The 110,045-nt window shown below is 43.2% G+C and overlaps 2 protein-coding genes across 8 annotated transcripts; one reads left to right on the top strand and one right to left on the bottom strand.

The window, feature by feature from the left end:
- The first annotated feature begins 20,708 nt into the window (after window positions 1-20,708).
- LOC111976527 (sodium- and chloride-dependent taurine transporter) lies at window positions 20,709-51,254 on the top strand. Of its 2 annotated transcripts, none has more exons than XM_024005415.2 (14): window positions 20,709-20,832; window positions 30,997-31,226; window positions 31,461-31,595; window positions 35,227-35,461; window positions 36,921-37,053; window positions 41,039-41,173; window positions 43,305-43,408; window positions 43,553-43,677; window positions 45,338-45,450; window positions 47,483-47,620; window positions 48,339-48,441; window positions 49,375-49,475; window positions 50,056-50,226; window positions 50,477-51,254. In XM_024005415.2, exons 2-14 carry the CDS (start codon window positions 30,998-31,000, stop codon window positions 50,630-50,632), a joined length of 1,878 nt encoding a protein of 625 aa, XP_023861183.1. In that variant the 5' UTR covers window positions 20,709-20,832; window position 30,997; the 3' UTR covers window positions 50,633-51,254. The 2 variants fall into 2 exon arrangements, with proteins under 2 accessions (XP_023861183.1, XP_023861182.1); XM_024005414.2 differs by lacking the exon at window positions 20,709-20,832 and adding an exon at window positions 26,009-26,232.
- Window positions 51,255-52,812: 1,558 nt separating this feature from the next.
- grip2a (glutamate receptor interacting protein 2a) lies at window positions 52,813-108,413 on the bottom strand. 6 transcript variants are annotated; one of them, XM_024005841.2, is made up of 25 exons: window positions 108,220-108,404; window positions 100,596-100,670; window positions 99,130-99,265; window positions 97,709-97,854; window positions 97,036-97,122; window positions 96,862-96,937; window positions 95,979-96,124; window positions 91,424-91,571; window positions 91,077-91,246; window positions 84,248-84,367; window positions 83,810-83,965; window positions 83,374-83,560; window positions 81,486-81,631; window positions 78,347-78,427; window positions 77,803-77,866; window positions 76,816-76,961; window positions 76,004-76,148; window positions 73,538-73,677; window positions 68,630-68,809; window positions 68,301-68,472; window positions 67,039-67,153; window positions 66,394-66,618; window positions 58,037-58,183; window positions 57,742-57,950; window positions 52,813-55,166 (listed from the first exon to the last, which is right to left on the bottom strand). In XM_024005841.2, exons 1-24 carry the CDS (start codon window positions 108,386-108,388, stop codon window positions 57,753-57,755), a joined length of 3,375 nt encoding a protein of 1,124 aa, XP_023861609.1. In that variant the 5' UTR covers window positions 108,389-108,404; the 3' UTR covers window positions 52,813-55,166; window positions 57,742-57,752. The 6 variants fall into 6 exon arrangements, with proteins under 6 accessions (XP_023861609.1, XP_023861612.1, XP_023861608.1 ...); XM_024005844.2 differs by lacking the exons at window positions 52,813-55,166; window positions 108,220-108,404 and adding exons at window positions 105,727-105,779; window positions 106,114-106,280 and having other exon boundaries at window positions 55,208-57,950; XM_024005840.2 differs by lacking the exon at window positions 52,813-55,166 and having other exon boundaries at window positions 55,208-57,950; window positions 108,220-108,403.
- Window positions 108,414-110,045: the final 1,632 nt, after the last annotated feature.

Genomic DNA, 110,045 nt, shown 5'->3' with positions numbered 1-110,045 from the left:
CCAAGGAAACTTAGTGCAGCAGATAAAAGACACATCATGCTTACTTCCATTCGCAATCGGAAGATGTCCAGCAGTGCCATCAGCTCAGAATTGGCAGAAAACAGTGGGACCCTGGTACACCCATCTATTGTCCAGAGAAGTCTGGTCAGAAGTGGCCTTCATGGAAGACTTGCGGCCCAAAATCCATAACTCTGACGTGGAAACAAGGCCAAGCGACTCAACTATGCACGAAAGCACAGGAACTGGGGTGCAGAAAAATGTCAGCAGGTGCTCTGGACTGATGAGTAAAAATGTGAAATATTTGGCCGTAGCAGAAGGCAGTTTATTCTGGATTTAGGGCTGGAGAGCGGTACACAAATGAGTGTCTGCAGGCAACAGTGAAGCATGGTGGATGATCCTTGCAAGTTTGGGGCTGCATTTCTGCAAATGGAATTGTCTCCTCAATGCTGAGAAGTACAGGCAGATACTTATCATGCAATACCATCAGGGAGGCATCTGATTGGCCCCAAATATATTCTGCAGCATGACAACAACCCAAGCATACAACGAAAGTCATTAAGTCCTGTAAGTGATGGTATTGCCCCCACAGAGCCCTGATCTCAACATCATCGAGTCTGTCTGGGATTACATGAAGAGAGAGAAGCAACTGAGACTGCCTAAATCCACAGAAGAACTGTGGTTAGTTCTCCAAGATGTTTGGGCCAACCTACCTGCCGGGTTCCTTCAAAAACTGTGTGCAAGTGTATCTAGAATAATTTATGCTGCTTTGAAGGCAAAGGGAGGTCACACCAAATATTGATTTGATCTAGATTCTTCTTTTGTTCACTCACTTTGCATTTTGTTAATTGATAAACGTTAACTATTAACATGTCTATTTTTGAAAGCATTCTTACTTTACAGCATTTTTTCCACAATTGCCTAAAACTTTTTCACAGTACTGTATATTATTTTCTGGAACCATTACATGCACCCATCTCATTGTTGTTGAATTATTAGAGATATACAAATGTTTTTTGCACCCACCATGCGTCATGTCCGCAATGGAAATGTTTATATTTTGGGATGTGAACTCTCAGTGTGTTTGACCTGACAAAGATCTGTTTCGGATCGAAACATTGTCAATAAAGTGGTGAATTGGGAGATTTAACAGTGTGCGGGCCTTCTTGTTCTATACCGGACGACTGTGTGATCATGATTTCCATAGCCGATGTGAGAGTAAGACCTTTAAACAGGTCAACATTCACAAGTCCGCAGGGACAGACGGATTACCAGGACGTGTACTGCGAGCATCCGCTGACCAACTGGCAAGTGTCTTCACTGACATTTTCAACCTCTCCCTGTCTGAGTCTGTAATACCAACATGTTTCAAGCAATCCACCATAGTCCCTGTGCCCAAGAACACTAAGGTAACCTGCCTAAATGACTACCGACCCATAGCACTTACTTCTGTAGCCATGAAGTGCTTTGAAAGGCTGGTCATGTCTCACATCAACACCATTATCCCAGAAACTCTAGACCCACTCCAATTTGCATACCGCCCCAACAGATCCATAGATGATGCAATCTCTATTGCACTCCACACTGCCCTTTCCCACCTGGACAAAAGGAACACCTATGTGAGAATGCTATTCATAGACTACAGCTCAGCGTTCAACACCATAGTGCCCTCAAAGCTCATCAATAAGCTAAGGACCCTGGAACTTAACACCTCCCTCTGCAACTGGATAATGGACTTCCTGACGGGCCGCCCCCAGGTGGTAAAGGTAGGTAACAACACATCCGCCACGCTGATCCTCAACACAGGGGCCCCTCAGGGGTGCATGTTCAGCCCCCTCATGTACTCCCTGTTCACACCTGACTGAACGGCCAGGCACGACTCCAACACCATCATTAAATTTGCCGATGACATAACAGTGGTAGGCCTGATCACTGACAACAACGAGACAGCCTACAGGGAGGAGGTCAGAGACCTGGCCGTGTGTCACGCCCTGGCCGTAGAGAGGTTTTTATTCTCTATTTTGGTTAGGTCAGGGTGTGACTAGGGTGGGCATTCTAGTTTCCCTATTTCTATGTTGGTGTGGTTGATTCCCAATCAGGGGCCGCTGTCTATCGTTGTCCCTGATTGGGGATCATATATAAGTTGTCATTTTCCTTTTGGGTTTTGTGGGGTCTTGTTTTCTGTTTAGTGTCTGTACCTGACAGAACTGTTCGCTTTCGTTTTCACTTTGTTATTTTGTTTGAGTGTTTTTTGATAATAAAAATCATGAACACTGAACACTGGCGCTTTGGTCCACTCCTTTCGACGAGCGTTACACTGTGTGGTGCCAGGACTACAACTTCTCCCTCAACGTGATCAAGACAAAGGAAATGTTTGTGAACTACAGGAAAAAGAGGACCGAGCACGCCCCCATTCTCATCTACGGGACTGTAGTGGAGTAGGTTGAGAGCTTCAAGTTCCTTGGTGTCCACATCACCAACAAACTAACATAGTCCAAGCACACCATAACAGTCGTGAAGCAGGCACGACAAACCTATTCCCCGTCAGGAGACTGAAAATATTTGGCATGGGTCCTCAGATCCACAAAAGGTTCTACAGCTGCACCATCGAGAGCTTCTTGACTGGTTGCATCACTGCCTGGTATGGCWACTGCTCGGCCTCCAACCGCAAGGCACTACAGAGGTCAGTGCGAACAGCCCAGTTCATCACTGGGGCCAAGCTTCCTGCCATCCAGGACCTCTATACCAGGCGGTGTCAGAGGAAGACCCTAAAAATTGTCAAAGACTCCAGCCACCCTAGTCATACTGCTCTCTCTGCTACCGCACGGCAAGTGGTACCGGAGTGCCAAGTCTAGGTCCAAGAGGCTTCTAAACAGCTTGTACCCCCAAGCCATAAGACTCCTGAACGTCTAATCAAATGGCTACCCAGACTATTTGCAAAGCCCCCCCCTCCCCCTCTTTTGCTGCTGCTACTCTCTGTTTATTATCTATGCATAGTCACTTTAATAACTCTACCTACATGTACATATTACCTCAATTACCTCGACTATCCGGTGCCCCCACACATTGACTCTTTACCGGTACCCCCTGTATATAGCCTCACTATTGTTATTTTACTGCTGCTCTTTAATTATTTGTTACTTTTATTTCTTATTTTTCTAGGTATTTTTCCTAAAACTGCATTGTTGGTTAAGGGCTTGTAAGTAAGCAGTTCACTGTCAGTTCTGCACCTGTTGTATTCGGCGCGTGTGACAAATTGTGACATGATTATCCAACAGGATTGACACTATATTAAAGTGATATTTTTTAACAGATTTTTTACCACAATTTGTCATCTTAAAAAAAGCAGGACAACAAGACAATCGCCCCTAAGTAACCTCTGACCACAACCTTGACCCCGCTCTAAAGACATTGTGTTTTTTTTCTAAACAACAGCATTTAGTTTTCCTCAGTGTGGTCATGAATCATGTTGTCCAATTAGAGAAGCAACTGATGCTCTATCCTCGTGCATCTCCTCCATCGTCTTAAAGGCCGTTGTTTGCCCAAAAAACAGGAATAAAAAAGAAAGAACAGAGAGGAACCAAGCAGAGGAGAAGATGAGGATTTATTGCCTACCATGAAAAGGGAGACATGTCAATTGGTGAAATGGGTTGTTGGTTAGTGACTCACAACCCTGACTCACTCAAGAGTTATCTTTCCCGGAAGGCCTTAGGAGCAGAGGAGAGAGAGCTTGGCTGAACCAAGTTGAGGGACAAACAGTTCCTTTAACTCCTGTTTCTTCATACAATGTTCTGTTTCGCTTTAAAACAGAACAAACTATTGGCCTATAGCGTGCCGCTGAGGTATTAAAGTTGGATGCGGAAGTAAGGTGCGGTGTGTAATACAATAGGTCCACACTTCTTGGCTTCGTGACATTAAGCAAATCAAAATGTATTTGTCATGTGCCGAATACAACAGGTGTAGACTTTATAGTGAAATGCTTACTTACGAGCCTCTTCCCAACAATGCAGAGTTAAAAAGTATATAGTAACACAATAAAATAACAATAACTAGGCTATAAACAAGGAGTACCAGTACCGAGTCAGTGTGCAGGGGTACGAGGTAGTTGAGGTAATATGTACATGTAGGTAGGGGTAAAAGTGACTAGGCGATCAGGATAGATAACAGAGTAGCAGAAGCGTATGTGAAGAGTGTGAAAGTGTGTCTGTGTGAGTATGTGTCTCTGTGTGTGTGTGTGTGTTTCTTCAATATGTGTGTGTGTGTGTGTGTGTGAGGGTATGTAATGTGTGTGTATGTGTGTGTTGAAGTGTCAGTGTAGTATGTGTGAGTGTGTGGGTATAGTACAGTGAGTGTGCATAGAGCTGGTGCAACAGTGTCAATGCAAATAAAAAGGGGGTCAGTGCACATATTCTGGGTAGCCATTTGATTAATAACTGTTCAGCAGTCGTATGGCTTTGGGGTAGAAGCTGTTCAGAGTCCTGTTGGTCCCAGACTTGGCGCTCCAGTATTGCTTGCCATGCGGTAGCAGAGAGAACCGTTTATGACTTGGGTTGCTGGAGTCTTTGACCATTTTTAGGGCCTTCCTCTGACACTGCCTGGTATAGAGGTCCTGGATGGCAGGGAGCTCGGCCCATATGTTCAGGGCCATACGCAGTACCCTCTATAGCGCCTTACGGTCGAATGCCAAGCAGTTGCCATACCAAGCAGTGATGCAGCCAGTTAAGAGGCTCTCAATGGTGCAGCTGTATAACTTTTTAAGAATCTGAGGGCTCATGACAAATCTTCACAGCCTCACAACTGTGTTGGTTTGTTTGAACCATGATAGGTCCTTAGTGATGTGGATACAGAGGAACTTGAAGCTCTCGACCCGCTCCACTACAGCACCGTCGATGTGAAAGGGGGGTGTGCTCGGCCCTCCGTTTCTTGTAGTCCACGATCAGCTCCTTTGTCTTGCTGACATTGAGGGAGAGGTTGTTGTCCTGGCACCACACTGCCAGGCCTCTGACCTCCTCCCTATATACTGTCTCATCGTCATTCTGGGTTAGCCCTATGTGGTTTTGGTTGCAATAACAGAATCTACCCCTTGACAACAGTGCCAGAAAACGTTCACTGGTGGAAATTTACTACCGTTCTCTTTTTCTCATGTCTGCAGTCCCTCCTCAGAACAGTACGTGGGAGAAGAGAGATGTGTTTTTTTAGTTCAGCTACATTTCTTCACTCTTAAGCAATATATACTTTGTGACTTCAGTTGCCATGGCTTGTGTTTGGAGGACATGCAGTGCTGTTCCATACAGTACATAGTCTACCATCTGTCTGCTTCGTGTGCCACGGAACAGCTCTGCTAGTTTTAACATGCATGTAACACACAATTAGTTTATATGGAAGCTTCAATAGATACCAAACAGATGCACAGTGCTGCAGGTGGTACTGGGGTTAAATATGGTAGGGTTAGTGAAGCAGCATATGTGTTGGACATGAAAAGCAGACTTCAGAGCATTAAGAGTAACACTGCTGTCCCTGTAGCAAATTGCTGGGATACAGCTGTCAATGTGTTTAATCTGAGTACAATTATGTGTTCAGTAAAGACAGCATTACAGTATAAACTACAGTAAAGGACATAAAGAACATCCTGGCCTGTGTTCTTGTCTTGGTGTTTGTCTGTCCTCCCATGAGACAAAGGGACAGACTGCTGCTGTCACTGCCAATGTCCTAATTTTCTATTAGTTACGGATTACCACCAGAGAGAAAGAGTGGTAAGCCCCCATACTTAGCCAGAGACTGACCTGGAAATCTCTCTCTCTCTCTTTACTCTGTCCCTCACCCCCTCTCTTTTTATCCCTCTCTCTCTTTCTTTACTCTGTCCCTCACCCTCTCTCTCTTTCTTCAGTCTGTCCCTCACCCTCTCTCTCCCTCTCTTTTTTTACTGTCCCTCACGTCTCTCCTTTCTCTCTCCCATTACTCTGTCCCTCTCTCGTTCAGTCTCTGTCTCTCTGTTTGATTACTCTTGCTGTCTATCTCTCACCTATCTCTTGCTCTCTCCCTCTTCCCCACTCTCTATCATAAATCTGTCTCATCTCGTTCTCTCTTCAATTCAATTCAATTCAAGGGTCTTTATTGGCATGGGAAACATATGTTAACATTGCCAAAGTAAGTGAGGTAGATAATATACAAAAGTGAAATAAACAATAAAAATGAACAGTAAACATTGCACTTACAGAAGTTCCAAAATAATAAAGACATTACAAATGTTATATTATGTATATATACAGTGTTGTAACAATGTACAAATGGTTAAAGTACAAAAGGGAAAATAAATAAGCATTAATATGGGTTGTATTTACAATGGTGTTTGTTTTTCACTGGTTGACCTTTTCTTGTGGCAACAGGTCACAAATCTTGCTGCTGTGATGGCACACGATGGTATTTCACCCAGTAGATATGGGAGTTTATCAAAATCGGGTTTGTTTTCGAATTCTTTGTGGATCTGTGTAATCTGAGGGAAATATGTGTCTCTAATATCATCATACATTGGGCAGGAGGTTAGGAAGTGCAGCTCAGTTTCTAACTCATTTTGTGGGCAGTGTGCACATAGCCTGTCTTCTCTTGAGAGCCAGGTCTGCCTACGGCGGCCTTTCTCAATAGCAAGGCTATGCTCAAGGCTATGCTCATTCTTCATCTCATCTCATTCTCCTCCCAATCCCTACTTTTATTTGTCTCATTGCTCACACACAGAGACACACACTACCCTCCTCCTGGTACCTTGGCACCACATGAAGGCAGGGGCACTCCCTTTAGGACATTTAATCAGCATTAACACCCATTTGCCTTGAGTTTTAACAGCATGGTGACAACTGATGTCTATGGTTRAGTACTCATGATCAAACCCCCTCTGGGACACCCAGTGCTTGACTTGGGCAGGAGCTCACTGGAGCTGAGTACCGGCACGTCAAATGTTCTATTGCTGGAGTTCCTGTTCCTCTTATAGCATATTAGCTCAAAAGTGTTGTGGAGCTCCTGCACCTAAATGTTAACAGAACCAGCACCCAAAATGAGTACCGGCACATATTTCAGTCCAAGTCAAGCACTGGTGACACCTGAGATTTGATAGGTACATCTCCCTCTTCAAACAACGTCTGACATTTTGTGAGTAAATTAAGATGCTTAGTGGGCATGGGTCCAGGGATTATATAATAAAGGGTACTGTTTAGACTGTACATGTCCTGACAAAGTTGAGCTAAGCTTTTGCCAAGAGGATCACTTTACAAGATTGTGTCCAGAAAGGCGAGGGATTTAGGCCCTGGTGTGGGAGTCCTTTCATGCTCTTCCTTTCCCTTTCCCCAATGTCAAACCATGACCAAGCCCACGCTGAAGCTAAAGATGAGTATAACATGTCATTAACAGTGATTATAGTGCAGGAGGCTTATCTAATAGGAATTCTGTTTATCTCCGTGCTCTGCGTTGAGGCTCCTTTTGGCAGTGTGTGAGAGTCAGATCCTTACACTTCACATGACTTATTAGCCCAAGCAATATGGGATGAAGCCTTACATGCTCAATTAAAGCATTAGCCACCAAAACACAGACGGGGAAAGTTAAAGTGTGTCCTCCACTCATATAAGGGACATCAGGCTCCTCATATTGCAGAACACAACTAGTGCATGCGAGCGACAGTGTATGGTTGTGTGTCTCTGCTAGACATCTCTGTGTATGTTTGTAAGTGCATTTGTATGTCTCTGCTCTCATACGCATGTATAGATATCTGGCTGTGGGGCTACATTTTGTGTGTGTGCTGTGTACTGTATGTGTCATTAATGTATGTGTGTGCATTTATGGCTGTGTGTGTTTGTGTGTGTGTGTGTGTACATGCTCCCTTTGAAGTGAGTCACAAGGTTGACAGTGGTGGAACAGGCCGGCTGGCTGTGGACAAATACTCAGACAGCAAAGCGTCTGCATGTGAGAGAGAAAGAGGATTACACCGTCACCATGTGACCGCCATCAGACAGACCTCTAACAATAGACAGGCTGAGGAGGACCTATCCAGGACAGGAACCTATAGGACCTTGCTGGTAAACACATCCATGGAAAATCACTGGAAAACATCCCTCCGTACACTACCGCCACAGTCAGATAAGGTCTTGTTTTGCAAAGATTTGTATTAGAACGTGCTTGTTGTCATCAGTTAACCCAATCAGTCCCGAGACCCCAGCAGAAAGCAACTTTTAATTTATCAGATTTTTATTTATTTGCATGTCCAGCCCTTATATTTAGTTTTACAATTAAGTATTTTACAATTTTCTTGTCGGGACAACCAGGGATGAAAGTAGAACACATAACAATTTGACATAAACAGTTGCATTCCTGAGTTTCTTTGGACAAATATCAATAAAAGAATAAGGTCAGCCAAAGCAAAAACCTGATCAAAATGAATTCATATGAATTTCATTTATTTATTTTATTTCACCTTTATTTAACCAGGTAGGCCAGTTGAGAACAAGTTCTCATTTACAACTGCGACCTGGCCAAGATAAAGTAAAGCAGTGCGACACAAACGACACAGAGTTACACATGGAATAAACAAACGTACAGTCAAAAACACAATAGAAAAGTCTATATACAGTGTGTGCAAATGAAGTAAGATTAGGGAGGTAAGGCAATAAATAGGCCATAGTGGCGAAATAATTACAATTTAGCAATTACACACTGGAGTGAAAGATGAGAAGAAGATGAATGTGCAAGTAGAGATACTGGGGTGCAAAAGAGCAAAATAAATAAATAAATAATAGTATGTGGATGAGGTAGTTGGATGGGCTATTTACAGATGGGCTATGTACAGGTGCAGTGATCTGTGAGCTGCTCTGACAGCTGATGCTTAAAGTTACTGAGGGAGATATGAGTCTCTAGTTTCAGTGATTTTTGCAATTCGTTCCAGTCATTGGCAGCAGAGAACTGGAAGGAAAGAAGGCCAAAGGAGGAGTTGGCTTTGGGGGTGACCAGTGAAATATACCTGCTGGAGCACGTGCTACGGGTGGGTGCTGCTATGGTGACCAGTGAGCTGAGATAAGGTGGGGCTTTACCTAGCAAAGACTTATAGATGACCTGGAGCCAGTGGGTTTGGCGACGAATATGAAGCGAGGGCCAGCCAACGAGAGCATACAGGTCGCAGTGGTGGGTAGTATATGGGGCTTTGGTGACAAAACGGATGGCACTGTGATAGATTGAATCCAATTTGCTGAGTAGAGTGTTGGAGGCTATTTTGTAAATGACATCACTGAAGTCAAGGATCGGTAGGATAGTCAGTTTTACGAGGGTATGTTTGGCAGCATGAGTGAAGGATGCTTTGTTGAAAAATAGGATGCTGATTCTAGATTTAATTTTGGATTGGAGATGGTTGATGTGAGTCTGGAAGGAGAGTTTACAGTCTAACCAGACACCTAGGTACTTGTAGTTGTCAACATATTCTAAGTCAGAACCGTCCAGAGTAGTGATGCTAGACGGGCGGTCAGGTGCGGGTTGAAGAGCATGCATTTAGCTTTACTTGCATTTAAGAGCAGTTGGAGGCCACGGAAGAAGGTTGTATGGCATTGAAGCTRGTCTAGAGGTTTATTTAACACAGTGTCAAAAGAAGGGCCAGAAATATACAGAATGGTGTCGTCTGCGTAGAGGTGGATCAGAGAATCACCAGCAGCAAGAGCGACATCTTTGATGTATACAGAGAAGAGAGTTGGCCCAAGAATTGAACCCTGTGGCACCCCCATAGAGACTGCCAGAGGTCCGGACAACCCTCCGATTTGACACACTGAACTCTGTCTGAGAAGTAGTTGGTGAACCAGGCGAGGCAGTCATTTGAGAAACCAAGGCTGTTGAGTCTGCCGATAATAATGCAGGGATTGACAGAGTCGAAAGCCTTGGCCAGGTCGATGAAGACGGCTGTACAGTATTGTCTTTTATCAATGGCGGTTATGATATCGTTTAACAGCTTGAGCTGAGGTGCACCCATGACCAGCTCGGAAACCAGATTGCATAGCAGAGAATGTACGGTGGGATTCGAAATGGTCGGTTTCAAAATGGTTGGTTATCTGTTTGTTAACTTGGCTTTCGAAGACTTTAGAAAGGCAGGGTAGGATAGACATAGGTCTGTAACAGTTTGGGTCTAGGGTGTCTCCCCCTTTGAAGAGGGGGATGACCGCGGCAGCTTTCCAATCTTTAGGGATCTCAGATGATACGAAAGAGAGGTTGAACAGGCTAGTAATAGGGGTTGCAACARTTGCGGCGGGTAATTTTAGAAAGAGAGGGTCCAGATTGTCTAGCCCAGCTGATTATTTGGGGGCCAGATTTTGCAACTCTTTCAGAACATCAACTATCTCGATTGGGGTGAAGGAGAAATGGGGGAGGCTTGGGCAAGTTGCTGTGGGGGGTGCAGAGCTGTTGACCAGGGTAGAGGTAGCCGGGTGGAAAGCATGGCCAGTTGTTGAAAGATTCTTATTGAAATTCTCGATTATCGTAGATTTATCGGTGGTGGAAGTGTTTCCTAGCCTCAGTGCAGTGGGCAGCTGGGAAGAGGTGCTCTTATTCTACATGGATTTTACAGTGTCTCAGAACTTTTTGGAATTTATGCTACAGGATGCAAACTTCTGTTTGAAAAAGCTAGCCTTTGCTTTCCTAACTGCCTGTGTGTATATTGGTTCCTAACTTCCCTGAAAAGTTGCATATCGTGGGGATTATTCGATGCTAATGCAGTACTCCACAGGATGTTTTTGTGCTGGTCAAGGGCAGTCAGGTCTGGAGTGAACCAAGGGTCATATTTTCTCTTAGTTCACATTTTTTTGAATGGGGCTGTAACGATTTTCTTCTTGGGATGAAGGAGAGGACCAAAATGCAGCGTAGCCAGTGCTCAACATGTTWAATTAAACAATAACCATGAACACTTAACAAATAACAAACCGTGAAAACCGAGACAGTCCTATCTGGTGCAGAACAAACACAGAGACAGGAAACAAACACCCACAAAATCCCAACACAAAACAAGCCTCCTATATATGATTCTCAATCAGGGACAACGATTACCATCTGCCTCTGATTGAGAACCATATTAGGCTGGACATAGAAACAGACAAACTAGACACACAACATAGAATTCCCACCCAGCTCACGTCCTGACCAACTAAACACATACAAAACAACAGAAAACAGGTCAGGAACGTGACAGGGGCAACCTTATTTAAGATGGCGAGGAAAGCACTTTAAAGAATAACCAGGCATCCTCTACTGACGGAATGAGGTCAATATCCTTCCAGGATACCCGGGCCAGGTCGATTAGAAAGGCTTGCTTGCTGAAGTGTTTTAGGGAGCTGTAAGTACAGAAATTGTTTGCTCAGTGGGAAATTAATATCCAATTAATCAGTGACAGCAACGATTTGAGCATATTACAGCACTATAACCTGTACATCCACACATTGACTCTGTACTTGTACCCCCTGTATATAGCCTCCTTGTGATTTTATTGTGTTACATTTTTTTTAACTTCAGTTTATTTAATAAATATTTTCTTAAAACTGCATTGTTGGTTTAGGGCTTGTAAGTAAGCATTTCACGGTAAGGTGAAAACCTGTGAAAACCTGTTGTCTTCGGCACATGTGACAAATACAATTTGATTCGATTTGATTATGTCCAGGGATTTCTTATGATATTTTATGTAGAAGAACCCCTTACCTTCAAATTATTCTTGTGTAGCTGGTGATAGAGCAAAAAATGTTGCATGTACGTCTTTGTCTTCGTTACAGTCTCAGCTTTTCATAGATAGCTTTTTATAGTTTGTAGTTTTTATAGTTTGTAGCTCAAACCATTTTGTAAATAGACCCAGCACCGGGCCCCGCCCTTGTCTCACAAACACCACTCTAGCTTAGCCCCAGTTAATCACACAGATTAATAAAAAAAAGATATATATACAATTGAAGTCAGAAGTTTACAAACACCTTAACCAAATACATTTAAACTCAGTTTTTCACAATTCCTGACATTTAATCCTAGTAAAAATTCCCTGTCTTAGGTCAGTTAGGATCACCACTTTATTTTAAGAATGTGAAATGTCAGAATAATAGTAGAGAGAATGATTTATTTAAACTTTTATTTCTTTCATCACATTCCCAGTGGGTCAGAAGTTTACATACACTCAACTAGTATTTGGTAGCATTGCCTTTAAATTGTTTAACTTGGGTCAAACGTTTCAGGTAGCCTTCCACAAGCTTCCCACAATAAGTTGGGTGAATATTGGCCCATTTCTCGTGACAGAGCTGATGTAACTTAGTCAGGTTTGTAGGTTTTAGGCCTACTTCCTCGCACATGTTTTTTAATTTCTGCCCACAATTTTTCTATAGAATTGAGGTCAGGGCTTTGTGATGGCCACTCCAATACCTTGACTTTGTTGTCCTTAAGCCATTTTGCCACAACTTTGGAAGTATGCTTGGGGTCATTTGTCACGCCCTGACCTTAGAGATCCTTTTTATGTCTCTATTTTGGTTTGGTCAGGGTGTGAGTTTTGGTGGGCATTCTATGTTTTGTGTTTCTATGATTTTCTATTTCTATGTTTTGGCCGGGTATGGTTCTCAATCAGGGACAGCTGTCTATCGTTGTCTCTGATTGGGAACCATYCTTAGGTAGCCTTTTTCCCCACCTGTCTTTGTGGGAAGTTGACTTTGTTTAGGCCACATAGCCTTTGAGCTTCACGGTTTGTTTTCGTAGTGTTTATTGTTTTGTTCGGCGTCATTTTGATTTAACTAAAGAAAATGTACGCTCACCACGCTGCACCGTGGTCCTCATCTTTCAACAGCCGTGACATCATTGTCCATTTGGAAGACCCATTCACGACCAAGCTTTAGCTTCCTGACTGATGTCTTGATGTTGCTTCAATATATCAACATACATTTCCATTCTCATGATGCCATCTATTTTGTGAAGTGCACCAGTCCCTCCTGCAGCAAAACACCCCCACAACATGATGCTGCCACGTGCTGCCACATGCCCCGTGCTTCACGGTTGGGAGGGTATTCTTCGGCTTGCAAGCGTCCCCCTTTTCCTCCAAACATAACGATGGTCATTATGGCCAACCAGTTCTATTTTTGTTTCATCAGACCAGAGGACGTTTCTCCAAAAAGTACGATCTTTGTCCCCATGTGCAGTTGCAAACCGTAGTCTGGCTTTTTCTATGTCAGTTTTGGAGCAGTGGCTTCTTCCTTGCTGAGCTGCCTTTCAGGTTAAGTCGATATAGGACTCGTTTTACTGTGGATATAGATACTTTGCACCAGTTTCCTCCAGCATCTTCACAAGGTCCTTTGCTGTTGTTCTGGGATTGATTTGCACTTTTCACACCAGTATGTTCATCTCTAGGAGACAGAACACGTCTCCTTACTGAGCGGTATGAKYGCTGCGTGGTCCCATGCTGTTTATACTTGCGTACTAATGTTTGTACAGATGAACATGGTACCTTCAGGCATTTGGAAATTGCTCCCAAGGATGAACCAGAACCATGCAGGTCTACAGTTTTTTTTCTGAGGTCTTGGCTGATTCCTTTTGATTTTCCCATGATGTCAAGCAAAGAGGCACTGAGTTTGAAGGTAGGCCTTGAAACACATCCACAGGTACACCTCCAATTGACTCAAATGATGTCAGTTAGCCTATCAGAAGCTTCTAAAGCCATGACATAATTTTCTTGAATTTTCCAAGCTGTTTAAAGGCACAGTCAACTTAGTGTATGTAAACGTCTGACCCACTGGAAATGTGATACATTGAATTATAAATGAAATAATCTGTCTAAACAATTGTTGGAAAAATTACTGTCATGCACAAAGTAGATGTGCTAACCGACTTGCCAAAACTATAGTTAACAAGAAATTTGTGGAGTGTTTGAAAAACGAGTTTTAATGACTCCAACCTAAGTGTATGTAAACTTCCGACTTCAACTGTATGTTTTCAGCAGACACTCTTATGCATAGCGCTTTACAGGAGCAATTAGTGTCAAGTGCCTTACTCAATGTCATATCTACTCCAGCTCCTACCCTTCGACGCGCGACGTTTCCAGAATACTAACCACTTGTCCTGGGATTCATCATTACACACATTTGGCATCCTTCATTATGCGCACAGGCAGATCATCATGATTCACACCTGGACTCCATTACCTTTCTCATTAACTCCCCTTTATATGTTCCTCCCTTTTGTTCTTTCCTCAGTCGGTATTGTTTCCTGTTTTCATGCTATCGCACCACTGTTACGCTGTCGTGTTTCATGTTTGTTGTTTTATTAAACGGTTCACCTGCTTCTCAACTCCCAGCGTCATCGTTACAGAATACTGACTCAAACCATGGAAGCAGGAGGAAATTCAGTACATCAGCCCATTCTTCAACCCGCTCAAGTCAGCGATGCCCATTTATCCCTCCCAGATAAATATGACTTCACACCATCCAAATGCCGTGGTTTCCTACTTCAGTGCTCCCTCTATTTTCACATCAGAGGGGAGCTCCCACCACCGAGAGGTCCAAGGTTGCCACGGTCTCGGCTGACTTTGCGGGCGTTGAAATGGGTTACGGCCATCTGGGAGAGAGGAGAGGAGGAGCTGGATTCTTATGAGGAGTTCATGGCTCTGTTTGTTTAAATGTATTTTTGATAATTCCCCAGAGGGCAGAGAGGGAGGTGAGCAGCTACTGCAATTACGGCAGGGGAACCAGACGGCTGCTGAGTACGGGCACACCTTTCGGACTATAGCAGCATCCAGTGGATGGAATGAGCCSGCACTTCAGACGGAACTGGCCTGTCAAGACGACAACCTCACCTTGGAGGCCCTCATTGAGATGGCCATCCATCTGGATAATCTACTTCGGGGGTGCCAGTACTCTCATAATTTCTCTCCCTCCCTCAGTGAACACTCGGGATCAGAGCCTGAACCCATGGAGGTAGGGGTCACTCGTCTCCCCTTGGCGGAGTGCCGCAGACGGATACAGCTGGGGCTGTGTCTGTACTGTGGACAAGGAGGGCACGAGCTCCAGAGGTGTCCGGCATGTCCCAATCCGGGATCCACAGGAGCAAGGGGACGGTCACGTGAGACTCCAGCACCTAGGGCAGGAGTGAGTATTCCATCTTCATCACTGTCTACTAGGCCCTTTTTGGTGTCCATTACACTATCTGACTGTCCCTCATGTTCTGTGTCAACAGCGTTAGTGGATTCCGGTGKCGCTCGGAACTTTATTGACCAGACCCTTGTCTCCTCTCTTAACATCAACTCATACCCGCTCTCCTCTCCTTTCCCAATTCAAGCCCTGGATAGTCYGCCTCTAGGATCCGGAACCATCACCTACATCACTCAACCTCACCATGGAGTCCACTCATCAGGAAAATATCCCCTTCATCACCAGTGCACCAGTTCACAAGATCATCCTCTGCCTCCCTTGGCTTCAATGCCATAACCCTATCATTTCATGGTCGAGGATGAGAATCACAGACTGGTCACCTGAATGCTGGAGGACCTGCTTCCCTGTCCCCTGTGGTTCCAAGTCGGTTGAGAGTCCTGTGGTTGCCCTTCAGCCCAACATCCTGGAGGTATACAAGGACCACCGGGAAGTATTCTCCAAGACCCGCGCCACCTGTCTTCCTCCTCATCACCCCTGGGACTGTGCCATTGATTAGGATTACTTCCAAGAGGCATTCCAACAAGGTTTCATCCACACATCCACTTCCTCTGCGATGGCTGATTTCTTCTTTGTGGACAAGAAGGATGGAAGGTTACGCCCATACAGCACGATGTCTGGCCACTACGAGTACTTGGTGATGCCATTTGGCTTAGCCAATGCTCTGTCAGTGTTCCAGGCATTCGTGAACGAGGTGTTCAGGGACATGCTCGGACGCCAGGTGGTCGTGTATATTGCTGACATCTTGGTCTACTCGGCTACCCTGGAGGATCACATCATTCACGTTCGAACAGCCCTGGAATACCTCTTGGCTAATCACCTGTTCATCAAGGCTGAGAAGTGCCAATTCCATCAGAAGGCTGTCTCCTTCCTAGGGTAACAAATCAGCCCACAGGGAGTAAGGATGGACAACAAGGTAGATGCGGTTAGGTCATGGCCAGTCCCAACCACCATAAAGGGGTTACAACGTTTTTTGGGGTTTGCCAACTTTTACCATCGCTTCATCAGGAACTTCAGCTCTCTCACCGTTCCTCTCACCTCTCTCCTCAAGGGTGGGCCTCGTAGGTTGGTGTAGAGCCCAGCAGCCGACGAGGTCTTTCATCTCCTCAAGGGACGTTTCACCTCCACCCCATTGCTCAAACACCCAGATCCTACGTTATCCTTTGTGGTTGAAGTGGACGCGTCAGAGGTGGGCGTGGGGGCAGTTTTGTCTCAACCACAGGGTAACCCATTGAAATTGTATCCATGTGCATTCTTCTCTAAGAAACTGTCCCCCGCAGAGAGAAATTACGACATCGGCGATCGTGAGCTCCTGGCAGTGAAGTTGGCAATAGAGGAGAGGAGACACTGGCTGGGGGGCGCCAAGGAACTTTTCGTCATCCTCACRGACCATCAGAACCTGGAGTATATACGGACAGTGAGGAGACTGAATCCGCGCCAAGCAGATGGGCACTTTTCTTCACCAGGTTCGACTTCACGCTGACCTATCGCCCAGGTTCCAAGAACATCAAGGCCGATGCCCTGTCCAGTATCTACGATTCGGGAGAGGGTCCTGTCCAGAGTGCACCTATAATCCCATCCCGAGTCGTAGGTCCAGTGGCCTGGGARGTAGATGTAGACATCCGCCAGGCTTCAGAGAGGGAGCCCGTACCCCTGAACTGTCCTCCTGAGCGCATCTACTTTCCCACAGGGATAAGTGATTGGCTGCTGACCTGGGCACACACAGCTGTCGTCGCTGGACATCCAGGTGTTTCTCAAACTATCCACTCCATCGCTGAGAGGGACTGGTGGCCCACCTTGGCGCAGGTTGTAACTCGTTATGTCAACTCTTGTTCCGTATGTGCCCAAACCAAGTCCCTCCGGAATGCACCAGCAGCTTCCGTGACTCAGCGACACTGGTCTCATCAATCCATTGACTTTGTAACCGATCTCCCCTCCTCTGATGGTTTCACCACCATTCGGGTGGTAGTGGATAGATTTTCATGTAGTCATGTAGTTTAATCCCTCTTCCTGGTCTTCTCACTGCTTTCCAGGTCGTTGAGGCACTCTTCCAGCAGTTCTTCCGGTATTATGACCTTCCAGAGGACATTGTCTCCAACCGTGGGCCCCAATTCACATCATGAGTATGGAGGGACTTCATGGAGAAGTGCMGTGTCACGGTCAGCCTCACTTCAATCCAACTGGCTGGTGGAGAGGATGACCCAGGAACTGGGGAGGTTCCTGAGGAGTCACTGTCAGGACCGGCAGGGTGAGTGGACATGATTTCTTCCATGGGCAGAGTACACCCAGAACTTGCTGTGTCACTCCTCCACTYGGTTGACCACCTTCCAGTGTGTTCTGGGTTTTCAGACGGCTKTGGCCCCCCGGGGCCAGACCAAAGCTCCTGCAGTTGACGAGTGGTTCTGGCACGCAGAAGAAGTGTGTACGATGCGAATGTGAGACTCCAGCGCGCTGTCTACCATCAAAAGGAACAGGCAGACCACCACAGCAGTGAACACTGTTCCACCCTGGGGATCGTGTCTGGCTTTCTACCAGGAACCTCCCAGTCCGCCTGCCCTGCAAGATACTGAGCCCCCAGTTTGTGGGGCCGTTCAAGGTTCTCCGGAGGGTCAACGAGGTGACGTATAGGTTACAGTTGCCCAGTCACTCGTATCTCACCCTCATTTCATGTCTCCCTTCTCAGGCCGGTGGTTCCTGGTCCGTAGCTGATGCTGTCCCCCACGACACCCCACCACCTCCCCTGGACATCGAGGGGAGTCCGGTGTATGCTGTCAGATCCCTACTGGACTCCTGGCATCGTGGGGGTCGGCTCCAGTATCTGGTGGACTGGGAGGGGTATGGCCCAGAGGAGCGGTGTTGGGTTCCGGTGGAGGACATTCTGGATCCCAACATCATCCGTGATTTCCACCTTCACCGCCCGGACTGACCCGCTCCTCGGGGTCGCCCCCCTGGTCTGCGTCATCCGGTGGCAGGAGCGCGCGTCGGGGGGGGGGGGTACTGTCACGTCTGCTTCTCCCCTCCGGTGCACGACGTCGCCAAAATACTAACCACCAGTCCCTGGATTCATTATTACGCACACCTGGCATCCTTCATTATGCGTACCTGCAGATCATTATGATTCACACCTGGACTCCTTTACCTTCCTCATTACCTCCCCTTTATATGTCCATCCCTTATGTTCATTCCTCAGTGGGTATTGTTTTCATGCTATCTCGCCACTGTTTCGCTGTCTTGTTTGTTGTTTTATTAAACGTTTCACCTGCTTCTCGACTCACAGCGTCATCGTTACACTCAAGGGCACATACAACAGATTTTTTCACTGTGTCGGCTTGGGGATTCAAACCAGCAACCTTTTAGTTACTGGCCCAACACTCTTATATTAGGCTACCGACTAATGGTTGCTATCTCTGGATGCAGAAGTAATAGACAAATGCAATGGTACAACCCAGAAGTCTCAAACACAATGTTTAAAAGGGGTTAGAAGTGGGTTTATCTAATTGTAAGATATCAATTAAGGAATCAGTAAATTGCATGTAAAGTCTACGGCTAGTTAGTGATCTGGCACATTTTCCTAAGGGTGATACTCTAAAAGTTTTCTCTTTCTGTAATTTCACGCCACACAAAGTTAAAATATTAAAGCTGTTACTATGTATTTCCTATCCCTGATAGTGACTAGTGTAACTGGAACAGTCACTGTCACAGATTACTTTTTGCATGCTTAATTAACCAAGTTAACCTATTGAATAATTGACCAGTTGTGTGACCTGAATAGTTGTATTTAAGCTCACTGTGCTTCTGCCCACAAGAAGTGATGAAGTACATTGGTATAATGGAGTTTTGGTTTGGTTAGAGCACAAGGCTACAGTACAAAAGTCTATGAGCTCAAAAAGTTAAAGATAAGATCAAGACAAGATGGATGCTTGCCTTGATTTGAACTGCCTTTGATTTGAACTGCACTTGATTTGAACTGCCCTTGATTTGATCGCAAATGCAGCTGCTACAAGAAACAGAATTTATGGAATGGGACATTTTGCAAAAAGCCATGCCTAAAACAAAATGTATTTAAAGCCTGTTGTCTGCCGTTACTGAATTCGCACTGCCTGCACAACACAGATCCAAGAAACTGTCATATAAACACCTTGTTACCAAACCTCCAGCATTAAGCTTATTCAGAATGACACCTCCCTTGGCAGTTAGGTAAATAGTGGTCTTGCACAAGGTAGGCTYTTACACAACTATAAGGCTGATATGGAACAACAAAGATATGATATCACAAAGCAATCTCATCAGGTGATCCAGATTCCAAATACAGCTTTAGGAGTGTTCCCACCATTTTGTTCATGTCACTGGTGAAAAAAATCCATATTCTTGTRTCATGTAACATGTTCAGAAGCTACTTTAGATGCAAGTTCAGTTGCAGTCGCAAACACTGGTCCAAAACAGAGTAGTCTTGAAACAACTTCCTCTTTCTCTGCCATTTCCCATTTCGCTTAGAGAAAATAGTGGGCCCTGCTGACAGAGCATATTGTTCTCTTAGGGGAAATGGGTGCTGAAACTCAGGGACTGGGTGGCCTGACAACAGTCTTTGCTTTACAAGAGGCACTTTGGCTAAAAGGCTGCGCCAAGGTACCCAGTACAGGCCACCATGGCTGCTGCCCATCTGCACAAACAATAAAGAAAGGCTCTTTTTGATTCAATTCTGAAGATGAAAAAAACCCGGCATGTAGCCTTGAACCGGCTACTCAATGTTACACAAGAAATGGGTCATTGTTAGAGTGCCCGAAATCACATAATTTCCCGATTGAGGTAAACAGTTTAACAACAGATAGCATGCGGTTTGGGAGTAAAATATCACTTTCTGTGGTTCAGGTATAGAAATGTAACCTCTCTGTAGAATGCATAGCATTTGGTGTGACTAGTTTCCCCCTGTGATTTGCTGACTGTTCCCCTTACCCCTGACTAGTGTGTCCCACAAAGCTCCGCCATGCCAACACGTGGTCTTGCCATCTGTTTGGGTAAGGTTGGTTGTCTGTCAGCATTGGATTAGTCTACTAAAGTGCAATGAACCAATATGCACTGAGCTGAACAAACATACAAAGTTGTGTTTTCATATTAGGCTACTTTGAAAAATGGGATAGGCCTGATGTTCTTAGGTTGTGCAATACTAAAGACAAATGTGATGGAACTTACATTTAGGACCATTTTTCCTATCATCAACCAGGTCCTTGCTTATGTTTTAGGTATTATTGTTCATAGCTATGTGGGTTATAGTTATTGTAATGTTTCACTGGTTACCAAAGCCTGTGATGAAAACGCCACAGCAGTCCCTCATGTCCTTTGTCCTTTCCATTCCTTTCTTGGCTGAGTTTGTGAGTCCACATGCATGCCTTGCTTTGAGACTTGATCGAGCCAGATGAGGTGAGAGCGTCGAGCGGTTCAAATTAGCGGGAACCTGTCACTTTAAGAATAAACTCTCCTGTTGCATGGGGAAGCTGGTGATTTTCCACTCAAACTCATATTAAACGCGCACCCGCTCTCAGAAACAAAGGTCAGAGAGAGAGAGAGAACTCGTGTAATTCATTTCCGATGCAATTGTTTTATTGAGCACTCACAGCACAACACAAGTTTAAGGGACAGCTCGAGCTATAAAATTATCTGGCAGGTAATTAAGCATCATCTTTACCCATCAGAGAGATAAGTAATAGCAAATTAGATTGTTGTTTGTATGTTCTTAATGTATAGGCTAATATTCACATTATTTTCATGATATAAGTCATATTATGATTTATATTATCTGAATAGAGCAGCCAATGTATGTTCTGTAACAATTCCTCAAGGTTTTGGACTGAAATATACATGTTGTTCTTTGATGTTTTCAAATATAAAAGTAAGTGTCCTCTTGGGAATCTCTCTCCCTGCTTGATAATGTTTTATTTGAAGTGATGCTAATAATTGCTGTGTGTATAAAACCTAATTATGCGGTGCGTGTGTCTGTGAGCGCACATGATGTGTAGGCTAAAAACACCATAGCTTGGACATCAACCCAAGGGCGCTTTATATTGCTTTTGGACGTCAAACTATTTAATTAAAGCCAATGTTTTTAGATATTTGATTTGTCATAAYATTATGACAAAATGCAACATTAAAGTATAGGTATATTTTGGTTGCCATTGCCTTTGTGAGTGCGCTTCCGCGTTTAAAATTCTATAAATGAATAGGCTATATTTCCTACACTATAGCATTGCTTTTTATAATGCGATGCATTCTAAGAGGTCAACTTTTGGGGTTTGGGGTGGCTGTATTGCCTTCAAGCCTTCACACTCCTTTACGATGTTACTGTCTGTCTCTCCCACGTGTGCCTTCTTAATCTAACCTAGTCTATATTCGATGGATTGGTTTTGTCAAAGTGCAATGATGATGAGGACTGTTATTTGAAAGACGATGCTGTTTGTGAATTAGTTGTGACGGTTTAAGATGGTTTTAATACCCATTAACAGGTTGTACATTTTAACCCACTTATTTTGTCTTCACTCTGCCTGACAGTCGCAACTCTCGACAGAGAAACAGGCATTGATTGAGATTGAGGCGTGTCCTTTTGGTACCATATTTTTTTAGAAACAACAATGTTGTAGTTTGCCATCCGTTGATGAGAATGGATCGACTCTCGCCCTCCATTGGCTTTTGTACGACTTGAAAGAGGTGACGTTTTATGAATCAGATAATGACATTTCAAATTTGCTGCACCTTTTGGATAAATACTTATTGATGTGTTGGTTGAGTCTTTGAGACACTGACACAATAGGCTGTAGTAGGCTAGTCTACAAACTAATGTGTCATAAAGATGAAGATGGCTTGTGTTTTTGTTTTGTATGTCAAGAGTGGATTATGAAACTAGGCATTGCTCTATTTCCTAACCATTGTCTTGGGTCTTTCCCAACCAACCATGAATGAGTTGTTGACAGTAGCCAAGCATACACTTACAGTGATGCTGAAAATATGATGCTTTCTCACAGAAGCCTGTTTACAAAGAATCAAAGGATAATGTGAAATCAATAGATATGTGCATTTTATTTACATTGTATAACTGCATATTACCATGTTGATTCTTCATCTCATATTGTCTTCATTATATGATCAATCATTATATCTACCCTTTTTATTTTTTTTAACTCAAATGGGCCCTTGTTGAAGAAGACATCAAAAGGGCTAACTGTATTGAGTTTTCTGTCATATGAATATGTAATACACTGCAGCTATACTGATGTGTGCACCTTATTACTGAGCCAGTATGCAATATTCCACACCTATCAAAATAACAGTGCCATGGGGTCAAGCATCAGGCTACATTATCCCACGTCTCTGTTATCTGACATACAGTGCATTCGTAAATTATTCAGACCCCTTGACTTTTTCCACATTTTGTTACGTTACAGCCTTATTCTAAAATTGATTTTCCTCATCAATCTACACACAATACCCCCATAATGACAAAGCAAAACCAGGTTTTTAGAAATGTACATAAATATCAATATCAATATCATTTACATAAGTATTCAGACCCTTTACTCAGTACTTTGTTGAAGCACCTTTTGACAGCGATTACAGCCTTGAGTCTTCTTGGGTATGACGCTACAAGCTTGGCACATGGGTATTTGGGGAGTTTCTCCCATTCTTCTCTGCAGATCCTATCAAGGTCTGTCAGGTCGAATGGGAAGTGTCGCTGCACAGCTATTTTCAGATCTCTCTAGAGATGTTCGATTGGGTTCAAGTCTGGACTCTGGCTGGGCCACTCAACTGCATTCAGAYKCTTGTCCCGAAGCCACTCCTGCATTGTCTTGGCTGCGTGCTTAGGGTCATTGTCCTGTTGGAAGGTGATCATTTGCCCCAGTCTGAGGTCCTGAGCGCTCCAAAGCAGGTTTTTATCAAGGATCTCTCTGTACTTTAGTCCGTTCATCTTTCCCTCTATCCTGACTAGTCTCCCAGTACCTGCCACTGGAAAACATCCCAACAGCATGATGCTGCCACCACCATGCTTCACCGTAGGGATGGTGCCAGGTTTCCTCCAGACYTGACGCTTGTCATTCAGGCCAATCTTGGTTTCATCAGATAAGAGAATCTTATTTCTCATGGTCTAAGAGTCATTAGGTGCCTTTTGGCAAACTCCAAGCGGGCTGTCATGTGCCTTTTACTGAGGAGTGTCTGCCGTCTGGCCACTCTATCGGGTTCTTGGTCACCTCCCTGACCAATGCCCTTCTCCCCCGCTCAGTTTGGCCGTGTGGCCAGCTCTATGAAGAGTCTTGGTGGTTCCAGACTTCTTCCATTTAAGAATCATGGAGGCCACTGTGTTATTGGGGACCTTCAATGCTGCAGAAATGTTTTGGTACCCTTCCCCAGATCTGTGCCTCGACACAGTCCTGTCTCGGAGCTCTATGGACAATTCCGTCGACCTCATGGCTTGGTTTTTGCTCTGACATGCACTGTCAACTGTTGGACTTTATATAGACAGGTGTGTGCCTTTCCAAATCATGTCCAATCAATTGCATTTACCACAGGTGGACTCCAATCAAGTTGTAGAAACATCTCAAGGATGATCAATGGAAACAGGATGTACCTGAGCTCAATTTCGAGTCTCATAGTCTGAATACTTATGTAAATAAGGTATTTCTGTTTTTCTATTTTTAATGCATTTGCAAAAAATTCTAAAAACCTGTTTTCGTTTTGTCATTATGGAGTATTGGGTGTAGATTGATGAGAAAAAACAGTATTTTATKAATTTTAGAACAAGGCTAAATGTAACAAAATGTGGAAAAAGTCAAAGGGTCCGAATACTTTCCGAATGCACTGTAGCTCTCCCTTCTGATATGTAAAATGGACATTTGTTATTGGATTACCCCTTTAATATATTCCATTTGCTTAAACACAAATGTTGTGCAAGACAAAACCCCTTGAGGTGGATCCAGTTGTTTCCAATGGGATCCGGAGAGCTGGTTTGGGATGCTTGGCTGTTATTTGCTTGGCTCTTTTCTATAATATCATGCTACACGGTAACATCCTYTCATGTTGATATAGAGGGTCCGCCCTCACAGATTATCTTGATTTGATCTTGATCTGCTGAATGTAAAGAGTAAAAAAAAAACTCCCCCTGGACTGTTGTCTCCAGGCAAGCTGCATCAGTTCAATTTGATCTTCTCATCACAGAATTCGAAGCCAGGACAAGCACTCCAGCTCCATAAATCTATTATATTACATAATAGCGAATGTGTGCGGTCCACTGTATATCCAAATAAGGGTGGTATGGGGTGGGGTGAGTAGAAATTATAGAAGCAAAGCTACAAGTGAGCCTACATAGTAATTGGTTTGGACAACGTTTAATACTCCACTRAATTAAGTAATTGAGGAATGGTTTGGCTGTTATAAAACATGCAGACAAGGCTTTTTTTTTTCAACCATGCCCAGCGCATGAGGGGCACATGATTTGTCATAAACAGAAGATATACCTTTGACTAAAGGTCTTATCAAATCATTTGATAGAATCAAAGACTGTAAACTGTCTTTAATTGCAGTTGCAAATGAGAACTTGTTCTCAACTAGCCTACCTGGTTAAATAAAGTTGAAAAAAAWTWATAAATGCTTCAGTCTCAGAAGATAATGTCAACAGTCTAAGACCACAATGCAGTGGAATAAAGTAAAATAAACAAAAATCTATTCTGAGATTTGCGATGACGCCCCAATTTTTATCAAGAAAAGTTAAGGGTCTGCAGTTTAATATAAAAATGTGGCTTGACTTTACATTGACTGACAATTTAAAGCAACTGTGTGAAACAGGAGCTCTGTCACACTCCTACTCCTCTGTTGTCTGCCAATTTGTAACGGAACACAAGACAAATCTCAAGGAAACTCATTCACAGTATAACTTTGGTTTCTTTAACATTATGTAACAGAAGGTTTCTTTGCACTATGCAAAACAATGTGAGTTGTTGTATTTTTCCAGAAGTGGCAAGGATATTCGCAATCTGGAAATATCATTTGAAGTAACTACTTCTGTGTGTGTGTAAAAGCCTGCCAATAGCCAAGCCCTGTCTTCTGTCAAAAGGATTGCTCAAATCCTGTAGTCAAGTTTAACACTGTTTTTTAATTACCGTGCCAGCTATTGTACACGTGAGATCCTTTATGAGTATATTATGGTGTCTAAACAGAACAGGGAAGAATACAGGAACCATCACCTTATTAGGTGTTGTTATAGAGTGTGCTGTACCTGGTTTACGTTTCAGAGATAACCTGGCACACGCCATGTCAAAATGGAGCAGAAGGCTCCCAAAGACACCACAGAGACACTTCCCTGATTATATCCTGCCCCTGATTTAAGAAAACTATATTTATATTCACAAACAGTTCCCATAGAGATATTTGAAAGTCTTTGCTGTGATGTGAAATGATACAGTCTCAAGCAGTTATCATAGGAAATGTCCCACATTTCCAATGCTATGTGGAAGTGGGACATTAAGACAGTAATACATGAAAAGTTAGCATGGTCAGCCAAGCCAGTCATCAGTCCCTTCCTTCAGTCCCTGTCCAGCCACCACCCCTTACCCACATAATGTTTTATGAGGGCTTCTTTCTCCTGCCTGGAAGCTGTCCCATGAGGCTTGATTTCCCCTGCATGCTGCTGCTCATGGCCTACTACTCTGTTCACACCCTCACTCCCTCCCTCCCCCTTCCTATCCTGTCATCTGTTTCAGTTACGTGAATAAGAGGTGCCTGTGACACATGCAGGGCAAAGCATTCAGCCCCAGTCCCTCACTGTGTGTGTGTGTTGGGGGGGGGGGGTGTTGTAAGTGGGAAGTGGAAATTTACAGTCCCGAATCAGTATCTGGAGAGTTGGTCCGCGACTGCGAGGCTGTGCCCAATCTCCACATAGGATTTAATTGTCTTTAGCTGAGGGCGGGACTCGCTGTCAGCTCCACTTCTTGTGAGCAGTGTTGGCATAAAGACATTCAGTACAGAGGAATGGTGACAGCTGAGAGAGAAGCATACTACATATATCCACAGCCATGAAGGAAATGTAAGTCCCTGGAATTACTCAACTGAAATAATAAAATAGCTTTATCTAAATCTTTATGTCAAGTGATTATTAAGGTCTGTTTTGGGATGCTTTTTGTTTAATCTGAATGGAAAATTTCATGTAAGTACTTAGAAACCCTCGAATTAGCATATTTGAAATGGCTTTGTTAATGCTTTGTTTGAGTGTGAAAGGGGGAACTACTTCACAAAGACTAAGGATTGCATTCAGTCCTTTATTTCCATTTGCCTTTTATCTTTTGCAATGCATGTTTGTTACAGAATCTTTCTTTATGTTTGATTGGATGCTAAGTTGGTGATGTGTCTAATGCGGTGTTTTCAGATAATCACAGTGTGATGTTTTAGAAGGGTTTGAGAATGTCTGGTCAAGGGTGTCTGGGTGGGTCATGTGGCAGATCCCATGGACTGTTTGCCTTAAGTCTGACGGCAGACAGCCTCCCAGCARCCAGCAGGTGAAAGCACATAGAGCAAGAGAGGGATAGAGGGATAGAGAGAGGAAGAGAAATAGAGTGCGTGAGAGCTGATACAGTTATGTAATGAGGTTTGAGAGTGGAAAGCAATTCAAGTTGACTTGTCATGCATAGCAGAGACAGAGAGAACCTGGAAAATGACAGCAGAATGAGCAGAGCGATGGAGAGGACCATAACTGGAGCTGGATTTAGTAATGCTGTGTAGTTGTAGCTCAAACAGCCATTTAAAGGGCAATTTCACAATTTTTCAACTTCATATTCATCTCCAGCACCACCCCAACATCAATTGATGTGAAAGTGTTGCGTGTCTATGTGTTGTAGTAAAAAAGATAGAGGAAGATAAGTGTTTCCAGTGACACCATCAGTGTGCATCGTGTGATTTTAACCAATTATGAGTAGGCATTGCCCACTAATTGTCTACTAATTAGTTGATGATGTCATTGGAAACACTAATCTGCATATCTTTTTTAATACAAAACATAGAAATGATCCACTTTCACATATGTTGATGTTGGGGTGGTGCTGGAGATTATGAATATGAAGTTAAAATGAAATTTCCCTTTAATTATTTAATTAACTAATAAGTAGTTATTTGAGACTGCAAAACAAGTTCACTTTTTTGTCAGACTCTGAAAAACAGAAGCACAGAGCGGTCACTGGTCAATGAGTGCAGCTTTGCATTAGATTTTCACAATGTGGTATTTATTAGCTACAATGTGTGTCTGTTCTATTTCTTAGTCTGCCTGTACAGTGGCTACACGATGTAACTGTCTGGAGTGTTAGTCACACGACAAGGTGAATGAAGATACCTTATGTTTTAAAGATCTATGGCTGCCTTTCAACTGAGAGTAGTTTGGATAGATTGTTCTGTAAACTGGCAATACATGTATGTATTTGAAAAGCAAAAGCAAAAATTATAACCACAAATGGTGGTAAGTGTTAAGTGGCAAGTCCATGCACTCGTGTGGGTTTGAAAGTTAAAAAGCCTTCAATGTATGGGCTGATATTATTAAAATACACCAACGCAAATAGGCTTACACTTCATCAGGGTGTCTGACAATAGTATGTATTGTTGAGAGATCCAACTGTAAATCAACTTGAATTATACTGTTACTTTCAGAGGCTAAAGAGAAACATTTACTTATTGGAGAAAGATTTGTTCTCTAGCTATTGTTCTGTGAATCTTTTGGAAACCAAGCACCTAGTCGACTGACTCGGAAGCTTTTGTGAGGCACACAATCTTCAATGACAGATTTCCATTGGAGCCAGCGAGAGTAGAGGGGAAGCCTTTAATGTTCTCCGTTTCTCTGTTTCTGCCAACTGCATTTCAGTCTGAGCCTGCCTCAAAAGGACAGGAAACCTTACTCTTTTACACTGGTATTATCAGACTTACAATTAATCATAGCTGCTTTTTTCATTCTTCCTGTTTAATACGACACCATTCATTGTATTCCAGCAGTAAGCTTAAATCCATTTGTGTCTTAACATGTCCAAGGAATATCTCCTGCCCTGCCATGCTTTGATTGGCACAGGCAGGGAAACGGGATACCTGAGACAGTAATTCCAAATCCTGTCTTTCTTGGAAAGGCTGTTTACAATATAAACATTCAGTGAACTTAAGCTGTGGGATCTTCCAGAACCCATCCAAGCTTTCGGAATGGACACGGATACAGAAACGGCCTTCAGAAAGTATTCACACCCCTTGAAGTTTCCACATTTTGATGTGTTACAGCCTGAATTTAAAATGGATGCGCAATACCCCATAATATAAAAGTAGAATTATGTTTTTAGAAAAGCTGAAATGTCCTGTGACAATAAGTATTCAACCCCTTTTTATGGCAAGGCTAAATACGTTTGGGGCGGCAGGTAGCCTAGTGATTAGAGCATTGGGCCAGTAACCGAAAGGTTGCTGGATCAAATCCCCAAGGTAAAAATCTGCCCCTGAACAAGGCAGTTAACCCYTTGTTCCCCAAGTGGCCGTCATTGTAAATAATCATTTGTTCGTAACTGACTTGCCAAGGTTAAATGTTTTTTTTAAATTCAGGAGTAAAAATGTGCTTTAGCAAGTCTCATAATAAGTTGCATTGACTCACTCTATGCACAATAATGGTGTTTAACATTATTTTTTAATGACTACCTAATCTCTGTACCCTACACATACAATTATCTGTAAGGTCCTTCAGTCTAGCAGTGAATGTCAAACACAGATTCAACCACAAAGACCAGGGAGGTTTTCCAACGCCTCGCAAAGAAGGGCACCTATTGGTAGATGGGTAAAAAAAAGCAGACATTGAATATCCCTTGGTGCATGGTGCGGTTATTAATTACACTGTGTATGGTGTATCAATACTTCCAGTCACTACAAAGATACAGAAATCCTTCTTAACTCAGTTGCTGGAAAGGAAGGAAACTACTCAGGGATTTCACCTTGAGGTAAATGGTGACTTTTAAACAGTTACAGAGTTTAATGGCTGTGATAGGAGAACAGTGAGGATGGATTGTGGTTACTCCAATTGACCGAGTGAAAATAAGGAAGCCTGTACAGAATATTCCAAAGCATGTATCCTGTTTGCAACAAGGCACTGAAGTAATACTGCAAAAAATGTGGCAAAGCAATTCACTTTTTGAACCTGAATACAAAGTGTTAAGTTTGGGGCAAGTACAATAGAACACATTACTGAGTACCACTCTCCATATTTTCAAGCATAGTGGTGGCTGCATCATATAATGGGTATGCTTGTAATTGTAATAAAGGACTGGGTAGTTTTTCTGGATAAAAATGGAGCACAAAGGACAAATCTACACTGGAGTTTCTTACCAAGAAGACAGTGAATGTTCGAGTTACAGTTTTGAATGAAGTCTACTTGAAAATCTATGGCAAGACCTGAAAATGGGCAGATAATGGGCAAATGTTTCACAATCCTGGTGTTGAAAGTTCTTGGAGACTTACCCACAAAGACTCACAGCAGTAATCATTGCCAAAGTATTGACTTAGGGGTGTGAATACTTATGTAAATTCATATTTATGTATTTCATTTAAAAAAATGACTAACATTTCTTAAAGATGTTTTCACTTTGTCATTATGGGGTATTGTGTAGATGGGTGAGAGAAAAAAAGTATACATGTAATTCGTTTTGAATTCAGGCTGTAACGCAACAATATATGGAATAAGTCTTGGAGTATGAATACTTTCTGAAGGCACTGTATCTTCTCTAAATTTGCTTTTAGCATTAGGAAAATTCTTTGGCAGTGATTCTGGTTACATATTTATGGTGGATATCATGAGTTTGTCAGTGTTGTAGTTATTTAATATATAATTTTTTGTCTATATGTGGTCTGAAAGGCATACGGTATATCCTGTTAAAAATATTTCCTTTCCTTAGATGACAATGTACCCCCCACCTTGAAGGGAAGAGTAGGTTGTTGCTTCTCCTTGTATTTGTGTTCTTCAAGTATTGTTCGAGCTGCATTTCCAGCAGACCTGTGTATTTGAGTGGTACTTAAAATACTATTTCTGTGTATTTGAGTATTTTCAAATACACAGCCCAAAATAAGTACTTTTATTTGAGTATTTGAATGGTTATTTGTAAAATAGTCGTATGTTCAATACTTATGTCAAATACTGTTTTCAAATACCTGGGTTAAATGCATGGGAGTGTATTTGCGTCAGTGTAAATTCGTTTTTCATTATTTCGTTTTACTTTCCAAGTGTATTTCCAAATACATTAAAATATTAAACTACTTTTCAAATAAAATATATCTGAATACTTACTTTGAATGTATGTGAAAGCAATTGAGCTATTTGACATATTATTTGAACCCAGGTCTGATTACCAGGACATGTCTCAATATGATGTCCCTGGTTAATTAATGGATACAAAATTATACATAATCAAGATTTCTTATATTATGCACATAGAAATTATATTTGTACAGTGCAAGTGAAGAGATTATTCAACCCAGAGAGATTTGCAATGTAAGATGGAATGTATATCCAATGTGAAGTAAATAAGAGAGAACTGTGGCGAGGAGGAAGCCATATAGTGACTCCTGTAGCAGTTCTCATTGCAGGCTCTATACTGACACATAGCTGTATCACGCCATGGCTGACTATACAGCACGTGAGAGACCCTCATCTTGCTAATGCGCCGTCCTATCTCTGCCTTATCCGGCTCACGTCTCTCTCTCTTCCTATTCATCTCTCTCTCTCTCTCGCTTTCTCTAATTCTCTCTCTCTTTCCTTGTCCTTGTCCTCTCTCCTCTCAACCTCCTATAGCATGGCACAGAAAGAGAAACTCCAATGTCTGAAGGATTTCCACAAGGACACGCTGAAGCCTTCGCCAGGGAAGAGCCCGGGCACGCGGCCGGAGGACGAGGCAGAGGGCAAGCCCATCCAGAGGGAGAAGTGGGCCAGCAAGCTAGACTTTATCTTGTCCGTGGCCGGAGGCTTTGTCGGTTTAGGGAACGTGTGGCGCTTCCCGTACCTCTGCTATAAGAATGGTGGAGGTAGGCATTCAAATGAACATGGGCCCTTTCTCCATACAGACAGGTCTTAAAGTTGGGGGTCACTCAAGTTTGATAAGTTTTCAGGAACCTATAAAAAAACTCAAGTCGGAGACTGCAGTTACAGGATTTTGATTTGTGAAATGGCTGTGGGTGAGCACATATTGTAGACCCTGACATTTGTAGGCTAACTGTCTGTTCCCTTTCCCTCCCTCTCTCTTCCTCTCCTCCACCCAGGTGCATTTCTCATCCCCTACACCATCTTCCTGTTTGGTGGAGGCCTGCCGGTGTTCTTCCTGGAGGTGGCTCTGGGCCAGTATACCTCTGAGGGAGGCATCACCTGCTGGGAAAAACTCTGCCCCATCTTCACTGGTGAGTCACCACACTGCTTCCCATTACCCTAATACCATTCTCCCCTATTGCCATTAAGGCCGGTCGTCATCAGGGAAAGTAGGCAGGGAAAGGGGGTTGTGTAAGCCTTCTTGGACATGTACTGTAGGTGGTAACGTCAGCGACTGACAGAGGGATTAGCGAAGAGCCTAAACACAGTTTCCATTAGCGTTGCTCAGGCGGGGCGCCAAACCTGCTTTGTGCCTGCTTAGTGCCTTGTCCCATCGCAGAAAAAAATCCCTACTGAAAATAATGATGTTACCAGCCTTTAATCTAGCCTCGATATTATTCACGTCCTGCTTTTTAAAAAACAACGAATTCCAGTGACAACTACTGCAGTAGTTCTGTTTTTCTGACTGCTCTTGCGAAACTCCCTAGCAGCGTCTGATTGTGCTGTTGGTCTGTGGGTTGCTAGACTCAGTGCACAGACATTGAGTTCTGCTAAGGTCTCCCTCCCTGTGTTCTGATGGGTAATTGGACCATAGCTACTTCCCGTTAGCATGCTCTGTGATGTGTAAAATATATTATTCAGCATAGCTGTGGAGCAGACTGGTCCCAGATATGGATGTGCTTCAGCCAACTTTCTCTGACTGTGTTTTTGACATGCATAAGGATTTAGCTAAAGCACACAGTGCTGCTGATCTGCGAACAGGTTTGTTGAGGATTGCCTCATTTGCATTGGAGCCTGGAGTGGACGTAATCAAACACCAAACATTGAACACTCTAAAAGGCGCTGCATGGTCAATCCGATGTCTTCATTGGCCGTGCAGCATTTACGGTGATACTGCCTCTGCAGAAGACAGGGCATTCATACTTCTTGCGCTTCGCGGAGCAGCACAGAGCTGTTGAGCAGAGCTGTTGTGAAGGAAGTAGTCAAGGAAGTGAGTTTGTGTTTATGCAGGACCTCCCGCCCCCACCTACCGTCAACCATTCATGTCAATGAGGAGTCATACAGAGTTACACGGAACCCTCAGTATTGTTACAACATTTGGGAGGCGATGCAGTACGGAGCTCAATTTGGCCTCTGCTTGCCTCTGGAGGCTCCGCAATTGCCACACCCTCCACAATTGCACACCCTCCATACGGAGCCTTCGACCACATCGGATCAAGCATACATTTTTTTGTACTTGTGGCAGCTAAGTACATACATGCACACGCACATGTATTTTCAGCCTTGGTTGTGTAAAGTAGTGCTGAGTGCTGTGTTACCATGYCAACAGAGAAGGTTAGAGCGAGTTGCCTAGCAATGGGATCTGCCCCAAAATGATAAATATCTCATACAGTGGATCAGCAAAGAAACACATATTTTTTCATGAAATGATGGACGGTGTAGGTCTTGGCAGCAGGGGGCCACCTGTTTTGTTTGTCAGCACCACGGATATGTTATCGGATATTACTGTATTATGATGTCGTTATTACAGTCCTGGCGTCACTGTTTGGCACTGTAACGTATCTCCTTATCAGTCAGGGTCCTGCCATAGGTTTACACTGTGATATGCTACTGGCAGACCAGTTCTAACATGTAGATCAGTAGGTAGAGAGACAGCTCCCAGCCATAAACTGCTATGCCATGAAGCTGGGAGCGGCAGGTAGAAACAGACAGCTGAAGACTGGGGTGCAGCCAATCTTCAGCATCTGTTGATGAGCTTGAATAATCAAGGAGTGCTGAGGCAGCTGCCTAATTGACTGGGGGGTTGTGTGAACTGGCACACACATGCACGTGTGCATGCATGCACACACACACACTCACTTGCGCACACACACACTCACACGTGCGCAAACACACACACGCACATGCGCACGCACACGTTTGCTTACCCACATATAGACTAGAGAGTGACAGATGCCCACAGGTGGCCTATAGCCCGGCTGCCATTGTCCCTCTTAGTGTTTTATCACACCTTCAGAAGGCCTACCCTGCCTCACCTACCACACACACAACCCTGACTGGCGGAGGTAACGCCACTTTACAAATAGATCAGAGGAGTGGAAGACTACAGGGGATTTCTGTGACTAAAGTCATTATTACCAGAGTTAGTACACTCAAGCCAGGGAAACATCCTCTCTTTGAAATAGGAGTGTTGAGTTGTGAACATCCGAGTCAGTGGATTGGTTTCTAATGATTTTATAGACATACATTTAGTCAAAAGGAACTAGGTCAGTGCTGTTCACTGAAGTGCTTCAGCTCCAATGTTGGCTTTACTTCATTTAGTTTCCAAGGGGATTCAGTGACACGTTTTTTTGCATAACGCAATATCCGACACTCTTGTTTCATACGAAAATGTGTTATATCCAGAGCCGTGTTTAGAGAGCAGGGACGTTGGTGTTTCTGCATTATGATGTATTTACATGACACTACAACATTTTATGGCAGCCATGTTAGCACGCCATTAACATTACACAAGGAATTGTAAAAAATAAATGCTATGTAGCCTAACTGAATGTCTAGAATAATTTTTTTAAATGCTAAAAGTTAGCCCAACTCTCTAAATATATGGCTCTGGCAAAATCCACTGTCCAGATGTGCTGAACCTTCCAAATGGTTTTTGCTGCTGGCGCAAAAGTGAGCAATTTAGCGAATCATTGTCATTGTTCAGTCGTAAGTTGTATTATATATTTGTATATTATTGATAGTATTATATGTATATTATTATGAAGTGTATATAATCAAACTCAAAATCTTCCCTTGATTTATCCTAACGAAACAAACCTGTAAAAACCCTATCAAATTGTTCCAAAAGTTGCTTAAATGTCCAAAAAGAAAACATACTTTCCATACACTGTTCACTCTCTGGATACAATAAATTGGATATGTGATAGGGTATTTGTGTAATATAGTTTAAGCAAATTAATTATTTTAATATGTGTTTATTTATGTATCAATACTTTATTACATGTGGAGGGTGGCAGGTAGCCTGGTGGGTTAGAACTTTGGTCCTGTAACCTAAAGGTTGCTGGATCAAGTCCCTGAGCTGACAAGATAAAAATCTGTCATTCTTCRCCTGTGCAAGGTAGTTAACCCACTGTTCCCCTGGTGCTGATGATGTGGATGTTGATTAAGGCAGCTGCCTGCAACTCTCTGATTCAGAGAGGTTGGGTTAAATGCAGAAGATACATTTCAGTRGAATGCATTCAGTTGTACAACTGACTAAGTATTCCCTTTTCCCTAATTGTTTAAAACCCAATCCAGATACTTTTTCTATTGCAGTTCTGTTGTTTGGGGTGGTTACATAGCATTTTGCCACAAAACATGATTACTTGTCTCCCTAAAATAAAATTACCTTGCAATATATTTTAAACAAAATCATATGTGTCTTTTCACTAGCCCATTAATCGGTAACATGAAAAAAGAATAGCTCAATCTCTTTCACAAGATGTGTTTTTAATTAATCAACATTTCAAAAAAATGTATATATAGTGTTTTGGAATGAAACTCTTGTGGTTTCACAATTTAGTTGTAGGACATCGATTTTTCATGGTGATTTCATCATGGCTGTGACTTATTCCAAGAACACTAGTTCTCTGTTTACTCCCAAGCTTCTGCACTGGTTTACTGATATAATAAAGAATCAATCCAGTATTGGTTTTAATTAATAATTTCTCTTCTCTGTAGGTATTGGCTATGCCTCTATCGTGATCGTCTCTCTCCTGAACATCTACTACATAGTGATTCTAGCCTGGGGACTCTACTACCTATTCCAGTGCTTTCAGCCGGAGCTGCCCTGGGCCAAATGCAATCAGCCGTGGAACACAGACCGGTGTGTGGAGGACACAGTCCGCAAGAACAAGACCCTAATGCTGGCTGCCAATATCACCAACTTCACCTCCCCCGTCACTGAGTTCTGGGAGTGAGTACTCACTGTCTGACAGCTGGGTTGACTCTGTACTGACACACACAGACAAACACACACCTTTCATGCATACACACGCACGTGAACACAGACAGGTTTACAATGTCAAAAACAAACTCAAATATAAACAGTGCAGATACTGTGCCTCTTCCTTGTTTGCTGTAAACTTATGTTTGAATGGGCAACATTTCCAAGAAATCCCCCCTCTATCACGAGGTTCATTCTATCTTTAAATTGGATCATTTCACTGTACTATATTTGGATCAAGGGGTATTATCCTTTTCCTTTCCTCTTAAAAGTCCTGCCAAAATTGTATCCTCTTGGGAAGCCACAACCACTTAACTTCAAATCCCAATTTAGGTTAAGATGATGCTTATTGACATTTGGCCAACARAAAATCCAGCATAGATGATATCTACTTTTTACCAGAGTCATATATGGGGCGGCAGGTAGCCTAGTGGTTAGAGCGTTGGACTTGAAACKCCAAAGGTTGCAAGATCAAATCKCTGAGCTGACAAAGCAAAAGTCTGTTGCACTGCCCCTGAACAAGGCAGTTACCCCACTGTTCCTAGGCTGTCATTGAATATAAACATGTGTTCTTAACTAKCTTGCCTAGTTAAATTAAAAATATATATACTGAGTGTACAAAACATTAAGAACACCTGCTCTTTTCATGACATAGACTGACCAGGTGAACACTATGACCCCTTATTGATTTTTTTTTTTTTATCCACTTCAATCAGTGTAGATGAAGGGGAGGAAACAGGTTAAGCCTTGAGACTATTGAGACATGGATTGTGTATATGTGCCATTCAGAGGGTGAATGGGAAAGACTAAATATTTAAGTGCCTTTGAACGGAGGTAGTCTCACCGGTTTGTGTCAAGAACTGCAACGTTGCTGGGTTTTCATTCTCAACAGTTTTCCACGTGTATCAATAATAGTCCACCACCCAAAGGACATCCAGCCAACTTGACACAACTATGGGAAGCATTGGTGTCAACATGGGTCAGCATCCTTGTGGAACGCTTTTTGACACCTTGTAGAGTCCATGTCCCGACGAATTGAGGCTGTTCCACATAAATAGAATAGAACACATAGAATGAAAATAAAATTCTGTCATATTCTCTCAAAATTGTCTCAGGGCACAGTTCATTCAGGTCCAGGGTGAGCTAGAGCAGAGGAGGGTTGGTGAAAACTAGACCTCACAGACACACTATTACCGTCACATCATGTGGATGTTTGCTTTTCACTGCGGTGATGTAACCTCTGTTGGCATGAAACCTTGGACAGGACCCACAGGAATTATGACATGTCACACTTGCCCTACTTTTTAAAATGTTTTTGTAGAGTGGAAAATGTACTGTACTGTATCGTTCAGGGGTCTACATAAGCCTACAGTTCTGTCCCATCAGAACAGTCATTAACCTGGATGCTGTCTGCCCCCTCTCTGCTAAGACGCAATGTGCTGAGCATCTCCTCTGGAATTGATGACATCGGGCCATTGAAGTGGGACCTAGCCCTGTGTCTCCTGGCAGTGTGGATTGTCTGCTTCTTCTGCATCTGGAAGGGAGTCAAGTCCACTGGGAAGGTGAGTAGTAGCACGATGTGGTTGTTATCAGGCTTGTTTGTAGTCTCTTAAAAAGTGTGTTTACAGATGWCGGATCTTCATTTGATCAACCTGTTGCAGGACAACTTTACTACGAAAAATGTATCAACCCCTACAAAAATGTCCATTAATTATAATCAACATAATATTTCACATTTCCTGTTGCTGCAGAATTATTTTCCTGCTGGTGCAAACTGGCTCAAGTTAGTATCCTACATCTGTATGTATACACCCAAAAAAGGGAATTACTTAATATGTATTGTCTGCTCCCTAAGGGCATTAACCTGGGTGCTAGGTGTTTTCTGTTGTAGCCAACTTGTCTCTGTCACTGACAAAGCAGTAACGGTCTGTTGATGATTGCAAAAACAGGCAGGTTAGTCTGTTTGATTAAGGACTGTGAGTTACTGTACTGTACATTAGGTTTTGGCCAGACTCAATGCTGACAGTGTGTTAGTGTGCAGTACAGTACGGCAGATCCCCTCAGAGCTCTGTCTGTCTGTCAATGGAGCGGGACAGTCACTGGGCTGTGTCCAACACTGATTACTGAACCACTTAAAGGACCACTGTGGCTTGTTGGGAGACCTATCAACTGTCTATTTGGCGAACTGTTACGGAAATACCTAATTCGTGGGTTCAGCTCTGTACAAAACACAGAATTAGCCCCTTCCATTATGGTAAARAGTTGCATATCCAGCATTAAATCAAATCAAATTGTATTGGTCACATACACATGGTTAGCAGATGTTAATGCGAGCGTAGCGAAATGCTTGTGCCTCTAGTTCCAACAGTGCAGTAATATCTAACAAGTAATCTAACAATTTCCCAACAAGTACCTAATACACACAAATCTAAAGTGAATGAGAATCTGTACATATAAATATATGGATGAGCAATGGCCAAGCGGCATAGGCAAGGTGCAATAGATGGTATAAAATACAGCCTTGCCTATGCCGCTCGGCCATCACTCATCCATATATTTATATGTACATATTTTCATTCACCCCTTTAGATTTGTGTGTATTAGGTAGTTGGTGTGGAATTGTTAGATTACTTGTTAGATTTGTGTGTAGTAGGTAGTTGTTGGGAATTGTTAGATATTATTGCACTGTTGGAACTAGAGGCACAAGCATTTCGCTACACTCGCATTAACATCTGCTAACCATGTGTATGTAACCAATACAATTTGATTTGATTTTACTGTATGTACATATGATATGAGTAATGAAGGATATGTAAACATTATTAAAGTGGCATTATTTAAAGTGGAATTGTTTAAAGTGACTAGTGATCCATTTATTAATGTGTCCAATAATTGGGTCTCAATGTAGGCAGCAGCCTCTCTGAGTTAGGGATTGCTGTTTAGCACTCTGATGGCCTAGAGATAGAAGCTGTTTTTCAGTCTCTCGGTCCCAGCTTTGATGCACCTGTACTGACCTCGCCTTCTGGATGGTAGCAGTGTAAACAGGCAGTGGCTCAGGTGGTTGTTGTCCTTGATGATCTTTTTGGCCTTCCTGTGACAACGGGTGCTGTAGGTGTCATGGATGCGTTGTGCAGTCCGCACCCCCCTCTGGAGAGCCTTGCGGTTGAGGGCGGTGCAGTTGCCGTACCAGGCTGTGATATAGCTCGACAGGATAATCTCGATTGTGCATCTGTAAAAGTTTGTCAGGTTTTTGGGTGACGAGCCAAATTTCTTCAGCCTCCTGAGGTTGAAAAGGCGCTGTTGTGCCTTCTTCACCTCACTGTCTGTGTGGGTGGACCATTTCAGTTTGTCCGTGATGTGTACGCCGAATAACTTAAAACTTTCCACCTTCTCCAATGCTATCCCTTCGATGTGGATAGGGGGGTGCTCCCTCTGCTGTTTCCTGAAGTCCACAATCTCCTTTGTTTTGTTGATGTTGACGTTGAGTTAGAGGTTGTTTTCCTGACACCACACTCCGAGTGCCCTCACCTCCTCTGTATAGGCTGTCTCGTCATTGTTCGTAATCAAGCCCACTACTGTTGTGTCGTCTGCAAACTTGATGATTGAGTTGGAGGTGTGCATGGCCACGCAGTCATGGGTGAACAGGGAGTACAGGAGGGGCCTGAGGACGCACCCTTGTGGGGCCCCAGTGTTGAGGGTCAGCAAAGTGGAGATGTTGTTTCCTACCTTCACCACCTGGGGGCGGCCCATTAGAAAGTCCAGGACCCAATTGCAAAGGGCGGTGTTGAGACACAGGGCCTCCAGCTTGATGATGAGCTTGGAGGGTACTATGGTGTTGAATGCTGAGCTGTAGTCGATGAACAGCATTCTTACATAGGTATTCCTCTTGTCCAGATGGGATAGGGCAGTGTGCAGTGTGATGGCGATTGCATCGACTGTGGACCTGTTGGGGTGGTATGCAAACTGAAGTGTCTAGGGTGTCCGGTAAGGTGGAGGTGATATGATCCTTGACTAGTCTCTCAAAGCACTTCATGATGACAGAAGTGAGTGCTACGGGACGGTAGTCATTTAGTTCAGTTATCTTTGCCTTCTTGGGTACAGGAACAATGGTGGCCATCTTGAAGCATGTGGGGACAGCAGACTGGGATAGGGAGCGATTGAATATGTCCGTAAACACACCAGCCAGCTGGTCTGCACATTCTCTGAGGACGCAGCTAGGGATGCCGTCTGGGCCAGCAGCCTTGCGAGGGTTAACACGTTTAAATGTTTTACTCACGTCGGCCGCGGAGAAGGAGGGTGGGGGCGCAGTCCTTGTTAGCGGGCCGCGACGTTGTCACTGTATTATCCTCAAAGCGGGCAAAGGTGTTTAGTTTGTCTGGAAGCATGCCGTCGGTGTCCGTGACGTGGCTGGTTTTCTTTTTGTAGTCCGTGATTTCCTGTAGACCCTGCCACATACGTCTTGTGTCTGCGCCGTTGAATTGCGACTCCACTTTGTCCCTATACCGACATTTCGCTTGTTTGATTGCCTTGCAGAGGGGATACCTACACTGTTTATATTCAGCCATATTTCCAGACCTCTTTCGATGGTTAAATGAGGTGGTCCGCACTTTCAGTTTTGTGCAAATGCTGCCATCCATCCACGGTGTCTGGTTATGGTAGGTTTTGTCTTGAGTGGTGGTCCAAATAGAGGATCCGCTTCGGGAAAGTTGTATTCCTGGTCGTAATGTTGGTAAGTTGATGTCGGTCTTACATCCAATAGTTCTTCCCGGCTATATGTAATAATACTTAAGATTTCCTGGGGTAACAATGTAAGAAATAATACATAAAAAAACTAAATACTGTGTAGTTTCCTAAGGACTCGAAGCGAGGCAACCATCTCTGTCGGTGCCATCTTGAATTGTTCATTACCATATCTTAACAAGGGAGTGGCTTAAATCTACACTGTAAAAGGCTGCCATTATTACCATGTAATACATATTCTTATCCCCACGCACCTAGAGCAAACACAGAGCTCTATATGTCACCTGGTTATGTTATGGAGGCCACTACTTATATGACGTCAGCTGTTACTTCAGTTAAAAGGCTAATGTAAAGTATATTTCCATGCACTCACTCCAGCTGCCCACCCCAACTGAAAACACCTCACACAATGCAATCCACAACAGTCAACTATCTTTGTGCAGTTGTGTCCTTCTGTGTATTCCATGCTCCCTTTCCTATTTGTTTAAACCAATTTATTTCCTAGCAAAAAACATTCCATTCTGTAAAATGGCCAACTGCGCCACCTTTTATATTTTGAAACCTTGGCTTCAGTTGATGGGCTATCTCTGGAGCCCTAAGGAGTGGGTAGAAGTTACCCCCAACCTAACCACTGACACAGGATCAGATATTTCTTCATCCCTTTAAGAATTGGTGATATGGTAATCGAATCCTAGATCTGTAGTTGGGAGTAACTTCTACCTCAAGCATCCTCTCCAAGTTCCATTCTGTTAGGAAACCTTAAATCAGCTAATAAATCTATAATTGTCTCTTATCTGTTTTCTCTAGGTGGTGTATGTCACAGCAACTTTCCCTTTCGTCATGCTTATTGTGCTGCTGGTGCGTGGAGTGACTCTGCCAGGGGCGTCCGAAGGGATCAAATTCTATCTCTACCCCAACCTGACCCGCCTACAGGATCCAGAGGTAGGAGCCATAACTCTTACCCAAATCCTCACCCCCACCCCTCTACCCATCTTCCCTGTCTCTGTGCAATCCCCTCTGCCTGCCCCCAATGACATGACTACACATATCCCCTTTCAGCATCAATGCATATCTGTTTACTTACACGTCTATCAGGGCCTCTCACTGACAACTCTACATCATAAAGTAATCTGGACTGCGGAAAAGTAACCGGTACACAGCTTTGGTTAAGGCTGGTTGAATTATTAGTGACACTATWATCTTTGAGAGAACATGTGCTCACAATGCAAGACTCGCTAGAACTTTCCAACCATCCAGGTTTATGACATACACCACCTGACTCGTCGAACATCTCATTCCAAAATCATGGGCATTAATGTGGAGTTGGTCTCCCCTTTGCTGCTATAACAACCTCCTCTCCTTTGGGAAGGCTTTCCACTAGATGTTGGAACATTGCTGTGGGGACTTGCTTCCATTCAGCCACAAGAGCATTAGTGAGGTCAGCACTGATGTTGGGTGATTAGGCCTGGCTCGCATTCGGCGTTCCAATTCATCCCAGTCAAGTTCTTCCACACCGATCTTGACAAATCATTTCTGTATAGACCTCACTTTGTGCACGGGGGCATTGTCATGCTGAAACAGGAAAGGGCCTTCCCAAAACTGTTGCCACAAAGTTGGAAGCACAGAATCATCTAGAATTTCATTGTATGCTGTGGTGTTAAGATTTCTCTTCACTGGAACTAAGGGGCCTTGAAAAACAGCCCCAGAACATTATTCCTCCTCCATCAAACTTTACAGTAGGCATTATGCATTCAGGCAGGTAGCGTTCTCCTGGCATCCGCCAAACTCAGATTCGTCCATCGAACTGCCAGATGGTGAAGCGTGATTCATCAGTCCAGAGTCCAATGGCGGCGAGCTTTACACCACTCTAGCCGACGCTTGGCATTGCGCATGGTGATCTTAGACTTGTGTGCGGCTGCTCAGCCATGAAAAAKCATTTCATGAAGCTCCTGGAGAACAGTTGTGCTAACCTTGATTCCAGAGGCAGTTTGGAATTCGGTAGTGAGTGTTGCATCGAGGAGAGACGATAATTACGCGCTTCGACACTCAGCGGTTCAGTTCTGTGAGCTTGTGTGGCCCACCACTTCTCGGCTGAGCCGTTGTTATTCCTAGACATTTCCACTTCACAATAACAGCACTTAAAGTTGAACAGGGCAGCTCTAGAAGGGCAGAAATTTGATAACTGACTTGTTGGAAAGGTGGCATCCTATCTATGACAGTGCTACGTTGAAAGTCACTGAGCTCTTCAGTAAGGCCATTCTACTGATAATGTTTGTCTATGGAGATTGCATGGTTTTGTGCTCAATTGTATACACCTGTCAGCAACAGTTATGGCTGAAATAGCCAAATCCACTAATTTGAAGGGGTGTCCAAATACTTTTGTGTGTATATATACGTATATATATATCGTGTAATTAAATTAGCTCACTGCTGGAGTTAAATGAGTTGAGCAAAAATAGGGTTGATGCTTAGGAAAGAGATAAGATGTGTTTCTCTGTTGATCCCAGTGCAATCTATGGACAAACTGAGGGCATGAAAGCYTATAAGATTTAACTATGCCTGGTGGACCTGGAAAGTTCCATGACAATCATTCTGCAACATCGTGGTTTTGCAATGAGATTAGAGACGCTTTTTTGTTACATGCTTTGAGCTGGAGAGCTGAAAGGTACTTTTGTTGGATAAATTAGATTTGCAACATGGTATCCCATGTGGTCTTTTTGATTTCCAATGTTACAACAAAAGCCTTGCTTTGATTAAGATGTTCAGTTTTGASAGTGCACTGAAGAGCAATTCAGTGCCCTCAATTTGATTTGAGCTCGCAACATGTTTATTAAAGTAGTTATGTGTCTTAGCCTCAGTAGCTTAGTTACTTGTACGTTTGATCAGACGCAGAAGGAAAAGGTCATAGTAAAATGCCTTAAGTGCGTTAATCAAATTCAATTGCTTATTAGGTTAATCTAACCCAATTATGTCCCAACAAAGATGAAAAAGGTTGCTGGCTATGTGACCAGAAGTGTATGATGAATGGCGAACTGAGCCGCCTGGTATCATGTTGTTGCTGTTGTTGTCTCAGGTGTGGATCGACGCAGGAACCCAGATATTCTTCTCCTACGCCATCTGTCTGGGGGCTATGACGTCACTAGGGAGCTACAACAAGTACAAATACAACTGCTACAGGTGAGCTTTGTTGTCATGGTGACGGGGGACTGCTGTAGTAGTAGAGAGAGCAACTCGTGTCAAAGGCGGTTGCGTAAGAAAAAAATGGGAACTTCGGTTCCGTCTGTGTAAATTAACATCCTCCATGACATATGTGTGACATAGGGACTGTTTGCTGCTGGGAGGCCTGAACAGCGGTACCAGTTTTGTGTCTGGCTTCGCAATATTTTCCGTCCTGGGCTTCATGGCACAAGAGCAAGGGGTGGACATTGCCGATGTGGCAGAGTCAGGTATGAGGGTCAAAGGTCAACGGTGAACGTAGCAGTGATGGTGGGCACTGCTAACGAACAAAACAGATGATTGGAAAGTTTTTTTTTTTTATACGATTTAGCCAAAAAGACACCCAGATTTGAAAGAGGGAAAAAACTAAAATGCGCCATTTGAAAAGATAAGTTTTGGAAACGACAATGCTGAAATGTAGAGGTATCGGCAATTGGACACTCCTTGAATAAAGGCCTGAAAGAAACAGAATTGTTGCTTTTTCTATGCTGTGTTTTCCACAGCGAATTTGGCTCTGGTTGAGCACTGTGCCGTGTGTCTGAGCTACCATGTAAAGCTGGGTTAAATAAAGAGCCACTCTATAAAACCACACTCATAACCACAGCTATGCTCTACCATTCACAGTCACCTGGGCTCAAAGGCACCACGTGCACCAATGTTCCACTCTAGGGTTTATAATCTATTTATAATATTTATGTTTATTTAAAAAATCATTACATCTTATGGTGAGGGGTCATCCATAAGATTGGCAATTGTGGATTTAATTTATTTAATTAAGAAATTGTTTACAGTCACTATAATGTGCAATAAGCCAAAATAAAATAAGACAATTCTGTTCCAATTAAATTGTTATCATTTATGTTGGGTAATACAGTAGACTGCTCACAACCAGTGAAATAGTTGTGGAAAACGACAGTGCCAAGTATTGTAATGTAACTGTAATGTTAAGTACTGTACTGCATTGAGCTGTGGATCCCTGAGGTGGCTTTAGCTAAGCGGTTCTGTTTCTGCCCACCTTGATATTGTATTTGATGTGGATTCCGAAGGAGATGCATCTTCTTTCAGCATGCTCGCTCTGTCCAGTTCAGTGTTGCTATTGTTCCTTCCTTGACAACAACCTGGTTCAGAGAGAAACTGTTTCCATGTACTTTAACTTGAATTAGTAAGAGGAGAGAATTATATTGTACTCTGACTGTTATAGCTGTGTCTGCTGTGTTTGTCAATTGGAATGATTGAAAATCAATGTCTGATTGTTTTTTTGTCGTTGCTATAATTCATGAATATTTATTGTAAAAGGATTAACTTGAAAAATAGGTCATATTTTCTTAAGGTTACAGTAAATGTAAATTGTTGTGGATAACAGTAAATAATGACAAATGTGAGGTCTAACTAAATCTGTGCAATACTTTATTGTGTTGGATGGACTTGCAAGAGTTAATGATATATAGTTTGTTGAGTTCAGTTTCCTGTCTGTTTGTATATGTTCAAGTGCCTTTCAAAATCCTGTTGAATTAGCTTATGCTTTTGAGCAAATCGCTATCTGCTTTGTCAGTATTTGTTTAGKAAGTAAACTAATGCAGGATGCTAGAGTCACACAGCATATGAACGGTAGCAGATACTTAGTGGATAGTTCCTCAACCTATCCAGTCCTTACAGAACAGAAACACATAGCATATACCAAAGGTTTATCACTTAGTCTCTTCCAGTACTGTAACATTAGCATTCCAGATACTTTGAATGTCTTTAGTTTAATGTTTTTATCCCCCCTCATACCGTCCAAGCTCAAATTAGACGGGTTGGTTAATTCTCTTCCCTCTCTTTCTCCCCTTCTCTCCCTTCCCCTCTCCTTTCCCCCTTCTCCCCCCTTCCCCTCTCTTCTCCCCCTTCTAGGTCCTGGCCTGGCCTTCATTGCCTATCCTAAGGCTGTGTCCATGATGCCCTATCCCACGTTCTGGGCCATCCTATTCTTCATCATGCTTCTGCTACTGGGCCTCGACAGTCAGGTCAGTACTAAACCAATAGCTAGCATACATTACTATTGGTAGTGGTACGTACAACAGGACGTGACAGTACATGTCCCTAGTTATAAGGACCTTGTAACAATGCGTATCTACAAACTGTAATTACAGTACGTTGTTAGTGTATCTACACTGTCATTACAATACGTTAGTATATATACACTGTAATTACAATACGTTGTTAGTGTATCTACACTGTAATTACAATATGTTAGTATATCTACACTGTAATTACAATGTGTGGTTAGTGTATCTACACCGTATTTATAATATAGTGTCTCTACACTGTAATTACAATATGTCGTTAGAGTATCTACACTGTAATTACAGTATGTTGTTAGTGTATTTAAACTCTAATTACAATATGCCTATGTATTTACAGTACCATGTAAATATATAGGAAGTAGGTACTCATACAGAAGTGTAAAGTGGTACCTTTTTGATTGGTATAGTTCTTTTGAGGACCCCAGTACAGTAGTCAGTTGTGCTCCAAATGGAGCACAGGGCTACAGTCAGGTCAGTCATGGGTATAAAAGAGATTGTGTGTCTGATCAACATCAACGACCCCTGGTTTCAAATAACTTCCAGACAAGAAAGGCGACCCAACACGTTTCACAGCAGGCAGTATTTTTAACTAGTGTTTTCCCAGAGTGGACTCTACTACTATGTCAAAACAGCTGTTACATCTTGAAGGCTTGAACGCAAATAGTAAACAGTTTTTGTAAAAGTGTGTGAAATTAAATTAATCTCTGAACGCATAGTAATTTAGTAGGTAGAACCAAACAGTCTAGTCCTATAGCCTTCCTCTGAGGTGTCCCTGCAGCCCAGAGTCCCGGGGCGTTGATTAAGATGAACGGAGGCAAGGCCAGGGAGACAACACAGGAGTGGCATCAGTGGGGTTCTCTCACTATCACATTTCCAGCTTCCAAGTGTAATTTTACTCTGTGCTAAGTCAGCACTCCTCATGGCCAATGATATATCTCAGCCAAATAGGAGATCAGGATGATGGTCCAAATTTGAAATAAATACTTGTGCTTCTAGCACTACTACGTCCATAGGCAAACTGAGCAGTAGGAGAGTGGCCGTCATTCTTGACCATACATTTGACTCAGATTAGAGGTGCTGAATACAGTATTGTTTCATGGCTCGTATGCCATAGTTATGAGGAGTGGGCTTGTTGTAAGATGTGGGGGGYAAAACTATTTTCAGTGTATGCTGAATAACAAAGTCTATTTCACGAAATCAGAGTAGTGTGACTCCAGATACATTTACAGTGACGACAACAGCACTGCCTATTAAATAATTCAGCCCATGACAAGACAACTGGAGTAGCTTGAAGTGGAGAGGGTTTCCATGAAGAATAGACTGGAGAAAGAGAGGGAGGGAGGTGGAGGGCGAGAGAGAGGTTGAGAGTGGGAGACAGTCAGTGTTGTTTTGCATCAACAAACCAATAGGAGGCCTTCCAAAGAGAAGCCTTGTTTAGAATGTCTCATTTCTGCACAACAAAGACAGCAGTCATTCTCTAGTCTAGTCTAATCAGCGATTTGAGGAGAAAGAAAAGTGAACATATAGAGAGGCCGACATTACTTTTTGTTAAGCTTTCGACAGACCACTGAGAAATTAAATTGGTTCCAGGCTGCACATTTTTTAAATGTTTCCATATTCCTGTACGCTGACTGTACAAAACATGACCAGGTGAAAGCTATTGTCCCTTATTGATGTCACTTGTTAAATCCACTTCAATCAGTGTAGATGAAGGGGAGTGTGAATGGGCAAGACCAAAGAGTTAAGTGCCTTTGCACGGGGTATGGTAGTAGGTGCCACGTGGACRGGTTTGAGTGGGTCAAGAACTGCAACGCTGCTGGATTCTTCATGCTCAACAGTTTCTCAMGGTATTTGCTCATATGAGATCCAGGGCTATAAATATAGGTTGTTACTTTATAATGTATTTATTTAGTATTCATGTTTTTGTAATGAGGCCTAATTAAGGTTGATGTGTTGCTTTCTGTCTCCCCAGTTTGTGGAGGTGGAAGGACAGATCACCTCCCTGGTCGATCTGTATCCAGCCGCCCTAAGGACGGGTTACCGCCGCGAGATCTTTATAGCTGTAATGTGCTGCATAAGCTATCTTTTGGGACTTACCATGGTAACAAAAGTAAGTACACCAACAGCACTTTAACGTATCTCTATGCAAGACATGTTGTTTTTACCTTACATGTAAGACACATTGACATACTGCGACTAGTGGCAGGTAGCCTAGTGGTAAGAGCATTGGGCCGGTAACTGAAAGGTTGCTGGATCTAAATCCCAGAGCTGACAAGGTAAACATCTGTTGTTCTGCCACTGAACAAGGCAGTTAACCCAATGTTCCCTGGTAGGCTGTCATTGTAAATAATAATTTGTTCTTAACTGACTTGCCTAGTTAAATAGAATMTTAAACAATCACTTCTGGGACCTTTGTAATTAAATTATGTTCACATACAGAAACATCTCTTCAATATAAGCTAACGATACACACTGTCGTTTCTACTACACACATTTCAGGTTAACATATAAGATAACATCAAAATAGTTTTCCCACATACTTTGCCGTTGTCACAATTTTGCGACCAAATATGGGGTTTCTACTAATGACCTCTCATATCACATCCTGTGTGCTTGACATCACAAATGGAACAATTTAGAATGCTATGTTCCAGTTAACTTCAATTATATGTGACATCTCACCACCTGTTGAACTGTCCTTTCATTGGCCCAGCGCCSGCATTCTGATGTATCAACCTCCTCCACCTTTTCCTACCCATGCCCACCCCATCTCTCTCCCTTTCTGTATTTCTCTCTCACTCTCTTTTTGCTATGTGCTTTCTTTTCAGGGTGGCATGTATGTGTTTCAACTCTTTGACTACTATGCAGCCAGTGGTGTGTGCCTTTTGTGGGTTGCATTCTTTGAATGTATTGCTGTAGCCTGGGTTTATGGTAAGTTTTTTTTTGTTGCTCTTTTTGCCAAATAAAGTGTGTAGCCTACATTTAGGGAACACATGTTAAGATACTGTGTTTTTAAAATGTTAAACAAAAACAATAACACATGAGTTATGACCTTGCTTGGGGTAAACAATAACCTTGTTTCCTTTCACGCCAATCGTAAATCACTTGAATTGGCTTTTACGCACAGCCCATTGGCTTCTATTGAAGGCAAATGACTAAGAACTATGCCGCCTCATCACAATGACCTTTATAATGAAGAGGTGAACAGGAGCACAACGACCCAGCTGCCATTCCTAGAGGTGTTTTTAGTAACGCTGTTATAGCCGTTATTAAGAGAGCAAGCATGCCGATATTGCTAAGAATAGCTTATCATGCAATGGCACATAGGCCATAACAGGGGTTGTCTGTCATTGCTGAGTGGAACCTGTTCCTAGTTTTGTAACGGTTAACAGTAAACTAGGGCTGGATTCAATCTGTATCACGGAAGTATCGCAGAAGATCTGTGTTAAAATGTAAAGGTKATTTCCGACTGAGCTGACATATGCAGCGTTTACCGTGAATGCAGTCTCTGCTAAGGTGGGAACATTGCCCTTAAATTTAAATCGAGCAAAAGTGCGGCTCTTCCTTGATACTTCTGCAATACGGATTGAATCCAGCCCCTACAGAGAGATTGTTTATGCCATAATATGTGACTTKATGGAAAAGCCGACAGGTAGATTAGGGTGTTTATAGAGGCTATGATGGCGCCACATCCTGTACTGTAGCTTTTGTCATTGGTCTAGAGATGAAGAGATACTGATTCTGTTTTAAGTTAATACATCACCCTGATGTTTCACCTTGAGAAAATGCACAGGTTTAATATGATGTATAGGAGACTAGGAGTTTGTCTCTTACAACAAGTTTGTTCTTCTGTATGGTTGACAGGCGCTGATAATTTCTATGATGCAATTGAAGACATGATTGGCTACCGACCAAACCCGTGGATGAAATGGAGCTGGACCTTTATCACTCCCGTCCTCTGTGCGGTGAGTATTCAACAACCCAACACTGTTACAGTATGTTCACCAACCCAACACTGTTACAAAGTGTTCAACAGCCCAACATTGTTACAAAGTGTTCAACAGCCCAACACTGTTAAAGTGTTCAACAGCCCAACACTGTTAAAGTGTTCAACAGCCCAACAATGTTACAGTGTGATCAACAGCCCAACACTGTTACAGTGTGATCAACAGCCCAACACTGTTACAGTGTGATCAACAGCCCAACACTGTTACAGTGTGATCAACAGCCCAACACTGTTACAGCGTGATCAACAGCCCAACACTGTTACAGCGTGATCAACAGCCCAACACTGTTACAGCGTGATCAACAGCCCAACACTGTTACAGTGTGATCAACAGCCCAACACTGTTACAGCGTGATCAATAGCCCAACACTGTTACAGCGTGATCAACAGCCCAACACTGTTACAGTGTGATCAACAGCCCGACACTGTTGTGTTGTGGTTCTGAAAACATGAGGAACCTCTTGGATCAGAGTGATGATGTACTGTAGAATGTCTCCGTGAGGGACCATGTCCTAAACCATTTTTCTTGTTGTTCCCAGGGTTGTTTTATCTTCTCATTGGTGAAGTACAAGCCACTGACCTATAACAAGGTGTATGAGTACCCTGACTGGTCCATCGGCCTGGGCTGGTCTCTGGCCCTGGCCTCCATGATCTGCATCCCCATGGTAATGGTCATCAAGATCCTCCAGTCCGACGGCCCGCTCATCGAGGTACGCAAACACAAAAGATTATGCTAGATAACCCTTTATCAATGATTTGCGACATCTTCTAGGTTAACTAGTTGTATGAATACATGCACTGCCTGCAAGGAAATGCAGCAATTGTGGGAATGGCATGCGGTATGCAATTGCATTACTTGTATGATATGGCACACAAGATATAAGATAGTCACATGATACAGTATACCATGTAATATGATTTTATGGCATGATATAAGGATTTTTCCTCTCCTCCCCACAGAGGATTAAGGCAGTGGCGGCCCCAGTAAAGGGAGGTGCGAGTTCTCGCCCCAAAGAGTACAGCGTGAAGGGCAGCGAGCTAACCCAGCCTCTGGACCCCAATGGGAACAACGGCCTGATCAAGCCCACCCACACCATTGTAGAAACAATGATGTGAGCACTCTCTGTGAGAGGACATGCTGATTGACGTGCTTTCTATGTTTTTATCATATATTTGCTAACTTTGATAGTGGTAGAACCAGGTTTACATTGTTCTATATATCCGCACTAGGAATATTCTGGTTTGGTTTCTATGACGATGATGATGATGATGAAGAGAGCTACATTATATATATTGTCGTTGAGTTGTTGTAGTTTTTTCTCTCTGTATTTTTTTAAATGTTGTTGTTACCGTTGTTGTCGTTGCTGTAGTGGGTGGTGATCTCAGTTGAGGGAATATTTTGAGATAGAACATGTTGTTCTATGTTAATTAACTTTCTGTTGATTGTTGAGAATTGAGAAGGTGTTTGTTCGGAAATACTAGAAAAAAAAGGTAGTTTTCACTTATCACAAATACAGTAAACTAAACGTGTAACATGTTAGGTAGCAAACTATTAAGATCATTTCCTCACATTATTGTGGCAGTATCCTTGTCTGAGGTCATTTTTTATCTGTTGTCGTTGTTGTTTGTTTTGAGATGCAACTGAAAAAATCTTAGTTGTGCTAGTGGACGCCAGCCAGTCACACCTGCTAGTAGAGTAGACATCCACACCACCTGAATGTATAGTGACAACATGCAGTGTAAATATAGAAGTTCATATGTACGTCCATGCCCAAATACTGTACAAAATGTTCCCGGAAGGATCACATGTCCTAGGAGGGAGGCAGGAAAGGCGGTGGAGAAAACAAGGAGGAAGTGAAGGACAAAAAGGGAAGAAGCATTTTAAGAGTATTTGTACATTGCCTACAGTCCGCCCCAGTGCATTTATTGAAACCTCTCTTTGCACTTTATACGTTGAGTTTCACCTTTATTGTAGTGATCTCTTATGATAATGGTCCACAGGAGGCTGCTGAGGGGAGGACGGCTCATAATAATGGTTGGAATGGAGTGAATGGAATGGTATCAACCAAATGGAAACCATGTTATTAATGTATTTGATACCATTCCATTGATTCTGTTCCAGCCATTACTATGAGCCCGTCATCCCCAATTAAGGTGCCACCAACCTCCGCTGTAATGGTGGCAAGAACCGACAGTTACATTTGCACCATGCATTTAAAAGGGAAAGTATATAGCTTCAAACCTTTTTGGTTTGATATCTATCGGTTCAAACAGGAGCATTAGACTCTCACTCACTTGCTATAAATATATAAAATAAAGGTGGAACATTGCCATCAAACATTCTGTTTCTTTAGGAATAAACCTGTGAGAGTTGTGAGAACCATAACTTGATTGGAGTAAAAAATGTAACCTTAACAAAATGTTTTTTCTAAAAATGTGAAATAATTGTTTTTTTCTCCAGTCATTTTAATAGCAGCGATGGTCACTAAATATCTGTATCATATGAATCTACCACCAGAATCTGGATTTTATCATGTTCATTTTAGGCAATTGTATTTTAGTATTTTACTTGTTTGTATTTTAGTATTTTTATTGTTTGTGAATCACATATGCCTTTTTGTATTAACCATTTTATACTGTACATCATATGAACATTGTCACTGATGAGGACTGATGTTTTCTGAATACAGCAATTTGTATTTTAATGTTAAATGTTATGAGCCTGAATGAATATTTGCAGTGTGCAATATTCGTCAAAGAAATGGCCTTTACCACTCAAATTATTTGATTTCAATTTGAAAACAGATATAAAAATACAAAAATTGATATGTGACCAACATAAAAAATATGAATGTATAAAGTTCAAGTGAGATTCTTTTACCCAATGCATGTACATGAACAGCCACAGTACAGTGCTTGGTCAGCAAGATTACTAGTCCAGAGGGTGATAAATAAACCCTGTTGGAAAATCAAGTGTACCAAAGTATTTTTGTCTAACGTCTGTCCTTCTTTAAGATGCTCATTGCATCATCTCTTCCTAGATTGAAAATAAACATATTTTTCTTTACACGTCTTTGAGTGAATTATTCATTTGTTCTGTGAAGTGCATTTAAGTAACTTTCCCTAGGGTCTACTGGCCTGCTTATCTCTCATACAGACTGCTGTGGAAATACTACACACATTCACTTCTAACATGAGGATATTTTTCTACATTCTTCCATATTCATATTCCATATTCATACCCTACATTTATATGTTGAAAAGGACTTAAAACAAATGCATTCAAATAAGGAGGCTTTAATAACAACACAATAACAATTGTATCTTGTGTAATTATCGAAATTATGTTGGTGTTAATAGAGTAGACTCATATTTAATTAAACAAATACAATTGTACTATTGTTATGGTGCTGACAGACACCCTGCAGGAATTGAATGCCTGTGCTTCTATTTTAAGACTTTTTCCTGTAATCACACACCCCGTCAAAATGACCACTCACAGACCACTTATGCTTGGTCACAACAGTGAAAGTTACTGATGGGCTATAGGATGTGGCAACTCTGACCCCTCAGATGACCTCGACAGACATATCCTATACGTTCCTCTCAGAATTACTTAACTTCCAACAGATTAGAATCAGGTCCAATGCAGCCGTTTTTATCTCAGTATCAAATCCTTTATGGGTAACAATTAAAAGCACCTTACTGTAATTGTTTTCAATTAAAATGGTGAGAAAAAAAATGTGGTTCCTAGCAAAGAGCAGTTTCTCAAGCAGAAATTGCACTAGAAGTGTCAGAGTGGTTTGAGTGGTTTGAGTGGGGAGGGGACAAAATAAAATTAGCTGTTATTAGCAGAGAGGTTTGGAACTCTCTTGATGGTATATTAACTAATTTACTGCCTGGTGATGTCACCAGGTAGGTGAAAACTCCATCCCACCAAAACAGGCAGAAATTTCTGCCGGATTTTCAGCTCTTACACTCGCTCTTACAGTAAAAGGGCATTATCATCACATTCACAGTATTATTCCAACCTCATTGTGTGGAAATATACACACAATTTTTAGGTATATCTAGTACTGGGTCAGACCCCCCTTTGCCTCCAGAACAGCCTGATTTCTTCAGGGCATGCAAACTTCACGTTAATGGTCTCAAGGGACCTAACGTTGCCAGGAAAACATTCCCCACACTATTACACCACCGCCACCAGCCTGTACCGTTGACACCAGCGAGGATGGGGCCATGGACTCTTTCTGCATAAGCCAAATCCTGACTCTGCCATCAGCATGACGCAACAGGAACCAGGATTCGTCAGACCAGACAATGTTTTCCCCCTCCAGTGTTGCTGATCACGTGCCCACTGGAGCCTCTTCTTGTTTTTAGCTGACAGGAGTGGAACTCGGTGTTGTCGTCTGCTGCAATAGCCCATCCGTGACAAGGACCAACTGGTTGTGCGTTCCGAGATGCCGTTCTGCACACCACTGTTGTACTGCACCGTTATTTTCCTGTTTGTGGCCTGCATGTTAGCTTGCATGATTCTTGCCATTCTCCTTCGACCTCTCATCACAAACAGGACTGCCGCTGATTGGATGTTTTTTGTTTGTTGCATCATTCTCAGTAAACCCTAGACACTGTCATGCGTGAAAATCCCAGGAGGCCAGCTGTTTCTGAGATACTGAAACCGGGGCACCCGTCATTGACGATCATACCCCGCTCAAAGTCGCTTAGGTCACTTGTTTTGCCCATTCTAACATTTAATCAAACAGTAACTGAATGCCTCGATGTCTGTCTACCTGGTCTACATAGCAAACCACCGTCACATGAATCAAACCATTTCCGTGAACGGGGTGTACCTAATAAACTGTCCACTGAGTATATAAAACACAGAAACATTTTTGACTGCACTGGGCCTCTAATGTAGCTAGTTTTAGCCAAAATGGGCAATAATAGGTAGGTGAAACCTTGGAATGGCAGACAGTGGCGTAGTACAGTTGAGAAGTCCCTCTGGTGTTGTGGAAAACTCTGACCCTGTTGCCAGTGCCAGAAACATATGGGTGTAGCCGAGGTGGTTCAGTACACTATGCTCATGTGATGAGTAATGTAATACCTGCTTAATACCGAAAGGAATATAATATGACTGCTCATCTCCATCACCTTGCTGGTCAATACTGTTTTGTTCAGCAAGTGCTGCTTCAACAAATCACAATACATCTTGCACCCCACTCCCCAAAATAGCCAACTATATTTATTTGAACTTGAGTCCTACTTTGCCCTCTTGGGTCGGCCCTACAGCAGCCAGTGTGACAGCTCATTGACACTTCTGGTAAACGATCCTAGGTGTCCTCTCTGCCATAAATCCATTGACCGGTGGAAACCATGTTGACACCTCACCCACAAAGACGTGACGTTCACATCTACAGAGAAGTGGGAGTGTGGAGGATCTGAGACCATTGTAGATTTATGTTCAGCTTGTTACCTGGCATCACTAGTGTGGGGGAGGCTGGCCAAACATGGTTGGAGTAAGGTCTTTCTTTGTAGAAATAGGCATGAAATCCTTAATTAGCCAAACTATTCAGGACATTATGTTCTTTCTGCTAACGTTCCTTCACTTCATGTCCAATGGTAGAGGATCCGTGTAGTGTTTGCTCAATACCTGAAGTAGCAAAGGTAGAAGAATTCAAGAAAGAAAGAACACCCCATTAGTCATATCTTTATTTTCATAAAAAGCAGGAAATATCTCATTAAAGAATAAAATTACATCCATTTCATGTACATCTCACAAACCATCTCCTTCAAATTGGCTCAGACCCCCCGCCCCCCTACTTAAATAGCAATGATTGGATGCAGCTGGGGGACCACGTAAACAGAAGAACTGAACAGAGAACAGACACTGCACTCAGTCACATCTTACATACAGAAACCACACGCAGAATGTCATTTCAAATAAAAACATTATACATAGGGAGACCATGTATTGAATAATATTCAGAAGCACCTCAAATAAAATGTATAAAAACATTATAGTATAGTCTTCTGTATCAAATAGTCTTCTGTATCAAATGGGACATTTTTCATGTGTGATGAAATAATCTAAATACATGGTTTCCTTCCTGAGGATTAAAAAGCAGATAGTTGAGCCCTGAACGGGACAGCATGACTGCAGTCTCACTACACCAGCCATTACATTACACAAATCATCTTATTTCCACTGAGGCAGCTTGGTAAGCAGGCCAGGGCTAGACACGTTATGTAAGAGCTTTATAAAACCATACAATGTCATGATAAAACGCAAACATCTATGGGGAACATTCTGTCTGACGGAGCAGGAAAGAGATGGCAATTGTTCAGCGCAGAAATGTTCCAAAATTACCTTTTGTGAACAATGTGAGCTTTCTACTGGGTGGGGCATTAAATCCTATAGCTACATGCTTACTAACATGGGTGGGAGAAACAGCCATGGAGGTTCAGAAAAATACTCTAATCCAAGGCCACACCGTATTGGGAGTTGGGGCCTTAACGGATACATGAAAATGGTTTTAAAGGAAATCACTCATCTCAATTGAAATGTATTTTATTCCACATTTGGCAGGGGATGTGATTCACTTAAGAGTCTGTTTGTGGGGAAACCACACCCTAGACTCCTGAGAGTTGATACTCTGGTATAATGCCTTCTGAAACGTGTATACATAGGACTAGAGCCAGGAGGTTTTCCTAGTCAGGAAAAACTCCTGGCCTCACATGGGAGATGCTGATATTGAGGCTGTGTGACCTGAACATCTAAAGAGATGTGACCTGAACAACAGAATCAAGTAGTGTTCATGATAAGGAACACTCCTTTAGTGGGTGATAAAGCTTTTCAAAATAATGTGACTATCACCAATCGTGGTATAATACAATCTAATCATGAGTGATAAAACAAGTCAATCTAGTGCATGGATCCGATTTGGGTGAACTACCAGTGCATGGATCTGATTTGGGTGAACTACCAGTGCATGGATCTGATTTGGGTGAACTACCAGTGCATGGATCTGATTTGGGTGAACTACCAGTGCATGGATCTGATTTAGGTGAACTACCAGTGCATGGATCTGATTTAGGTGAACTACCAGTGCATGGATCTGATTTAGGTGAACTACTAGTGCATGGATCTGATTTAGGTGAACTACCAGTGCATGGATCTGATTTGGGTGAACTACTAGTGCATGGATCCGATTTGGGTGAACTACCAGTGCATGCTAGCAACAAAAGTGGGGTTTGGTAAAATAAATGTAGTGAACTTGATTACATAAAACCGTTGACAAGAACCTTGCGAAACAAAAACACTGATCCCAAAAAGTATGAATTACACACTTCTGCCCAGTCTATCCAGTAGATATTAACACAGTGAGAAATGTAATGAGAAAAATAAACATTCTGAAAAGTAACTTTTGTTGTGGACAAAGTAGGTGTGATAAAACAGTCGTTCGTAAGTATTTGTCCTTCATATGACGGACATTTAATAACAACAGGGATAAAAACCTGGACCCGAGTCACCAAGTCCATTTTCACAAACATTTTAGACTTCAGGATAGAGTGGGGGATCTAAAATAGAAATATTTGCAATACTTGGCAAGTAACAGTGAGTGACAGCTTAGCATTCTATCTATTTGGAGTTGCTAGTTAGCCGTTTTTTTTTGCTTGGGGTTGGCAATGTGGGCCAGGAGGGGAAAGAGAAGGCAGCCAGCCAACCCATGGCTTAAATAATAGTCCAGCACAGCATGTGCCCACGTTCGTGTGTCAAGTGTGTGTGTACATGTAACTGCACCAATCCCCAGCAAAAGGTCACAGAGGGTCAATTGCACACAATAAATAAAATAAAAAGTAAATGCTGTAGTGGTGGTGTGCCAAACACGCCTGCTTCTCTGGGATGGAAGTACGTGTTTGTGTTTCTCTAGGATTTCTGCAGAACTGAGCAACGCTAGTGTTGTCATCCAGAAGCTGTTACGTAACGACATGTGTTTTCTCCAGAACAGCTCTAGGAGCCTGACAGTCTCCTCTGCTCTGCATCACATGATTAGACTGACTAACACTGGTCACACAGTGTGAATGACTGTGTGTCTGTGTGAATACTCACGTACACATGTATGCTCACGTGTGAATGTGGTTGTGTGTGTGTGTGTCTGTACAAGAGATATGAAACAAAATCAGTGTGTGTAATGTGCAGTGCCAATTAATCCATAATCTCCCACCTGGACCTGGGTCACAGGGCGATACTGTTGGTCCTGTAATATGGGAAGTCCAACAGTGAATCAGACGGGTCCTCGCAGTCCTGAGGCGGCCCATTATCTGCCTGTGCCAGGGGGTTCCTGCTGATTACCAGGTCCAAGCTGTCTCCTGCTTCAGTGATGAGGGGGACGGTCAGGCAGCAGTCAAAGTCTCTGGTCCTTGCTCGGTTCACCTGGGACAGGAGAGGTCAAGTAACATAACACAGATGTAGATACTGTAGGAAGAAAAAAATTATGTTAGTTGAACAAAGATGTGTACCTGCAGAATGCGGTCATAGGGTTTCAACCCGGCCTGGTCGGCAGGACCATCTGGTCGGATCATGTTGACGTAGGCACCCTTCTCCAGGAGGCCGTCTGACACACTGAAGCCGAAGTCTCCACAGTCTGGGTCCTTCCTCAGGGTCACCTAAAGGACAGACAGTAAGGCCAATTCACTTGACTCGTGCAAGTCGCCAAGCTCTCCATTGGGTCCGGCACAGAGTGGGTTGTAAATTTACTTAAAGTCGGAGTGCAACGACTCCGACCCCAAAAGACCTTGCTCGCCGTAACCCTCCTCCGTGGAAAAACAATGGCTCACTCAGTACAATGCCATTCTTGCGCAAGTCATGTGAATTGAGCTTTACAGGTCACGCATCTACAGGCTCAGTCACTAATATCATGATATTTTTTTGCAATGTAAATGATGCAGAACCTAAGATTAATGTGGGATTATGACTGTCAAGAGTAATTAAACCATTATCAACAATTGTGTATTCAATCTTCAATGAATGTTTGTTTTTAAGGGCGTTCAGTTTCAATGTGCTTGTGCCCTTACTCAACCTACCTCCTAAGCCAACAGTACATTACAGCACAACAGAACAGACTTCTGTACATATAGTGTTTAGGTCACGTATGCCATTTCTAAGCAGTATAGGGACTGCCAAGCAGCAGTCTGAGGCATCAGAGAAAAGTCAGGAGTCAAAGCATTTGGCTCAGCGTGCGGATGCATCTATGTCTTTATCTATTACCCCACACTCTACAAGTCCTGGCTGGCCTGGCATCCACCGGGTACAGTTAGACCCCAGTCATGGGTAGAGTAGCGTGCAGTGGCGTGTATTCATGGGTGCGAAGGGAAGCCAGGCTTCCACAAAAAATGCATCTCACAGGAGAAAGCATCCGAGCGAGTGAAACAGCTTCCCTCTGTCCCTCTACATGTATGCCATCTATCTGATACTGTCTGGTCCAAACGAGTATGACATTGTTGCCACCTGTAGCATTACATGCCAGCGAGCATTTGGTCTCCCTTGACAGTCACAGCTCAACTATGAATGGTCCTGGTGAATAAAAAATAAAAAAATAGTGTCAGGGGAAGCTAGCTTGGATTTGGAGTCTCTCCTATCAAATTGCTTTGAGAGCACAGGTCATTAAACAGAAACAATATGACTTGTTGCATCTCGTGTTGTCGTCCTCCAGTGGCTAGCTAGCTAAAATTGGCCCTTTCCTAAATTAGCAATGGATGGAGATAGGGATTTGGACATGTGGTTTTACTTAATTCTCTCTACTGGCCAATGATTATAATGGCGATTCTGATCCAACCATTAATCCATACATTGTTGTGCCCCTGGCCTGAGATGATGGAAGTTCAATATGCAGCTAGAGGAGGAAGGCTAATATTAACGAGCTAACGTTGCCCATGAATGGAAGTTGGCGAGCAAGCATTTTAGCCAGGTAGTCTAGGACAACAAAAAATTAAAGCCTGTACTGTTAACATGAAAGAGAGGATGGCATTGGCGTTTCTCTGCAAGTAGGGGGACTCAACATGTTTTTCTACTTGCACGAACGGGCACACATGCGTGCAAACAGAAATCAGAACCATGGACAGCCACATCATATTTAGCTTATGTTGGACTAAATTTAAATAAAATAAATGAAAAAAATTCTGGTATCTTTTAGTTGTCACTGTTTTAGACTAAGCAGAGGTGATTTGATGTTGAAATGAAGTTGAGATGGTGCTGGAATAGTGGAGGCAACTCCTGTTATTTTGCAACTTGTGGTAACTCTGTGGTTCTAAATCCATAGTTGTTTAGTGGCCCGAAAATGTTGAAAAACATTAATTTACTTAACCATGCTGTAGGTCATGCTGTAGGTCTGTTACATGTAATATGCGTCTCAGACTTCACCGGACAGAGGTTGCTATCCGGTTTTGTTATAAAACGAAGGTGTGGTTGAATTTGTTCTGCCATTGTCTTATTGTCTCGGCCTGTAGGCCTATATATCACAGTCGCAAGGCATATGTATTGACAGCAAACAACGCAATTATCAGAACACATACAGTGTAGGTTGTAATATGGCCTTGTGGTGGATTTACCCACGCACTGCGTGTTAAAACACCATGTTGAGGCCCATACTGAACACTTGGTCACCACCACACGCACACACAGCTGATTCCATTAACGTTCTTTATATTGTTGTGTGGTTCTAAAAAGGGAGGAACAATATAAGCATTAGGATCCACTTATAAGACTAAGAAATAGATATACATGCAATACAATAATACAAAGAGAAAATTGTGGCATAATATGAACATAAACGAATGCAAAGGTATAGCAACACACATGTTGAAATGTAATAGGCTACTTATATGGCAATACAAAGACATGCATTAGCTACAAGCTAACCATAAACTTCACTCAGAAACACTCAAAGACTAACAAATAGGCCTCGTCCTGGGTCAGACATTGCACACATATTTCACAACACTTACATGTTCAAGATACTTCAAGAAAGGAAAAAAGCATGTTGAAGTCAGTCATTACACAATACTTATTCTTTTCGAGACGGCTGAGACAAGCTCTACCATGGTGTGCGGGGCGGAGCCCTGGAGTGCGTCCAAGTGCCTTGATTGGTTGGATGAACAGCGGTGTGAACGGGTGATTGACAGAAGAGGTGCAGGCCCCTGGGCGAGGCTCATCAGGGATCCAGAGGCAGGGGCAGGCTGGGCCCTGGAGACGGGGCAGGAGGTTTGGCATGTAGCACTGAGGGAGCGGACTGCTTGTCAACTGAGACTGGGGGCTGCGGACTAACTGAGACTGGGGGCTGCGGACTAACTGAGACTGGGGGCTGCGGACTAACTGAGACTGGGGGCTGCGGACTAACTGAGGGCAGAAGCTGCAGACCTAGTGTGGCAAAGAACCTTAGCCTGGTGGAGCAGTGGACTGAGGGTTGACTAGAGCTGGAGACTTTGAAACTAAAACATCTGATGGCTGGGAGCCTAGTGCCAATAACTTTGGGCCTGACAGGTAAAGTGGCTCTGGACCTAAGAGGGGACACCCACTCTGGACCTGACAGGGAGTCTGACTTACACTGACTCTGGACCTGCCAGGGAGAACAACTGATAGCTAGGAGAGCAGTGGAGCTCTGGGCCTACTAGAGGAACTGGTAACTCTGCGCCTAACCGGGTAGAAGCCTGATGACCCACCTGGGCTAGGTACTGAGGGCAGACTAGTGCTGGGGAGACAGACCTAGCATGGCTGGAGACTGATGACATAGTGCTAGGGACCGAGAGCTGACAATCTGGAGACAGTGAGCCTAGTGCAGCACACTTGGGGCCTAGCAGGGTAGGAGGCTCTAAGCCTGAACACTTCACACCTGCCAGGTAGGCAGGAAACTGAATCTGACCCTACCAGAAGGGAAGGGAACTGGACAAAATGTGATCATATTACTCCAGTGCTAGCCTCCCTACACTGGCTTCCTGTTAAGGCAAGGGCTGATTTCAAGGTTTTACTGCTAACCTACAAAGCATTACATGGGCTTGCTCCTACCTATCTTTCCGATTTGGTCCTGCCGTACATACCTACACGTACGCTACGGTCACAAGACGCAGGCCTCCTAATTGTCCCTAGAATTTCTAAGCAAACAGCTGGAGGCAGGGCTTTCTCTATAGATCTCCATTTTTATGGAATGGTCTGCCTACCCATGTGAGAGACGCAGACTCGGTCTCAACTTTTAAGTCTTTACTGAAGACTCATCTCTTCAGTGGGTCATATGATTGAGTGTAGTCTGGCCCAGGAGTGTGAAGGTGAACGGAAAGGCTCTGGAGCAACGAACCGCCCTTGCTGTCTCTGCCTGGCCGGTTCCCCTCTCTCCACTGGGATTCTCTGCCTCTAACCCTATTACAGGGGCTGAGTCACTGGCTTACTGGTGCTCTTTCATGCCGTTCCTAGAAGGGTGCGTCACTTGAGTGTGTTGAGTCACTGACGTGATCTTCCTGTCTGGGTTGGCGCCCCCCTTTGGGTTGTGCCGTGGCGGAGATCTTTGTGGGCTATACTCGGCCTTGTCTCAGGATGGTAAGTTGGTGGTTGAAGATATCCCTCTAGTGGTGTGGGGCTGTGCTTTGGCAAAGTGGGTGGGGTTATATCCCCTGTCCGGGGGTATCATCGGATGGGGCCACAGTGTCTCCTGACCCCTCCTGTCTCAGCCTCACGTATTATTGCTGCAGTAGTTTGTGTTGGGGGCTAGGGTCAGTTTGTTATATCTGGAGTACTTCTCCTGTCTTATCCGGTGTCCTGTGTGAATTTAAGTATGCTCTATCTAATTATCTCTTTCTCGGAGGACCTGAGCCCAGGACCATGCCTCAGGACTACCTGGCATGATGACTCCTTGCTGTCCCCAGTCCACCTGGCCGTGCTGCTGCTCCAGTTTCCTGTTCTGCCTGCGGCTATGAACCCTGACCTGTTCACCAGACGTGCTACCTGTCCCAGACCTGCTGTTTCAACTCTCTAGAGACAGCAGGAGCGGTAGAGATACTCTTAATGATCGGCTATGAAAAGCCAACTGACATTTACTCCTGAGGTGCTGACTTGCTGCACCCTCGACAACTACTGTGATTATATTATTTGACCTGCTGGTCATTTATGAACATTTGAACATCTTGGCCATGTTCTGTTATAATCTCCACCCGGCACAGCCAGAAGAGGACTGGCCACCCCTCATAGCCTGGTTCCTCTCTAGGTTTCTTCCTAGGTTTTGGCCTTTCTAGGATGTTTTTCCTAGCCACCGCGCTTCTACACCTGCATTGCTTGCTGTTTGGGGGTTTAGGCTGGGTTTCTGTACAGCACTTTGAGATATCAGCTGATGGAAGAAGGGCTATATGAATACATTTTATTTGATTTGGACATCTAGGTCAGGGGACACACTAGGGGTGACTTCTGGTGGGACACTCGAGGTGATGTGTGGCGGGTCCCGAAGCGACATCTGGTAGGTCTGGAGGTAGCAGGACCCTTGGGGCTGGAATTAGCATGGTGCTGGCAAGCCGGGGTGGATAAGCCTGCACTTAACCTTGCCAGTAGCTGCAGGCTGTGGTTACATACTAGGAGCAGGCATAGAATCCACAGCTTGGCTTGGGATCTGGGCCAGGAGGCGTTCCCAACGCTCTGGTAGATACGACATAGGCGGGGCCTCCCGAGTGGCGCAGTGGTCTAAGGCACTGCATCGCAGTGCTAGCTGTGCCACTAGAGATTCTGGGTTCGAGTCCAGGCTCTGTCGCAGCCGGCCGCGATCGGCAGACCCATGGGGCAGCGCACAATTGGCCCATCATTGTCCGGGCTAGGGGAGGGTTTGGCCGGACTCGCACACTAGCGACTCCTGTGGTGGGCTGGGTGCAGTGCACGCTGACACGGTCACTAGGTGTACGGTGCGGCTGGCTTCCGGGTAAATGGGCATTGTGTCAAGAAGCAGTGCAGCTTGGTTGGGTTGTGTTTCGGAGGACGCATGGCTCTCGACCTTCGCCTCTCCCAAGTCCGTAAGGGAGTTGCAGCGATGGGACAAGACTAACTACCAATTGAATACCACAAAATTGGGGAGAAAAAGGGATGTAAAAAAATAACAAATAAATTTWAAAAAAAAGATACGTAGGCTCCAGCCGGGGGGGCCTGGAGCGACTACGCTCTGTGGGCCACCTCGGAACATAGTGGAAGTCCCAATGCTCCCATGGAGGTGGTGAACACTCTGGCCGGGGAGGCCTGGAGTAGAGTCTCTCAGGGCAGCAGCAGGGCCGACTATGGAACTATCAGCAGTGGTGGTGCTTCTGAGGCCATGACGATGGCTCTAGCCAGGGGGGCCTAGAGCGGTTGCGGTCAGGAGAATAACGGCAGTAATGGTGCTCCCGTGGCGGGGCTCAGGCCGGGAGGACCTAGAGTACGCCCTCCTGAGCTCTTCCTGCTCATAGATCAGTAGTCCCTCTGCAGCTCCTAACTGGAGAGGGTGTGGTCTCTCCCTCACCACTGAGAAGGCCTGGAGAAGGGCTTGTAGTAGTCTCTTGGATGAGAAAGTGAGGAAGGCTCAGGTGCGTGACCGCTTCGTATGGTGGGGGTGGGCTGAGGTGGGTGGTGACGGTCGTCTCGTGGTGAGATGCACAAAATCCTCTTTGGGTACTTCAACATCTTAACTATAGCAGGTCAGAATCTGTCTCGAGTGAAAAAAAAGCTACTATTGGTAGCTAAATGAAAAAATTGTCTAACAGGAGCTCGGCTGTGAATGCGCTCACCCGCTAGTAACTTATGCTGATTGCTTAGGTTCTTCTCACTACAGTGTTGTCCGGTTAAAACACCATGCTGAGACCCATACTGAACACTTGGTCACCACCACACGCACACACCGACACAGCTGATTCCATTAATGTTCTTTATATTATTATGTGGTTCTAAAAAGGGAGAAACAATACAAGCATTAGGATCCACTTAAAATAGACCAAGAAATAGATAGTAACCAAAATTTTTTTTAAACAAAAATATATTTTATATTTGAGATTCTTCAAAGTAGCCACCCTTTGCCTTGATGACAGCTTTGCACACTCTTGGCATTCTCTCAACCAGCTTCATGAGGTAGTCACCTGGAAAGCATTTCAAGTTAATTTGTGGAATTTCTTTCCTTCTTAATGTGTTTCAGCCAATCAGTTGTGTTGTGACAAGGTAGGGGTGGGTGGTATACAGAAGTCAACCCTACTTGGTAAAATACCAAGCCCATATTATGGCAAGAAAATCTCAAATAAGCAAAGAGAAACGACAGTGCATCATTACCTTAAGACATGAAGTTCAGTCAAGGCGGAACATTTCAAGAACTTTGAACATTTCTTCAAGTGCAGTCGCAAAAACCACCAAGCACTGATGATGAAACTGGCTCTCGTGAGCACTACCACAGGAAAGGAAGACCCAAAGTTACCTCTGCTGCAGAGGATAAATTAATTTCTTCAGTTACCAGCCTCAGAAATTGCAGCACAAATAAATGCTTCACAGAGTAACAGACGCAAGTAACAGACACACTTCAACATCAACTGTTCAGAGGAGATTGCGTGAATCAGGCCTTCATGGTCGAATTGCTGCAAAGAAACCACTACTAAAGGACACCAATAATAAGAGACTTGCTTGGGCCAAGAAACATGCGCAATGGACATTAGACCTGTGGAAATCTGTCCTTTGGTCTGATGAGTCCAAATGTAAAATTTTTGGTTTCAACCGCCGTGTCTTTGTGACGCAGAGTAGGTGAACTGATGATCTTCGATGTGTGGTTCCTACCGTGACCCATGGACACTGTCGGTGATTCATTAAGAATTCAAGGCACACCAGCATGGCTGCTACAGCGCTTAGTGGGACTATCATTTGTTTTTCAACAGGACAATGACCGAACACACCTCCAGGCTGTGTAAGGGTTATTTGCTCAAGAAGGAGAGCTACAACAGAAGACTTGGCCTCCACAATCACCCGACCTCAACCCAATTGAGATGGTTTGGGAGGAGTTGGACTGCACAGTGAAGGAAAAGCAGCCAACAAGTGCTCAGCATATGTGGGAACTACTTCAAGACTGTTGGAAAAGCATTCTAGGTGAAGCGGGTTGAGAGAATGCCAAGAGTGTTCAAAGCTGTCATCAAGGCAAACGGTGGCTACTTTGTAGAATCTCAGTTTTGATGTCTTCACTATTGTTCTACAATGTAGAAAATAGTCAAAATAAAGAAAAACCCTTGAATGAGTAGGTGTGTCCAAACTTTTGACTGGTACTGTACATGCAATACAATAATTCAAAGAGAAAATGGTGGCATAATATAAACATGAATGAATGCAAAGGTATAGCAACACCATGTAGAAATGTAATAGGCTACTTAGAATGTGGCAATACAAAGACATGCATGAATAACAATAGCGCTAGCATTAGCTACAAGCTAACCATAACAAACTTCACTCTGAAACAATCAAAGCCTAACAAATAGGCCTCGTCCTGGGTCAGACATTGCACATCTATACATATTTCACAACACTTACATGTTCGATGGACGCACAACACTTCAAGATAGGAAAACAGCATGTTGAAGTCCGTCATTACAAAATACTTGTTTCTTCTTGAGACGGCAAGTGAACACGATCTAACATGAGGTATGCGGGGCTGGAGCCCTGGAGTGTGTCCAAGCGAACAGAGGTGAACAGAGGTATGAAGAGTGATTGACAGGGCTGCAGGCCAATCAGATTGAGAAGGCTGGCCTTCTGTACAAGTCTGAAATTCAGATTATTTTTCAGTTCTTGAATAGGAACTTCAATGCACTTCCTAAATTAACTGAATTGAGATGCCGCCTCCAATCCTGCTATGTACCTTCAGTAGTTCCAGGGCTGTAGGGGAGCTGGTCTCCTGGGGCTCCCCTCTCCCCCTGGGTGGTGTGTCCCTGGTCCTGTTTGACCTCTGCAGGTTGCTTTTGGTCTTGGGCTCGTCATGAATGGGACCCCTCTTCACAGGACTGATTCTGCTCTGTAGCACTGAGTCATCCTGGGACCTCGTTTCCTCCAGATACAGGCTGAGAGTGCTGCCAGTCATGGACGCCTGGGAGAAGACAACAGTATTGTTAAATTATAGGTGTGTGAATAAAATAACATGATATACATGTATAACTGAAGACATGCACACTCACAGCTTGATTTAATAGGGAGGCTTTGTGCCAATGCCTCTAATGATCAAAGTGGCAGCAGGTGTCTGGACGGTCTAGACAATCAGGCTTTTATTTATTTGTATTTTATTTAACTAGGCAAGTCAGTTAAGAACAAATTCTTATTTACAATGACGGCCTAGGAGCAGTGGATTAACTGCCGTGTTCAGGGGCAGTAAGACAGATTTTTACATTGTCAGCTCAGGGATTCGATTAAGCAACCTTTCAGTTACTGGACCAACGCTTTAACCACTAGGCTAACTGCCTCCCCAATTGGTTCTTTTAGTAGCAGATTGGGACAGATAGAAGGAGCTTACCTCCAGCTCCCTGAGTATCTCTGATTGGCCGCAGGTCTCTAGGTCCTGCAACGCCTGGGACCAGAAGCTATCCTCCTGTTTCAGGGTGCCATGGCAACTAGGGGGGCTGGCGTATCTATGACAATGCAGGAACCAGAACATGAGAGGAGTCTTGCTGTCCAGAGACTGGGGTGTTTTGAGACCGGTTTGAAACAGGTGTGGCCTGCAAAGCAGCGTGGGTAATGCAGGCACCGGACTGCATGATGTTGAGAGGTCCTTTAAAAACCTTTCAGGCCTCAGTGAGGGCAAGAGTAAACGCTCTCTAACACAGAACAGTGTAGTCCCTTAGAATAGAAAGTGTCTTCATGCAGATAGTTCATCGTTTAAAAGTTTAAAAGTTAAGCCACCCAAAAAGCCTTAAGGTGTAGACAGTTTTGCGGCAGTGAAGGGCAACAAAAGTTCAGGAAAAAAAAATCAAGTGAAGAGTTAAGAGTGAAGCAACAGACAAGGCAGAGGTGTGTCCATGGGGCCTTTGGGTGTTTTAGAGGGACAGGTTTGGTGAAGACAAAAAGCGACAGAAAAATACACGTTTATGTGAAACACCAGGAGCCTCACGTGCAGTTAGTAAAGCAGATGAGAGAGAGAGTACCTGAGAAAAAGAGAAAAAGCACAGATAGGAGCAGATAAAATGGAGGAATGAAACAACTGTGGTGATTTAGAAAAACATTCTAAACCCAAATATTTGAGTGACATTGCAGATTTATTGGATTCACTTTCCAAATCAATACATATTGAGTTTTAGGCTAAACCAGACTTGAAAGAGATTTTTTTGTACCTCACTTCAACATTTATGATCATTGCTTACATACATGGAGGCATACAGAAGGCATACACGTAGATTAAAAGGAAAAAAGAACAACACTGAAAGCCACAGAATGAAAGAAATTATTACAACTATCAAATGCATTAGCCAGATCTGTATTATGTGCTTAATGACTTGGATAAAGCACAAACAGACCCGGAACCAGGCAACAGTACCCACTGCTCATTGTAATCATGGTACTGGCACGGACCCTGTATATAGCATGCATTCTCGTGTTCTTTCTCTTCATATTTCTTGTGTGTCTCCTTCCTTTATATAATGTCCTCTCACCTTGATACTGCTGTTTGCAAGAGCTTGCAAGTAAGAATTTCACTGTACTGTCTTATACTTGCTGTATCCTGTTAATGTGACAAACTTTGAAACAACAAATCCATTGTTCTAGCCTAAAGTAGGCACTCACCCAGCAGCCTTATCCCAGTCATCCTCAGTGTATCTCCCATCGTAGAGGTGGGAGTGGTGGGTAAGGCCGGTAAGGCCAGTGGAGATGGAGTTGAGGTGGGTCCTGGGTGGTTTGGTGCGTCTCCACTCAGTAGGCTGGAAAGTCAAATCTGCAGCTCTGTGGAGATACGTTCCTGCACACAAGCGACAAAAACAAACATTAAAAAACATGATAACGTTCTACACACCCAACAACTGATTTCAGGAGAGTCATGTGAGCATATAAATCTAAAGTGGCCTAAACTGGTTGTCTAAACTGGTAATGACTACGCGTCCATGTTCTGTCCTCACCTTGGCTGCCGTAGTCAGCATCGATGCCGGAGCCGTCCCAGGAGCTCATGGCAGAGTCCATGCTGGGCACGGTGGCAGAGTACACCCCTGAGTGTTTACTGGTCTTCTGGGAGTCAGTCAGCTCATCCTCTGTGTCGCTCAGGAACCCTGCCTGCTTCGACATCTGCTGCACATCTGATTCTGCATGGGAACAAAGGCAGTGGCGAGTTAAGAGAGAATCATAACTCAATTATGTCATAAAATACACTGAGGGTACAAAACATTAAGAAAACCTGCTCCTTCCATGACAGACAGACCAGGTGAAAGCTATGATTCCTTATTGATGTCACTTGATAAATCAACTTCAATCAGTGCAGATGAAGAGGAGACAGGCTAAAGAAGGATTTTTAAAGCCTTGAGACATGGATTGTGTATGTGTGCCATTTAGAGAGGGAATGGGCAAGATAAAAGARTGAAGTGCATTTGAACGGGGTATGGTAGTAGGTGCCAGGTGCATCGGTCTGTGTCAAGAACAGCAACGCTGCTGAGGTTTTCAAGCTTAATAGTTTCCTGTGTGTTTCAAGAATGGTCCACCACCCAAAGGACATCCAGCCAACTTGACACAACTGTGGGAAGCATTGGAGTCAACATGGACCAGCATCCCTGTGGAACGCTTTTGACACCTTGTAAAGTCCATGCCCTGACGAATTGAGGCTGTTCTGAGGACAAAAGTGGGGGTGCAACTCAATATTAGGAAGGTATTCCTAATGTTTGGTGTACTAAATAAATAAATACACATCCACACAGTTGAAGTCGGAAGTTTACATACACTTAGGTTGGAGTCATTAAAACTCATTTTTCAACCACTCTACTAATTTCTTGTTAAACTATAGTTTTGGCAAGTCGGTTAGGACATCTACTTTGTGCATGACAAGTAATTTTTCCAGCAATTGTTTACAGACAGATTATTTCACTTATAATTCACTATCACAATTCCAGTGGGTCAGAAATGTACATACACTAAGTTGACTGTGCCTTTAAACAGCTTGGAAAATTCATGGCATCAGAAGCTTCTGATAGGCTAATTGACATCATTTGAGTCAATTGGAGGCGTACCTGTGGATGTATTTCAAGGCCTACCTTCAAACTCAGTTCCTCTTCGCTTGACATCATGGGAAAATCAAAAGAAATCAGCCAAGACCTCAGAAAAAATTTGTAGACCTCCACAAGTCTGGTTCATCCTTGGGAGCAATTTCCAAACACCTGAAGGTACCACGTTCATCTGTACAAACAATGGTACGCATGTATAAACACCATGGGACCACGCAGCCGTCATACCGCTTAGGAAGGAGACGCGTTCTGTCTCCTGGAGATGAACGTACTTCAGTGCAAAAAGCTCAAATCAATCCCAGAACAACAGCAAAGGACCTTGTGAAGATGCTGGAGGAAACAGGTACAAAAGTATCTATATCCACAGTAAAACGAGTCTTATATCGACATAACCTGAAAGGCCGCTCAGCAAGGAAGAAGCCACTGCTCCAAAACCGCCATAAAAAAAGCCAGACTACGGTTTGCAACTGCACATGGGGACAAAGATCGTACTTTTTGGAGAAATGTCCTCTGGTCTGATGAAACAAAAAATACAAATACACCATGACAGCGCAACACACAAGGGGTGGAACAGTGGCAAAGGTACCCACAGGACAAACAGAATAATATTCGTCTGAGAGACTAAATAGCATTAATACAACAAAAATTATTCAAAACACACTCCTTTAGTTTACACAAGTTAAACAGATGTATTTTTTCTTCATAATAAGCAGGAGTAATATTCTTAGCAGATCAGAATGACAGCAGACAGTCTTTAGTGACATGGATAGAAGTACAAACAGAAACAAAAGACAAAATTAACGAGAATGGCAATTGTTATGTTTGGAGGAAAAAGGGGGAGGCTTGCAAGCCAAAGAACACCATCCCAACCATGAAGCACAGGGGTAGCAGCATCATGTTGTGGGGGTGCTTTGCTGCAAGAGGGACTGGTGCACATCACAAAATAGATGGCATCATGAGGATGGAAAACGATGTGGATATATTGAAGCAACATCTCAAGACATCAGTCAAGAAGTTAAAGCTTGGTCGCAAATGGGTCTTCCAAATGAACAATGACCCCAAGCATACTTCTAAAGTTCTGGCAAAATGGCTTTGTGTTGTGGCCATCACAAAGCCCTGACCTCAATCCTATAGAACATTTGTGGGCAGAACTGAAAAAGCTTGTTGCGAGCAAGGAGGCCTACAAACCTGACCAGCTCTGTCAGGAGGAATGGGCCAAAATTCACCCAACTTGTTGTGGGAAGCTTGTGGAAGGCTACCCAAAACATTTGACCCAAGTTGAACAATTTAAAGGCAATGCTATCAAATACTAATTTAAAGGCAACGCTATCAAATACTAATTGAGTGTATGTAAACTTCTGACCTACTGGGAATGTGATGAAAGAAATAAAAGCTGAAATAAATCACTCCCCACTATTATTCTGACAATTCACATTCTTAAAATAAGGTGTTGATCATAACTGACCTAAGACAGGGAATATTTACTAGGATTAAATGTCAGGAATTGTGAAAAACTGAATTTAAATATATTTGGCTAAGGTGTATGTAAACTTTGCTTGTGTCATGCACAAAGTAGATGTCCTAACCGACTTGCCAAAACTGTAGTTTGTTAACAAGAAATTTGTGGAGTGGTTGAAAAACGAGTTAATGACTCCAACCTAAGTGTATGTCAACTTCCGACTTCAACTGTATATGCAGATGATAGTCTCATACTCAGCTAGCCCCTCCCCGGATTTTGTGTTAAATGCTCTACAACAAAGCTTTCTTAGTGTCCAACAAGCTTTCTCTACCCTTAAACTTGTTCTGAACACCTCCAAAACAAAGGTCTTGTGGTTTGGTAAGAAGAATGCCCCTCTTCCCACCGGTGTGATTACTACCTCTGAGGGTTTGGAGCTTGAGGTAGTCACCTCATACAAGTACTTGGGAGTATGGCTAGACGGTACACTGTCCTTCTCTCAGCACATATCAAAGCTGCAGGCTAAAGTTAAATCTAGACTTGGTTTCCTCTATCGTAATCGCTCCTCTTTCACCCCAGCTGCCGAACTAACCCTGATTCAGATGACCATCCTACCCATGCTAGATTACGGAGACATCATTTATAGATCGGCAGTTAAGGGTGCTCTCGAGCGGCTAGATGTTCTTTACCATTCGGCCATCAGATTTGCCACCAATGCTCCTTATAGGACACATCACTATACTCTATACTCCTCTGTAAACTGGTCATCTCTGTATACTCGTCCCAAGACCCACTGGTTGATGCATATTTATAAAACCCTCTTAGGCCTAACTCCCCCCTATCTGGGATATCTACTGCAGCCCTCATTCTCCACATACAACACCCGTTCTGCCAGTCACATTCTGTTAAAGGTCCCCAAAGTGCAAACATCCCTGGGTCGCTCCTCTTTTCAGTTCGCTACAGCTAATGACTGGAACGAGCTGCAACAAACACTCAAACTGGACAGTTTTATCTCAAATCTCTTCATTCAAAGACTCAATCGTGGACACTTTTACTGACAGTTGTGGCTGTTGTCTCTACCTTCTTGACCTTTGTGCTGTTGACTTCGCCCAATAATGTTTGTACCATGTTTTTGTGCTGCTACCATGTTGTGTTGCTACCATGCTGTGCTGTCATGTTTTGTCGCCTTGTTATGTTGTCGTCTTAGGTCTCTCTTCATGTAGTGTCCTATATTTATATTTATATTGTATTTATTTGTTTAATCCCAGGCCCTCGTCCCCGCAGGAGGCCTTTTAGTAGGCCGTCATTGTCAATAAGAATTTGTTCTTAACTGACTTGCCTAGTTAAATAAAAGGTAAAATAAATAAATATATTTAAGGTTATTTGAATTGTACTGTACACGTTTGCAGCTAAAAGCTGAATTGCAGCATACATAGATATATGTAAGTAAATCAAATACAAATGAATATCTAGTATACAACATTACAGTCAAGCAGCATTAAGCAATCTCTCAATGTAAGGCATAAGGCTGTTGTAGTATCTGTCCGAGTTCAGGTAGGGTTTAGTTTGTGACTGGATCAGGTAGATCGGCCAATGACATGGCCTCTCATCTGAGGCAGCCATATGCTGTAATCCTGGGATTATACAAGCTTCTGGGCCAAAGGATCAGCAGAGGCAGGTGCGGCAGGACTCCAAGGTCTGTAAGCCCAGGTCATTGCATGCAGAGTCGTAGAGGGTGTAGGTGGGGCCCATGTTGATTTTGGTTGCACTTCGTTGGACCTTGTCAAGTTGGTTGTGTTGGTGGGCTGTGAGACATGGGTGCCATATCGGAGCGGTGTACTCCAGCACTGGACGGACAAAGCAGGTGTAGACTGCCAGAAGGTCTTCAGGGGGAGGTTGAAGTGGCGAAGACTGTTCATCATGAAGAGCCTCCGGTTCCCTTCGGTGGTAATGTCAGATGTGCGTGTCCCATTTTAGGTTGGCTCGGAATGTCACTCAGAGCGCTTTGGCACTGGACACCACCTCAAGCGTGGGGCCGGAGATGGAACTCGGAATGGAAAAATTTCACTAATTTCCCCACTGTAAAACAGCATATCGGCAGATATATCGATATAGGTAAGCTTTGTCCACCCCAAAATCTAAATCAGTATGGGACTCCCAAAAAATCATATCGATCCAGCTCTATTTAATTTTGTCAATGAAATGCTTCGAACGAGAGAATATTCAGTTTGTCAACATCAAATCCAATGACGGCAGTCTTTCCTTCCATCCAATCACAATCTTCAAAAAAGGAGGCTTCACATCCCCTTCCATGCATACTTTTTAAAAAGCAACTTAATTAACTTAACAATAACGATACATACCGTCTTGACGTTTTTTTATTTTGAGGGTGACAGTCTCTCCGGCCATCTGGAGAAGATGGATGGCCTCACTCAGTGGTTTCCCCTTCAGACTCACACAGTTAATGGCCAAGACACGGTCCCCTATATGGATGGCACCAGTCCTACAAACATTAGAAGACAATATTTGTATCCCTTTGAAGGAGGAGGATGCCACTGAAAACATTGTCATTTCCAAGGGTACGAAACTACAACAAACATACCCAGCATATTATAAACAATAGATAAGAAAGCAACAAGGTAATTGGTGTCACGACGCGCCCTTTTTGGGTGAGGATCATAGCAGCCCCCCTCTCTCACCACAGGTTTATGACGGACGTAAATACCGAAACTCCCTTCCCCACTCTGCCCAAATGAAGGTTGAGAATCCCTTTGTTACCACAAAGAAAGACTGCAGTACGGTAACGTCAAAAGGTGGAATAATTGAACAGTATTTCTGTATTCCAAGAAGTTGGAGTGGTCCATGGACACTTAAGGAACAGTCATGATGAGTTTGTTTCATTTGGTGAAGTCATGAATGACAGACACACATTACTGTTTCTTTGTTTGTATACACTTCCCAATTATGGATCTTAATGTTATATAAAATAAATGATTGAGTAAAGGAATACTTTTGAAAAGATTAAATGTGATGTTAGCCTTCTAAATGAGAGTACGGGTTTTCATATAAAGTTATAACTAGTCAGTGGCCACACCCTCGTGAGGACAGACATTATACCCCAAACGTCATGGAACCGCCCTCCGACAAAATGTACATTAGATCAGAAAACATGGAGTTGTCACTACATGCTGAAATGGTTGGCAACTCTACCAAAGGACAAAACCAGAGAACGTGGAGATCATCCCCACGCTGAAATGGTGAAGAAATCTACAAACTAAAGACCAACTATTCAGGCTGCAGCTCTTTAAACACTTTAGTCTGGTAAACGCATCTACCCTAAGAACATCAGAATGGAACTCTGAAGTATCCATTATAACAACCTACAACAGACTTTGATCTCTGGTGAACAAACCAGACGCTTTCTGTCGACTGACTATCCAGCAGACGGACCGGTGATCGCAGAGAGGGACAGCAAAGGCATACACTCGTTAAAAGGTCAATTGAAATGTATTTTCAAATGAGCGGTTGTTCATATTCAAAGTATTAGTAATTTCTATGAGTGTAGTTATCAGCTCTGAGTTTCCCGCTCTTGAGCTGTCCCCACCCATTTCCTTTGTCTCCCAAGCCGTCATATCGGTTTCATCCACTAGGGATTTTTTTATTTGTATCACTTAGTAACCAATGTATTACCTATTGTGTGTGTTTATGTAATTCTGTGATTGATAAAGTTAATAAATAAATAAGCCAATTTGTATATTGCTGATTCATGATCTATGCTAGAGTTCATGCAGATATCCAAGGGTTTGCGACATTGAATATGACTGTGGTAATAATACATTAATAAGTGACTAATTGATAAGATATGAAAATATCTGAAGAGTTAATTCGTGAAATAGACTCTAAACATTTTCCCATGGTGCCCCGACTTCCTAGTTAATTAAAGTCACATGATTAGTTTAATCGTGTAATTAAATTACACAGAGAATTGATTTCATAATATACATACAGTCTTCACATTTAATGATAGTCAACGTTACGACATCGGTAATTGGTTGTTCAAACCACCTAAAACCAACTCATGTGATGGCATGATGTAATGTCCTCAAAGTGTATGGACATCTAGTTCCAACATTCTAATACTTTTCTGTTTTGTGTGCCAACACTAAGGGTATCTCATGCCACTTTGCGGCACGCCTATACTGCCTAGGGAAACACGGTCAGGGGAAAAAAGGCTGTTGTGAATATAGGTGATTTTGTTGGAACTTGTAGTCAAACTCCTCTGACTATCATTGTTATGATGCAAATAAGAGTCATTGATTTCACAATTTCATGAATCATATCTTCTGGAGAAGAAACAATTTCTGACATTTTTTCCCAAGGTGCCAATGGCATAGGAGAAGATATGAGGGCCAGCGTCAATCCAGATCTAGGAAGACCACATGATTGAACTCCTCTCAGCCAGACATCACAACCGTAACAATAGTCTGTAGGGTCCTCCTCTCAGCCATACATCACAACCATAACAGGAGAGTGGAGGTGCATCTCAATAGTCCAACAGTCTAAAGAGGCCTCCTCTATCTAAACTGGTATTAAATAATTGTATAGAAAACCCAGAGTGAAAGCAGATGCCTGGTAAGTGGGCATCTGCCATATTGCTTTCACCTCTCCATACAGATCAGTACCAATGAAGCGGAGCAGACAAAGCAGGCGCTTTTGACAAATTAAATGTGTACAAAATCCCACCTATGGAGCCAGTCTGTAGGCTCATCACCCTTTTTCCACTCTTATAATAGGAGAGTCAACCGCATGCCCTTGTCACGACCTTTCACCTTTCAGCCAGGCCATTCTTGGTGAGGCCTGAGATGACGATGGGGTCAAAGGGCTCCTCTGTGCCTGAGATGGTGATACCCAACGGGCCGTTGTAACGCTTCAGCTCCACCGTGTAGATAATGGAACCAGACATCTCCAGCTCATCTGACAAGGACAGAGAGAGCACACACATGTATAAATATGACTATTACATAAAGGGATGAACTAGTCTAGCCCAAATCTGGGTCACATCCAAACTGGCTACTACGCAACATGAGACATTATGAGACACAAATAAAACATGTATAAGTAGACATTTTGTTGGACAAATATAGCAGCCACATGACATATACCAAGTCACTATTTAATCGTAGTTCTTTTTCAGATGGAATTTTATGAAGTATTTCTGATGGTGTTTAACAGACAAATATTTCATAAGAATGGGCATTACAGTACAATCATCCATCACAAATTCTAACTTCCTTGTACCAAATGGTATGTAACGCTATTTATATTAGGGCATTTAAATAGACAGAAATGTATAGTCTAAATATATTTCTACTGGGGAATTCAACCTAATTGGATAGAAATGTGTTGTTGTACAATTTCATTTAACAGACGCTCTTATCCAGAGCGACTAACAGGAGCAATTAGGGTAAGTGCCTTTATCAAGGGCACATTGACAAATTTTTCACCTAGTCGTCTCGGGGACTGGCCCAATGCTCTTAATCACTAGGCTACCTGCCGTCCGTCTCTTCTAGACACACCTCTCCATGCAAATAAGTTTCAGGACTGCATGTTAATTTTTGAAGCATGACTCTGTTCATCCTACCAGCGTTGTCCTCGTCCTTCTGGATCCGGAGCTTGACCATGTCCTCTGCCTGCTGAAGCACGTGCATAGCATCCTCCATGGAGCAGTTCTCCAGACGCACGTTATCGATGGCCAGCAGCCTGTCCCCTGGCTCCAACGTACCCGTCCTATTAGCAGGCAGGTGAGAGGTGGGCAGGAAATTAAACCACACGAGTTTAAAAAAAATCTAATAATACTGTGTATGTTTGTACCTGACATTTGCTTTGCATCTCAAAGCTGCTAATACTTCATTTCAAGGGACTGATAATAGCATTTTTCTAAAATATCTTAAATTGATTGGAATCTCAACTAAGTCAATGAGGTTTTTAAAGAGATTTGTATTTACTCCCAAGAGTCAAATGAACTCAAGGATAACATGTATGTCTCTGCGTGCAGTTTGAAGGAAGATGCTGACTAGCACTAGAGCAATTGCTAACTAGCATTAGCGCATTGACTGGAAGTCTATGGGTATCTGTAGGCATGTGCTAACGCTAATTAGCATTGGCTTGCCAAACTACCTCTAACTTCATACTGGACAGAGACATAAAAATGGTATCCATGCGGTCATCTGACTCTGGGGAAGTAGATAAAGGGCCTCATTGCCAAAATCTCGAAGTATCCCTTTAACATGATAGATGAAAAATTCCAATATCGGTCCCATGACTTGAATGGGATTCGAGCCGCTAAAAACGTTAGCATGTGGAAATGGTGCCATGGAAACTAAACCAAAGCCTGGATTGCAGTCATACCTTGTCCATAGACTGCTTACAGGGTAACGAAACCAATAAGTTATTTTGTAATTTGGGTGAACTATCATTTTAAGGTCACATGGTTGGGAAACACTCTTGGTTCTCCTCATGACTAGTATAATTTCATACTTACCAGGTGAAACTAACCCCAGACCTGTGGCAGTAAAGCAAGTCATTTGTTTGAGGAATCTACCCCATGTGATTGGGAGGCTGGACATACCTGTGGGCTATGCTTCCTTTCCTGATATCAGAGATGATCAGAGGTTTGTCAGGTCTCTTGCTTGCTGTTCAGACAGACAGACACCATTAAATTAAACATTCATAACATCCACAGAGATAATAGAAAAGCAGGGAATAAAAATAACACTTATCAGGAGTTGACTGTTGCCCAAATTATTTTTACTTGCTCTGGATCCCTGCATGTTCTACTTTAGTGCACACAGTCCAAAAGCATTGCATGTATCACAAGTCAACTGATGGTCTGCCCTACTAGCTTCAGTATCTGTGACATCACTAACATACTCTTTGTACTACATAGAATTACTGTCCTTTATTGTTTTCCCAGGCTCGTTAAAGTGTGAAAGAGGTAATGAATAAAAATGGTCTTCAAGCATTTATCAGACTTAATGAGGCAGTAGCTTTCATGACAGTCTAGGCCATAGTTATGGTTCACAGAGCATTGATCCACACAGAGAGAGATATGCAGGCCAAGGGTTGTTATGTTAGGTTACATCGCCCCCTGCCGTTTGCATCTGGTAACTCACCACTGATGGTGATACCAAGTTCGACTCCTCTCCTCTTGGGCAGTTTTACATGGAACGTGCCACTACTGGGAACCACTGATTCTAATGGGTGGGGGGAGATAATAAAAGAGAGAAAACAGCTTCTATCACCAGGCCATCTGACTGTTGAACTGCCATCACTACCGGGCTACCTGCCCGGTTCTCTGCCATAGAACTTGAGACTAATGCTCCATGTATACAGATAGTAATTTTACAGTGGTACTGTTGTTTACGCACTGTGTATATATACTGTGTTCTCCACATACTGTAGCCTATCCTAATATACAGTTGAAGTTGGAAGTTAAGATAGACTTAGGTTGGAGTCATTAAAACTCGTTTTTCAACCACTCTTGTTAAATCTTGGCAAGTCGGTTAGGACATTACTTTGTGCATGATACAAGTAATTTTTCCAACAATTGTTTACAGAGATTATTTCACTGTATCACAATTCCAGTGGGTCAGAAGTTCACATACACTAAGTTAACTGTGCCTTTAAACAGCTTGGAAAATTCCAGAAAATTATGTCATGGCTTTAGCTTCTGAGAGGCTAATTGACATCATTTGAGTCAATTGAAGGTGTACCTGTGGATGTATTTTAAGGCCTACCTTCAAACTCAGTGCCTCTGCTTGACATCATGAGAAACTCAAAAGAACTCAGCCAAGACCACCTAAAAGAATTGTAGACCTCCACGAGTCTGGTTCATCCTTGGGAACAATTTCCAAACTCCTGCAGGTACCACGTTTATCTGTACAAACAATAGCGCGCAAGCATAAACACCATGGGACCACGCAGCCGTCATACCGCTCAGGAAGGAGACGCGTTCTGTCTCCTAGAGATAAACGTACTTGTGCGAGAAGTGCAAATCAATCCCAAAACAGCAAAGGACCTTGTGTAAAATGCTGGAGGAAACAGTTACAAAAGTATCTATATCCACAGTAAAACGAGTCCTATATCGACATAACCTGAAAGGACGCTCATTAAAGGAAGAAGCCACTGCTCCAAATCCGCCATAAAAAAGCCAGACTACGGTGGCATCATGAGGATGGAAAATGCTGTGGATATATTGAAGCAACATCTCAAGACATCAGTCAGGAAGTTACAGCTTGGTCGCAAGTGGGTCTTCCAAATGGACAATGACCCCAAGCATACTTCCAAAGTTGTGGAAAAATGGCTTAAGGACAACAAAGTCAAGGTATTGGAGTGGCCATCACAAAGCCCTGACCTCAATCCTATAGAAAATTTGTGGGCAGAACTGAAAAAGCGTGTGCGAGCAAGGAGGCCTACAAACCTGACTCAGTTACACCAGCTCTGTCAGGAGGAATGGGCCAAAATTCACCCAACTTATTGTGGGAAGCTTGTGGAAGGCTACGTTTGACGCAATTTAAACAATTTAAGGCAATGCTATCAAATACTAATTGAGTGTATGTAAACTTCGGACCCACTGGGAATGTGATGAAGAAAATAAAAGCTGAAATAATCTTCTCTACATTATTCTGACATTTCACATTCTTAAAATAAAGTGGTGATCCTAACTGACCTAGACAGGGAATCTTTACTAGGATTAAATGTCAGGAATTGTGAAAAACTGAGTTTAAATGTATTTGGCTAAGGTGTATGTAAACTTCCAACTTCAATTGTACCTACTGTACAGTCGTGGCCAAAGTTTTGAGAATGACACAAATATTAATTTACAGAAAGTTTGCTGCTTCAGTGTCTTTAGACTTTTTTCAGATGTTACTATGAAATACTGAAGTATAATTACATGCATTTCATAAGTGTCAAAGGCTTTATTGACAATTACATGAAGTTGATGAAAAGAGTCAATATTTGCAGTGTTGACCCTTCTTTTCAAGACCTCTGCAATTCGCCCTGGGATGCTGTCAATTTACTTCTGTGCCACATGACTGACGGCAGCCCATTATTGCATAATCAATGCTTGGAGTTAGTCAGAATTTGTGGGTTTGGTTTGTCCACCCGCCTGTTGAGGATTGACCACAAGTTCTCAATGGGATTAAGTCTGAGGAGTTTCCTGGCAATGGACCCAAAATATCTATGTTTTGTTCCCCGAGCCACTTAGTTTCACTTTTGCCTTATGACAAGGTGCGCCATCATGCTGGAAAAGGCATTGTTCGTCACCAAACTGTTCCTGGATGGATGGGAGAAGTTGCTCTCGGAGGATGTGTTGGTACATTCTTTATTCATGGCTGTGTTCTTAGGCAAAATTGTGAGTGAGCCTACTCCCTTGGCTGAATCAACTTTATGGAGATGGTCCTGGCGCTTGCTGGACTTTCTTGGGCGCCCTGAAGCCTTCTTCACAACAATTGACCGCTCTCCTTGAAGTTCTTGATGATCCGATAAATGGTTGATTTCGGTGCAATCTTACTGGCAGCAATATCCTTGCCTGTGAAGCCCTTTTTGTGCCAAGCAATGATGACGGCACGTGTTTCCTTGCAGTTAACCATGTTTGACAGAGGAAGAACAATGATTCCAAGCACCACCCTCCCTTTGAAGCTTCCAGTCTGTTATTCGAACTCAATCAGCATGACAGAGTGATCTCCAGCCTTGTCCTCGTCAACACTCACACCTGTGTTCACGAGAGAATCACTGACATGTCAGCTGGTCCTTTTGTGGCAGGGCTGAAATGCAGCGGAAATGTTTTTTGGGGATTCAATTAATTTGCTTGGCAAAGAGGGACTTTGCAATTAATTGCAATTAATCTGATTACTCTTCATAACATTCTGGAATATATGCAAATTGCCATCATACAAACTGAGGCAGCAGACTTTGTGAAAATTAATATTTGTGTCATTCTCAACTTTTGGCCACGACTGTACATACCATTTTCCAAATTATATACAGTCTTTACACAGAACACATTTATATTCTGGATTCTCACACATGCTCACTCTAATATATCTACTTTGGATTGTTATTTCTTGATTTGTTGTTTAGATTACTTGTGTATTTGACATTCTACTGCACTGTTGGAGCTAGTAACATAAGCATTTCACTGCACCTGCTATAACACCTGCAAATTTGCGCACGTGACCAATACATTTTGATTTGAGATGCTATTTCAACTTGGATGAACAAAGGTTAAACTAATTAAAAAGACTATACCTGCTACATCAAACTCAATCTCCAGGGTGACCTTATTGGCCAGAGCGGCGTCACGCAGTAGCTGATTGGCCTCCTCCAGTGTTCCATCCTCTGTAGGGATTCTGTTGATGGACAGGAGTCTGTCCCCCACCTGCAGCAACCCACATCTGACGACACAGAGAATAGTTAGAAGAGTAGAATGGAGGGAACATCTTTTTAATACATAGTAGAGTACAATAAGGGACAATGAGTAATTCTGTGTGGCCTTTATAAAGTTAGACATTTAACCAAATTGAACGGTTGTTACAAACAGTTTTTCCTAATACTTCTCTCATTTACATCCCATTTCTCAGATGAAAGACCATGAGAGTCCTGCTGTAAAACGATAAGAAACCTTATCCGTACTACTACTACTACCACCACCACTACTACCATGAAACTGTTATATGGAGCATATAAAAATATACAGAGCTGTCTGGTTCTCTACTAACAGGTGGTTTATGGTGAACATATTTCAACTCCACTTTGACCTCAACTCACTGCTAAACGCTAACAATAAACCACTGAGTCACACTGCTAACCACTATCAATAAACCAGTGAGTCACACTAATAACCACTATCAACTTTGACCTCAACTCACTGCTAAACGCTAACAATAAACCACTGAGTCACACTGCTAACCACTATCAATAAACCACTGAGTCACACTGCTAACCACTATCAATAAACCGTGAGTCACACTAATAACCACTATCACTTTGACCTCAACTCACTGCTAAACGCTAACAATAAACCACTGAGTCACACTGCTAACCACTATCAATAAACCACTGAGTCACACTGTAACCACTATCAATAAACCAGTGAGTCACACTAATAACCACTATCAACTTTGACCTCAACTCACTGCTAAACCTAACAATAAACCACTGAGTCACACTGCTAACCACTATCAATAAACCACTGAGTCACACTGCTAACCACTATCAATAAACCACTGAGTCAGGACCCTGAAAGGCACAATCCTACCCACAATCAACAGTTGTTGTTAAATTGAACAAAGCTAGACCCTCCTGTTCTGGCTAGGAGCAATGGCAAACATTTCAGTAGATTTCTTCTATTCCCAGAAAAATGGCCTTGACTCCAGTGACTGTGGAATAATGGATGCACCGAAGTTGAATAATTGTCAATCACTTCTCTGATAAGAAAATGACTCTTCACCTTGCTTGACCTTAAATAAAGGGCAAGGACACACCCCCCCCACACCGGCACTTACTTCCATGAACACATCATTAGGACACACACATAGCAGCACTGTCAACTAGGATTAATTCACTAAACACTGCAATTCATTAACCTTGCGTTAGTGCTGAGACAAACATCACAATAGGATGTTCTGCTTGAGTCACTCCCTCCCAACGGAGGGAGATTTTAAATGGTATTACACCACCCAGAGGACATGGCCTTCTGTTGTCCATACAGACACTATCCTTACTCTTACAAGACAAGGGCAGAGAGCACAAATTGGCCTAATCAGGGCTATCTGTTTCCTTAATAACTTAACAGATAAATGCTTTTTAAAATCAAGACCAGGATAAACTTTTATAAATAAACGTAGTAAAATATAATTAATTCACTTGCTTCTCACAGATTCTAATACCACTGAAGTTATTACCATTACCTCAAAGCAAGGTGCCTAATGGAACTGCTAGGACACAGCGAAGCTAAATGTGACATCTTCGGATAGGAGACCCAGATTAGTATTCCTCAGAGAAAGCAGTGACTCTCCTCATCACTCCTGATGACACCCTACCGTCCGTTGAGTGACTAAGACATGGRCCTAAGGTCAAGGTCACTCCACACTGTACAGTACTTCTCTGTCTGGGAGGCTGTGTGTGTGTGTGTAACCTTTCGGCAGGGCTGTCAAGCTCGATGAAGCGGATGACTGCGGGAACGGTCAGGGTCTCTGTGGCAAAGACACCCCCCTGCAGCTGAACCCCGAACCCTGTGAGTGGATCCCCCCTCAGGATGACCTCGCTGGTCTCCACATGAACAACCTGACCCCCAGGGCCCACTGAGCTGGATGCTAGGGACACTGGGTGAGGGGGAAGGGTGGATAGTGTGATACATTGAGAGAAAGGGGAGGAATGAATGGATAGATGGAGAGAGAGAGAGAGAGAGAGGGAGAGTGAGTCAGCTATCAGCCTTTCCATCAGTCCATGTCAGCGATCCGTCATCAGAGCAGTCACCCCTTTAATGAGGGGAGGTAGGTCAATTCTCAAACTATTATAAAACCCGGTTATGAATACACATTTGTTCTTAAACCAGTACACAATCCACATACGTGAGCTCTTGTGCTCCTTCCTCCTCTGGCGTCTCTTATTTGTGGTGCTACGGGGGCTGGTGGATGGGATGGGGCAGGGTAGGGTGTTGCTGCCCTGGCTGCTGCTGTACCCTGAGGTGGCTGTGGAGGAAGGGGAGAAGCCACCACACACCAGAGCTGAAAGGACACATGCTCACAACATCAAATCAATGCAAAGAGAAAACCCTTCAAGGTAGAATAATGCAACTCGTCACTTGACCTGTAACTCCACACTGCACCTAGGCTACATGCAATGCTAATACACAGTTAATTATATCGCAACATTATCATTGGGATCAGAGGATCATAAACTGAAAAAAGACAGATGATCAACAGCAACTTTTAAAATACATACACTTAGCAATGAAAATGCTATATACTGTACTATACCCAGCAGCATATTCACACATTATAACTCACATGTGCAGTGGTCCTGCTGGTTGAGTGGGTGGCTGGGACTGCTCCATGTCTTGCAGTGTTGGGTGTGGCTGTAGTTAACAGTGGGGTCCCAATGGTGAAGGTTGCTCTTCTCCACTTTCACTYCATCCACAATGAAACAAAAAAACATTTAAAAGTTGTTTATAAGGAAAATTACTCTCTGCTCAGGCACAGCAATGTGCTGCTAAATTCTGCCCATGAAATGCTGTTTTAATCTCCATTTACACCCCAGAGCCTGCAGGATAACAACAGGCAGAGTCATTGATATTTTGTTTTCTTCATGGTACACTAGATTGAATCCTGTGGCATAATGCATTTTTGTCAACACAGGAAAATCAGTGAGACATGTAACTGAATGGAGCAAAGAAGGACAGAATGGCTGAGAAATGTTATCTTACGTTTACTAACAAGCTTCAACAAAGCTGAATGCAGATTTGAGAACATTTTACAATTTCACTTTGAAGAAAGCAAAAGAAACTAGGTTTGTAAAAACACTGGCAGGTCAGTCAGAACTGACTCTCACTGAGCTAATACTGCCTTGCGAAGAGAGGACATGCCATGTGAATCTGCCTTCATTGAACACAGCTGAAACCCGAAAGGCTAATTGCAGATGACGCCTCATGGATAAGATATGTCCTACCTCTCTCCTGATTGGCAGGCCAATTGACCAATTGAGCATGTGAGCTGTCAGTGTCAAACCTGAGGCTTATTCAGTTGTGTGAAAAGTTAATGGGATTGGAGATATAGATGCCAGATGATACAGAATAAATACTGGTCTGAAATGTTCCACTCTTGGACTGCATTTACTGTGTGATGGCTGTGTCCCCAGATGTTTACTCCCTTTACAAATTATTTATATTCTTTAATGCTGTACAATGCAGGTTGTAGCCGAAAGATACAGTATTGGCTATTCTATTCTCACACCCACAAACAATGTAGTAAATAAAACCAAATCATTAATGAAACATTCAAGGGAAAAATGTGGAGCTACACTCCACACTTGAATGTGACCAAACCACACAGCTATATTTAACAGGGAGAATTACACACGACAGTAATCCTTAGTGTTCTATTCGTACAGTCTTAATCTGTGACAGTCTCCCTCCTCACATGGATGACGGATTTGCAAGAAAGCCATGGATGTCTCACAGATCCAGGTAATCTGGTTAAATTCAAAACATTGTAGTATGTCTTATGAAAGCAAGTATTTTTCAAACGTCCACAACGTTCGGCTCAGGCAGAAGTTGTCATTAACCCTTTCGTATCCCCTAGGCCTAACCATAAGAAGTGACAAGATGTGAGCCTTTCTCAGTAGTTCGGGGCAACTTCTATCCACTCCACCAAAACTTCCATCCCACTCTGTGGTCCTGTAACCTTTTGGCTCCTGCAGAGTAGAGCTCTAATTCCTATCTTTACTGAGGAATACTGTAGAAACAGCTTATCTTTTCGTTGCCATATCAGTCTTATTAAATCCCAGTGAGGATTAGACAAATTGCATTTTATGATCATGTCTAATACCCAAAGGGAACGTATCATTAAAATATAATCTCATCGTTGTGGCATTTAATTTCAATAATGAATCTACATCTAATCCAATTTAGAAGGACATGAAAAATTACAGTAATTTTCTAGGCACAAATAAAAACCTAACTGAAACACTTTCTTTTCACTATCTTGAGTACATACATTAGTGTGATACAGTGCAATATGATAATCCATGTTCACGATGACAGATAACAATATGTAATCCAACTCCATTGGGAAGTGGGTGTCTCCATAATATAATGACTTAGCCATAAGATCCATATTCTAATGCTGAGACGCCCACCGCAGATAAGACTAAGCCACTGTAGTTGACACTAAGACACAGCGTAGTTGTACCACACTTCAGGCTTCACAATCTTTCCCAACCTCACATACTAAGAAACAACCTCTGACCAAAGGCTCTGTCAATCAGCTGTTAGGTGTTCCTTTCTACCTGTTAATTCTTACATGTATGTATGTATGTATGTATGTGTGGTGTGTTGGTGTGTGTGTGTGTGTGTGTGTGTGTGTGTGTGTGTGGTGTGTGTGTTGTGTGTGTGTGTGTGTGTGTGTGTGTGTGTTGTGTGTGTGTGGTGTGTGTGTGTGTGTGTGTGTGTGTGTGTGGTGTGTGGTGTGTGTGTGTGTGTGTGTGTGTGTGTGTGTGTTGTTGTGTGGTGTGTGTGTGTGTGTGGGTGGTGTGTGTGTGGTGTGTGTGTGTGTGTGTGTGTGTTGTGTGTGTGTGTGTGGTGTGGTGTGTGTGTGTGTGTGTGTGTGTGTGGTGTGTGTGTGTGTGTGTGTGTGTGGTGTGTGTGTGTGTGTGTGGGTTGTGTGTGTGTGTGTGTGTGTGTGTGTTGTGTGTGTGTGTGGTGTGTGTGTGTTGTGTGTGTGTGTGTGGTGTGTGTGTGTGTGTGTGTGTGTGTGTGTGTGTGTGTGTGTGTGTGTGTGTGTGTGTGTGTGTGTGTGTGTGTGTGTGTGTGTGTGTGGTGTGTGTGTGTGTGTGGTGTGTGTGTGTGTGTGTGTGTTGTGTGTGTGTTGTGTGTGTGGTGTGTGTTGTGTGTGTGTGTGTGTGTGTGTGTGTGTGTGTGTGTGTGGTGTGTGTGGTGTGTGTGTGTGTGTGTGTGTGTGTGTGTGGTGTGTGTGTTGTGGTGTGTGTGTGGGTGTTGTGTGTGTGTTGTGTGTGTGTGTGTGTGTGTGTGGTGTGTGTGTGTGTGTGTTGTGTGTGTGTGTGTGTGTGGTGCGTTGTAGCTTGTCGGGATGCATAAAAGGCCTGCGGTCTACCCCAGGGTGCAGAGCTCGTAGCCTCCAGCCCTCTCCACACTTAAGTGATTCACAGCATACGGGAGGAGGCAGCTCACCCTCTGCAATCCCTTTACAGCAGCAGAGGGAACTATGTAGGGGTGTGAATATGCTTAAAACAAAGTGTATCTGATGTTTTTCTACTGGGTTACATATGCAAATCAAATCAAATTGTATTTGTCACATACACATATTTAGCAGATGTGATTGCGGATGTAGCTAAATGCTTGTGTTCCTAGCTTCAACAGTGCAGTAGCATCTAACAGTGCAGTAGCATCTAACAGTGCAGTAGCATCTAACAGTGCAGTAGCATCTAAACATGATTCACAACAATACACACAAATATAAAAGTCAATGAATGGAATTAAGAATGATATAAATATTAGATTGAGCAATGTCAGCATGGCACTGACTAACATACAGTAGAATAAAATACATTATATATGTATGAGATGAGTAAAGCAGTATGTAAACATTATTTAAACATTATTAAAGTGACTAGTGTTCCATTATTAAAGTCGCCAGTGATTTCAAGTCTATGTATATAGGGCAGCAGCCTCTAAGGTGCAGGGTTGCGTAATCCGGTAGAAGCCAGCTAGTGATGGCTATTTAACAGTCTGATGACCTTAAGATAGAAGCTGTTTTTCAGTGTCTCGGTCCCAGCTTTGATGCACCTGTACTGACTTCGCCTTCTGGATGATAGCGGGGTGAACAGGTCGTGGCTAGGGTGGTTGATGTGCTTAATGATCTTTTTGGCCTTCCTGTGACATTAGGTGCTATAAGTGTCCTGGAGGGCAGGTAGTTTGCCCCCGGTGATGCGTTGGGCAGACTGCACCACACTCTGGAGAGCCCTGCGGTTGCGGTGATACAGCCCAACAGGATGCTCTCAATTGTGCATCTTTAAAAGTTTGTGAGGGTTTTAGGGGCCAAGCTAAATTTCTTCAGCCTCCTGAGGTTGGAGAAGTAGTCCGTGGTAGTCCGTGATTGTCTGTAGGCCCTGCCACATACGTCTCGTGTCTGAGCCGTTGAATTGCAACTCCACTTTGTCTCTATACTGTCACGCCCTGACCGTAGAGAGCTTTTTATGCCTCTATTTTGGTTTGGTCAGGGTGTGATTTGGGTGGGCATTCTATGTTCCTTTTTCTATGATTTGTATTTCTGTGTGTTTGGCCGGGTGTGGTTCTCAATCAGAGGCAGCTGTCTATCGTTGTCTCTGATTGAGAACCATACTTAGGTTGCCTTTTCCCACCTGTATTTGTGGGTAGTTGTCTATGTGTAGTTGCATGTCAACACTAATTGTTTATAGCTTCACGTTCGTTTTGTTGTTTTGTTAGTTTGTTTAAGTGTTCTTCGTTTGAATAAAAGAAGAATGTATTCCAATCACGCTGCGCCTTGGTCTCCTCCCTTTGACGGATGTGACATATACTGACGTTTTGCCTGTTTGATTGCCTTACGGAGGGAATAACTACACTGTTTGTATTCAGCCATATACCCAGTAACCTTGCCATGGTTAGATGCGGTGGTTTGTGCTTTCAGTTTTGCGCGAATGCTGCCATCTATCCACGGTTTCTGGTTTGGGTAGGTTTTAATAGTCACAGTGGCTACAACATCTCCTATCCACTTCCTGATGAACTCAGTCACCATATCCGTGTATTCGTTGATGTTATTCTCAGAGGCTATCCGGAACATATCCCAGTCCGCGTGATCGAAACAATTTTGAAGCATGGATTCCGATTGGTCAGACCAGCATTGAATAGACCTTAGCACGGGTACTTCCTGTTTAAGTTTCTGCCTATAGGAAGGGAGGAGCAAAATGGAGTCGTGGTCAGATTTGCTGAAGAGATGGTGGGGGAGGGCCTTGTAGGCAGTGGTCCAATGTTTTACCAGCGCGAGTCAATGTGTTGTTAGAACTTTGGTAGTGTTTTCCTCAAATTTGCTGTGTTGAAATTCCTAGCTACAATAAATGCGGCCTCAAGATATGTGGTTTCCAGTCTGCATAAAGTCCAGTGTAGTTCTTTGAGGGCCGTCATGGTATTGGCTTGAGGGGGAATATACACGGCTGTGACTATATTCGTAGAAAATTGTCTTGGGAGGTAATACGGTCGGCATTTGATTGTGAGATTTTCTAAGTTGGGTGAAAAAGAGGACTTGAGTTTCTGTATGTTATCACAAACACACCATATGGGTTAATCATGAAACATACAACCCCGCCTTTCTTCTTCCTGGAGAGTTCTTTATTCCTGTCTGCGCGATGTACTGAGAACCCAGATGGCTGAATGGACGGGGACAGTATATCCCAAGAGAGCCATGTTTCCGTGAAACAGAGTATGTTACAATCCCTGATGTCTCTCTGAAGGAGATCCTCGCCCTGGGCTCCCGAGTGGCGCAGCGGTCTAAGGCACTGCATCTCAGTACTTGAGGCATCACTACAGACACCCTGGTTTGATTCAAGGTTGTATCACAATAGACCGTGATTGGGAGTCCCATAGGGCGGCGCACAATTGGCCCAGCATCGTCCGGGTTTGGCTGGTGTAGGCCGTCATTGTAAATAAGTATTTGTTCTGATTGCCTAGTTAAATAACGATGAAATAAAATGAATAAAAAAGAAAATACTTTATTATCCAGAGACTGAACATTAGCAAGAAATATACTCAGAAGCGGTGGATGGTATGCATGCCTCCTGAGTCGGACTAGAAGTCCACTTCGAATACCTCTTCTCTGCCGGAGCAGCCTCTAGAATAAGTTCAATTGCCCTGGGTGGTACGAACAAAGGATCCAATTCTGGAAAGTCATATTCCTGTCCATAATGCTGGTGAGTTACCGCCGCTCTGATATCCAAAAGTTATTTCTGGCTGTATGTAATAACACAAAAACATTTCTGGGCTAATAATGTAAGAAATAACACACAAAAAACTGAAATACTGCAAAGTTGCTTAGGAACTAGAAGCAGAGCTGCCATATCTGTTGGTGCCATCTTACTAGCTAGAAAACTACCTAAACATTGCATAAACAAAGGACTGTGAAGAGGGGAGGAGAGGACGCCTTGGAGAGTGTTGGGATACTGCCCCTCTCCCCCACCGGTGTGATTACTACCTCTGAGGGTTTGGAGCTTGAGGTAGTCACCTCATACAAGTACTTGGGAGTATGGCTAGACGGTACACTGTCCTTCTCTCAGCACATATCAAAGCCGCAGGTGCCAAACTAACCCTGATTCAGATGACCATCCTACCCATGCTAGATTAATGAGACGTAATTTATAGATCGGCAGGCTAGATGTTCTTTGCCATTCGGCCATCAGATTTGCCACCAATGCTCCTTTTGGACACATCACTGCACTCTATACCTCTGTAAACTGGTCATCTCTGTACACCCATCCAAGACCCACTGGTGGATGCTTATTTATAAAACCCTCTTAGGCCTCATTACACTTTATCTGAGATATCTACTGCAGCCCTCATCCTCCACATACAACACCCGTTCTGACAGTCACATTCTGTTAGAGGTCCCCAAAGCACACACATCTCTGAGTCCCTTCTCTTTTCAGTTCTCTGCAGCTAGCGACTGGAACGAGCTGCAAAAAACACTCCAACTGGACATTTTTATCTCTTCACTCAAAGGCTCTTACTGACAGTTGTGTCTGCTTTGCGTGATGTATTGTTGTCTCTACCTTCTTGCCCTTTGTGCTGTTGTCTGTGCCCAATAATGTTTGTACCATGTTTTGTGCTGCTACCATGTTATGCTGCTGCCATGTTGTGTTGTTGTAATGTGTTCCTGCCATGCTATGTTGATGTCTTAGGTCTCTCTTTATGTAGTGTTGTGTAGTCTCTCTTGTCATTATGTGTGTTTTGTCCTATATATATCTTTTTTTATCCCAGCCCCCGTCCCTGCAGGAGGCCTTTTGCCTTTTGGTAGGCCGTCATTGTAAATAAGAATTTGTTCTTAACTGACTTGACTACTTAAATAAAGGTTAAATAAATACAAATATAAAGACCTGTGTCTTGAGGTCTCATGGGAAGTCTGCTCTGATTGGCTGGCAGGATCTCCAATTTAACAACGTCAGAGGTTTGGGCCAACAGCTGTGTGGCCTCCATCAGGGAACAGTGCTCAGTACTGGTCCCATCTATACACAGGAGAAGATCACCTATATGCAATGCCCCACACCTGAGAGAGAGAGAGAGAGAGAGAGAGGGGTAGGAAAGGGACAGACAGAGAGGGATTTGAAAGTAGAAAAGCATATTACATTTAGGATAAAGCTATTTTCATGCAAAATACAGTATGATCTCTTTGGTATGCAAGTAAAAAAGTTTGACATTGTATGTGACAGGAGGCTTGGCTCACCTCTCCACCACACTGGCCTGTTTGATTTTGTCAATGATGATGACCTGCTTGTTCCTGTACACTGCAGTAGCCAGGCTGACACCCAGGCTGGCTGCAGGACACTTCACTATCTCCACCAGCAGGGGGCCAGAGGCCTGCTGCACAGACTCTGAGAGACAGACAGACATACACGGCATTAGCGTGGAATATCCATAGTACTGTAGTGAATTGATGAGGTTGCTTGATGTTGGGATAATAAGGTCACTACAGTACAGTGATGAAATCAGTGTCTGAGTACTTAAGAAATGTTATAATTATAATTTCCACATTTACTTTGTATTCATTATCTCCTCTCTCTAAATTGAAGACCCCATTATTTTATTTCAGGGGACATTTGGTTTGTTAATGATGTTTTCCCACTTTATTCCAAACAAGGATATTCCCATTTACTTCAGCTCAACCCACCTCACTTAACATTTAACTCCGGCAGCACAGATGTCAAGCTGTCTCAGCTGATGACATACAGTATGAGACATGCTATCCAGTGATAACGGAGAATTGACAGAACTAGAAGCCAGGGGCGAAACAGAGAAAATCAGGCACACTAGATTGGGAACTCTCAGTGAAACGTCAGTTCGTCTGATATCTTGTCTGAGACTCAAGTCCAACCTTGTACTGCCTGGGGAGTGTCACCGTGCCAGAGGAGTGTCCCAGACCCTGTCACTGACTTACAGCTGTCCTGAGGGGCGTATTCTGTTTACCAGATAAAGTTAGGCAGTAAACCCCCCCTGGCATGGAGCAAGTGATTTACAACTTTTAACAAGGCACACCTGTTAATTGAAATGCATTCCAGGTGACTGGTACTGTATATATGGGGAAGGGGATAAAACAATTTCTAGAGTATTGAACATTTCCAAGAGAACATCATTGGGAAATGTAAAAAATATGGAACAACCTAGACTCTGCCTAGAGCTGGCCGTCTGACTATACTGAGCCACAGGGCAAGAATGACCTTGGTCAGGGAGGTGACCAAGAACCCAATGACCACTCTAACCGAACTACAGAGTTCCTTGGCTGAGATGGGAAAAKCTGCCGGATGGATAACAGTCTCTCCAGCACTTCACCAATCTGGGCTTTACGGGAGAGTGGGCAGACGAAAGCCACTCCTGAGAAAAAGGTACATGACAGCACGAACAGAGTTTGAAAAAAGGCCCGTGGAAGACTCTGAGAGCATAAGGCAAAATATTATGTGGTTTGATGAGACAAAAATGCAACTATTTGGCCTGAATGCAAAGTGCTAAGTCTGAAGAAAACCAGGCACAGCCCATCACCCATCTAACACCATCCCTATCGTGAAGCATGGTGGTGGCAGCATCATGCTATGGGAATGCTTTTCAACGACAGGGACAGGGAAACTGGTAAGGATAAAGCGAACAATGAATGGAGCCAAATAAAGGCAAATCCTTGATGAGAACCTGCTTTAGAGTGCAAATGACCTTAGACTTGGGCGAAGATTTACCTTCCAACAGGACAATGACCCCAAGCATATAGCCAAAGAAATGCTGGAATGCCTTCAGAACAAGAATATGAAAGTCCTTGAGTGGCCCAGCCAAAGCCCAGATTTGAATCCCATTGAAAATCTGTGTAATGACATGAAGATTGCTGTTCACCGCCGGTCTTACTTAACAGAGCTTGGGAAAATCTACTAGAAAGAATTGGATAAAAGCTGTTGAGGAGCCTTTTGGTCCTAGCTCCGGTACCGCTTGCCATGCGGTAGCAGAGAAAACAGTCTATAACTTGGTGACTGGAGTCTCTGACAATTTTCGGGGCTTTCCTCTGACACCGCCTATTATATAGGTCCTGGATGGCAGGAAGTTTGGCCCCAGTGATGTACTGGGCCGATCGCACTACCCTCTGTAGCGCCTTACGGTCAGATGCCGAGCTGTTGCCATACCAAGCGGTGATGCAACCGGTCAGGATGCTCTCGATGGTGCAGCTATAGAACCTTTTGAGGATCTGGGGACCCATGACAAATCTTTTCAGTCTCCTGAGGGGGAAAAGATTTTGTCGTGCCCTCTTCATGACTGTCTTGGTACGTTTGGACCATGATAGTTCGTTGGTGATGTGGACACCAAGGAACTTGAAACTCTCGACCCGCTCCACTACAGCCCCATCGATGTTAATGGGGGCCTGTTTGGCCCACCTTTTCCTGTAGTCCACGATCTGCTCCTTTGTCTTACTCACATTGAGGGAGAGGTTGTTGTCCTGGCACCACACTTGTGTCGTCAGCAAACTTAATGATGGTGTTGGAGTTGTGTTTGGCCCCGCAGTCGTGGGTGAACAGGGAATACAGGAGTGGACTAAGTACACACCCCTGACGGGCCCCAGTGTTAAAGATCAGCGTTGCAGACGTGTTGTTGCCTACTCTTACCACCTGGGGGTGGCCCATCAGGAAGTCCAGGCTCCAGTTGCAGAGGGAGGTGTTTAGTCCCAGAGTCCTTAGCTTAGTAATGAGCTTCATGGGCACTATGGTGTCGAACGCTGAGCTGTAGTGAATGAACAGCATTCTCACATAGGTGTTCCTTTAGTCCAGGTGAGAAAGGGCAGTGTGGAGTGAGATTACATCATCTGTGGATCTGTTGGGGCGGTATGCGAATTGGAGTGGGTCTAGGGTGTCCGGGAGGATGCTGTTGATGTGAGCCATGACCAGCCTTTCAAAGCACTTCATGGCTACCGACATGAGTGCTACGGGGCGGTAATCATTTGATTTGAATACACGTCCTGGTAATCCGTCTGGCCCACCGGCTTTGTGAATGTTGACCTGTTTAAAGGTTTTGTTCACATCGGTTACCAAGAGCATTATCACACAGTCATCCAGAACAGCTGGTGCTCTCGTGCATGCTTCAGTGTTGCTTGCCTCGAAGCGAACATAAAAGGCATTTAGCTCATCTGGTAGGCTCGCGTCACTGGGCAGCTCGCGTCTGGGTTTCCCTTTGTAGTCCGTAGTAGTTGTCAAGCCCTGCCACATCCGACGAGCGTCAGAGCCGGTGTAGTAGGATTCAATCTTAATCCTGTATTGACGCTTTGCTTGTTTGATGGTTCGTCTGAGGGCATAGCGGGATTTCTTATAAGCGTCCGGATTAGTCTTCCGCTCCTTGAAAGAGGCAGCTCTAGCCTTTAGCTCGATGCAGATGTTGCCTGTAATCCATGGCTTCTGGTTGGGATATGTACGTACAGTCACTGTGGGGACGACGTCATCGATGCACTTATTGATAAAGCTGAAGACTGAGGTGGTGTATTCCTCAATGGCATTGGATGAATCCCGGAACATATTCCAGTGTGTAGTGTAGCATCCGCGTCATCTGACCACTTCCATATTGAGTGAGTCACTGGTACTTCCTGCTTTAGTTTTTGCTTGTAAGCAGGAATCAGGAGGATAGAATTATGGTCAGATTTGCCAAATGGAGGGCGGGGGAGACCATTGTATGCATCTCTGTGTGTGGAGTAAAGGTGGTCTAGGATTTTTTCCCCCTGGTTGCACATGTGACATGCTGATAAAAATTTGGTAAAACTGATTTAAGTTTGCCTGCATTAAAGTCCCCGGCCACTTTGGAGCGCCGCTTCTGGGTGAGCATTTTCTTTGCTTATGGCCTTATAGAGTTGGTTGAGAGCGGTCTTAGTGCCAGCTTCGCTTTTTGGTGGTAAATAGACGCTACGAATAATACAGATGAGAACTCTCTTGGTAGATAGTGCGGTTGACAGCTTATCATAAGGTACTCTACCACAGGAGAGCAATACTTCGAGACATCTTTTAATACCTCGCACCAGCTGTTGTTGACAAAAATACACACACCCCCACCCCTTGTCTTACCAGAGGTAGCGTCTCTGTTCTGCCGGTGCATGGAAAATCCCGCCAGCTCTATATTCTCAGACTCATAGCTGTAATCGCCGCCAAATGTGCTTCTATAAAGTATTGACTCAGGGGTGTGAATACTTATGTAAATGAAGTATTTCTGTATATCATTTTTTTTATCGGAGGAGAACAGACTGAAGGGTTATTTGACATTTGACCAAGCCAAACTGACGCAAACCCTCGGTCCTCAACATTCTGCATCCTTCTGTGAGGGGGCAGGAACATCTGTCTGACTGACTGTCTGACTGACTGACTGTGAAGCACTAGTTCTAATTAGGGTATATGAAAGCCCAAATCTCTGTTTTAGTTTTTTTGCTTCATTTAGAAGAATAAAACCGTTCTATGTAACATGCAAAATGAAAGATAAAAAAAATTATCCTAAACTTCCAGGTGATTTGGCTTACTTACATATGGTATAGAGCCGACTTCTATAATAGAATCAGTAGAGTATTTATTGTTTTATTGTATGTACCTGCTGTACCATTCCTACTAAGTGTTGACATGTTTTGTAGTCGTGTGAATCCCCAGTGGCGGCTTGTGAGCAACGAACACTCGCTCTAATACATTCTTGTGGAACGGGCGCATAATTTACCCTCAGAGCGATGTTGCCTTGCCTGCCGTATTCTCACATAATACCCCTCCGACCAGCATGTGTGTGCTCACCCATGACGGAGACGTCATACTCAATCAGGAACAGGGCTTCCTGGCTACACTGCATCAGCATAGTGAGGGCGTCAGCGTGCTTCTCTCGGTTTAAGGGCATCCCATCCACGCTCAGCACGCGGTCACCAGCCTTCAGTGTGCCCTCTCTGATAGGGAGACAAAGAGAGAGGTGAGAGAACACTAACCCGTAAGTGTGCATGAAGGAGAGGGCATCGAATGCAGGCACTCCGTCCACACAGACACATCACATGGTCACCATCTTTCTGTTTGCTGTCTCTAGGAATAGAGGAACATTAAGAAGGGAAGAAAGGGTTGTTTTGGACATTGCAGTACAGTCATCTTTCGCCACCAAACAGCTCCCAATGTCCTCTCTCTGGTAAAAGATAGATTCTACCTCTGACCTCTCAGGACATTAATGAACATAAATGAATAAGCATAAATAATATCTATATATTCTCTCATGGTGTACAGTACACTCAACATGTCACTGTTTGATTTATATGATGTATATACAATGTATGTTGCCCTTAATCTTCTGAGAAATCCTGGACAGAAACAGTGCAGTACAGCATTCAGCTAGCTAGTCCCTAGCCTTAGGATGAAGCTTGCTCTTTATACTGTTAATGTGGATATAACATTAATGCATGACTGCATTTCCATAGGTCTGGGGGGCACGCATCACTACATCTTTTCAATAGCATTTGCCATTGAAACAAATGGCAAAGAGAAAACCAGGTCCAGCAAGCTGTACAGATTGCACACAGATATATACACTGACTGAAAACAAGGCATTCCAGAGCTTCTTAATCGCTTACTCATGTGAAATTACTCATGAGGGAATAATCACGTGCGCACACACACACACACCTATGCATGTCTTTACCTATCAGCAGGACCCCCGGGCCGTACGTAGGTCACTACCAGAGGACAAGACCTGTGCCAGTCTTCATGGAACCCTCCTAGAGAAGCAGAACACACACAATCAGGTTCAATCTTTCCTCCTCTGCCACCCTTCATTATACACACTGTACATTCTAGCAGACTGAATGATGCCTACCTCTCATGACGAATCCAAAGCTGTTACCCTCCTTGTATAGGCACACCTCTATGGTCTTAGATATGACACCCGAGGGAGCATTCTGGACTGAAAACAGAGATGGGGAGAGAGAGAACAACTGTCACATTCATGATTCACATTCAGTGTTTTAACCTTAGTTTGAATTATTTTATCTTAGCTTTTTTCCCCTCTCGTTTGCTGTACAGGGTCCTTGGGTTCAGGGTTAGTGTTAACTGCCAATGTGAGTTGTGACCCACTGCTGGGTTGCTGTTTTGGTCCTTATGGGTCAAAACTGGATCATCCAGTGGAGGGAGGACAGCTCATGGCTGGAATGGAAAGGTATCAAAGAAATCAAACACATTCCATTCATTCCATTTGGGCCATCAAATGAGCGTGTCTTCCGATTGAAAATGACACCAGCCTCCACTGGGATTCTGATTAGTTTGTTTACTTGCTGGGTCACAGTCCAGAAATAGATTGACAACTACTGTACTGGAATAATGTCCCATTATGAGAAGACAACAACAGAGAGAATTGGAAGCTTTTTCAACCAAGAACAAAGGCAAGCTATGTTGACCTTATCTCCACTACTGTATATGTTATTTGAAAATATATGGATATTATAGACCTACTATAATAGACGCAGGACTATACACACTAGAAGTGCTCGTACCAAAGGGAGGTAATTCGTACTCCACTTCCAGCACCACACGTTCCCCTATGTTCTTCAGCAGGCTGATGATCTCATCGTGGCGGAGCTTGGACAGGTTGATGCCATTCACAGACTTGATGTAGTCTCCCACATTCAGCTGGTCACTCCTACAAGGAGAGATAGAGGCACTCAGTTAGAGCTACAATAGAGCACATCCCCAGCAGAGAACATTGAAGACGTTGCTTGATGAGTTTTTCCTGACCATGTCACTTAGCCAGGGAATAACTCTGGGTTGGTTGGGTCACATGTTTAGGAAAACCTCCTTGCCCCACTAATGATAGACTCTGAAAACAACATCTAATCTCTTGATTCATGGCTTCAGAACGTTGTTGTGTATCTTCATCACTGCCCTGTCATGACTAATGTTCGGCATCTTTGTAGCAGAAAGTCTGTCTAATTATAACACAAGCTATGCAAATAGATGCAACCCTAGAATTCTCCAGACAGACAGACAGACAGATAGAGATGAGAGACATGTTTCACATGATGTCTCCCATGTGACATTGTGAGTCAACACGATGCTCATTTGGATGCTAATTAAATAGATGTGCTGCTCTGCTACACCTCTGGGCTACTGCCAATCGCTACAGTGACTCAGGACACACACATCAGCATGAGCCTACCAAACACAGTCATACGCTTTCATCTTAACATAGATATATTGTGTATATGAGACCAACCGAGTCGACTAGCAAACAGGCCAGTGGTGTAATGGTTATAATAGCAGTGAGATAAGCTGTTAAGTAATATCATATGATTGTCATATCTAGTCGGTCGACCACATTCTATACTGAGACACTTTTGTGGTGGCAGAAATAAATTAATTTTCCAGTATTTAATATGTGTGTGTGTGTAATAAATAAAGATGAGAGGCTGCGGTCACATGCCACTTAGTCACTCTGAAGCGTGAGAGAGCTTTCCACTGCGTTTTGTTCTTTTATGGCTGACATAAGGACAAATTATATGAATTGAATGTTAATTCAACTATCTTTACTGAAATAACATCGCTCCACACTCCAAAATAGAAACTTTAAATCACTATGAATACCAAGTGAATTGGGAGGCAATTAAATACAGCAGGTAGTCGCTTAAAACAGTTATCTCTACATTAACTTAATACCAATTAATTCACTGTAGTAAGATGTAATTTAATTTAGTTTGTGTGATTGTTTATTAACATAGGAGACACTCTCCTAAACTATGCTCTGGTGGAATATCAGTTCCAGGCTCCACATCACCCAGTAAACAGCTGATCTGCAGCGTTTATGATCCCCAGGTTAGTGTGAGGCGGTGTATTACAGTGTGGATGGTGTGGGTAACACATACAGACAGCTCGCTGCAGTTGCCAGGTTACGGATGTGTCATCTCAGTGGAGATCTCACCTGGCAGCTAGCCCACCTGGCCGTAGGTTTGACACTCTGGGCTTGCCGTCCTTATCGGACCCCCCGGAGATGGTGAGGCCCAGGCTGCTGCCCTCCCTCTTTATCAGGTCCACGGTGGTCACACCCCGGTAGTCTTCTAGGGACACACAGGGACACACAGGGACACACAAGAACAAACAGGGACACATAGGAACACACAGGGACACACAGGAACACACAGGGAAACACACAGAACACATAGGGACACACAAGAACAAACAGGGACACATAGGAACACACAGGGACACACAGGGGCACACAGGAACATACAGGGAAACACAGGAACACACAGGGACACACAGGGAAAAAACACAGGAGGAACAGTGGATGGACAGAGTCACTGAGTCAGCATCCATCTGGGACACAGAGTCTGTTTGTCTGAACTGTTACAAACACGGCTTGATTATCTCTGCCTCTGACGTTCTGTCTCTTTCTCTACCCCTCATTATCTCTCTCTGTCTGACTCACTTTCTCTCTCTCCTCTCTCTCTCCCCTCCCTCTACTCTCTGATGATGGATGTCATGGATAGGGGATGGGGTCGGCTACATATAAACTGATGGATGTCATGGATAGTGGGATGGGGTCAGCTACATATAAACTGATGGATGTCATGGATAGTGGGATGGGGTCAGCTACATATAAACTGATGGATGTCATGGATAGTGGGATGGGGTCAGCTACATATAAACTGATGGATGTCATGGATAGTGGGATGGGGTCAGCTACATATAAACTGATGGATGTCATGGATAGTGGGATGGGGTCAGCTACATATAAACTGATGGATGTCATGGATAGTGGGATGGGGTCAGCTACATATAAACTGATGGATGTCATGGATAGTGGGATGGGGTCAGCTACATWTAAACTCAGTACATTCCCCATAACGGGATGGAATTCAGTGAATTAATTGAAAAAGTAAATCTTGACAGAAAAAAGGAAATTATTACAGATTTCTAAATTAAATGTATTCATTTCCTGAACAGAATTTAGGATAAATTGGGCTTGACACTAACTCTGATGGATATCTAGTTGTAGTGCCTTCAGATGCTGTAGTTTTTTGTGGTTATGTGCTTGGTCCCATTCTGTCTCTGGCTCTGGCCACATTGTGCTGTGCTGTTAAATCATGCTAAATTCACGGGGGGAGAGGACTCCTTTTGTCTCCAACGACAGGTATGTTACATAGGCATATTTCCTCCTTATCTAAGCACTACAGCACGAGATATTCATAACAGTGCCACACTTATCAACCAATGCAGCGCAGACGTGATGGAACATGTGTGATCTAACAATCCCATTGAAAAGCTTCACTCCTTCAGATATCCTTACATCTTGGAGAGAGTAAGGCTGAAAATATTGGACATGGTACCACAGAGGAGAAACAGTGGAATCACTGAAAGTCACAGTAAGGTGTAACCCCACTGTACCTGCAATACTGCGTCTCCTGGAGGCATGGTCGGTCCCTCCAGAGTCCTTGTTGCCCTTAGAGTAGGGCCCGTCATCTGAAACAATGAAAGGAACATTTGGTGAATAATCTGGATGTTTGGAGAACTACTACAGTATGTGAGGAATGTGTCTCCTGAGAGAGGAGAGGGAGGGGGGAACCTGACACCAACACATCCCCCATCCATATGCTGACAGCTGCCAGGGCCTCGTTTAACCCTTTGATCCCCATTAGAGGGAGTGTGGACATTAGAGAGAGGTACAACAGGAAGAAACTCCTCCAACAGGCACTTAGGTAACTCAAACAGAATACTGGCGGGTCAATCTGTGACCCGGAAGGTCACGCTGCTCTGTTTCCACAGTAACATAGTGGGAAGGGTCAAGAGATCAAGACAGCTAGTTTTAGTGTGAGACAGAAGCCACACAGAGAACCCTATTAGATACATTAAGAGTAAATGGAATTTGCTCCAATAGACGCTGATTTGAAGATAATGTTGCCTTTAGATTTGGAGTAGCTGATCCTATATCTCTGTCCACAGGCATCTTCTACCTGCAGTGAAACATTATGCACCAAGATGGTGCATACAGCATACGTTAGAGCTGGGACATACTCTTGAGGGAACATGTTGTGGTTAATGGACTGTTCAGGCATGTGGAGAATACAACCATTTTCAGTCATCTACAACAGCTGCTACAGAGGAAACCAGGAAATGCTCTATCTGTTCTTACAGGATCTTCTTTTTACAGTGGGAGCCATTATTGCCACAGCAGCACCGGGCCCAGATTAGCAGTGGCCCTGCTTTGCCTGGCTGTTTGAAGCTGGATACAGCAGCGTGGGTATGTCAGCATTCATGATGATGAGAAATCTGACGCTGCACTTCCTTAATCCAGTCCACTGAGGACTACCTTTTCAACCAAGTGATTTAAACAGCACATTACACACTTAAAGGTCCAATGCAGCCGTTTTATCTCAATATCAAATAATTTCTGGGTACCAATTAAGTACCTTACTGTGACTGGAATTAAAATGGTCAAAAAGAAACAAAAATAGCTCAAGAAAGAATTTTGCCAGGACTGTCTGGGAGTGGTCAGAGAGAAGGGCCTAATTGGAGGAGACTAATGGGAGGGATGTGTAATCTGAAAACTAGCTGCTACTGGCAGAGAGGAGGGCAAACTCTTGTTATTGGTCTATTAACTTATATCAGGCAGACCAAACCCCACCCAGCCAAAAATGCTGACATTTCAGGCAGTCTTTTCAAACACCTGTTACACTAAAAGTGCATTGTCATAATTCCGTAGTATTTTTCCAACCTCATAGTGTGGAAAGTACATTAGAGTGTCTAGTTTGAGAAACAGACGCCTCACAAGTCCTCAACTGCCAGCTTCATTAAATAGTACCTGCAAAACACGAGTCTCAACGCCAACGGTGACAAGGTGACTCCAGGATGCTGGCCTTCTAGGTTGTGCTGACCTTCTGGCATCCTGGAGTCGCCTCTTCCCTGTTGACGTTGAGACTGGTGTTTTGCGGGTACTATTTAATGAAGCTGCCAGTTGAGGTCTTGTAAGGCATCTGCCAGTGCAGTCAAAAATGTGATTTTCCTATGTTTTATATACTGTATCTTGTCCTCTTGCTCAGTTGTGCACCGAGGCCTGCCACTCCTCTTTCTATTCTGGTTAGAGCCAGTTTGCCCTATTCTGTGAAAGGAGTAGTACACAGCGCTGTTTGAGATCTTCAGTTTTTGGCAATTTCTCGCATCCAATAGTCTTAATTTCACAGAACAAGAATAGACTGACAAGTTTCAGAAGAAGGTTCTTTGTTTCTGGCCATTTTGAGCCTGTAATCGAACCCACAGTTGGAGATGATCCAGATACCCAACTAGTCTAAAGAAGGCTAGTTTTATTGCTTCTATAATCAGAACAACAGTTTTCAGCTGTGCTAACATAATTGCAAAAGGGTTTTCTAATGAACAATTAGCTTTTTAAAATGATAAACTTGGATTAGCTAACACAACGTGCCATTGGAACACAGGAGTGATGGTTGCTGATAATGGGCCTCTGTACGTCTATGTTGATATTACATTTTAAAAAATCAGCCATTTCCAGCTACACTAGGCTGCCTAGTGGTTAGAGCGTTGGGCCAGTAACCGAAAGGTTGGTGGATCGAATCCCCAAGCTGACAAGGTAAAAATCTGTTGTTCTGCCCCTGAACAAGGCAGTTAACCCACTGTTCCTAGGCCGTCATTGTAAATATAGAATTTGTTCTTAACTGACATGCCTAGTTAAATAAAGTTTAAATAAATGTAAAAATTGTACAACATTAACAATGTCTACACTGTATTTCTGATCAATTTGATGTTATTTTAATGGACAAGAAATGTGCTTTTCTTTAAAGAAAATGATATTTCTAAGTGACCCCAAACTTTTGAACGGTAGTGTATAATAATGTAGGACAAAACACACATCACGACAAGAGAGACACCACAACACTACATAAAGATAGACCTAAGACAACATCACAACATGGCAGCAACACAACAACACAACATGGTAGCAACACAACATGGCAGCAGCACAACATCGTAGCAGCACAAACATGGTATGAACACTGTTAGGCACAGACAAAAGCACATATGGCAAAAAGGTAGAGACATCTTTAACAGGATCTCTATGGGTGATACTTCCATATCTCAATAATTTGCAGCTGTTGATGCCTTTGGACATTTTTGTTCTATCAGCACAAACTAGATTGAGCAATAAAAGCCCTACTCGTTTTTGACAGTATGTATGGAGCACTATACCACGGAGGTGTTAGGAACTCTCTCAAACTTTTATTCCATAGGCTGGGATCCACACTATTCAGCTGTTGAAAGAGCACATTTTTCACTGGCTGTCTGTCCACCGGTCCCATTAACAATGATTGATGGACAACTTAGCCTACATTTCTTCAATTCAACCATTATTGGGGTAAAATATAACTATACATTTGTGAACGGCCATCCATAACAACCACAATCCGTAAGGCGCAAATAATTGAGAGAGCAGCAGTGTGATTCACAAGGTCCTAATTGCTATGTTGATATCAGTAGGCGAATGGGCCTAAGTGATATCCTTATAGCCCGTAGGCTACACCACTGCTGTCGTAATACCTCCAAGCGCTTATTCAAGTTGGTCATAATATAATAATAGTACAGCAGTCGGACCATTGGAGGACATACTGTAGCTTGCACTGCATTCTACAAAAACCTATTCCTGCGATCCATCAAACACATTTGGTGTGTCGTCATAGGCTGCATTTACACAGGCAGCACAATTTTGATAATTCTTTTCACTATTGGTCTTTTGACAAATCACATCAGATCGTTTGACATCAGATCTATTTCATAGCTGATCTGATTGGTCAAAAGACCAATTCGGGAAAGATTTATCAGAACTGTGCTGCCTGTGTAAATGCTGCCACAGTAGTCTCTGGCTTGTGGTCAGACTTGCTCAGGCAGACAGAACAAACTTAAACTTGTGGCTTTTTTCAATGCTGATTTGAATGTCATTGAGAAAATAGAAAGGTATCAAAGTATTTTTTCGCAAACATCCTTTCTGCATTTAAAAGTAACCCTAGAAGTAGCCTAATCATCAATTTTTCAAAAGTATCTGTAATCCGATTACAATATTTTTGCTGGTCATGTAACAGATTACAGTTGTTGCTTTTTTCAGTTACATGTACAACACAACCCTGGACATGTGTGTGGGTGGTATTGCTGTTCTGTGTTGTTTTCTGCACTCAATTAACCCTTCATCCACTTTGGTATCATGACTCATAATCCATAATATTACATCACCAACTAAAAGGCGGCCACTCACTCACTCACGCACACACACACACACACACACGCACACACACACACACACACACACACACACACCTGTCTCTTATACACATCTAGATGTGTATAAGAGACAGCACACGCACACACACACACACACACACACACACACACACACACACACACACACACACACACACACACACACACACATGCACCAGTTTAGAAACATCATTAGTGATCTTGACTGGCCAATCATAGGCGAAATATGTGACTGATTTAATTGACTTAAACAGTTTAGCAGCCAAAACATACACAAAAACTGACCTGAGCAACAACAATTAATTGGGTATGGCACGGCATGATTCTGCTGGTAGAAGTATGCTGTCTTGGCAGAGGGAATACTCAACTACTGTCTGTGGCTCTAGGATCAAGAGCAGAACTGCAATACCATACATTTGACATCTGCAAACAGGACTGTACTTACAACATTACTGAAAGTGGTGTGCAAAGAAATCAGAAAACTAGTCAGCCCCATGTATTTCTGGTGAGTCAATTAACTCAATGTAATTCAGGGCACTGTATGCTATCTCCCTCAGAACCAATCAGAATGTAGGTTAAATGTGGGGGCCGCTCTGATAATGGCTATGAAATCAAAATGCTATTTTCAGAGGTACATTTTTTAAATAAACTGGGCTCCAGTAGACCCAGTTTGCATTGCTATATCAGCCCCCATTTCAGACTGCAATCTGGTATTCAGTACTGTCTGTCTTTAATCAAATGGCATTGGCGTCTACTGTGCCTTATTAGCTAAATAGATATACTGTAAGTAAACTGGTGCTTGACAGAGCTGTCATTTAAAAAGTTGAATAAATATCCACCAATCTGAATAAACTGCAATGTAGGAAAAAATAATCACATTCCCAGATGATCAAATAACTTCTAATGACAGAAGGCTGACATCCACAGGTATAACTACAGGTACAACAGCAGGAAGTTGATGCTCCTCAGTTGAACAGCATGCATCACTACACACTTCATATTCATAAGTAAATACTATTACAGGTGCTAACGATAGTCATAAATCCATTACTATGACAATTACACTACTAAGGTGTAGCACTAGAGTATACCGTTAACCAATCAGCATTCAGGATTACACCCACCCGTTGTATACTGTAGCACATATGACATACATTACACACTAACTACACAGCTACAGTACATATAGCTAGCTATATCATGTCTGTGATATTCATTCATATGGTTCCAGTCAGTGGGTTTAAGGCAGTCTTACCGATGCTGCTATTCTTCGCCTCTCTCCTCAGACCACACAGCATGTCTGCAGTCCTGTCAAAACATCCGATTTGAGAGGAATGTAGCTGTTCTGTTGTAGTGGCCAGCGGACCCAGCGAGGTGCCCCTGGGAATACTGTCTGTCTGTCTGTCCTCAGAATCCCAGTCTTCTTCTCTTCATATCACTGTTCTACTTTAAGCATATCTTTATTTATTGCAAATTACATAACAAATCCTGATCCATGTTTTTGCCCATGAACTGTTTAAACTTGGTAACAAACAATTTGCTTGTTGCTGTAATAAGTAATTCCCACAGACAGACAGAAAGCAGGGACACTAAATGATCAAAGCACCAAAGGAATCATCATCTCTCCTCCTTTTCCTCCCACCATGCTGAGGTTCCTTTAGAGGTATTCCTGGTCAGTCTTCCTATTCCAGAGGAATAATCCTCCCCTCGTTCACACACTCACATACCCGCTCACACACATACAAACCGTCAGACACACTCACACAGCCTCAGTGAGTGTGTCGGAGAGGGTCTTTCTCCCTCTCTTTGCCAGAGGGGTGTGATGAAGCAGTCACACCCCCTGCACACACACGCACACACTCCCTACAGTCAAGCGCACAATCAACGCCACCCCCATATCCATTGTCGCTTTGAGCCCATAAAATATCAGCCACACATTTTCCACACTAGTCAGTGACCATTTTATTGTGCCACCATAGTTATCCCACCCACACACACACTGGCTAGCTAATGCCTGCGTGCTTTTTCCCTCACATGCATTCAATTCTACCTCACATGCCATAGGCTCATCACAATGATTGTTATCTGCTTATACAAGAGCATCACTACCAATAAACGTATATGCATGCTGCGACCAAGCCAAAAGAGACTGTGATTTTCTCTGAACTGCTGACCATAGAATTCTGTCCTTTTCATCAGCCATTTGGCTGCAATGGATATAAATCAAATCAACGATATGCTTTCTCTCTTTCAATCTGTGGAATCTGTGGAGTGCTGAACAACTCATGTTCCCTTCTCTGGGTGAGAGGGCTCTTTGCCCCACTGCATCTCTGCTGCCATCTGCCCTCCACCCAGACACATACAGAGAGGGGTTAACACGGGCGCTGACTGACTGAGAGCCACACCTGTCTGTCCATTTGTCACCCTCACGCAGTCACCCCCCCATATGTTGCCCTGTATTAAGGTCTGACAATCCCCCCCAAAGGAACTTTTGTCATAGTCTGAGAGTAGGGAAATGGCATCACAGACCACATAAAAGTACTAAACAAGATCTTAGAAAACAACACTGACAAAAGGCAACAGAATTAGGTTAATTATGTATAGCAGTAGAAGCACACCCACTCAGTGTAGTTCTGTAAAGTTGAAAGAATTCAACATATAGACCAGAGAGAGAACAAATTCAATGCCAATAAACTGATATAATAGTGAGTCAATATAATGTTTTTAAACATTATACTAGAAAGCAATATGCAATCGATTTTAGATTCAACACACAATTGTTTGTTTAAAAAGTGTATAAAACAGTGCTAATGCCTTGTACTTGACACTTCCATTATGATATGATGCTTATTTGGAACTAAGACAAATAAGATGTAACATTTTCACTTGACAAGTACCCGAGTGAAAGACTAACCTCTCATATAAGAATTGAAAGTACAGTAAAGATATAATATAAAATATTGCCCAACCAAGGCTAGCGCAGTACATTTTATATCATGTAGGTGATCATACTGCCATCTTATGGCTATCAGCTATAGTTGCAAATACATCTACCAACTGAACGCAATAGAGATTAAAGAGACTCGAGTCAACACACAGATCACAGGATTACTTACACCATGGGCCAGGGGCGGTGAACATGACTCAGTCATAATTCATGGAGACATGATCACATAATCACAGTACAATGTTCACCTGCAAGGTAGGCCAAACGTCAAACAAAGGTCAAATATGGCTCTATTTGAGGAAAGTCACTAAATCTCATGTTTAAAATAGGTTATCCTATTAATAGATTTTGACAAAACAGAATAAACATGAGAAGTGAAATTCTTATGCAAATCCCTTAGAAATAATCAAGTGATTCATAAGTGATCATTCTGCTATTACCCTTAACTACCGGGATCTCGCCCCTATCATTTTGGAGGAACGTCAGCTCTCACACTTGGCCCACTGTCATTCAAAATGGTTCATCTCTTTCATTACAAGCAGATACTGGTATACATTAGGCGAATAGAATCCTTCGAATATATCACATGGGAGCTGACTACTGACTAATGTACAGCAGTCGGCGTGCCAGGTTGATAAATCTGCTGTACCGGTGCACCCCTCTCAGGACAGTAATACACATCCTCAGGCTGAAGCAGTACACACAATACAATAGCAGTAGATAAAAACCCAATGACCTACGGGTAGTTCGGATTTGATTCAAAAGTACAAAGAAACTATGTATGTGTTCTAATCGCATTACCTTTGGTCCTCCCTCTGATGATCCCGAGTCGACACCGTATTGAAAAGGAGAACATCCTCCTCTTTCCTCCTCCTTTCCTGATGGAATCTGTCTGAGAGAAGGCCGGGGTGAAGAGCTTTGGGTTGGCCGTGCGTCCCTTACCACATATCACTCTGCCTGCCATGTTCATTCTCTAGTCACTGGAAGGAAAAACAGAATGATCTTTCTCCTTTCTATTGCTCTCTGTTTACCTCACACTGTTTCTTCTAGCTCTGTCCTGATGCCTCCACAATCCCCACCCTAACTGGAGTAGTTCCAACATTCTCAGGTGTGTCTGAATCAGCCAAAAATACAAGATGGAGAACAGGGGGAAAAAAAGATCCAAGGAAAAATAAAAGATAATGAATTTGCATAAACCTATGCATATTTATAAATCCATCAGTGTCTGTCTCTCTCGCAACACACACACACGTGACATTAAAACTACATGAAAACAAAAAACTGAAGATGCAAACCAACACTATTCATTCCAGGTTTGATAACGTAAATATAATGTCTGTTATTTTGGGTCTGCTTTGGATCAATGTCAGTGTATTTTACATGAACAGATGGATGGCACAGCCTGCCTGCCAGAACGCAATGGAAACTTTCACCCCAGGGGGCTGGCAGTAGACGACACTGGCTATTTATTCATGCTACCCAAAACATAGCATTTCAGAATTGCAGAATCTAAACGTGATTGTCATTTTTTGTAATTCTAACAATACTGTATGCGGTTGAGGGTGAGGCCCAAAATATAGCTGTCATACGCAGACAATACATTAAAGTCATTTCTGTGTAGAAGAACTGGTTTGGTTTAATCTAATACATTCAGCATAAAGCTTCAAAGCTGTGTTAAATCTTCCATTAATTGCAAATTATTCAAGATGAATCTTGATTGGAAAGAATCTGGTTTTGGTCGCTTCAGATGGGCTTTAAACCATTGGCTAAATTGGTTTAATTCAAATCGCATTCATGATGATGAAGTAGTTTGTTTTGATTGCGGGACACGACAAATCTATTAACATGTTCTTCTTGATATTCAAAGATCCTAAAGAGGATCCAACCATCTATCGTCTGTGAGCCTCATAATAAAATCACTGTTGGTAGCATATCAGATGGAAGTTGCAATGTACATTTTTTTCAGACAAGTCTCCATTGTTTTTGTTCTAGATCCTGTTGTCAGAACCGGGATAAGGAGCAGCCTGGATCATTGCTGGGTGTTGGCAAGGATGCCAGCATGACAGGCTGAAGTACAACAAACACACTGATGCATGTGCTTGGGCCAAGTACAGCGCTATCCCATAGTTAAAGTCTAGACGCTTGTCTAAAATGCCCACTGTGTTGCTGACAGATCACAGGACTCCAGTGAGATATTGAAATATTCTACAAAACAAATGTGGTCTTACAAATATATTTTTGGGTTGTATTAGAAGACTAGATTCCACTGCTTCCGAGACATTACTTTACCAAATTTACCAGATACAACCAGGTCTGATCTATAGGACTCTAACAGGTAGGACTTCATGCAAGATTGGGTGTGAAAAAGTGTTAGCTGAATTAAAATGTTGAGCTAACCAACAGAAGTCCTTCATAGCCCCATTCTCACAAAGGTGCACTGGAATGTTACACCGTCAAATATTTCAGAGAAATCTCAGAACCAGCTGCACCAATGCTAATTCAAATTTTACTTGTCACATACACATGACTAACAGATGTTAATGCGAGTGTAGCTAAATACTTGTGCTTCAGCGGTTAGAGCTCTGCTACCCGACGGGCCCCAACATATTGGGTTAGGGACTGTTTTT

The sequence above is a fragment of the Salvelinus sp. IW2-2015 genome, linkage group LG17, assembly GCF_002910315.2.
Source record: "Salvelinus sp. IW2-2015 linkage group LG17, ASM291031v2, whole genome shotgun sequence".
NCBI lineage: Eukaryota > Metazoa > Chordata > Actinopteri > Salmoniformes > Salmonidae > Salvelinus > Salvelinus sp. IW2-2015.
This window is presented reverse-complemented; position numbering and strand designations above follow the sequence as displayed.

Coding starts and splice junctions, on each gene's coding strand:
- LOC111976527 (XM_024005414.2), top strand. Junction 45,451..47,482: donor TACTGGGCCTCGACAGTCAG/GTCAGTACTAAA, acceptor CTGTCTCCCCAG/TTTGTGGAGGTGGAAGGACA. Junction 47,621..48,338: donor GACTTACCATGGTAACAAAA/GTAAGTACACCA, acceptor CTTTCTTTTCAG/GGTGGCATGTATGTGTTTCA.
- grip2a (XM_024005841.2), bottom strand. CDS start 108,388: ATGAACATGGCAGGCAGAGTGATATGTGGTAAGGGACGCACGGCCAAC. Junction 83,561..83,809: donor GAAGGAGCACAAGAGCTCAC/GTATGTGGATTG, acceptor CCCCTCACCCAG/TGTCCCTAGCATCCAGCTCA. Junction 76,962..77,802: donor AAAGGAAGCATAGCCCACAG/GTATGTCCAGCC, acceptor GCCTGCTAATAG/GACGGGTACGTTGGAGCCAG.